Below are 121896 nucleotides of genomic sequence, written 5' to 3' on the forward strand. Positions count from 1 at the left end.
AGGAAATGTCTCCCCTTTGCAGTTGAAGCCGAACCATGACACCAATTAATATCCCGGAAATTAAAATCTCCCATTATCACTACAGTACCCGCAAACAATTGCTATTGACATTTATGGTTGATATCACGTCCAGTTTCCGTCAGTCCGCAGTCAGGTCAAGCCTGGGATAAATGGCAGCAATATAATAAAGGATTAGCAGCCGCGATTGTGCAGACTGGATGGACCTGTTGTTGTTCTGCGCTGCAATATGTCTGCACTTCTATTTTCGGATAAGGGAAGCATATGGTGTTATTATGGTGCCATGCACACCCAGTGATTATCAGTAAGGACACGGTTACACCTACTCACAATTAAAATGCAGCTAAAATGTTATAGTCCAAGTGCGTCGTCAAAACAAAATCCTCATAAAAGCAGCACCATACTAAAATACCGTGTCCGACCATGGAATAGTTCACTAGCATTAAATGGTTAAAGATAAAAAAATTACTAGTAAATAGACGACATTGGGAAAGATTTATCAAAACTAGTGCAAGGGAAAACTGAAGCATTTGCCCATAGCAACCAATCAGATTCCAGCTCTCAATTCACAGAGGCCTTTTGGAAAATGAAAGCAGCCATCTGATTGGTTGCCATGAGCAACTGCTCCACTTTTCCCTAGTTTTGATAAATCTTCCCCAATATGTTAAAATGACAGTGTCCACATATGTAAAGCTGATAGAGGCCGACCCACACTGTACTTGTGGGTTGTCTCATCACAGATAACCTCTTTAATATGGGAGACTCCGCTGTTGGTCCAGCAAAAGCCACAGCCAGACAGACATTTTCTTTGCAGCACCCCCTACAGATGAAATATAGTATAACACGGTGGCCAGTCAGATGAATATAATACATAAATGGTCCAAGTCCACCAGAGCATAGGCCACTGTTTGTTAGCGTCTCTAATTTTTGAGGGGGTCCTAAGCAAGGGACCCCCTCTATGTCATCAATAATAGAGCATATGGACAAGTGTCGTCCTAATGGCACAACCCAGGGGTGAATAATTACACCATCTTGTGTGTGGAAAAAAAACCCATATAAAATATAATGTGATTCAGTCTACACAACATAACAAAAAAGCACCCAAGGGGGTAAATACTTTTTTTTAATTTCATTTTTTTTAATTCTCGTTATAGTTTTTTTATTTTTTACAACACTAACAAGACATATAATTCTACATACATACAGTATACCAAAATATAATATAATTTTACGCAACCCAACTGCCCATCCCCCACTCCTGCAGAAAAACAAATAAATACTTTTAAAAGTTCTGTATTGCGGAGACATAGAGGCCATATTTGCCCTTCTGGGGTATTAAACGCTATAACCTTATGTGACCCGGGTTGCAGCCAGCATGGTGACGCAACTCCCCAGACTGCTATGAACAAAGGCGAGATGACCCACGTCCTGGTACACGCTCGTATTGTCACTGCGGGGGTCTCAGGAGAAATGAAGGCTGCTCAGAATAGTGGAAATGTAATCTTAAGAGTAAGACATGAGACAGACGGGAAGAGGAGACAGGAATTGCGGGAGAATAGGATGTCATAGATAGGGGCACGTCCTCTACTATCGATACACTGCGAGACGACTGACCTTTCTATAACTAATAATAAACAGCGCGCCATGTCAGGTAACGGGGCTGGATAAAGAATTCTTCAGAGGTGACATTAAAAGGGCAAGAGAATCATGACAATGCCAAGAACAGTAACGTCAAAATATGCTTCAAGTTCAGAATTCCAGGGTGGATTATAGGGCACCTGTCATGAAATATAACCAAGGCCACCTCAGGATGCCAATAAAGGGTTAACCGAGTCCTGCACCCACTGTACAACCCTTTTAGGAGCACTTCACTGTGTCCCCCTTTAGGGCTGATACTACTTTTCCAAGATCTGGGGCCCGTGGATATCCCATGCTCATTCACATTTGTCGCTGACTAGCCTTTCGTTCCAAATCCTACCCTTTCCTGCCCCATCCCCAGTCTAGCTTCCTCTCTCCACCCTCTCTCTCTCTCTTCTTTCCCCTTTCTCTCTACTTTCACCTCTCTTTTGTTTCTCTCCTTTTTCCTTCATGGTTTTATTCGGTATAAAAACTGTTAATTTCGCCTCTTTGGTGTTGTATGTGCACTTTATTTTGACACTATTAGGCCCCATGCACACGACCGTAGTTTTATAGACAATCACGGATCCGCAATTACGTATAATCTGCATAACCATTCATTTCTATAGGCCACGGACACCTTTCCGTATATTTACGGATGTGTGACCGGGCCGTAGAAATGATCCGCAAAATATGGAAGAAGTCCTATTCCTGTCCGCACGGACTCGCCCATAGAAGTCACCGGGTGCAAAATTGCGGACGACTACGGATGTGCAGCTGTAGCCACCGATATTACGGCAGCATTGCTATTCAACGGCAGGTGATTCCCCAAGAAAATGGCGCCTGAGCGATCATTTGACCTTTTCAATGGTTTGGGACATGTTGGTGGCATCACTTGTAGCCTCCCTTTTTTTTTTTCGCTAATCCATAAATACGGAGGCACCATCGATGCACAACTGACTGCATTTGCTGACAGCGTGCCAGATATGCGGATGACTATGGATCCGTATTTGCGGACAGTAAAAAACAATATGGTCGTGTGCTTGAGGCCTTACGGTCATTGTATACGCTCAAAGATGTTATTAGGTATATGTGCTTTTGTTCGTGCAATTTTTTTTACCATTATACCGTTATGATCTTTGTATTTGATAAATGTTCTCTACTTTGTAACCTGCATGAAGAAGCATCCGAATGATAGAGGGATGTAGAAACGCGTTAGGTGTTCTACTAATGTTCTAAGTTATCGGACTCTTGACTACTATCCCAGGCAGGGATCAATTACATTTGCTTTGACTTTGGATAGTTTAGCTGTGAGTTTGCTATAGAAGGTCTTTCAGTACCACAGCTTATTACCCTCTGTTGCTAGTCTATCCTGGTCGCTCCCTGCTTGGTGGCATGTTATGAAATATTTTGGCTAGTTTAGCCCAGGTTTTAATAAATTGACTTAATAAAATTATTTTTAAGCGTTCTTACTCAGGCGGATTTAATTGCGGGGCAGCAATATTGTCTGGTCCGCATAAAGATTAAAGGGGTTTATCTCATGAAGAGAAGCCCTATACATATACCCTATGATTGTATGTTAACGTCATAGAGGAACCATGTAGACTCCCCACATTTGACTTTGCTTTCCTCGCTGGTGTCTGACTTGGAGGAGATGTTACAACAATCTAAAGTTTATGGGGCCTGGCAGACCCTTGGTTGAGAACATTCGCGAGGAGAAAACAAGACGGTATGGATTTTCTTTTCAAACTCTTTGTATCTCCTGGAGATAAGTGGTGCCAGAGGTGTCTGGCAGCCACTTATATCTCACTGTTCCTTTGAAATTACATGTGCTCTTGACTTAAACATGTATTTTAGTGGTGGAAATGGGAGTAATAATTGCGGGATGAACATTATTGTATGTCTATGGACAACTTTGTTAATAAGCATAGAAAGATAAAGTCAGGAGAGACACAGATGGGTGCCCAGCCTTCATTTCTAAAAAGAAAAAAAAAAGAAAAAAAAGATATATATATTTTTATTATCTTTCAATCTTTTGTTGCATCTTATAGTCCAAAAATGTATTTGATCTGACTTATTTATGATGTAGAGTCCCATATTGTCACATATTGAGCCGCCCAATTGGTAGTATTTGACCATGAGTTCTAATAGGAACATGACATTCTGTGCATGATAAAGGGATTTCCTCCTCGTTACAGCTCTCTGAGGTATATTTTTTGCTGGTCACTGACATAACTAGGCCTTCCCTGACTGTTGTGGATCTAACGATTGTACAATACCGTATTTTCCGGACTATAAGGCGCACATAAAATGCTGAGAATTTCTCAGAAATAGAAAGTGCGCCTTATAATCCGGTGCGCCTTATATATGAACCCGACAGTAAAGAGAGGGGTTCATACAGGATCCTTTACCTCTATCGTGGGCGGCAGGGGTCGGCGGCGGCATACCACAGCACACACCATGCTCCTCCCCCCCGTGCGCCTATGAATTTATTCTTCACTTGGGTTTTTACAGTATCCATAAATGGATTGAGCATTACGGCCACCGTAATCAGGAGCCACACTGAGTGATACTTACAGCTCTGTAGGATCCTTGCAATATATCTTTGCTTTAGCGTTAACTATACCCACTACCCCAAAAAATGCCTCCTGTTAAGAGACATGCTTATGATGCAGGTTTCAAGCTTAAAGCTATAAGTTATGCAGTAGAGCATGGAAATAGGGCAGCTGCAAGAGAATTCAACATTAATGAATCCATGGTGCGTAAGTGGAGAAAACAAGAAGATGACCTCCGCCAAGTAAAGAAGACCAAACTGAGTTTCCGAGGAAACAAAGCAAGGTGGCCACAGTTGGAGGACAAAATAGAACAGTGGGTTATGGAACAGAGAAACGCATGTAGAAGCGTCTCCACTGTCTCTATTAGACTCAAAGCCACTGCTTTAGCACGTGACATGGAGATCAAGGACTTTCGAGGAGGTCCTTCATGGTGCTTTCGTTTCATGCAAAGGCGTCATCTCTCCATTCGCACCAGAACTACTGTGTGCCAGCAATTACCAAAGGATTATGAAGAGAAGCTGGCCATTTTCCGCACCTACTGCATAACCAAGATAAATGAAAAGAATATCCAGCCAGAACACATTATTAACATGGATGAGGTTCCCCTCACTTTCGATATCCCCGTAAACCGTACTGTTGAGAAAACAGGGACCAGTACGATATCTATACGTACCACAGGAAATGAGAAGTCATCTTTCACTGTAGTTCTCGCTTGTCAGGCTAATGGCCAGAAACTACCACCCATGGTAATTTTCAAGAGGAAGACTTTGCCTAAAGAAAATTTTCCTGCTGGTGTCATCATTAAGGCTAACCCAAAGGGCTGGATGGATGAGGAGAAGATGAGTGAGTGGCTGAGGGAGGTCTACGTCAAGAGACCGGGTGGCTTTTTTCACAAATCCCCATCCCTATTGGTCTGTGACTCGATGCGCGCCCACTTGACCGATACTGTCAAAGCCCAAGTGAAGAAAACTAATTCGGAGCTTGCTGTCATCCCTGGTGGATTAACCAAAGAGCTCCAGCCGCTAGATATCAGCATCAACAGGTCATTTAAAGTTAAATTGCGAGCTGCATGGGAGCATTGGATGACAGAAGGTGACCACACATTCACCAAAACAGGGAGGCAACGCCGTGCGAGTTATGCCACTATGTGCCAGTGGATCGTGGATGCCTGGAAGAATGTATCAGTCTCCAGTGTCATCCGAGCTTTCAGGAAGGCTGGAATCACCACTGAAGAGCCTAGCAGCAGCAACGAAACCGACTCGGATAATGAAGAGGAGGACCCCATGCTTGATGCCGAAATCGCCCAACTGTTCAACTCCGACACTGAAGATGACGGATTTGATGGATTTCTGGTGGAGGAATGAACTGAAAAAGTACGGTAAGGGTATGTGCACACACACTAATTACGTCCGTAATTGACGGACGTATTTCGGCCGCAAGTCCCGGACCGAACACAGTGCAAGGAGCCGGGCTCCTAGCATCATACTTATGTACGACGCTAGGAGTCCCTGCCTTGCTGCAGGACAACTGTCCCGTAGTATAATCATGTTTACAGTACGGGACAGTTGTCCTGCAGCGAGGCAGGGACTCCTAGCGTCGTACATAAGTATGATGCTAGGAGCCCGGCTCCTTGCACTGTTCGGTCCGGGACTTGCGGCCGAAATACGTCCGTCAATTACGGACGTAATTAGTGTGTGTGCACATACCCTTAACGTTTTGATTTGCAATTACAGCTGAACCAGTTGCAAGTTATTGTTAAAAAGTGTAATAAATTTTGACTTGCAGTCTGAGCAATGGTTTATTTAACGGTAATGTGCTGCGCCTTATAATCCAGTGCGCCTTATATATGAAACATGATTGCTTACAAGGCGCTCATAGAAAGTGCGCCTTATAATCCGGTGCGCCTTATAGTCCGGAAAATACGGGTAAGTGTCTTGATGGATGACAGGCCTTCATCATAGTACAATGGGGAACTGACATTGATTTGATTCAAAACCAATTTTTTTCGGAATGGAAGACATGAACTGTGCACAAATTAGCCACAAGAGAATACAGCGAGTCACAACGAACACATGGAGATCCCCGTTAAAGCACAAGAAAGATTCTCAATGAGCATTCTATTCAGACAGTGCTGTAGACGTTTGACATAATGGGAGTTTTCCCAGGTGATCAGATTGACTACTTCCAGCTGCTTCACATCAAGGCTGCTATTTCAATGCATCTCTGACACCAAGCCATGCAGAAGTTACGGATGACTACAAAGTTGCAGAGCAGTCCTATTCCACTGGAACACAATAGTGTCCAGGGGTGTACATAGAGAAAAGAGGCCCCATGGCAAAAATTCAATTAGGAGCCCCCTTCTGGTGTTGGTTGGGGCCATCACTAACCTCCCCCCATCCAAAACTATAGGGTCTGCTGCTTGTTTTGCAGGACTCTTGGTAAATTCTCATTCCCTCATTTGGTAATGTTGCAGTGCCTATGGTGGCCAGAGTGCCCTCAGTTCTGTCACCGCTTATTGGTTCCGTATTTCTATAGACTTCCCATAAGAGCCACATGACCTGCTAGTGACTATTTTGCCATTTACTTCTGGTAACGATTTCTGACTTTGTCTCTTGACTTGGTTGGTCCATCTCCTGCTTCCAAGTCTGGTCCTGGTCCATCTCCTGCTTCCAAGTCTGGTCCTGGTCCATCTCCTGCTTCCAAGTTTGGTCCTGGTCCATCTCCTGCTTCCAAGTCTGGTCCTGGTCCATCTCCTGCTTCCTTTCTTGTTTTTCTTCATTTCCATCTTTCTATTCTTGTTATGGTACATCCCTTACGTTATATTCTGGTTCTGATCCATCTCCTGCTGTCTATTCTAGGTCTGGTCTATCTCCTGTTTCCTGTTTGCCATAAGCTGCCACGAAGATCCGGGCGCTGTCTGAACAGAGACACAACACTGGTGAGCTGGAGGATTCCTCCTATCTTTTTCTCCTGTTTCCTACACGGGTTCTGGTCCATCTCCTTCTTTGGGCTCTGGTTCTGGTCCATCTCCTGCTTTTTACTCTTGTTGTGGTATATATCTTGCTATCTATCCTATGTCTTATGGATCTCCTACTTCCTGTTCTTGCTCTGGTCCATCTCCAGCTTGCTACTCTAGGTCTGGTCCATTCTCTGCTTCCTATTCTGGTTCTGTTTCATATTTTGTTTCCTACTCTAGGTCTGGTCCATCTCCAGCTTCTTACTCTGGTTCTCGTCTCTCTCTTGCCGTCTACTCTAGGTCAGGTCCATCCTTTGCTTCCTAATCTAGTTCTGGTTCATCTTTTGCTTTCTACTCTAGGTCTGGTCCATCCTTTGCTTCCTAATCTAGTTCTGGTTCATCTTTTGCTTTCTACTCTAGGTCTGGTCCATCCTTTGCTTCCTAATCTAGTTCTGGTTCATCTTTTGCTTTCTACTCTAGGTCTGGTCCATCTCCAGCTTCTTACTCTGGTTCTGGTCCATATTTTGCTTCATACTCTGGTTCTGATCCTCTCCTTCTTATTACTCTGGTTCTGGTCTATTTCCTGCTTTCTACTCTGGTTCTGGTCCAACTTCTGGTTTCTACTTTGCTTCTGACCCTGTTTTCAATCCAAATATTCTAATGATTTTGCCTGAGGTTGCAATCTGAGAATCTTCATGCAATTCTTCATTGCGAATGAAAAAAAGGAGAAAGGGACATCACATTATTTGGATCACATGACCTCTGTGAAGTCACTATGAAGCCCTGGACTAAGTGTCCATTCTCCTCTCTGCATTGTGCATATTATGCTGTCACCGATATTATCACGTTTCTCACCAGAGTAGTGGATCTCCTAAGCGGTAATCGATTTGGAGCTGACATAGACTGGGGTACGAAGACTAATAAATCTCCCGATTCTTTACCCTTAACCCCCACAAGGAGGTATGGATTTTCCCGCTGGGATTTTCAGGTCCCAAAGTAGTTTCCCAGTGGGATTCCCAGGCCGCAGAATAGTTACCAACTGTAGGCGACTGCGCTGCAGCAAAGTCAGGAACGTAGCCAGGGGTTGTCAACGGATTAAAAGTCAGGAAGTTGCAAGCTGGAGGATGAGACGGAACCATAGTCAGGAAAGAGGACTGTAGTGGATACTAGGAGTAGAACCACAGGAACCAAGCAACAAAGGGTAAGACAGTAGAGTAATTCAGGAACAAGGCTGAGGTTAGACTCAGGAACAGAGTCCAATAGCAATAGGAACAATAGCCAAAACATAGCATGCGCCTTGATCAGCAGGCAAGGAGTAAAGGTTGGAGTCCGCTTTAAATAGCCCACAGAACCAACGTCATCTAGGAGCACCGGTTTGCCCAGGCAATCGGATACTGCCGGCCGTGCAGAGTAGGAGGATTGTGGATGGATCAAGCATGGCAGTGCCTGAAGACGGGAGCAGAAGAGGAGGCATCCAATTGCCTAGCAAAAGATCGCGGCCGTCAGCAGGAGCAGCGGCTGCTCGGGAAGATGCATCGTGGGTAACAATTCTCCATATGCAGCACGGTGGCTCAGTGGTTAGCACTGGGGTCTTAGGTTTGAATCTGACCAACATCTGCATGGCGATGGCCGTATTCTTGTGGGTTTCCACCGGATTCTCAGTTTTCCTCCCGCACTCTAGAAACATACTGATAGGTTAATTGTCTTCCTAAAGAAACATGGACCTAATATTCATGTGACTGATATAGGAAAAACAGATTATGAGCCACAATGGGAACAGGGACTGATGTGAATGGTGAGTACGGCGCTGCAGAATATGTTGGCACTATAGAAGTAGCAAGAAAAAAATAATAAATAATTATCTTTATTTCATTAATGGCTTCAGTTTGTCCACATTCCCCTCAACATAATCCAATTTCTGAGCGTTATATCTTAAAATAATAAAAGTGTCAGCCAGTCCCTCTGCATGAGATGAAACGCCCGGAGATTTCCATTTATAAGCAGATCTGCTTCATCCAGCTGAGAGGCTTATTGTGCGTCTTATTGTAAATCACATACAAAGCGTTGGAGGCAGCGGCTCCTGTGATATATTTATAGCTTGATCTGACTTGTGACTAGAAGCAAAATTCTATTATCATCCCTGCACATAAAAAGAAGCAATTTATATGTTCTTTTATGTATAGCCATATTTTTGTACCTAGAGGGCAGTATTATAGGAGTTTTATTTTTGTACAAAGAAGCAGTATTATAGTAGTTATATTTTTGTATATAGGAGCAGTATTATAGTAGTTATATTCTTGTACATAGGGGGCAGTATTATGGTAGTTATATTCTTGTATATAGGAGCAGTATTATAGTAGTTATATTCTTGTACATAGGGGGCAGTATCATACTAGTTATATTCTTGTATATAGGAGGCAGTATTATAGTAGTTATATTCTTGTATATAGGGGCAGTATTATAGTAGTTATATTCTTGTATATAGGGGGCATTATTATAGTAGTTATATTCTTGTATATAGGGGGCAGTATTATAGTAGTTATATTCTTGTATATAGGAGGCAGTATTATAGTAGTTATATACTTGTATATAGGGGCAGTATTATAGTAGTTATATTTTTGTATATAGGAGCAGTATTATAGTAGTTATATTCTTGTACATAGGGGGCAGTATTATGGTAGTTATATTCTTGTATATAGGAGCAGTATTATAGTAGTTATATTCTTGTACATAGGGGGCAGTATCATACTAGTTATATTCTTGTATATAGGAGGCAGTATTATAGTAGTTATATTCTTGTATATAGGGGCAGTATTATAGTAGTTATATTCTTGTATATAGGGGGCATTATTATAGTAGTTATATTCTTGTATATAGGGGGCAGTATTATAGTAGTTATATTCTTGTATATAGGGGCAGTATTATAGTATTTATATTCTTGTACATAGGGGCAGTATTATAGTAGATATATTCTTGTACATAGGGCAGTATTATAGTAGTTATATTCTTGTATATAGGGGGCAGTATTATAGTAGTTATATTTTTGTATATAGGGCAGTATCATAGTAGTTATATTCTTGTATATAGGAGGCAGTATTATAGTAGTTATATTCTTGTATATAGGGGGCAGTATTATAGTAGTTATATTCTTGTATATAGGAGGCAGTATTATAGTACTTATATTCTTGTATATAGGGGGCAGTATTATAGTAGTTATATTCTTGTATATAGGGGCAGTATTGTAGCAGTTATATTCTTGAATAGAGGGGGCAGTATTATAGTAGTAATATACTTGTATATAGGGACAGTATTATAGTAGTTATATTCTTGTATATAGGGAGCCGTATTATAGTAGTTCTATTCTTGTATATAAGTGGCAGTATTATAGTAGTTATATTCTTGTATATAGGAGTAGTATTATAGTAGTTCTATTCTTGTACATAGGGGCATTATTATAGTAGTTATATTCTTGTATATAGGGGCAGTATTATAGTAGTTATATTCTTGTATATAGGGGCATTATTATAGTAGTTATATTCTTGTATATAGGGGCAGTATTATAGTAGCTATATTCTTGTACATAGGAGGCAGTATTATAGTAGTTATATTCTTCTATATAGGAGGCAGTATTATAGTAGTTATATTCTTGTATATAGGGGCAGTATTATAGCAGTTATATTCTTCAATAGAGGGGGCAGTATTATAGTAGTAATATACTTGTATATAGGGACAGTATTATAGTAGTTATATTCTTGTATATAGGGGGCATTATTATAGTAGTTATATTCTTGTATATAGGGGGCAGTATTATAGTAGTTATATTCTTGTATATAGGGGCAGTATTATAGTATTTATATTCTTGTACATAGGGGCAGTATTATAGTAGATATATTCTTGTACATAGGGCAGTATTATAGTAGTTATATTCTTGTATATAGGGGGCAGTATTATAGTAGTTATATTTTTGTATATAGGGCAGTATCATAGTAGTTATATTCTTGTATATAGGAGGCAGTATTATAGAAGTTATATTCTTGTATATAGGGGCAGTATTATAGTAGTTATATTCTTGTATATAGGGGGCATTATTATAGTAGTTATATTCTTGTATATAGGGGCAGTATTATAGTATTTATATTCTTGTACATAGGGGCAGTATTATAGTAGATATATTCTTGTACATAGGGCAGTATTATAGTAGTTATATTCTTGTATATAGGGGGCAGTATTATAGTAGTTATATTTTTGTATATAGGGCAGTATCATAGTAGTTATATTCTTGTATATAGGAGGCAGTATTATAGTAGTTATATTCTTGTATATAGGGGGCAGTATTATAGTAGTTATATTCTTGTATATAGGAGGCAGTATTATAGTAGTTATATTCTTGTATATAGGGGGCAGTATTATAGTAATTATATTCTGTTATATAAGGGGCAGTATTATAGCAGTTATATTCTTGAATAGAGGGGGCAGTATTATAGTAGTAATATACTTGTATATAGGGACAGTATTATAGTAGTTATATTCTTGTATATAGGGGGCCGTATTATAGTAGTTCTATTCTTGTATATAAGTGGCAGTATTATAGTAGTTATATTCTTGTATATAGGAGTAGTATTATAGTAGTTCTATTCTTGTACATAGGGGCATTATTATAGTAGTTATATTCTTGTATATAGGGGCAGTATTAGGGGGGATTCACACGAGCGTGTATTCGGTCCGTGCGGGCCGCGTGGTTTTCACGCGGCACGCATGGACCAATACAAGTCTATGGGGCAGTACAGACAGTCCGTGCTTTTTGCGCAGCGTTTGTCTGCTGCGCAAAAAGCGCGACAGGTTCAATAACTCTGCGTATTTCGCGCATCACGCACCCATTGAAGTCAATGGGTGCGTGAAAATCACGCGCACCACACGGAAGCACTTCCGTGGGACGAGCGTGATTCGCGCAACAGCAGTGAAAAGGATGAATGAAAACAGAAAAGCACCACGTGCTTTTCTGTTTCCAAGCATCCAAACGGAGTGTCTTTGCGAGGAGCGAACCCCGACAACCGAGGCAAACTTCACCGGGTTCGGCCAAACTCGTTTTGGCCGAACCCGGCAAAAAAATTTCCGGTCCGCGACGTCGGGAGAGATTCACTGTGCATGGTGCTGAAAGAGTTAAACTGTTTCAGCACCATGGACAGTGACTTGCGATCCCAAAATACATGAACCTGTAAAAAAAAACGAAGTTCTAACTTACCGATTACTCCTGTCTCCTTCCTGCAGTCCGACCTCCCGGGATGACACTTCAGTTCAAGTGACAGCTCCAGCCAATCACAGGCCAAGCACAGGCTGCAGCCAATCACAGGCTGCAGCGGTCACTTGGACTGCCGCGTCTTCCAGGGAGGTGGGGCCCGATGTCAAGAGAGGCGCGTCACCAAGGACGCGTCACCAAGGACGCGTCACCAAGGCAACGGCCGGGAAGTTCTCGGTAAGTAGGAACTTTATCTTTTTTTTTAACAGGTTTTTCGCTGTTGTGTTCGGCATTCACTGTCAAGGGTGCTGAAAGAGTTAGCTCTTTCAGCACCTTGGACAGTGACGGGCGTCGACAAGCCTCATCTCTATGATGCCGGCTGCGCGAAAATCACGCAGCCGCGCATCAGACACGCATGACACACGCAGCTGTCAAATGGTTTTTGCGCTCGCAAAACGCCGCGTTGTTTGCGCGCGCAAAAACGCAACGCTCGTGTGAATCTCCCCTTATAGTAGTTATATTCTTGTATATAGGGGCATTATTATAGTAGTTATATTCTTGTATATAGGGGCAGTATTATAGTAGCTATATTCTTGTACATAGGAGGCAGTATTATAGGAGTTATATTCTTGTATATAGGGGGCAGTATTATAGTAATTATATTCTGTTATATAGGGGGCAGTATTATAGCAGTTATATTCTTGAATAGAGGGGGCAGTATTATAGTAGTAATATACTTGTATATAGGGACAGTATTATAGTAGTTATATTCTTGTATATAGGGGCAGTATTATAGTTGTTATATTCTTGTATATAGGGGCAGTATTATAGTTGTTATATTCTTGTATATAGGGGGCAGTATTATAGTAGTTATATTCTTGTATATAGGAGGCAGTATTATAGTATTTATATTCTTGTATATAGGGGGCAGTATTATAGTAGTTATATTCTTGTATATAGGAGCAGTTTTATAGTAATTATATTCTTGTACATAGGGGCAGTATTATAGTAGATATATTCTTGTACATAGGGCAGTATTAGGGCGGGTTCACACATGGCGGAATTTCACTTAAATTCCGCTGCGGACACTCCGCAGCGTTAATCCGCAGCGGAGCCGTTTCTCCATTGACTTTCACTTTAATTTAGCAGTGTTCGTTTACACGATGCGTACAATTCCGCTGCGGAGCATAGGCTGCGGAGCGGAATTTGGTGTCCGCAGCATGCTCTGTCTGTTGCGGAGCAGTGGCGGACTGGTTGCGGACTCATGGCGGAATTTCTCCATTGACTTCAATGGAGAGTCAAAATTCCGCAATGAAGTCCGCAGATCTTATGTGTGCTGCGGAGCGTATTGTTTTTACTACCATGACATTTCTTCATTCTGGCTGGACCTATGTATTTCTAGGTCTACAGCCAGACTGAGGAAGTCAATGGGGCTCCCGTAATGACGGGAGCGTTGCTAGGAGACGTCTGTAAATAGTCACTGTCCAGGGTGCTGAAAGAGTTAAGCGATCGGCAGTAACTGTTTCTGCACCCGGGACAGTGACTACCGATCTCAATATACATGTATCTGTAAAAAAAAATATAAGTTCATACTTACCGAGAACTCCCTGCGTCTGTCTCCAGTCCGGCCTCCCAGGATGACGTTTCAGTGTAAGTGACGGCTGCAGCCAATCACAGGCCAAGCACAGGCTGCAGCGGTCACATGGACTGGAGCTTCATCCAGGGAGGTCGGGCCGGATGCCGAAAGAGGGACGCGTCACCAAGACAACGGGCGGTAAGTATGAATTTCTTTGACTTTCACTAGGGAAAGTGCTGTCCCTTCTCTCTATCCTGCACTGAATAGGGAGAAGAGAAGCACTTTTCCTGCAGTCCGCAGCGGCCAGTCCGCATCAATTTTCTGCACATTTTGTGCAGATCCGCTGCAGAATCTGCAACGCAGATTCTGTGCGGCATTGATGCGGACAGTTACGGAGGAATTCCGCCATGTGTGGTCATGCCCTTATAGTAGTTATATTCTTGTATATAGGGGGCAGTATTATAGTAGTTATATTTTTGTATATAGGGCAGTATCATAGTAGTTATATTCTTGTATATAGGAGGCAGTATTATAGTAGTTATATTCTTGTATATAGGTGGCAGTATTATAGTACTTATATTCTTGCATATAGGGGCAGTATTATAGTAGTTATATTCTTGTATATAGGGGGCAGTGTTATAGTAGTTATATTCTTGTATATAGGAGGCAGTATTATAGTAGTTATATTCTTGTATATAGGTGCCAGTATTATAGTAGTTATATTCTTGTATATAGGGGCAGTATTATAATAGTTATATTCTTGTATATAGGGAGCAGTATTATAGTAGTTATATTCTTGTATATAGGGGCAGTATCATAGTAGTTATATTCTTGTATATAGGAGGCAGTATTATAGTAGTTATATACTTGTATATAGGTGGCAGTATTATAGTAGTTATATTCTTGCATATAGGGGCAGTATTATAGTAGTTATATTCTTGTAAATAGGAGCAGTATTATAGTTGTTATATTCTTGTATATAGGGGCAGTGTTATAGTAGTTATAGTCTTGTATATAGGGGGCAGTATTATAGTAGTTATATTCTTGTATATAGGGGGCAGTATTATAGTAGTTATATTCTTGTATATAGGGGGCAGTGTTATAGTAGTTATATTCTTGTATATAGGAGGCAGTATTATAGTAGTTATATTCTTGTATATAGGTGGCAGTATTATAGTAGTTATATTCTTGTATATAGGGGCAGTATTATAGTAGTTATATTCTTGTATATAAGGAGCAGTATTATAGTAGTTATATTCTTGTATATAGGGGCAGTATCATAGTAGTTATATTCTTGTATATAGGAGGCAGTATTATAGTAGTTATATTCTTGTATATAGGTGGCAGTATTATAGTAGTTATATTCTTGCATATAGGGGCAGTATTATAGTAGTTATATTCTTGTATATAGGGGGAAGTATTATAGTAGTTATATTCTTGTATATAGGGGGCAGTATTATAGTAGTTATATTCTTGTATATAGAGGCAGTATTATAGTAGTTATATTCTTGTATATAGAGGCAGTATTATAGTAGTTATATTCTTGTATATAGAGGCAGTATTATAGTAGTTATATTCTTGTACATAGGGGCAGTATTATAGTATTTATATTCTTGTACAAAGGGGCAGTATTATAGTAGTTATATTCTTGTATATAGGGGGCAGTATTATAGTAGTTATATTCTTGTATATAGGTGGCAGTATTATAGTAGTTATATTCTTGCATATAGGGGCAGTATTATAGTAATTATATTCTTGTATATAGGAGGCAGTATTATAGTAGTTATATTCTTGCATATAGGGGCAGTATTATAGTAATTATATTCTTGTATATAGGAGGCAGTATTATAGTAGTTATATTCTTGTATATAGGGGCAGTATTATTGTAGTTATATTCTTGTATATAGGAGGCAGTATTATAGTAGTTATATTCTTGTATATAGGGGGCAGTATTATAGTCGTTATATTCTTGTATATAGGGGCAGTATTATAGTAGTTATATTCTTGTATATAGGGGCAGTATTATAGTCGTTATATTCTTGTATATAGGTGCAGTGTTATAGTAGTTATATTCTTGTATATAGGTGGCAGTATTATAGTAGTTATATTCTTGCATATAGGGGCAGTATTATAGTAATTATATTCTTGTATATAGGAGGCAGTATTATAGTAGTTATATTCTTGTATATAGGGGCAGTATTATTGTAGTTATATTCTTGTATATAGGAGGCAGTATTATAGTAGTTATATTCTTGTATATAGGGGGCAGTATTATAGTCGTTATATTCTTGTATATAGGAGCAGTATTATAGTTGTTATATTCTTGTATATAGGAGCAGTATTATAGTAGTTATATTCTTGTATATAGGAGGCAGTATTATAGTAGTTATATTCTTGTATATAGGGGGCAGTATTATAGTAGTTATATTCTTGTATATAGGGGCAGTATTATAGTAGTTATATTCTTGTATATAGGGGCAGTATTATAGTAGTTATATTCTTGTATATAGGGAGCAGTATTATAGTAGTTATATTCTTGTATATAGGGGCAGTATCATAGTAGTTATATGCTTGTATATAGGAGGCAGTATTATAGTAGTTATATTCTTGTATATAGGTGGCAGTATTATAGTAGTTATATTCTTGCATATAGGGGCAGTATTATAGTAGTTATATTCTTGTATATAGGAGCAGTATTATAGTTGTTATATTCTTGTATATAGGGGGCAGTGTTATAGTAGTTATATTCTTGTATATAGGGGGCAGTATTATAGTAGTTATATTCTTGTATATAGGGGGCAGTATTATAGTAGTTATATTCTTGTATATAGAGGCAGTATTATAGTAGTTATATTCTTGTATATAGAGGCAGTATTATAGTAGTTATATTCTTGTATATAGAGGCAGTATTATAGTAGTTATATTCTTGTATATAGAGGCAGTATTATAGTAGTTATATTCTTGTATATAGGGGGCAGTATTATAGTAGTTATATTCTTGTATATAGGGGCAGTATTATAGTAGTTATATTCTTGTACATAGGGGCAGTATTATAGTATTTATATTCTTGTACAAAGGGGCAGTATTATAGTATTTATATTCTTGTACATAGGGGCAGTATTATAGTATTTATATTCTTGTACATAGGGGCAGTATTATAGTATTTATATTCTTGTACAAAGGGGCAGTATTATAGTATTTATATTCTTGTACATAGGGGCAGTATTATAGTAGTTATATTCTTGTATATAGTGGGCAGTATTATAGTAGTTATATTCTTGTATACAGGAGGCAGTATTATAGTAGTTATAGTCTAGTATATAGGGGGCAGTATTATAGCAGTTATATTCTTGTATATAGGGGGCAGTATTATAGTAGTTATATTCTTGTATATAGGGAGCAGTATTATAGTAGTTATATTCTTGTACATAGGGGGCAGTATTATAGTAGTTATATTCTTGTATATAGGAGGCAGTATTATAGTAGTTATATTCTTGTATATAGGGGCAGTATTATAGTAGTTATATTCTTGTATATAGGGGCAGTATTATAGTAGTTATATTCTTGTATATAGGAGCAGTATTATAGTAGTTATATTCTTGTATATAAGGACTGTATTATAGTAGTTATATTCTTGTATATAGGAGCAGTATTATAGTCGTTATATTCTTGTAAATAGGGGTAGTATTATAGTAGTTATATTCTTGTATATAGGGGCAGTATTATGGTAGTTATATTCTTGTATATAGGGGCAGTATTATAGTAGTTATATTCTTGTATATAGGGGGCAGTATTATAGTAGTTATATTCTTGTATATAGGGGGCGGTATTATAGTAGTTATATTCTTGTATATAGGGGCAGTATTATAGTAGTTATATTCTTGTATATAGGGGCAGTATTATAGTAGTTATATTCTTGTATATAGGGGGCAGTATTATAGTAGTTATATCCTTGTATATAGGAGGCAGTATTATAGTAGTTATATTCTTGTACATAGGGGGCAGTATTATAGTAGTTATATTCTTGTATATAGGGGGCAGTATTATAGTAGTTATATTCTTGTACATAGGGGGGCAGTATTATAGTAGTTATATTCTTGTACATAGGGGGGCAGTATTATAGTAGTTATATTCTTGTACATAGGGGGCAGTGTTATAGCAGTTATATTCTTGTATATAGGGGGCAGTATTATAGTAGTTATATTCTTGTATATAGGGGGCAGTATTATAGTAGTTATATTCTTGTATATAGGGGCAGTATTATAGTAGTTATAGTCTTGTATATAGGGGGCAGTATTATAGTAGTTATATTCTTGTATATAGGGGGCAGTCTTATAGTAGTTATATTCTTGTATATAGGGGGCAGTATTATAGTAGTTATATTCTTGTACATAGGGGGCAGTATTATAGTAGTTATATTCTTGTATATAGGAGGCAGTATTATAGTAGTTATATTCTTGTATATAGGGGCAGTATTATAGTAGTTATATTCTTGTATATAGGGGCAGTATTAGGGCATGACCACACGTGGCGGATTTCCTCCGCAACTGTCCGCATCAATGCCGCACAGAATCTGCGTTGCAGATTCTGCTGCGGATCTGCACAAAATGTGCAGTAAATTGATGCGGACTAGCTGCTGCGGACTGCGGGAAAAGTACTTCCCTTCTCCCTATCAGTGCAGGATAGAGAGAAGGGACAGCACTTTCCCTTGTGAAAGTCAAAGAAATTCATACTTACCGCCCGTTGTCTTGGTGACGCGTCCCTCTTTCGGCATCCAGCCCGACCTCCCTGGATGACCCGCCAGTCCATGTGACCGCTGCAGCCTGTGCTTGGCCTGTGATTGGCTGCAGCCGTCACTTAGACTGAAACGTCATCCTGGAAGGCCGGACTGGAGACAGAAGCAGGGAGTTCTCGGTAAGTATGAACTTCTATTTTTTGACAGGTTGCTGTATATTGGGATCGGTAGTCACTGTCCCGGGTGCAGAAACAGTTACTGCCGATCGCTTAACTCTTTCAGCACCCTGGACAGTGACTATTTACTGACGTCTCCTAGCAACGCTCCCGTCATTACGGGAGCCCCATTGACTTCCTCAGTCTGGCTGTAGACCTAGAAATACATAGGTCCAGCCAGAATGAAGAAATGTCATGGCAAAAAAGCAAGACGCATCCGCAGCACACACAACATGTGCATGACAGCTGCGGAATTCATTGCGGAACTTAGAATCTCCATTGAAGTCAATTGAGAAATTCCGCCATGAGTCCGCCACTGCTCCGCAACAGACAGAGCATGCTGCGGACACCAAATTCCGCTCCGCAGCCTATGCTCCGCAGCGGAATGTTACGCATCGTCTAAACGAACACTTCTAAATAGAAGTGGAAGTCAATGCAGAAACGGCTCCGCTGCGGATTAACGCTGCGGAGTGTCCGCAGCGGAATTTAAGTGAAATTCCGCCACGTGTGAACCCAGCCTAATAGTAGTTTTATTCTTGTATATAGGAGCAGTATTATAGTAGTTATATTCTTGTATATAAGGACTGTATTATAGTAGTTATATTCTTGTATATAGGAGCAGTATTATAGTCGTTATATTCTTGTAAATAGGGGTAGTATTATAGTAGTTATATTCTTGTATATAGGGGCAGTATTATTGTAGTTATATTCTTGTATATAGGGGCAGTATTATGGTAGTTATATTCTTGTATATAGGGGGCAGTATTATAGTAGTTATATTCTTGTATATAGGGGCAGTATTATAGTAGTTATATTATTGTATATAGGGGCAGTATTATAGTAGTTATATTCTTGTATATAGGGGGCAGTATTATAGTAGTTATATCTTTGTATATAGGAGGCAGTATTATAGTAGTTATATTCTTGTACATAGGGGGCAGTATTATAGTAGTTATATTCTTGTATATAGGGGCAGTATTATAGTAGTTATATTCTTGTATATAGGGGCAGTATTATAGTAGTTATATTCTTGTATATAGGGGCAGTATTATAGTAGTTATATTCTTGTATATAGGGGGCAGTATTATAGTAGTTATATTCTTGTATATAAGGACTGTATTATAGTCGTTATATTCTTGTATATAGGAGCAGTATTCTAGTCGTTATATTCTTGTATATAGGGGTAGTATTATAGTAGTTATATTCTTGTATATAGGGGCAGTATTATGGTAGTTATATTCTTGTATATAGGGGCAGTATTATAGTAGTTATATTCTTGTATATAGGGGGCAGTATTATAGTAGTTATATTCTTGTATATAGGGGGCAGTATTCTAGTAGTTATATTCTTGTATATAGGGGCAGTATTATAGTAGTTATATTCTTGTATATAGGGGCAGTATTATAGTAGTTATATTCTTGTATATAGGGGGCAGTATTATAGTAGTTATATCCTTGTATATAGGAGGCAGTATTATAGTAGTTATATTCTTGTACATAGGGGGCAGTATTATAGTAGTTATATTCTTGTATATAGGGGGCAGTATTATAGTAGTTATATTCTTGTACATAGGGGGGGGGCAGTATTATAGTAGTTATATTCTTGTACATAGGGGGGGCAGTATTATAGTAGTTATATTCTTGTACATAGGGGGCAGTGTTATAGCAGTTATATTCTTGTATATAGGGGGCAGTATTATAGTAGTTATATTCTTGTATATAGGGGGCAGTATTATAGTAGTTATATTCTTGTATATAGGGGCAGTATTATAGTAGTTATAGTCTTGTATATATGGGGCAGTATTATAGTAGTTATATTCTTGTATATAGGGGGCAGTATTATAGTAGTTATATTCTTGTATATAGGGGGCAGTATTATAGTAGTTATATTCTTGTACATAGGGGGAAGTATTATAGTAGTTATATTCTTGTATATAGGAGGCAGTATTATAGTAGTTATATTCTTGTATATAGGGGCAGTATTATAGTAGTTATATTCTTGTATATAGGGGCAGTATTATAGTAGTTATATTCTTGTATATAGGAGCAGCATTATAGTAGTTATATTCTTGTATATAAGGACTGTATTATAGTAGTTATATTCTTGTATATAGGAGCAGTATTATAGTCGTTATATTCTTGTAAATAGGGGTAGTATTATAGTAGTTATATTCTTGTATATAGGGGCAGTATTATGGTAGTTATATTCTTGTATATAGGGGCAGTATTATAGTAGTTATATTCTTGTATATAGGGGACAGTATTATAGTAGTTATATTCTTGTGTATAGGGGGCAGTATTATAGTAGTTATATTCTTGTATATAGGGGCAGTATTATAGTAGTTATATTCTTGTATATAGGGGCAGTATTATAGTAGTTATATTCTTGTATATAGGGGGCAGTATTATAGTAGTTATATCCTTGTATATAGGAGGCAGTATTATAGTAGTTATATTCTTGTACATAGGGGGCAGTATTATAGTAGTTATATTCTTGTATATAGGGGGCAGTATTATAGTAGTTATATTCTTGTATATAGGGGCAGTATTATAGTAGTTATATTCTTGTATATAGGGGCAGTATTATAGTAGTTATATTCTTATATATAGGGGGCAGTATTATAGTAGTTATATTCTTGTATATAGGGGGCAGTATTATAGTAGTTATATTCTTGTACATAGGGGGGGGGCAGTATTATAGTAGTTATATTCTTGTACATAGGGGGGGCAGTATTATAGTAGTTATATTCTTGTATATAGGGGGCAGTATTATAGTAGTTATATTCTTGTACATAGGAGGCAGTATTATACTAGTTATATTCTTGTATATAGGGGCAGTATTATAGTAGTTATATTCTTGAATATAGGGGGCAGTATTATAGTAGTTATATTCTTGTATATAGGGGGCAGTATTATAGTAGTTATATTCTTGTATATAGGGGGCAGTATTATAGTAGTTATATTCTTGTATATAGGGGGCAGTATTATAGTAGTTATATTCTTGTATATAGGGGGCAGTATTATAGTAGTTATATTCTTGTATATAGGGGGCAGTATTATAGTAGTTATATTCTTGTATATAGGAGGAGTATTATAATAGTCATATTCTTCTATATAGGGGACAGTATTATAGTAGTTATATTCTTGCACATTGGTGGCAGTATTAGAATAGTTATATTATTGCACATAGGGGGCAGTATTGTCTATTAGGTACAGTGTATGTACTACAATTAAATAGGTGAATGCATTTACTGCAGTGGAGTTTGCTTTAAATAAACAAAATAAAAAATGCATTTCATAATTTTGGGGAGGATTTGTTTTGAGGTCTTCTTGTACGTTTTCCTCCTGCACACAGCTAATGATCACTGGGTGTGTAACATAGAACGTCTTGTCAGATCGCCAATATCCCTACTCTAGTTTGTCAGCTGTAAATGGCTGATGTTACAGTCCTGGAACTGGTTTTGATGCAATGCTTTAATGTTGTGCCAAATAATCATGAATCATGTCATTTTGGCTTGGGCCACATCACTTATCATTGACTCTCAAATACAGGGACTCTATGCCCAATATTCTGGTAATTCTTTCCTGTTATTCCTTTTACCAAAACGATTCCAGAAGTTTTTACTTTATGGCACATAATGTGAACGGACTCTTATTTAATGCTATTGTAATATACTGTATAATTCAAATCTTACCTACAGTGATCCACTTTCACCTCAATGTGAAAATGTAAGTTTCTAATCTAGAATAAAACAATGTAGTGCTCTCTTCTGTTAATTAATTTGCAGGTTGCCCCCCCCCCCCCATTAATATCAATATGGGACAGAGCAGGTAGGGACAAATCATTGAAGCCCCTTACCATAGCCGCCAACACTCCCGAATTTGCCGGGACTGTCCCGAATTTACAGAGACAGTCCCGGCAAATTACTGTCACGGGACATGTCCCGGCAACTGCCACCTTTAATTGTATCTGCGTCCTCAGGATTTGTCACAATCGTTTCCAGTCTAGACAGCTCTCCGTGAGCTGAACAGCTTGGACTCCAGTTTGGTAAATTTCAACTGCACTGATTCTTTGTAACAAACTTTGGACAAAAGAAAGATGTTTGCTGTTGCACTTATGCCCGTTGCACACGACCGAGTGCCATTCAGGCTGTTTTTCACGGCATCCGAGTGGCACCCTAAAGTTTTCACGGACCAATTCTTTCCGATCCGTGGAAAGAAAAGACATGTCCTATCTTTCCACAGATCACGGATGGGACCCGGCACACACAATCGTGTGCATGAGGCATAAGGCGTTGTTTACATTTGCGTTTAGAGCCTCAGTCAGAAAGCCTTACCAGCACCCAGACGGCCCTGTCATGGATCTGTTATAAATAGAAGCCACGACTCTGATGTGAACAGAGCCAAAGCTCACAGAGAATTTCCTAGACTAAAATAATGGACAGACAGACTGTACTGTAAATATAGAAATACCAGAGCTGAGCACCATAAACTCCTATATTCTGGCTGCTGAGGTCCTAGTCACAGGCGTGATAATAGACTTTTCACACTAGAAAAAATGTACATTATTTTTGCTACCACTAGGGGGAGCTCACTACACAAGGATGTATTATTGAGTTCAGTGGGAGCTCCCTCTAGTGGCAGCTTCAGGCAGACCGACTTTTATTTTTCGACTGGATAATTGTGTGAAGGGAAGCAGAAGATTGAGATTAAATAGAATTGAATTATCCCTACACTGTCCTGTCTGCCACCATTAATCCCTTTACCACCCTAAACCATAAAATAATGACTATCTAATGATATTATCATATACAATTAAGTGTTAATTACTAATCCACCTTAGACCACCATAGATAAAGGATATCAATATTAACCCCTTAATCAACTTAGACCACCAGAGATATTAGATATTATCCGCTAAGCCATTTTAGACCCCCAGGAATATTACACGAACACTATCATTGACCCCATAAATCATCTTATGTATAAATGGAACCAGCAGCACAGAGCATCTTGTGGATGTTGTCATAGCGAGGTGCGGAGGGAGTAGGCAGCTTACTGTACATTTCACACAGGGAAACTCTCAAAATAAGTCATACAAGTGAGAAGAAATTTTTTATTGAGAATACAGGAAAAAAACGAGTAAAGTGCGGCAAATTCAATATCTGTTATCACAGAAGTATTTGTTCCCAGCAGTTGTTATAGAGAAAATGCAGCTCAATTGGTTGTACAGGTTTTTAAACATATGGCTGCTTTCTTGCAAAAACAGTGCCACCTCTGTCCACAGGTTATGTCTGGTATTGCAGCTCAGCCGCATTCTTTTCAATGGATCCTAGTTGCAATACCAGACACAAACTATGGAAATGTGTGGTGCTGTTTGTGGAAGAAAGCCGATTTTTGGAAACCTGTGATGTGTTGTCAGAAGGAACTGCCTCCCTCCTCCATATGTGTAAGCTGGTGGCGTACTACAGAGCCGGGTGGGGGGCCAGGGAAAAAATGACTAAAACTCCAAATCTTCCGGGATCATGTGGAAATAAATTTTTATTATGTGCTTTAGGCCTCATTTACACGAACGTGATATACGTCCGTGCGACTCGCGTGCTTTTCACGCGGGTCGCACGGACCTATACAAGTCTATGGGGGCATGCAGACAGTCCGTGAGTTTTGCTCAGCGTGAGTGCGCTGAAAAAAACTCACGACATGTTCTAAAAATCTGCGTTTTTCGCGCATCACGCACCCATTGAAGTCAATGCGTGATTCGCGCAAGAGCTGTCAAACTGAATGTAAACAGAAAAGCACCACGTGCTTTTCTGTTTACAAACATCCGAACGGAGTGTCTTAGAGATGACCAAACCGAACTTCACCGGGTTCGGCTGAACTCGTTTTGACCGAACCCGGCAGGAGACAGTCACTGTCCAGGGTGCTGAAAGAGTTAAACTGTTTCAGCACCCTAGACAGTGACTTCCGATCCCAATATACGTGAACGTGTAAAAAAAAAAAAAAGTTCTGACTTACCGATAACTCCCGGCTTCTTCCTCCAGTCTGACCTCCCGGGATGACAATTCAGTCCAAGTGACAGCTGCAGCCAATCACAGGCCAAGCACAGGCTGCAGCGGTCACATGGACTGCGGCGTCATCCAGGGAGGTGGGGCCAGATGTCAAGAGAGGCGCGTCACCAAGGACGCGTCACCAAAGACGCGTCACCAAGGCAACGGCCGGGAAGTTCTCGGTAAGTACGAACCTCTTTTTTTTTAAACAGGTTACTCGATATGGTGATCGGAATTCACTGTCGAGGGTGCTAAAAGAGTAAGGGTATGTTCACACGGCCAAATTTCAGACGTATACGAGGCGTATAATGCCTCGTTTTACGTCTGAAAATAGGGCTGCAATACGTCGGCAAACATCTGCCCATTCATTTGAATGGGTTTGCCGACGTACTGTGCAGACGACCTGTTATTTACGAGTCGTCGTTTGACAGCTGTCAAACGACGACCCGTAAATTTACTGCCTCGGCAAAGAAGTGCAGGACACTTCTTTGCCACGTAATTTGAGCCGTTCTTCATTGAAATCAATGAAGCACGGCTCAAGGTTTACGAGCGTCTCAGATGCCTCGTAAATTACGAGGAGGAGCTTTTACGTGTGAAACGAGGCAGCTGTTAACAGTCTGTCTTTTCACACGTAACTGCCTCTCAGCGTGTGAACATACCCTAAGGCTGGGTTCACACGACCTATTTTCAGACGTAAACGAGGCGTATTATGCCTCGTTTTACGTCTGAAAATAGGGCTACAATACGTCGGCAAACATCTGCCCATTCATTTGAATGGGTTTGCCGACGTACTGTGCAGACGACCTGTTATTTACGCGTCGTCGTTTGACAGCTGTCAAACGACGACGCGTAAAAATACAGCCTCGTCAAAAGAAGTGCAGGACACTTGGAGCTGTTTTCTCATAGACTCCAATGAAAACAGCTCCAAAAACGGACGTAAAAAACGCCGCGAAAACGGCGCGAAAAACGCCGCGAAAAATGCGAGTTGGTCAAAAAACGTCTGAAAAGCAGGGTCTGTTTTCCCTTGAAAACAGCTCTGGATTTTCAGACGTTTTTGGTCACTACGTGTGCACATACCCTTAGGGTATGAGAAAACAGCTCCAAGTGTCCTGCACTTCTTTTGACGAGGCTGTATTTTTACGCGTCGTCGTTTGACAGCTGTCAAACGACGACGCGTAAATAACAGGTCGTCTGCACAGTACGTCGGCAAACCCATTCAAATGAATGGGCAGATGTTTGCCGACGTATTTGAGACGTATTTCCAGACGTAAAACGAGGCAAAATACGCCTCGTATACGTCTGAAATTTGGCCGTGTGAACATACCCTTACTGCCGATCAGTTAACTCTTTCAGCACCCTGGACAGTGACTGACGTCGACTAGCCTCATCTCTATGATGGCGGCTGCGCGAAAATCACGCAGCCGCGCATCATACACGGATGACACACGCAGCTGTCAAGTGCCTTTTGCGCACGCCAAACGCTGCGTTTTTTTGCGTGCGCAAAACGCACACGCTCGTGTAAATGAGGCCTTACTTTTATATGATAAGAGCAATGGACATGTTTTTTTGTGCCTCCGGACAACCCCATTAAATGATCTATATCTCAATCACAAGATCACATCAGACCACCTCTGGAATGCAGGGGTTACAGAACCGTATTGACTTGAATGAACCTTTAGGCCTCATGCACACGACCGTATTTTTTCCCACCCGTAAATGCTGGCGTAAATACGGGTCCGGTGTCACACGTATTCCACCCGTTTTGCACCAGTATTTACGAACCCGTGCTCGTAAATATGGGTCCGGTGTCACACGTATTCCACCCGTATTTACGAGCACGTTTTTGGCGGCAAAATAGCACTGCACTAATCGGCAGCCCCTTCTCTCTATCAGTGCAGGATAGAGAGAAGGGACAGCCTTTTCTGTAATAAAAGTTAAAGAAATTCATACTTACCCGGCCGTTGTCTTGGTGACGCGTCCCTCTCTTCACATCCAGCCCGACATCCCTGGATGACGCGGCAGTCCATGTGACCGCTGCAGCCTGTGATTGACCTGTGATTGGCTGCAGCGATCACATGGCCTGTAACGTCATCCAGGACGTCGGGCCGGATGTCGAGAGGGACGCGTCACCAAGGCAACGGGCGGGAGACCGGACTGGAGGAAGCAGGAAGTTGCCGGTAAGTATGAACGTCTTTTATTTTTATTTTTTACAGGTTTATACTGATCGGTAGTCACTGTCCAGGGTGCTGAAAGAGTTACTGCCGATCAGTTAACTCTTTCAGCTCCCTGGACAGTGACTATTTACTGACGTCGCTTAGCAACGCTGCCGTAATGACGGGTGCACACATGTAGCCACCCGTTATTACGAGAGCTCCATAGACTTCTATGGACTGTCCGTGCCGTTATTACGGCCAGAAATAGGACATGTTCTATCTTTTTTAACGGAACGGGCACCTTCCCGTGAGAAAACGGGAAGGCACCCGTCGCCAATAGAAGTCTATGAGCCCGTTATTACGGGTCGTGATTACGACCCGTAATAACGGGAGTTTTTACGGTCGTGTGCATGAGGCCTAATTCTGAATTTTATGATGCTCTCCATGACATGTCTGAAGTAGTGATGAACCCACCACAGGGGCAGAAATCATTATTACTATGGGACACTTGCAGAAGAGGGACGTAATGGAATCACTACTTGAGCAATTCCGCAGAGTGCAAGTTTATGGAATTGCTATAAAAGAAATTCCCCAAAGGCAGCTGGAGACTGTCTGGATCGATCGTTCAGGTAAATCAGCTACCTCAAGTCCGTGACCACTCTTGTCAGCAGAGTCTAAGGCCTCATGCACACGACCGTGGTGTTTTTCTGGTCCGCAAATTCCAGGACCGTGTTCCGTGAAATGTCCTCCGCAGTTCATCCATATGTAATCCGCAGTTCATCCGTATGTAATCCGCAAAATGCGGATAAGAAAAAAAAGCCTAGGTAAAACAGGATGACGACAGAACTCATTCCCGGTCGTCGCCTAGCAACACTTCCGCAAATCCGCAAACTGCGGTTGACACATGGAGGTGTACCCGCATTTTCCACGGGCACATTGACTTCTATGGGCATGTCCGCATCGAATTTGCGGGCCGTAATAAGACATGTCCTGAGTTTGTGCGGCACGGATTTGCGGACATGCGGGGACCCGTGAAAACACGGATAGTGTGTATGGGCCCACAGAAATGAATGGGTCCGCAATTCTCCCGTGGATTTTCGGGGGAATTGCGGACGCAAAAACACGTTCGTGTGTATGGGGCCTTAGGCTACTCTATGGTCTTAGTATACCTAAATGAAGAACACCGCAGACAAAACTCCCCAAATTTATTTATTGTAGTCATATATTTGACTTAATGCATAGTATCTATAGGGACTTGAGCATGGTAATATCGGTGGAACCCGCTGATTAATAGCAAAAGCTAAAGATTGGAGTCTGACACACCAAAGTAGAATTAAAACAATGTAACTTTATTAGATCAATATAAAATAACACACATTAAAAGCAGAGATGATTTCCACAGTGCGGAAAGACAACCAGATTAAATAGACATAATAGTTATAACCATATAGGTAATGAGTGACACAATGTAATCCCAAACAAAATGATATTACAGCACATAGCAATTGTATAATATATATGTTTTAATAAATGAAACGGCAAGAGAACCTGTTCAGCAATAAATAAATAAATAAATAAATGGGTGGTGTATCAGTACCCATAAATAGAAACAGGTAAAAAACACTGATAATGTAGTGAAAAGATATATATAGCAATATGTAACCAAGTGAAAACATTAAATGGTACACCCAGGATGATACCTGTGTTAGCAGCCAAAAATTCTTTATAAGTTTACCAAAGGTAGAATAAACTATACCCTGAAGGAAAATCGTATGCTGAAAAGGGACTCTTACCCATCATGACAGTCACCGTCTCTGGTGTCAAACCCCTCTATGGTGTCTTCACCAGAGCCCACCGCAAGGCAGGTTGGATTTGGCTGCATAGAGCCCAGGTTGCTTCAACAGAATAAGGTGTTGGACAGGAGGTGAAACTGCAGGCAATACCAGAATGGATAACCAGCATACCAGAGGGGTAATCAGCAAGCAGAGTACAAAACCAAGAGCTACTAAAAGTCCAAATCAGAGCAGAGGGTAAATTCAAAGACAAGCTGAAGTCCAGTTCAAAGAATCCAAACAGTCAATGTGTTTCAGGGTGTAACCAGGAGCTTGATCAGACACATGCATACACAAGAAAATCACAGGCAACAATGAGAAAACTGAACAGATTCAAATACTCCACTCTAGGCCCTGATAGGTTGCAGACAGAGAAATGAGATTGGCTCAGCATCTCAAACCAGAGCCACCCAGAAACTAGGCTAGTAGTCATGACAACCTTAAAGTGACGGAAGTTTCCTAACAGTACCCCCTTTCTACGAGGCGCCACCGGACCCATAAACCTCGGGCTAGGCTTCAAAGGAAACTTCAAATGAAAAACTTTAACCATACGACAAGCATGTACTGAATAGGCAGGAACCCAAGTTCTTTCTTCTGGCCCATACCCCTTCCAGTGTACCAAGTACTGGAGAGTACCCCTAACCCTTCTGGAATCCACAATCCCTTGAACCTGAAAATTCCATATCTCCTTCTATCTGAACTGGAGGAGGAGGTTTCTTGAGTGGATTAGACGATGGTACAAATTTTTTGAGGAGAGATTTGTAAAAAAGGAAGAACCAGACGAAAAGATACAGGGTTAATAACTTCAACAATTTCATATGGACCAATAAACCTAGAAGCAAACTTACGAGACTGTACTTTCAGTCGCAGATTCTTAGTAGAAAGCCACACCTTTTGACCTACACTGAACACAGGACCCACTATACGTTTTTTTTATCAGCATTTTTCTTTTGAATTAATTGGGAATTCTTCAGGTTCAATTGAACCTGAGCCCAAACTGTGCACAGTTTATTTGATTCAACTTCAAGTCCGTCACCACTCTGGTCAGCAGAGTCTAAGGCTACTCTATGGTCTTCACCAGAGTCCACCGCAAGGCAGGTCGGATTTGACTGCATAGAGCCCAGGTTGCTTTAACAGAATAAGGTGTTGGACAGGAGGTGCAATTGCAGGCAATACCAGAACGGAAGCCAGACAGGCCAGAGGGATAATCAGAAAGCAGAGTACAAAATCAGGAGATACTAAAAGTCCAAATCAGTGAGCAGAGGGTAAATTCAAAGACAAACTGAAGTCCAGTTCAAAGAATCCAAACAATCAAGGTATTTCAGGTTGTAACCAGGAGCTTGATCAGACACATGCATACACAAGAGAATCACAAGCAACAATGAGAAAACTGAAAAGATTCGAATTCTACACTCTCTTCCCTGATAGGTGAAGACAGAGAAATTAGATTGGCTCAGCATCTCAAACCAGGGCCACCCAGAAGCATGACTAGTAGTCATGACAACCTTAGGCCTCACGCCCACTTCAGTTTTTTTCTTCAGGATGCTATCCGTTTTTTCAACTGATAGCACCCTGACACATTCATTCAGGTCCTACTCCTGTCTATTTTTGACGGAACAGTCTCGGCCCTTTTATTCATTTGGTCCGTGAAACAACGGACTGCACAGAGAAGACATGCGTGTGCGGTCCGTGTTTCACAGATCCGTCATTAACAGCTGTACGACGGCCAACGGAAGTGTGCATGAGGCCTAAAAGTGACGTTTCCTAACAAGGGACAAGCACTGAACTGCTTTCCATGACAATACCTGCAGCCACCACCAGGGGGAGCTCATACAGATTTATATAGCTCTCATACCGTTCAATATTAGCGGTTTAAATCAATGTGCAGATGGCTCCCCCTAGTGGTGGCTTGAGGCAGACAGTTTGATCAATTTTGAAAGTTTTCCTGCACAGATATATTATTAAAATTAATCAGAAGAGAATGCTGGACTGACAAACTGAATGATGGATATTTACTTTAAGGCGTGTCACATTTGGCAGTGCTTTGAATGGGGCATAGGGTCCATTGTTGGTTTTGCTATAGGACTGGGTGTATTTCCCATAATAAAAAATTATGTATCGTGGTAAAATATATATATATATATATATATATATATATATTTTTTTTTTTATTTTTTTTTTTAACCAAGACACATAAATGATATTTGCAATAAAATAAATCATTCTGATCTTTGCAGATATCTTACACTAAATGCCCCTTTAACGACCAGAGTAAAAAAAATTATCTCAAGCTCATAGGCAAATTGACTAATGTATGACTAGCTTTACCAATAGGATCTACATTAGGGTCTAACAGATGCCTCCCGCTCATGGTCACCGCCCTGACCCTCAAACGCCCCTCTAAGCATCCCAACACACCGCGCATGCGTCAGTCATCGGGAACGCGCGCCGTGCCTGCGATATACTGGCAGCTCATCCGAACCGCGCATGCGCATTGCTTGACACTGTTGGGGCACTGAGAGGCGCGGAGTCCACGCCTCTTTCCCGGGGACAGTACAACCGCTCCTGCCTGCGCTGCTGCTGCTCCAGATCCCGGGGAAAACTGATCACTGTGATCACCGGGACGGCTGGACGTGGTTCCTGCATGGTGCCCAGGGCAGGGTGAGTGCCCCGCTACCAATATAAACCCTGGAACTGGATGCGATCAATGATCCGGACTATTTGCAGACTCGATACAACCCCTATAGAGTAATCCAGCCCATGCATGTGCGCCCCCTATGTATACAGAGCTATTTATAGACTGCTATAGGCACCTGTCACCGGCACCATCCACTGACGTGTGTGTATAATGTACAGCTTATTATACACTACCTTGACTGATACATTGTATCAACCTCTAGATATCCTAGATCCCTGCCCTATGTATAGATGATCGCTTTGTATACATCGATCTATAGACGTAAATTCTGGAACTACTGATCCAGTATAAATAACATATAACACCTACGGTAGTAAGTGGCTTATGTATAGAGTGCCGCTGTTTACATTCTCTGTACACGTTGATATATACTGACGGACCCGCACCAATCAAGTTGAGGTTGATCTTTGAAGGTGTATCTTGCCTATCTTGGTTCAGGCAACGTTGACTGTATTGACTAGTAGGGTCTTGGTAGCAGTACAAGGACAATGTCTGTGCTTGCGTTGTTGAGCCGGACTGTTCTGCGTCCTACTGTCTCCCCCAAGTCATGGAGCTGGCTGGGGATGAGCGGCCGGAGGCATCCTGGGAGCTCCGTTTTACAAAGCGGCCGGCTGTTGGGCACGCACCCAAGTACAGATCCTATGGAGTCGCTCAACACAGCTCAAGGAGCCAAAGACTTCATCTACAGCCTGCATGCCACCGAGCGGAGCTGCCTGCTGAGGGAACTGCACAGATTTGAGTCCATAGCTATTGCACAAGGTAAGACGCAACAGATCCTCCTTGTATATGGTGCCAACCTGTTCCGCGGGGCTGTCCACAGAAGGTGTTCATTCACATTGTGTCCTACGGGGCTTACAATCTATTTTCCCTGTAAGGGTTAATATTCTAGGGAGACGGTTAGTCTGGCAGTATGAGTGATGGAGGAAAGCGGAGATCCTGGAAGAAAGCCACGTGACCACGGGGAGTAAATACGAACTCCTTGTAGATGGTCTGGTGGGAACCCATGATCCCGGTGCCAACCACTGAGTTCCGCACGGGGGGTATAATGTTAGAGGAGGCAACTTTTTACTCTAGTTAGTACGCTCGTTCTTTGTTTCTGTTCACAGATTCTGTATGAAATGCGTAAAATATAGTGCGGCGTGCAGCGCTGTTTTTTACAGTAAAGTGACGGAAACACTACGAAGCCCATTAAAGGTGTGGTCCGGGACTTTTTAAAATGTTTCCAAAACAGGGAATGCTGTAAAATAATGAACTATCCGGTACTTGCCCTGAAATGCCACCCCCGTTCCCCACCGCTTCTGTGGCGGAAGCTCCGGCAGCAGTGATGCTGTCATGAACGGCTTCCGGGACCCGAGAGATGGAGAACGTAATAGTTTATAATCTTATATCATTCCTTAGTAAAGATTTTAGAAGTCCCGGATTATCCCGTAAAAGTCAATGGTGTCCGTCGGGCGTCGTTGGTGTGATCTGGCACTGCCGTTATTTTTTGTTTTCTGTTCCTACGACGAAACAGAAAAACGGAAATAAAGTCATAGATGTGAACACACCGTCACCTGGACTGTAATACGTTATATTACACTGTAGTCCCTTTTTTTTAAGCGATATTTTGTTGGGTTATATCTGTTACTGGGAAAGCTGGGTGATAACCAATACGACCGCAGCAACCACAAGGGTTACCACCCAGCTCTCCTATAGTCCCGAAGGGAACCTGCTGAGTTCTGCATTGATACACCACTCACTACTCCATTGCTGCATAATAAGACGTCTTTCTCATTCCGGACTGTAGGAAAGCTGGGTGACCATGGTAGGTGGGTGAGGTTTAATGGTAGCCTTAGGCTCAATGCACACGATGCGTATTGCATTCCGTTTTGGCACGTAGATTTGCGTCCGGCAAATTCGCAACGTAATACAGTACCAGCATAGACCATAAGATTCCAGGAAATCTCATGTACACGCTGCAGTATTTTTTGGGATGGAAATTGACCTGCGGTGCGTTTCTGCTTGCGAATTGTGTCTGCCTAGTGCTGTGGAAAATTGCACCAAAACGCGTAGCATAAAAGCACGCCGAAAAACTTTAAAAACCGCACTGGCAAACACATTAAAAACCCACACGATTAGGTGCGGTTTTTACTTGCAGATTTCCTGCGTATTGCTGCGGTTTTGGTGCATATTTTCCACAGCAAAATACGCAACGTGTGTTGCTTCGGCATTACCGCATCGGAGAACCTGAGACGAAGCTGCATATTAAAGACTTGTTTTTTATTTTATTTTTCACTAATAAAGTGCCGGATTATTAAATGTTCTGGATTATCAGGTGGCCATAGAAAAAATATATACATGTATGTACAGTCACACACACATGTAGCAGAGCCAAATTTGTTGATATCTTTATTTTATGCTGTTACGATAATATAGTTGTGTCAAACGATAAACTCAGCTCTGCTACATCTGACAATCACACACACACAATTTATTTAACGCAACACAAAAGCCAAATAGTGTCAAGGTCGGGAGTAGACGCAAGTGGTGCCCATGGAACGGGACGTATCGGAAGCTGCCGAGACGTCTTGTACAAAGTTTTGACAACCCTCCGAGTGTTCCAGCGATCTGACGTGACCAGTTGTGATCAGCTGTTATCATGCAGCAGCCGGAGACCCCGGGCAATGAGAGCGTGGAAAAATCCATTCACGACTATAACTAAGAATGTTTTATGAGCTTAGTAGGGTGTTAAACAGTGTCTTAGTGACTGCATATATATGTAAGTAACAGAAGAATACAAATTCAGCTCTGCTACATCTGTATATTAATGTAGTAGAGGTGAATTTGTCATTTAACTCTTTTAGGCTGCATTGTTTGAGATAATGTAGTAGGTTCTCTTTTCAGTCCTGTGCGACTCATTGTGATCGCACCCTGTTGTGCCACATGACAAACTCTGCTACGAGTGATAAACTGGGCTCTGCTGCATTATTTTATGGTTCATGTATGGAAAGAGGCAATTACTGGCTGTCTGAGTTATTTTTACTGATTTATTTCATAGGCGATAAAGCTACATAAAACAATCTATTTTACAGTGATCTGGCCCTTTAAATAATCCATGATTTATGTGGACCCTGCACTCACTGCAAACAGCTAATCGGAAGGGGAGGGAAAGACCCCCATGATCAGCATATTGTAGAGTATGAGCAGCAAAGCCACCTATGCAGCAGCAGACACAGGCTGCCATAAAACAGCCTGTGCCTCAACTGAAAGGGAAACCACAAGAAAGTAGGTTTTCCTTTTACTGCAGGATCAAGCCTGTTCTTAAAGGGCCAGAGTCTAATATTTGGGAATTTGCTGTATACAATTTTCTTATATAGCAATTTACTGACAATGTTCTGACTGCTGGGAATTGCAGTTTCACAACAGCTGGAGGGACACGGGTTGATGATCACTGTCTTAAGGCTAGGGCTACATGGCGGCTTTTGGTCGCACACGAGTTCCGATATCGTGGTAACGCTGTGTAGACCTAGCCTAATACCTACTGAAGGTGAACCTAGCATGAGAGTTTTTTTTTTAAATTTATTCACTTGAATGGTTCTGAGCTGCAATACCAGATACAGCCCATGAACAAGAGTGGCGCTGTTTCTGGCAGAAAGTAGCCATGTTTTTCTAATCTCATACAACCACTTTAAAGAGGACCTGTCGCCTCTCCTGACATTTCTATTTTAGTAAATATATTCCCCATTAAAAAACGATTCTAGAGCATAGTTTCTTAGAACTTTACGTTGTGCCGTTCCTCCGTTATTCCTCCTAGAAATTTATGAATAAATTGACAACCGGGTGTTAACAGTTGGGGGTGTGTCCATATACAGACTGACACTGTCCAATCATTGCTGTCCATCTCGAAATGTGTAGCGACACACCCTTTGACAAGGGGAATGGTAACGCGCAGTTGTCAATGTATTCATACATTTCTAGGAGGAATGACAGAGGAACGGCACATTTCAGAGTTATAAGAAAAAACATAATTGTTGTTATTTCATGGGGAATACCAGTATTTAATAAAATAGACATGTCAGGTGAGATGACAGCTCCTCTGAGGAAAGCACAAAACCTCAAATTGCGCGGTGCGAATCAGTTATTGCGTTTTTAGATTTCGCTTTCCCTCCATGTTTTTCCATTTGAAGGCTTTGAATAGGATATGCTGTGATCTAAAAAAAATAAACAACAAAAATAAACCGCATAGAAAGCGTGCGGCTCCAGACGGGATTTTTGAAAATTGCGCTCACTGACCTAAAACATTTGACTGTTGCGGTAAACACCGTGGCCGCCAGGACAAAGAGATCATATTTTGGGGGTACAATATTAGGGAATCTGAGATTTGAGGAGTACTACAAGTCCCATCGCGTGGGGCCGGATATGCTTGTGGTTCCGCAGCACTGGTTGCTTGAGGTTTTCTACACTACAGTACGCTCCATCTGTTCTCCAGCACAGAAATAACTCAATCTTGGTAATCGCCTGCTCTATTCTTTACAGTTTTTGATTAGCTCCATCCGTCTTATGGAAAGTCTGAGGTGGCTGCTTCCAGTTTGGCCTGTGCGCTGGTTAGGGAGTTGCCTCATGTGATCTGCAATGAATAGAGGAGTCAGCTGGTATTCAGGGCAGTGATTCATACGTCTGAAGCCGACTCCGTGTATTAGAAATGTGTCAGGCGACAGTCTCCTATTTCTTAAAGCCGCGCTAAACCTAAAGTTGTCACCTATAGTGCAGCGTTATAAGATGAGCGGCTAATATCGGTCACCGCTATGTATGGAAATGTATCTGTAGGTTCCCAGAACGGAGATATGTGACAGAAATCATCGATCATGGGGTGCAGGGAGTTTCCTGAACTTCCCGTCTTGTCATGCCATCGAAGGGCCTCGTGTACAAAAACGAGTGCAACGGAAAAGTGGAGCAGTCACCATAGCAACCAGTCTGAGCGCGGATCCTGTCTGCTTAACTACACTGGAAAATAGTGTTCTGTTGCTATGAGGCCACTGCTCCACTTTTTGTTTGCTTTATTTTTCGTAAATGAGGCTCTCCGCTTTAACCCCATAACGACCAATGACGTAACTGCGCATCATGGCCGGAGCCAGAAGTATGGAGCAGCTCAGAAGCTGAGCCTGCTCCATACACCGCGGGTGTCAGCTGTGTATTACTGCTGTCAGCTGACACCTCACGCTAATGGTTGGGATCAGAGATCATGCCGATTCCGGCCGTCTAACCACTTCAATGCCATTGTCAATAGCGACCATGGAATATAAGCCATTAGAGGTGGAGGGTCCCCTCTGTCACTCCATTGGCCCTCCTGCGTCACGATCGTGGGGTGCAGATGGTTGTCATGGCAGCCTGAGGGCCTAATAAAGGGGCAGGGCTTAATAGGAGCCGGTAAAAATCACAATATACTACAATCCATAAGTATTGCAGTGAAGCATTATATGGAGGCTATACAGATGTCCGCAGTCTGTCCGAGCAAGAACCGCTGCTTGTTGGATTCGTTTCACACTGCGTTTAAGGGTATGTTCACGCGGCCTATTTTCAGCTGTTTTTCGGGCCGTAACCGCCTGTAAAATTTGGGGGCTGAACGCCTCCAAACATCTGCCCATTGATTTCAATGGGAAAAATGTTGTTTGGTTCCCACAGGGTTTTTCTTTTTTTTACGTGCCGTTTGTGAAAACATATGGTTACGTTTGATGAATGTGCTGAGAGCTTTCCCATCATATGTCAAACCTACAGGGAAAACGCAGTGTGAAGGTGGCCTCGGTGTGTCTCTCTCTGCGTCTTTCTCCTGCTCCCCTGTCCATAGACTTCTATAAGCAGCATGTCTGTCTGTCTCTCCCTCTCTGCTTCCTCCTCCTGCTCTCCCTACCCTTCTCTATAGACTTCTATGGGCAGCATCTGTGTCTTCTCGTGCTCCTTTTTCCTGATACCCCCTCCATAGACTTGTATTGTAAGCATCTCTTTGTCTTTGGCCCCTTGCACACGACCGTAGACGTTATCCGTTACGGACTGTAATTATGGACCCATTCATTTCTATGGCCGACGAACACCTTCCCCTATATTTACAGGAAGGTGACCATGCCTTAGAAAGTTTCCGTAAAAATTAGGACATGTCCTATTTTTTTAATTTACAGACTGTGCTCCCATACTTCATAATGGAAGCACCGCCCGCAAATGCGGGTGGTTGTCCGCGGTCGGTCGTGCCCGTAATCATGGACCGTGATTATGGGCACGGACGTGTGTGTGGGGCCTTTCTCTACCTGCTCCCCCCTTCCCTCTCCGTAGACTTTTATGGTCAGCGTTCCTCCTCCTGCTCCCCTTCCCTCTCCATAGATTTCTATAGTCAGCGTTTCTCTTTCTCTACCCTCGTGCTCCCCTCTTTTCTCCATAGACTTCTATTAGCAGGCAGTGAAGAGACACACCCCTACTTCCTGTAGTCCGTCTCCTCTTCTCTGTAACTAGGGATGGACTTTGCTAGACACCAGGAGGTGTAGTGCAGTAGCTTCACATAGAATTTTCATGGATAAAACAACTCCTTTTTAACAGTAAAATTACAAAGTTGATAAATATCAGGTATATTAGATTAGCAGAAGTTGTTTGAAAAGTTAATGTCCATTTAAAGGGTAGTTACAGGGAAGTTGTATAAATACAGTATTGAGCTCCCCCTTGTGGCAGATGCTGGCAGCCAGAATTGTATCATGTTAGTAGGACTGTGTGAAGAAAACTGTGATTTGGCGGTCTGAATCTCCAGAAATCTGTGCTCCAACCGCTATTAAAGTGTAGCTAAATGTTCGACAAACTTCTGACATGTCATAGTGACATGTCAGAAGTTTGCATTGGTGGGGGTCCGAGCACTGAGACCCCCACCAGTCGCTAGAATGAAGCAGCTGAAGCGCTCGTGTGAGCGCTCAGCTGCTTAGTTTCTGTTCGGCTTTTTCCGGAAATAAATGTTTCGGAGTACGGGCTCATAGACTTTCTATTCAGTCCGTACACGATACATTTATTTCCAGAAAAAGCCGAACAGACACGAAGCGGCTGAGCGCTCACACGAATGCTTCAGCTGCTTCGTTCTAGCCATTGGTGGGGGTCTCAGTGCTCGGACCCCCACCAATGCAAACTTCTGACATGTCACTATGACATGTCAGAAGTTTGTCGAACGTTTAGCGACACTTTAAGCTCTATTCTGAAATTAAACAGCACATCATTTTTGATTTGTTAGCGTCAGTTCACACATTGCGTAAATACTGCGTTTTTCTGCAACAAGTGGATGAGATAAAACAAATTTTATTCCGCAGCATGACAATTGTATTTGCGTAAACGCTGCTTATTTGTTGCGGGTTTTCCCCATTGCATTCAATGGTAGGTAAATCCCGCAACAAATAGCAGTTGTTGCATTTTTGCGGCAGGTTCACAGCGATTCGACCGCAAAAGACGCAACTCGGAAAGAAAAAAATCTAATACCCAGAAGTCTGTGTTCCTCCCTCCAGCGTGGCCTCCTGGGATTACGTTTCATCCCATGTGAGCGCTGCAGCCAATCACAGGCTGTAGCGGCGGTTACATGGGATGAAACCTCATCCTAGGAGCCCGGCCTGCTAGCTAAGTGCTGCAGTTTTCCGCAGTCGACATTCCGGGCAAAAAACTGCACCACAGTTTGGTGCGGTTTTTCGCCCGGAATTCCCTGCGCCGCACAGGGCTCCGTTCTGGCGTTCCGTCGGAGCTTCCTGTCGGAACGGAACCTTGACTGAAACAAATGGAAATCATAGGTTTCCGTTTGCATCACCATTGATTTCAATGCTGACAGATCTGGTTTAAATGGTTTCCGTTTGTCTCCGTTGTGCAAGGGTTCAGTCGTTTTGACGGAATGATTAGCGCAGTCGACTACAGTATTGATTCTGTCAAAACAACGGAACCCTTGCACAACGGAGACAAACTAAAACCATTTGAACCAGATCCATCACCATTGAAATCAATGGTGATGCAAATGGAAACCTATGGTTTCAGTCAGGGTTCCGTTCTGACAAGAAGCTCAGACGGAACTCCGGAACGGAACCCTGACGCAGATGTGAACGAAGCCTTACTGAAGTAGAAACCTTCCTCCACTGCGCTGTATGTCATGGGAAATTGGGTGTATCAAGCTGTAATCCATCTGATTTTCCAGCTCAAAAGTGTGCTACAAGGGGTTAGGCCCCTGTTTTCGAAAAACTTTTTCATACTATATATGAATATATAAAAATATAATCCCCTTTTTTATCACAGTATTGCTTCATGTGATTAGAAAATCTTGGAACTTCCTATAATTTGTCGGCGCGGAGTATTATTGTACTTGCCTGTCTAACCTGACGCGTTTTGATTGATTTTATCATTGGAGATTGCTGTGAAAATAAGCCGTTTAGGAGGCAGCATTGATTTCTTGCTCGTCTGATGCCGCAGCGAGGCTGGTGATGACTTTAACCTGTTTTGGTTTCGGCGATGTTTACACTGAGCATATTTTCTGCGCTTTTACCTATGTGGAGTTTTTACTGCAGCGACCGGATATGCAGGTTTAGCGAATCAAAATTTCCTAAACACATCTAGTTATGGAGCAAATCACCAAATATTACAGCTCTGTATGTAACAAAATGGGATCAGGTCCTGGCAAGGGAATATAGGAAAACATTCGCTAAGGTGAATGAGTGTGAATAAAGGCTTAGGCCTCATTCACACGACCGTGTATTTGCGTCAGCAATTAATCTGCAAAAATGCGGATGAATTGCGGACCTATTCATTTCTATGAGCCCATGCACACGACCTGTATGTGCATTGGCCGGAAGCCGGGCTCATTGAAATTTGCTTACGGCCCACGGGTGATACTCTGCGGCCGTCCGTTCCGTAATCCCGGACCGTGCAAGCGGCTATGGCCATGTGCATGAGGCCTTAGGATGTAGATATAGAAGTGGTCAGTGGTTTGGATCCACACAGGGTCTCCATGACAACACTTCACAGAAATCAGTAGGGGACATGTTGTTATCAGAATCTCTCAGTAGTGCAGCCTCAGGCTTTGGGCCTGTAACTTTCTGTGATCCTATCGTACTATGGAAGTAAGGGTCCATACACACGGCCAAGCCGGGAGTACAGGTTTTGTACGGAGGCACATAGAGTGGCATGTCCTTTATTAAGGACCCATAGGCACTTTTTGGTACGTTATGGGCCTAAAATGTCATCGTGATTAGGTGTAAATCACAATATAGGCAAGTAGGCCTCCATAGACTCAATGTTAGATAGTAAAATCAACTGAGTACCCAGCAGCACAGAGTATTTCAGGAGAGAAGTATGCCGATCTTGTGAGAGAGATTATCAGTGAGGACAGTACTGACGGGGGGGATAAGAAAGCCAAGAAAGTGGTCATATAGACCCTGTGTTAAATAGAAAAATCAGCTTAGTCCTCCAGCAGCACTAAGTATTTCAGGAGAGGAGTGTGCTGATCTTGACGGTGACCGTAACCTGTCAACTCATGTGATGATATGTTAGTCAGAACAGGTGACCGTGTCATGATGTGAGGAGGGAAATGGAAAGCAGAGAGGTCACAGACTGAGATGAATTTAGGTGCAATGAGCTAGATCCCCCAGCAGCACAGAGTATTTCAGTGGAGAATCTTTGTGCTGTCCCTGTGAACAGTATTAGTAAACGAATCGCAGCATGCAGCAGCTACAGTGTAGAACATGACTGAAACATAGATGTGTACGGATCTGATCTTTAATAGATGGGGAATTTTTGTTCAGTTTCGCTGATTTCCCGGTGGATTCGTTTATTCATGACCCTAAACTGAGTTTTGTCCGTCTGATTTGTGATGTGTCAGAGTTCTCCTGTTTGAATCTCATTAATCCTTCAGTTCTTGTAAGCGACTGCAGCGAGATTACACTGAGATGATCAATGACTCGCCCCAGGACAACTGTTACCGCTATGGTGGTCCGCAACTTAGATTATAATGATGCTGCGTATGATAACCGCCTTATCCTCTCATGTTGAGATGTTTGCACTTAGAAAATTCTACGGCCGGGATATTATATTGTGTGCTGCTGCGATGAGCAAAAAATAATCTCCTCTAAAATAAAGCCAATGGCCTATATTTACCAGGTTCCCGACCACATCATAACACTAAGGGTATGTGCACACGAGAATTGACTTTTACGTCTGAAAAGACAGACTGTTTTCAGGAGAAAACAGCTGCGTCGTTTCAGACGTAAAAGCTCCTCCTCGCATTACGCGAGGCGTCTTTGAAAGCCGATCATTTGAGCTGTTCTTCATTGAATTCAATGAAGAACGGCTCAAATTACGTTGCAAAGACGTGTCCTGCACTTCTTTGACGAGGCAGTCCTTTTACGCGTCGTCGTTTCACAGCTGTCAAACGACGACGCGTAAATGACAGGTCGTCGGCACAGTACGTCGGCAAACCCATTCAAATGAATGGGCAGATGTTTGCCGACGTATTGGAGCCGTATTTTCAGATGTAAAACGAGGCATAATACGCCTCGTTTACATCTGAAAATAGGTCGTGTGAACCCAGCCTAACCCCTGTTTACAGGAGTAGTCCTACTATAATACTGTCCCCTATATACAAGAATATAATTACTATAATACTGCCCCCTATATACAAGAATATAACTACTATAATACTGCTCCTATATACAAGAATATAACTACTATAATACTGTCCCCTATATACAAGAATATAATTACTATAATACTGCCCCCTATATACAAGAACATAACTACTTTAATACTGCCGCCTATATACAAGAATATAACTACTATAATACTGCCCCCTATATACAAGAATATAACTACTATAATACTGCTCCTATATACAAGAATATAACTACTATAATACTGCTCCTATATACAAGAATATAACTAATATAATACAGTCCCCTATATACAAGAATATAACTACTACCGGTATAATACTGCCTCCTATATACAAGAATATAATTACTATAATATTGCCCCCTATATACAAGAATATAACTACTATAATACTGCCCCTATATACAAGAATATAACTACTATAATACTGCCCATATATACAAGAATATAACTACTATATTACTGCCCCTATGTACAAGAATATAACTACGATAATACTGCCTCCTATACACAAGAATATAACTACTATAATACTGCCGCCTATGTACAAGAATATAACTACTATAATACTGCCCCCTATGTACAAGAATATAACTACTATAATACTGCTCCTATATACAAGAATATAACTACTATAATACTGCTCCTATATACAAGTATAGAACTACTATAATACTGCTCTTATATACAAGAATATAACTACTATAATACTAACCCTATGTACAAGAATATAACTACTATAATACTGCCCCTTATGTACAAGAATATAACTACTATAATACTGCTCCCTATATACAAGAATATAACTACTATAATACTGCCTCCTATATACAAGAATATAACTACTATAATACTGCTCCTATATACAAGAAGATAACTACTATAATACTGCCTCCTATATACAAGACTATAACTACTATAATACTGCCCCTATATACAAGAATATAACTACTTAAATACTGCTCCTATATACAAGAATATAACTACTATAATATTGCTCCTATATACAAGAATATAACTACTATAATACTGCCCCTATATACAAGAAGATAACTACTAAAATACTGCCCTCTATATACAAGAATGTATCTACTATAATACTGCTTCTATATACAAGACTATAACTACTATAACACTGTCCCCTATATACAAGAATATAACTACTGTAATACTGCCCCTATATACAAGAATATAACTACTATAACACTGCCCCTATATACAAGAATATAACTACTATAATACTGTCCCCTATATACAAGAATATAACTACTATAATACTGCCCCTATGTACAAGAATATAACTACTATAATACTGCTCCTATATACAAGAATATAACTACTATAATACTGCCCCTATATACAAGAATATAACTACTATAATACTGCCCTTATATACAAGAATATAATTACTATAATACTGCTCCCTATGTACAAGAATATAACTACTATAATACTGCTCCCTATATACAAGAATATAACTACTATAATACTGCCCCCGATGTACAAGAATATAACTACTATAATACTGCTCCTATATACAAGAGTATAACTATAATACTGCCCCCTATATACAAGAATATAACTACTATAATACTGCCCCTATATACAAGAATATAACTACTATAATACTGCCCCTATATACAAGAATATAACTACTATAATACTGCCCTTATATACAAGAATATAATTACTATAATACTGCTCCCTATATACAAGAATATAACTACTATAATACTGCCCCCGATGTACAAGAATATAACTACTATAATACTGCTCCTATATACAAGAATATAACTACTATAATACTGCCCTTATATACAAGAATATAATTACTATAATACTGCTCCCTATGTACAAGAATATAACTACTATAATACTGCTCCCTATATACAAGAATATAACTACTATAATACTGCCCCCGATGTACAAGAATATAACTACTATAATACTGCCCCCTATATACAAGAATATAACTACTATAATACTGCCCCCTATGTACAAGAATATAACTACTATAATACTGCCCCTATATACAAGAATATAACTACTATAATACTGCTCCTATGTACAAGAATATAACTACTATAATACTGCCCCCTATGTACAAGAATATAACTACTATAATACTGCCCCCTATGTACAAGAATATAACTACTATAATACTGCTCCTATATACAAGAATATAACTACTATAATACTGCCCCTATATACAAGAATATAACTACTATAATACTGCTCCTATATACAAGAGTATAACTATAATACTGCCCCCTATATACAAGAATATAACTACTATAATACTATCCCTATATACAAGAATATAACTACTATAATACTGCCCCCTGTGGTTCAGAACATGTATATAAATGATTGTTCGTGCAGTCCGTGTAGCACTTGATCATGCATTTTAGGAACACATTTTGCTGTTGCCGTATTTTGTTCATCAGAGACGACTTGGTTTTTATAGGTTTTATCTCATGTGGAGTGATCTGTGAATTGACCGTGACGAATGATAGAGGTTTATTTCTTCTCTGTATGATCGGCGCGGCCCGGAGTCTGATTTTTGGATGCAGGGAGATGTTTCACGGTGAGGCCAGTCTGACTTTCAGGTTGCATTGAACCCACCATCTGCGGGGCAGCCACCTTGGGGACCTAAACTAACAAGGTCTAGGTCCACACCACTTTTCCCTCCATAGACGGGACGTACACGTTCGTCTGAGCTGGACACAGGTGCTGGAGACTGACGGCTGTAGGGCGAACGTTCAGATTTGCATGGCCGTCCATATTATTTCTCCAACTATCTCTTACCAGTGGGGGAGCAACTTGGTGTCTGATCATTTCTCCTCCAGTGAGGTGCCCCTTCTATTTGCCTCGTGTTCTAAAGTGAACTACCCCTTTAATTAATTTTTAAAGGTAAATTACCCACATATAGGATTTATACATGATTGCGATCAGCACCCACGCGGGATCACAGCATTAAACTATAAAACCGTTACCCCTTAAATATTTTCTACAATTCAGAATCACAACAAATTTTGAGGGGCACCACATTCACACTTCTCCTTGACTGAGTTGATCTCGGCTGATGTTTTCCCTCACTTGATCGCTTGATGTGAGAAGGAATGTGACAACTGTTTTCAAGGTCTGGGTGTAATCAAGAACAGCTCTATTCACTGACAGCAAGGGAGTAGTGAGGAATTGAAACACAACTGATAAGAAAAAACTGCATAACTTTTCAGTATTTAATGATCAGGCTTTATTTGGATTAGTCTTGACAACCCCAAAATTAAAATGTTGTGCTTATTAGGGGAAATAGAAGTAATTGGGGGGAGGGGGCAACTCACCGGAGACCCCTTCTGTAGAACGGAGAGCTGTAAAGTAAGAGGGGCTCCCACACCGCGGCATTATATGGCCAGACATTCAGGCATGTTACACGACGTTTACTTTGCAGTAGCTGATGCAGGGGAGACGTACGGCCAGTTGGAGGTACGGTTTTTCAAGAAAAAGTATGTGAACCCTTTGGAATTACCTGGAGTTCTGCATTGATTACCAATAAAATGTGATCTGAGTGCACATCTAACTAAACTAATAACACACAAAATAGTTGTAGTGTTCAGGTCTATTATTGAGCACTTTGAGAAGATATACGCAGTGCAGGGAGAAAAAGTAACCTGTAGATCCCTCTTTAGCAGCAATCACCTCCACCAAACTTTTCCTGTAAATAAGATTTGTACAATGTTGAGGAGGAATATTGGACCATTTCTTCCTGCAAACGTGTCTCCGTTTATTAAAACTTCAGGTCACGCCACAGCATCTCCATAGGGTTATTGTCAGGACTCGGACATTCCACAACACACCATTTCCACCATTCTTTAGATAATTTACTTGTCTGTTTTGGGTCATTGTCTTGTATCATCACCCGACGTCTCTTCAGCTTAAAGAGTCTCTGTCACCACATTATTAGTGGCCTATATTGTACATAAGGTGATCGGCGTTGTAATGTAGATTACAGCAGTGTTTTTTTATTTAGAAAAGCGATAATTTTTGACGGAATTATGACCTATATTAGCTTTATGCTAATGAGTTTCTTAATGCCCAACTGGGTGTGTTTTTTACTTTTTGACCAAATGGGCATTGTACAGAGGAGTGTATGACGCTGACCAATCCGTGCCCAATCAGCGTCCTACACTTCTCCATTCATTTACACAGCACATAGTGATCTTACTAGATCACTATGTGCAGTCACTTACTCACCTATTAACATTACTCAAGTGTCCTGACAATGAATATACATTACCTCCAGCCAGGACGTGATGTCTATTCAGAATCCTGACACTTCGCTAACATTTGTGTGAGATTTACAGCAAGGCAAGAGTAATCTCGCGAGATTACGCTGTAAGGCTGGGTTCACACGACCTATTTTCAGGCGTAAACGAGGAGTATTATGCCTCGATTAACGTCTGAAAATAGGGCTGCAATACGTCGGCAAACATCTGCCCATTCATTTGAATGGGTTTGCCGACGTACTGTGTAAATTGACTGCCTCGGCAAAGAAGTGCAGGACACTTCTTTGCAACGTAATTTGAGCCGTTCTTCATTGAAGTCAATGAAGAGCAGCTCAAGATTTACGAGCGTCACAGACGCCTCGCATAATGCGAGGAGGAGCTTTTACGTCTGAAACGAGGCAGCGGTTTTCTCCTGAAAACAGTCTGTCTTTTCACACGTAAAAGCCTCTCATCGTGTGCACATACCCTAAACTGTCATTTAAAACTAAAAATGGCCAAAAATAAGCTGTGTGAACATATCCTAATAGTGGTCCCATGAACAGAGGTTTCTGCAGTTTGGGTCTTCAGTAGGTCTTTTCTCTTTTCCTCTTACCCTTGGGTCCTTTCTCACCTTTTTCTGGATTGTCTGTAGCGCTCTTGGACTGATCTTGGCAGGATGCCCATTCCTAGGCAGAGCTGCAACAGTCCTGAATTTTCTGTATTTGCAAACAATTTGTCTAACCATGGATTGATGTGCGCCCAAGTCTGTAGCCTTTTCCAGCTTCCTGCATCTCTATAACATGTCTTCTCAGGTCTTCTGAAGGTTGTTTGCCTCGGGGTATGGGTCATACAAAACCATCTTTTTTTGAGAAGAACAGATTTGTCAGTAACCAGGCTGTGTGTAACTTTATTTAATGAACAAAGAACCTGTGAAACCCACACTTCTAATCTCATCTCCATAATTTAAACCCCTTTTGCCAATTAGCTCTTGGAGAAGTCAATAACACAGAGGTTCACTTACACTCCCTGCACTATGGATGTTTACTCAATGTGCTTAATAAGACATGAACAGTACACGTGTTTGTGTGTTATTAGTTAGATTGTGTCTGGCTAGATTTGTGACTTTTTTAACAATCCGACCACATTTTATTAGTAGTCCATGCAGAAAACCGGGTGACTCCAAAGGGTTCACTTACTTTTTTATGGAACGGTCTCCCAGTTTCCGTTCAGCAATGCAGGTTACACTCTTTGCACTTTATCATGTGTAATATCGGCATTCACCGCTCTGGTCAGAGTAATAGAAAGATCTCATGGAAACAAATGACAGTAACTTATAATATAAACAGGTTCACATTTCTGTTCTGATTAATTTCTTGATACAATATATCTTTATCGCCGTATTTTAACATAGAACGACCTATGCGGAGCATCGATCAAATCCGAAGGTGGGGAGTTCTCGGCTGAGTGCTTCTATCCTTTCATTTCAGCGACGCTGGGGGTCTCCGCACTCGGTCCTCCACCGATCACAACTTTCTCTTCAATTAGCACCAAATTTTAAACCTGAAAACGAGATGATGATAAAAGATTCACTTTAAAGGGTTATTCCCAACTTAGACATTTATTGCATATACATAGAATATGCCATAAATGTCTGATTAAAAAGCAGGGGGACCTGCACCTAGATCAAGAATAGGGGTCTCCCGACTCACATTTTTCCTGGCAAGGCGGCTGCTAGCCACAGACTCCAGGCTGCGACTAGTGGAGATTCCAGTCTGCGGCCATCAACTTCATCACTAGACGAAACGGGCGACGGGAGACGCCCGTTCTCGATATAGGTGCGGTTCCCAAAGCTGGGACCGGCATCTATCCGTCATCTATGACATAGCCTGTGGATAAGCCATAAATGCCTAAGTTTGGGTTTCCCCTTTAAGTAAAATCCCAATTGATTGTCTTAAATTTGGATGCTACATTAACCAGTTTCTGGATTATCTAATATTGTACTAATCCTGGAGATATCAGAATCTCTGTGTCGTTCTACTTCTGAGCTTGTCCGTTTACTGACTCTCAAATCTATGATCAGATTTTGCTTATGTATTTTAAAGGTGTTGTCGTTTACAAAAAAAGGTCTGCCACCCCTGTCCTTTGTCTGTGCCTAATATTGCAGCTCAGTTTGTGTTCATTGATTAAAAATGTTTTTGTTTTGTTTTATTTTTCCAATATTTCCTCATTTGTTGATCACCTCACATTAAAGGGTACCGGATCTCTCTGCCTCTCTCTCAGCAGAAATTCCCAGCATAGCAAAATAGCTACATGTCAACAAAAGCTTTTCTCTTCATGTGAGGAAAACTTATCAGTGTAAAGCCCCATGCACACGACCGTATTTTCATCTATCCCGAAATACTGTCCATAAATACGGATTCAGAGTCATCTGTATTTTATTGGTATATACGAAAGGGTGTCCGTAAATATGGTCCGTATATACGAATCCGTAAAAAATAAGAGGCTGCAAATGATGTCACCATCATGTTGTATAGCAACGCTTCTGTAGCCATCTGTATTTACGGAAGCTCCCATAGACCTCTATGGACATGTCCGTGCCGTAATTACGGCCAAAAAAAGGACATGTTCTATCATTTTTGGAGCACGGACACCTCTCCATAAATAAAAGGAAAGGTGTCCATAGACAATAGAACTTATTGGTCCGTAATTATATATTCAAAATACGGTCGTGTGCGTGGGGCCTACGGCTGGCATCGGCACCTGGCAAAGTTGGGTAGATGCTGAGGCCTGCTGCATAGGAGGATGGGGTATAGCCTCCTGCTCCCTTGGGTAATGTAAAGGTGTCCATACACCGTAGCTATTCCTATATACACGTGCTCGCTCATCTGTGTACAGGTACCACTACTCCTAAACCCACTTGTTCATCTTTGTGCACGTTCTATAGGGTATTGCACCGAGTTTAGTTTACTGTTTATAATATTACGTAGCCATGGATCTGGGATAGGTTTGAGGTTGATACGGACACGGGCCCCACTATGACCACGGGCCCCACTATGACCACGGGCCCACCCACTATGACCTAGATCGCACCCTGTATACATGGTAGTCATCAACTCCCACTCTTAACAAGCTTTGCAGCCAGCAGATGCTTCAGTTCCCGGATGAGAAGTTGTGGTTTTGATTGACAGCTGCCCGGGCTTCATTTATATAAAGGGAATGTTGTCATCTGGATGGATCGCTGCCAGCCCTTTGTGTCCTGCATTTCGACAGTTGGCATTTTACAACACCATAAACGTATTATAGCTTTGTCGGTGTCTAGACAGAGAAATTGTAGTCCTTATATCAATTTAAAAGACATGGACTCATATCTGGTACATGGAGTCAATTTGGTGCCCTTCCTCCACAACGAAATCCATACAAATCCATGAATAAGTAGTTCAGTAATCCATTAACCAGCCTGCCTTGCCTAGGCATTACTATTGCAGGATGGCCTCCCTGCTCTCCTCCACCATGTCTAGAATTCTATACATCCCCGTTTTTATTAAAACTTTTTTTAAACTCTTGCTGCTGGTACCATTGTCACCCAGTACCCGAGGAACGTGGTCACCTTCCCATAACTATGCCCCCACCTGCCACGGTTCCTGGCGTGGGGAAACCATGTTCCACAGATATGACCGCCACGAACTGCTACAATGTAGAGACCATACTGTAAGCGATAATACAAGACCTACAATAATAATAGGCGTCTTCAGGTTGGTAACAGAACTATTGTTCCTCCCTAAAATTTTGGCTCCGGTCCAGCTTTCCCCAATGTGGCTGACAATGGGACAAAGCTTCTCAGTTCTAACGATTTCCTAGTACATTTGTTGGTACATGTCGGACATCAGTCTCTTGAAATGAAATAATACTGTGGAGAGGGAGATTAAAACATTCATGAAAAGGGATTTATTTTTTTTGCAGCTGAAATTGAAATATTTAAAGGGGTATTCCCAACTTAGTAGACATTTATGGAAAATCCAGAGAATATGCCATAAATGTCAAAGATGCGGGGCTCCGCTCCCGGACCCGCATCTATATCAAGATCAGGGTTTACAGACCCCATTTCGCCAGGTGTGGCGGCTGCAAGCTGCCGATTCCAGGCGGTGACTAATGAAGAGGGATCTGTGCATGCGCCCGACTCTCTCGATCCTGTTCAATGGAAGTTACGGAAACAGCCGAGCAAGCGCTTAATGTATATGTCCTAGGTTTTTCAATAGCTTTTCATGATGTATATGTTAAACGGATGCCATTGTAGCCTATAGGTGACCGATACTATTAGGCATCGGTTTAATATACCTGTCACCCATAGACTATTATGGTATCCGTTAAACGATGAAAAGCTATTGGCGGTCCATGATGTATACATTAAACGTAAGCCTGTGACATAAGTCGTACTGTGGCATACGTCACCCTTATGCTAGAGCAACATATGTGACTTTGGCCACCACACAAGTCGCGCGTCCGAAGATCGCAGTAATGTAAGTGAATGTGGTCACTTTGTGAGCCGCAAGTTACCGCGACACTACAATTGCAGTATGTGATATTTATAGCGTCATAGTCATCAAAACATTCTTAAAGGGGTTGTCTCATGTAGACACACCCTTTTTAAAAAAAGACTGGCACATCAATCAGCTAATCGCTGGGGGTCCGGCTTCTGTATAAGACCCACCCCGCGACGATCTGCCACAAATTTCAACCGCAGCGATGAATGAATGGCAGTCCATGTAACGTATGGATTCACCAGAGCCATTCTTACAGATCAACTCTCTGTTCTGGTGAATAGAGGGGGATATCGAACACAGGACCCAGACTCTGTGACGTTTATATGCCCAATGGCGTACCTATAGTGGTTGCCGTTTCGACTGGACCCTGAAGCCTGGGGCCCGTGGCCCCCTCCACTACGTCTGTGAACCGTTACTGTAGTAAGTAGGGTCTATGTAGTTTCCAATAGGTGAAACTACACAAGCCCCTGTTACTACTGTAACCCCTCCATATACATATTCTCCTCGCTGCTAAGTCGGGTCTTCAGGGGCGCACATAACGTCCTGACGCTGAATGGTGTCAGGACCCAGCAATGCGCCCGGAGCCAAGGAGGACCCGACTCAGGAGTGTGGAGGGTCTGTACTGTATATGGATACTATGTGCTAGTGCCCTGTATCTAATCCGATCATGTGTGAAACGGTCAGTTGAGTCAAGTATTTAGACTTGTGTGATACGGTCTGCTGCGACATGTATCTAAGCATGTCATGTGTGATACGGTCTGCTGCGACATGTATCTAAGCATGTCATGTGTGATACTGTCTGCTGAGCCTTGTATCTAAGCCTGTCATGTGTAATACTCTCTGCTGAGTCTTGTATCTCATGTGTGATACTGTCCGTCGACCTGTAGTATCTAATCCTATGTAGTGGCATAGCCGTTACTGTCGCAGTATTCTAGATTTGCTGTCTCCGATATGTTTAAAAAATATATTTATTTTTTAGGGGCAGGGGCAGAATATGTCTTGGAGCTTGTTCCCCTACCAAACCAGGGGGGGGGGGGGCATCGATGGGTTAATTAAGAGACCCGGCGAAGCAGCTGAAAGTTACGAGCAGGAATCGGCCATGATGAGAATTTGCAGGGGGACCCAGCTGCACTGTTTCACGCGGCCCCTTAATCCTTTAGCCTCTCCCCTGCACGTGTCCTAATAGGCCATATAGATAATTAATAATAAACTATACGTTTCCACACACACACACACACACACACACACACACACACACACACAAATTGTAAAAATATTGGCTGCCTATTGTCACCACTAGGGGGTGATCTGAACACCGGTGTATATACATCCTATAGACCTAAGTAGAAGCAGCATGCAGACCGCCCCCTAGTGGTGACACACAAGTTTTTTTCAAAAGTAAGTGTGTATGGAACAAGGGTACGGTGCTTTTATAAGGTTCTGGTGCTACGTTTCGTTTGTATAAAGGATGATCGAAAAAATGCTCCATGTCCTTTATGCTGCTGGATTCTTTGAAAGAAATGAGAAACTGAATGAAAACCGTGGGTTCCCTTTAAGATGAGCACGAAGTTACTGCTAAATTCTCATATTCATATTTCTTGCAAGGTAAATAGTTGTTTTAAGACGTCTTGTGTGAATACCAGATCGCCCGAATCACGTGATTCTCATTCCTCATCTGCAGGCGGCTCTGAATGTGCTCATTTATATGGAATTCTTAAGGACGCACTTGCCAGATTAAACATAACCCAGTCTGTGCGCGGCTGCGTGAGACGTCTTCGTAAAAAACCTGCCTGACCTACGAAGTGTTTATTAAATGCAAAACATTTTTAGTTGAAAAAATATCCTTTATAAATTTAGCAAATTAAACCCAGCTTTTCTAAAGTCCTTAAATCTGCCCTTATGGTGGCAGTCAAGTGTTGGTGCATTACAAGGCAGATTTGTTATTCAGATATACAGGAAAGCTGGGTGGCAATCTCTGTGGGAGCAGTAATTTTGCAATGTTTTTGGGAAAAGGTTTTCACTACAGGGCTCTTTTTGTTTTGTGTATACAGCTCCTATGCAGACCTCTATGGGGCAGATTGAAAGGAGTAACCCATAACTGCAGGGTCAGACTACACACAGGGTTTGTTTGTAGTCTGTAACCATGGAGACATATGGGTCTGCACAGCAGCTGTTTACACAAAACGGTAGGATATTTTTTAATAAAGACTATTTGCAAAGTTGCTTCATTTTTAGTTTAGATGCATTCCCACATCCTGATGTACATATACACGTAATGATGATCGCACAAGGCACAGAAGCGATTCCCTTCTGATTAGTCGCTGAAGGACAACTGCAAAGAATAGCCACCCTCATGCACACGACCGCATTTTTGCAGATAAATTGCAGACCCGTTCTTTTCTATGGACCCATGCACACGACCGTGATGTACACAGATTGGTGTGGGGGCCGCAAATCTGGACCGCAAAAACTCAGGACAAGTCATTTTGTGGTCTAGATTTGTGGTTCACCAATACTTGTGAATTGTTGGGGATTCGGGAGTCCGGGTGACACGCGGAAGCTCAACAAGGGTTTTATGCAGTCCGACTACTGCAACGGAGCAGTGGTTTTGTCGGCCGCAAAACCAATACGGTCGTGTGTATGGTAACACAATCGCCACCCAACCTTCCAAACACACATACTAAAAAACTTAATTAATAAATAAAGACCAAAGGGAACCAATGAAAACACCAGATTTTCCCGCCACATAGGAATTTTCCAGAACCTATGCGTGCCAAGACCAAGTGGGTGGGGCACCACTGACCTGAACTTGACCTCATACAGGTAAGTACCAAATAAAAATAGGGGAAAAAGAGGGTTAAACCAAATGACCTTTAATTAATGACCATAAAAGGAACTGAAGGAAAAAAAGGGGGGGGGGGGCGCCGTGTTACCATGAGGGGCTGTGCTGTAAACAGGCTAATAGCCCCTATTCATGAGGCCTAAGATTTAAGAAAACCTATTACATTAGATATGCCCTAACAGATGCCTATGCATTTTATGTACAGAGAGTAATTTAATGTTGTATAGATATACGCCGTTGCATTACAGTTTACTAAATAAAAAATGAAAGTCCCCTAATGCGACAATAAAGTTAAATGATTAAAGTACCGTATGCGATTAAATAAAATACAATGCGAAAGAAAAAAATGAAATAAACACACATTCTATATCCCCGGACTGACCCGTACAATTTAAACGAACGGTAAATGGCGTTAAAACATGAAACCATGGCAGGATTGCTTTTTTTATGCATACATCCATTATCATTTTTTGTTGTAAATTAAACACCAACTTATATATACCCCAAAATGATATCTAGATAATCTACAGTTAGTTCCGCTAAAAACAAGGCCTCAAACAGCTACGTAGACAGAAGAATAATAAAGTTATTGCTGTTGGAACGCATGGAGACAAAAAATAAAAAAATCCTTTGGTCCTAAGGGACAAAAGCGACTGTAATACCTGTACTTTGTGTTTAGTTTCCACAGCATTTTCAATAACACTGATTGCTGTTAGTGAAAGGGCTTATCGTGCACACCCAGAGGTTTAAAATCCAGCCTTACCAAATCCTACTCGCAGAAATGTTTTCACCAACAGACAGCAAGCAGAGATTTTGAAAATGGCGTGGAAATGAAACTGAAAGTATATAGAAAGTTAAAGAACTTTTCATATAAAATAATCTTTGCATAGAACTGAAAAACCCCTATAGGCTGAATTCACATACTGCAGTTTTTGATGTCTTTTGCTTTGTAGCCAAAACAAGGAATGAACACAAAAAATAGGGAGAATCCTTCTTTTATACTTTTTATCCTTTATAGTGTCCGCTCCTGGCTTTGGTTAGAAGAAACAAATCCCAAACCTTTACATAATATGTTTTAACGCTCTAATGCATCTAAAGTTAAAAGGAAACAACTTTGCAAATAATTTTACTTAAAAATCGACCAGTTTGTGTCTACAGCTTCTGTGCACACCTATGTGTCTCCATGGTAACACATTACAAACAAATTCTGTGTAGTCTGATCCTGTAGTCCTATTGCCATCAATCTGTCCCCAATTTCTTACTAACCTACCAACAGTTTTTGTTAGTAAGTAGTAGGAGCAGATAGAATTGAACTTGACTGCTGGACCAGACTACAGTTTGTTTGTAGTCTGTTACCATGGAGACCCCCACTTGCATGTGTTCACTCCTTGGGATTTTCTCATGTATTTTAATGTATGAAGATTGAATATTAGTGGAATTAATCCATGAAAACGATTGTCAAATATAAAAACAAAAAACTAACATATGGGCAACATTTCCTAAATTGTCACCTACTGTCCCATTATAAAAGATGTTGTCAAGTTTAGAAAACGGTTGTAGTATACACTGTTTGGGAATACTGAGTTATTAGAGGGGGGTCCTCTGGCCAAGAGATGAGGTTCCTAAACAGAGTGGAGAGCGGTTACAAAGAGCGTCTCTTGCTCTGGAGGACCTGTCCTGTATTAGGCAGTGATATGCAAAGAAAAAAGAAGACACAGAGCGCTCTTCTGGGGTATTGCTGTTGTTGTAGGGTGGTCAACAGTAATGTACTTAAAATGTGATTTTTCACTCACCTTTTTGAGTTGTGCTGGATGGTCGGCACAACTCGATCATCAAACCAATGGAGCCTCGGTACTCCGTGTGTGTGAAGTCTGCTGGCCCTCTGGGTGAACACCGGCGGCTAAGTAATCAGCGGTAATCTATGTGGATGCAGTCCAATTTGTGAAAAAGAAAAAAATTATCGCTCCTGAACTTGTAGATTGAATTTCAACTTCAATCCCAGTCAGGACATCAAATAGGAGTAAAATGTTTTAATTTTTAAAAGACATACATGCTATGTCATAAAATTGGAATAAAAGCTACGCGTTTCGACCCTGAACCAGGGTCTTCCTCCGGCACAGACAACCCATTGAGATGAATAGGCACTGTGTAATGCTTCATTTCTACTGTGGTGGCACTGCAGGGAAATTGTACACTTCCAGGTTTCCCCACAGATTACAGCTGATCACTGAACTAGGTAGACTTACCATTCAGCACTCTAGGAAAGCTGAGTGACATAACTTGCGTATATGTACTGTATATATTAAAGGGGTTGTGTTGCCACAGACTTTTTTTGGCATAGCCACCGGATATGCCATAAATGTCGGATAGATGCAGATCCCATCCCTGGGACCCGCACCTATCTCCCGACGGGGGTCACCAAACCCATGTCCTGCCTGAGGCGAATGCTTTCCAGGCGGTTCATAGGTGCACAACATGACGGGAAGCGAGCTACGCTGTTTCCGTAACTCCCATAGAAGTGAATGGGACTTACGGTAAAAGCGTAAGCCAGTGATCTATGTTGTTTATGTATGGGGAGTCATGGAAACAGAGTAGCTCACGTCTAGTCCTGTTGTGCACCTGCGCACTGCCTGGAAAGTGTACGCCTCACCAGGCAGAACGGGGGTTGGGGGACCCATAGGTGAGACCCATCTATCAGGATCGTGTAGCCCGTGGGTCCGGTCCTCATAACGTTTATAATGGGTCTATGACGGCGCAGGGAGCCTGGCGCTAGTGGCAGAGCAGATAAATCTGAGTGTTGCCGGGAATTTTCTTTGTGTACTAAATCCAGGCACTGCTGATAAATGACTACTGCGTTAATGTTGTATGACTTGTATCCTACACAACCTGACGTCTCCCATTAATGCCCTGCTTATGGCATTATCATTTCCAATCCCTTCACTAAATAAACATCATCGTATTGATCCGTCACGATTACTGGACGTTCTCACAGATGAGTGCCTTACTTTTAAGATGGAACAGTGTAGTACTTTTTTTTTAATTTTTTATATGAAATGTGTATGCTTTACTATACTTCTAATACACTCCACAAAATTACTATGCGTCTCTTCTTAGAACTCTGTGTTGGGCCGTTCCTCTGTTATTCCTCCTGAAAGATATGAATAAATTGACAACTGTACGATACCATTCCCCATGTCAGACATGTCCCAATATAGTCAGACATTGTCCAATCATCGCTGACTGTGTTAGACATTGTAGGCACCCACCTTATTGACAGGGAATGGTAACACCCAGTTGTCAACATATTCATACAGTTCCAGAAGGAATAACAGAGGAACAGCACAAAACAGAATTCTAAGAAAAGACGCTTCAGCATTGTAATTTCATGGGGAATACAAGTATTTACTAAAACGGACATGTCAGGAGAGCTGACAGACCCTCTATACTACACCACACAGGAGAGCTGACAGACCCTCTATACTACACCACACAGGAGAGCTGACAGAGCCTCTATACTACACCACACAGGAGAGCTGACAGACCCTCTATACTATACCACACAGGAGAGCTGACAGACCCTCTATACTACACCACACAGGAGAACTGACAGCTCCTCTATACTACACCACACAGGAGAGCTGACAGACCCTCTATACTACACCACACAGGAGAGCTGACAGACCCTCTATACTACACCACACAGGAGAGCTGACAGACCCTCTATACTACACCACACAGGAGAGCTGACAGACCCGCTATACTACACCACACAGGAGAGCTGGCAGGACCTCTATACTACACCACACCACACAGGAAAGCTGACAGATCTTCTATACTGCACCACACAGGAGAGCTGACAGACCCTCTATACTACACCACACCACACAGGAGAACTGACCGATCCTCTATACTACACCACACAGGAGAACTGACAGACCCGCTATACTACACCACACAGGAGAGCTGGCAGGACCTCTATACTACACCACACAGGAGAGCTGACAGACCCTCTATACTACACCACACAGGAGAGCTGACAGACCCGCTATACTACACCACACAGGAGAGCTCGCAGGACCTCTACACTACACCACACCACACAGGAAAGCTGACAGATCCTCTATACTACACCACACAGGAGAGCTGACAGACCCTCTATACTACACCACACAGGAGAGCTGACAGACCCGCTATACTACACCACACAGGAGAGCTGACAGATCCTCTATACTACACCACACAGGAGAGCTGACAGACCCTCTATACTACACCACACAGGAGAGCTGACAGCTCCTCTATACTACACCACACAGGAGAGCTGACAGATCCTCTATACTACATCACACAGGAGAGCTGACCGATCCTCTATACTACACCACACCACACCACTCAGGAAAGCTGACAGATCTTCTATACTGCACCACACAGGAGAGCTGACAGACCCTCTATACTACACCACACAGGAGAACTGACCGATCCTCTATACTACACCACACGGGAGAACTGACCGATCCTCTATACTACACCACACGGGAGAGCTGACAGATCCTCTATACTACACCACACAGGAGAGCTGACAGCTCCTCTATACTACACCACACAGGAGAGCTGACAGATCCTCTATACTACATCACACAGGAGAGCTGACCGACCCTCTATACTACACCACACAGGAGAGCTGGCAGGACCTCTATACTACACCACACAGGATAGCTGACAGATCTTCTATACTGCACCACACAGGAGAACTGACAGATCTATACTACACCACACAGGAGAACTAACAGATCCTCTATACTACACCACACAGGAGAGCTGACAGACCCTCTATACTACTCCACACAGGAGAGCTGACAGACCCTCTGTACTGCACCACACAGGAGAGCTGACAGACCCTCTATACTACTCCACACAGGAGAGCTGACAGACCCTCTGTACTACACCACACAGGAGAGCTGGCAGGACCTCTATACTACACCACACCACACAGGAAAGCTGACAGATCTTCTATACTGTACCACACAGGAGAACTGACCGATCCTCTATACTACACCACACAGGAGAACTGACCGATCCTCTATACTACACCACACAGGAGAACTGACAGATCCTCTATACTACACCACACAGGAGAGCTGACAGCTCCTCTATACTACACCACACAGGAGCTACACCACACAGGAGAGCTGACAGCTCCTCTATACTACACCACACAGGAGAGCTGACAGCTCCTCTATACTACACCACACAGGAGAGCTGACAGCTCCTCTATACTACACCACACAGGAGAGCTGACAGCTCCTCTATACTACACCACACAGGAGAGCTGACAGCTCCTCTATACTACACCACACAGGAGAGCTGACAGCTCCTCTATACTACACCACACAGGAGAGCTGACAGCTCCTCTATACTACACCACACAGGAGAGCTGACAGCTCCTCTATACTACACCACACAGGAGAGCTGACAGCTCCTCTATACTACACCACACAGGAGAGCTGACAGATTCTCTATACTACATCACACAGGAGAGCTGACAGATCCTCTATACCACACCACACAGGAGAGCTGACAGATCTATACTACACCACACAGGACAGCTGACAGATCCTCTGTACTACACCACATAGACCATTCTTCCAGGCAACCTTTGGGACTAACCAGGCCAGCGGTTGGGGACCTATATCTCACACTGATGACTGGCTCTGCCATACTACCCCAATGCCAAAAGTTTGCCAAATACCCAATATCTTTATAAAATTGGCAAATACAACAGTGTTAAATACCAATTCTTGGGCTGTGAACGAGGGATTTGCAGCATTACCAAATATATTCCGCCTACCTTACACCCCCAATCCAGCTAATCACCCAATGCTTTTTCACTGATTTCACCTCCATTTGTACCCTTTTGTAACCGGATTTCTAGACATCCTAGAACCAGGGGTCATTTGCCCCCCCCCCCCCCCCCCATCTTGCTACAGCTTTAAGACCCAGGATGAACCCAGGAAAAATAAATTTTAGTAGGAAGTTTTTTTTTTTTTTTACTCTTATGAGAACTTTGCAAGTTTATGGCTAAGCCACAGATAAACGGTAGCTGCCTATCCCCCCACTATCAACCGTTTCATATTTTTGGGGTAATGACTGGCTGGTCAAATGATCGCTCCCTCCACATCTTATGTCTTTGGCAACATTCATTTCCTATCCTAGACTCACACACCATTAGACCAATTAAAGGGCATTTCCATTCTAAACATATTTGTACATTATACACTAAGCATGTTTATCTATAGACCGGAGCGGGCTGAGGATAGATTTTAACATGTCACGTGGAGCTTTAAGATGACTCGATTCCTGCTTTATGGCTTTTCATGGGACCAATGAATGATTCTTATGACCCTCAGCACTGCAATAACGTTGTCGCTATTGTCTATTACTTTGATCATAGAAACGGGAAGGACTGTATTAGGCGTGTGCAGTGACTAGAGACCTACCTAGACATTGCCCCCATGACTGACAATACAGGTAATGATATACACCGCCTATTGGTCCTAGCAGATTAATGGCAGTAACTGCCATATTTGGTTGATTCCAAATATTATTGGTTCGTTTTTTTGTTCCCTGTACGGAACTGGTGGGTGTTAGTCCTCTGCACCCCCAAATCATGCAGGAAGCAATAGAGAAGTTCGTGGGGTCCAATACATTCTGTTGACTCAATTTTATTGTTCAGGTTTTTATATTCCATCCTTCCAAAAAATATCTGTTGGTTGATGTGCATGCCCAATAATTTAGAGGTGAGCATGCCCTTCATGTTATTGTAGCCTTCTTCAGCATCCTTAAGGGGGTGGGTTGACCATATTCTAGTCCATTGGATTGTAATGAATACACCAACCTGCAACATAATCGCAGATAGGGGGGTAGGGATCATCTGGTCCGGTATAACCTGTCAGGGGAGGATTTAAAAGCAAATATCACAAATCTCTCTGGTGATACCAGTTAAATACAACATGACCGTCCGTGTTTGTTTAAGCTTTTTGCTGCCAGAGGTTTTGCAACAATTTTTTTTACACTTTTGACATACACAAATAAAATCTGAATTATAAAATTAAAATATTTTTTTTTATACCACCCATGCCCATATATTTTCTGGAAGTAGACCCCTTACACGTTGTGAAAATGTCGCCCGGCACTTTACAATCTTTGGCGCCTTAACACAGTTTTGCATCGAAACTGTAACATTTTGTAGAAAATACACGAAGATTCGTTTTTGTGGAAAAATTTCTGTCCCAAGCGAAACCTCAGATGCAGAACACCGCCCAAAAATAAAAGTTGTAGGTTTGCAGAGTTCATATTTGCCTATGTCTCCATGCACATATCTAAACAAAATCATCAAAACCGAAGAGTCCAAAAGTCTTTAGATGTCGGCAAACATCCGAGTCGTGGCTTGGACAAATCTAAATAGACAGATGGGCAACTACTCAATTTCTCATTCTAATATGTGACAATCAGAGTACATATCCTCTCTGGTGAGGAGTGATAACATGAAGGAAAGTTCAAGTCTCACACCCTTGGGGTCACTGGAAGGCTGTACGTGGGACGAGATGACAGTAAGGGTCCTCTGACACGGCCGTGTAAACCAGCGCCGATCAACGAGTTAGTATGAGGATGAGCGCTCGTTACTATGATTACTTTTCCCTATACAGGGTGACGTACGTCTGACATCGATATATTTCTTGGGGCAGAAACGATGCAATCAGCCAATGAAGGAGCATTTGCTCGTTCATCGGCTGATCGTTGCCCTGTTTACACAGGGCAATGACCATGATTGCTCGTTTGCCCATTAATTGGCCATGTAAATAACCCTCAACAGCCTGTGAATTTTCTTCCTACTCTCGCTTGCATCTCCCTCCTCCCTCCCCTACAGAGACACAGAAGCAGGAAGTTAAACTTACCATCCTACTTCCCGGTGTTAAATGCTGCTACCCAAATATTGTAACTAGAGTTTCGATCTGCTATAGTTTGAAAGCTAAGCTTATGGGTTACGATGTAAGTTCTGCTACTCTAGTCATAACAATCATTTAAATCGCATACAGCAGGGAGAGGGTTAAAAACTGCACTAACGATGTATAAAACAAAAAAAAAACAATGTCATTAAACCTATTCATACTACTTATCTCTGCATAATGTAAAGTTCCGCAACTTTCTAATATATCTTGTGATTCAGTTCCTCATCATTTTCAAGGTCACTGCTTACTGTCAGTGAATAAGGGATGTCTTGACTGGATACATTGTAGCAAATTCTCTGCTGTGTCGAATATCAGGTCAATAGGGATTTGTTTTAGCTTTATTCATTCGCTGACCGCAAGCAGAGATCTTGCACGTGCTAAGGAATTATAAACACCGTGTAATAGAAAGTAGCAGGACTCTTCATTCTACAGTGATTTAGCTTTATTTATATGAACGTTTTAGTTGACATGACAATTCACAAAGCAGTACATTGTTTATTTCCATATACAGTTGGAGCAGACTTCAGTGCACAGTATGACCTTTCCTGCAGAATGTCTTTACTGCAATGAGCGATGCACTAAGGTTACCTCCATCTGTGCACTCTCTAGGTCTTTTTATGTTGGGTATTGATATTATAATGCTCATTTCTTTATATCCTCCTAGGATTGACAGGTATAAAACGGTCTGTTCTTGCGTTTTCTTTCTAGCCTCTCGATATCCTAAAACCCCTCCGTATTCTGTGCAGGCGTCCGATGTTCAGGGGATGGTGGCGGCAGAAGATGAACGTGGTATACTGGTGTGATACTGGTGCATGTCACCGGTGTGTGGCTTTGTCGCTTTCTGCCTTGAGGCTTGACATGGTTTTCCGCATGACTTGTGCATGACTGCCGCAGATCTTTGCTGTGTGAGCTTATTTAGCTAGCCTTCTCGATGAAGTAAAGGGTATGTATACTTTTGCAACTAGTTCTTTTTTATTGCTCCAGTGTATCAAAAATAAAAAATGTAAGCAAATCTTTGCCAATAGTCTTGACTAAAAATATCCTACTGTTTTGTGTCTACAGCTCCTATGTAAATCTATGTGTTTCTATGGTTACGAACAGTAAACAACTTGTAGTCCCATCCTGCAGTCACTATAGGGGATGCGGAGGCTTCAGTTGCACTTAGGTCCTGGTGTCTGATGGGGCTCAATGGACCCTTTACCACATTGGAGTGGGGCCCAGGAGCTGCACGTTACACCTCTGTATGTGTTTCTCTTTTCCATCGGACTTGTCTTCTACTGTATACAGTAAAGCAAGAAGAAGGGGCAGATGGAAGGTAGGATCAGACTACAGCCAGGGTTTGTTTGTAGTCTGTAACCATGGAGACACAGTTTAGCCTTACAGGTTTTTTGTTTTTTTCTACTTCAATCAAAGTAATTCCCATAACCTTGAGGTTTAGACTTTGGGGTACATGTTTTCCAAAGGGTAGTTCTTCAATCAAAAACAAGTCACCAGCTCCAGATGTTGTCCTACATCCTCAGACTACCACAGTTACTTCACCATGATAGACTGTTGGTTGTAGACCTGGCGTGAAGAGTTTTTACAGGGCATTACCCCAGCTAACGCTACAATTTAAAAAAAACAACATTTTTTGTCTGATTTGTCAAGATGGTCGCAATGGCAATTGCCACTTTTTTTTCCCATAGGGAAACATTGAAGTTGTAGCTGTGATTTTACAGTGACCAGTAGGTGTTGTCATAGTGCCTAGTACTGTTTATCAAATGGGGACAATCTTGTTGGTCTACCAGGCGGTCCTGCCCAGTTGACAGTCCTATTTCCTCTTTATATTAATAAAAATTAAAAAATTACTCCACTTTTGGAAACTCCCTTTTTTTTTTTTCATTTGTTTGTTGGACTTTACAGACTACAAATAAAACCTTGTGTAGTCTGATCCTGCAGTCACGCTCCTTTCCATCTGTCCCCTACTTCTTACTATCGTACGTTTGGTAGGTGAGCGAGAAGTACGGGGCAGATAGCAATATGACTGCTGGATCAGACTACACAGGGTTTTTGTAGTCTGTAACCATGGAGACACTTAGATCTGCATTGTAGCTGTAGACACAAAACAGTAAGATATATTCTTAATCGAGACTATTTGCAAAGTTGCTTAATTTTTTATTTGAGATGCATTGTAACAATAAAAAAAATTGGTTGTAACCATTTTTAAAGTCAAAGCGGTCAAGATGTATGAATAAGTCGATGTGTATGGAGAAGGAGGCTTGAAGGCTTGGTTGCTATAAACGCAAGAAGGCAAAGTTTTGATAAATGAGAACCATACTGGGGAAAACAGGCGTATACTTTAAAGGGGTTTTTCCAAATATAAATATGTATGGCGTACCCACAGGATATGCCATCATTGTCTGATAGCTGAGGGTTCCACCTCTAGAAACCCCACCTATCGGTTGAATGGGGGATAACCTGACCCAGATACACCAGGTGAGATTGCCAACAGGCTGCGCTGTTTCTGTGAGGGTATGTTCACCGCAGTGTTTTCAGGTGTTTTTCGGGACGTAAATGCCTCCAAAAAGCCTTAAAAAAACCGGAAGCTGAACGTCTCCAAACATCTGGCCATTGATTTCATTGGGAAAAACTGCATTTCGTTCAGACAGGGCGTTTTTTTACACGGCCATTTGAGAAAAAAAAATTGCGCGTAAAAACAAGTACATGTCACTTGTTGAGCCGTTTTTCATTATGTCAATAGAAAAACCGCTCCAAAAACACATCAAAAAATGTTTGATGCTTTAAAAACGGCTGAAATTTAGAGGCTGTTTTCCCTTGAAAGCCGCTCCGCATTTTATAGCCGTTTTTAATTTAGCGCCTGAACATACCCTGAGGCCTTGTTCACACGGTGTGCATTTGATGCGTTTTTGCCACGTTTTACGCTTTGAAAAACGCGTCAAAATCGCTTGCTTTGTTTCCCATTGACATCAATGGGAAAAAGCATTGTAATGCATACAACGCGTCGTGTAAAAAAAGGAGCGTCCGGTCATTTCTGGGTACGTAAACTGCGCCGAAAACGTGCCTAATTCCCATAGTCAATGGGAGTCTTAATTATGCGTCGAAAAACGTGTCAAAAACACCTGTACTGGACAAAGTGCTTTGCGAAAACGCTAGCGTCTTTGACGCGTTTGCATGTAGTTTTTATTTTTTTTTAGCGCCGTGTGAACATACTCCCAAAAACTTGAATAGAGAGAGCCACGGATATGCGTGTCACCTGGAGGATTGGGTGGCTGGGGTTCCCTCTATTCTACTAATAGCGAGAGTCTCTTAATGCATATTCCGTGGATATGCCCTAAATATTTTTGGCTGGAAGGCCAAAAAAGGAGCCTCCACGCTCGTGGTTCATGTCTTGTGCCAGATTATCGTCAACGCCTGGCATCAGTTGGCGTGTGCATCAGGGGCTCCCAAAACGTCCAGCTCTTTCTAAGTTTGGGTCAGTCATAGTTGCTATGGCTGCGCAGGGCGTAGAGACTTTCAAGTGTCTACAGGAGTCTTGTAAGAGTCTACGCAACCAGTAGTAGCCGTCACATAAGCCCCCTCACCACTATTTTTTTTTTTTTTGTATAATAATTTTCTTTTACAGAGTACATGATATTAACCCGCCCTTTTGAGCGCATTATGGGTCCATTCCGTAAGTATTTACTAGTTCTTGATTCATTGGACTTCATGCTCCATGATGAAGATCCTATGTGGAGACGGGCTCACTTTAAGGTGTGGTGTTTAGTCCTGTTGCTACTGTGCATAGATTACGGTTTGCCGTTCCTCAGGTGCCGTTATAGCTTCCAAGAAGACGTATTTATTGGAGTTGCAGGCGCAAAACGGGAATCAGTCGTCTCTTGTCATTTGCAGATAAACTCTCAGTGGTTCTTGCAGCCGATCTGCGCGGAATTGATGATTTCCGTCACAGCTCCTAGGCAGAAACTCTCAGAAAAATGAAATGAAGTAGTAAAATAGACTCCACACTTACAGGATTTGTGTACTGGTTTAGAACGATTGCTCCTTCTGTGTTGTCACGATATCCGCCATTTATACCATGTGAAAGGAGATGGGATTTATTAGACTCTAGTTATAGGTAATGACGCGTGTATTCAATTTTAGTTTAATTATATGTATGTTTCTTATGCAGACTTTACTATGTTTGTCCTTTTTTTTTTTTCTTTTTTTTATTATTATTAGATTTTTTTATCTCTGCGTTCCAGAAACCGTAACTTTTTTTTTTTTGCCCGTCGACGTAGCCGTATGAAGGCATATATGACGAGTTGTATTTTTAATAGAACCATTTTGGGGTACATATAATGTATTGTATAACTTTTATAAATATATATTTTTTGGAGGATGGATAAAAAGCAGCAATTCCGACATTGTTTTTATGGTGCTCGCCATTATAAATAACATGATAACTTCCATTTATGGGATGATCCGATTACGGCGATATCAAATTTAAACCGTTTTTATTTATTTAAGTATTATTTATGTCGCCGCGTTCCAAGAGCCATAACATTTACAATTTTCCGTTGATGTTGCTTTGGCGGCTTGTTTTTTACATTACTCATTGACGTTTTCATTGACGACATTTTGGGATACATATGACTTTTTGATCTTTTTTTTTTTTTATTCAGTTTTTGGGAGGTGGGATAAACAAAAAAACTGCATTTATGACATTTTTTTTTTACACTGCTCACTGTGCTGGATAAGTAACGTGATCATTTTAAAGTTCAAGATCTTACGGATGCGGTCATACTAATTACGTGTATTTTTATTAAAACTTTTTTATGCCATAAAATCTGATTTAAAAAAAAAATTACAGACCCCAGAACATCCCTCTAAAAGAATACAGGCCCCCTAATTAAATACAGACCCAGACCAGTCCCTCTAAATAAATAAAGACACCAGACCTGGCCCCATAAGCAAATACAGATCCCAGACCAGGTCATCTAAATCAATTTAGACCCCCCCCCCCAGACCCAGGGCCGGCTCCAGGTTTATGTGGGCCTTGGGCGACACAGACTTAGTAGGCCCCTTTGCGGGGGAACTCACGGCAGCAGTAAAATGGCAGAAAACGTCACTTTGTGCCCCTATATAGATGTTAGGCCCTGTTTATGCCCCCATATCGAAGTTAGGCGCCCAGTTTGTACCCCCATAAATTTAGTGCCCTCTGTAGATAGTTCCAGGTAGTGCCACACAGCCACCTCTTCCAGGTAGTGCCACACAGCCCCCTCCCAGGTAGTGCCACACAGCCCCATCCTCCCAGGTAGTGCCACACAGCCCCCCATATATGGGGCAACCCCAGTGCCATAGTCCTGGGCAGATCACTACTAGCATTCTGCCTGGGACTCCTACTCTGCTCCTGACATCACTGTCCATATATGGATAGTAATGTCCGGAGCAGAGCTGAAGTCCGGGGCAGAGCGCTAGTAAAGGCTCTGCTCCGTTACTCCGGCTCTGAGGAAGCCCCTGGCATCACTGTCCATATATGGCTAGTGATGTCCGGGGCAACCCCAGAGCCAAAGTCCCGGGCTGAGAGCTACTAGCACTCTGCCTGGGACACTGCTCTGCTCCTGACAACACTGTCCATATATGGGCAGTGATGTCAGGTGCTTCCCCAGAGACGGAATTCTGGAGTAGAGCCGCTTCTAGCGCTCTGCCTGGGACTCCTTCTCTACTCCTGACTTCACTGCCCATATATGGACAGTGACGACGGCAGCGTCAGCACCCGGCGGCCGATTGGGTCCCTCCAAAGAGAGTGCGGTTTTCCGGGTTCGTCGGGTGCTGATGCCGGCCCTGCCCAGACCAGACCCCTCAAAAAAACAACCAGGCCCCACACCATTGCAGTGATGGAATGAGAAGAGGTAGGTATTTAGTCAGGACTCCTTGTGGGAGATTTGCCTGCTCTTTCGGGATTCCAGTATGTCCCCCCTTTATTTTGGGAGTCTCCCCGACCTTCCAGAAGAGAAGACAAATAAATATACATCTTTGCAGTCACGTTGCCTATTTTGCCCACTGGATATATATATATTTATAGATCTATAATTGTACAGTTGAGACGAGTACAGCTGTACTGAATATTGTACATTGGTGCCTGTGTACTGTAAGTTGCCTCATATCTGGGTAATCTATAATTGTGAGCGTTTCTGCTCTATTCACATTGGTGTTGTAAACTCGGAATATAACAGAACCCATATTCCCGATACCTGAATGCCCACATTGAATTGCAACAGTGTCCATTGGGGTTCCGTCATGATGTCTGTTGTTTTGACGGGAAAAATGGCGCAGCACTGTTCTTTTTATCCAATCTGATGGATTTTGCGGTAGGGGCTCTAACTCAAATGTGATCATAGCCTTACGGTGTTTATAGCCTGCATTGCGTTCTGCTGCATTGCATTTTGGGTGGTCCTGAAACTTACATTCTGAATATTGCAATTTTTTTTGCCAATGGAATGGGGCAAAATTTGCTGAACTTTTTGGAAATATTTTATACTACTTCTTGAATAGAGGTTGTAACTCTGTAGGCTCATTTTAATTCAATCGTTCTTAAAAAAAAAGAGTTCTTAAAGGGGTTGTTCCACTGTTGAACAGCAATGGTCCATTTGGCCTCCTGCGGTGGTGGCGGGCGTTGTTATAGGGACTTTTTAAATTAGGGCACTTGCTATTAAGAGACCGCTCCTAATAACGTATCCGTTTTATTGGTACAGGTTTATTGCTCTATAAACCATCAGTCATATTTATCACTATGAAGTAGACCGAGATGTGCGCATATAATAACCGTGCTGAGCCGTGGGACCTCCTCCCTTGGGCAGGGTGTAGACACGTTGGCACACAGCAGTGTAATTAATGTGCCAGCATACTGCTGTTTTATTGTAATATATTATTCGCTGCGCCAGCTTCCTAATAAATCCCTTCTATTTCAGAACAACTTGAAGCCGCCCCACCTTCCTCCACACAGATGAAACACGGTAAGATTTCTCTACATTTATATTGTATGTTCATTATAAATGATGGGAGGATCAATAAACTGTATACAGAACGAAGGAAAAATGACCTCTCTTGCTTTCTAGTCTTGTTCATTCTCACATAATTCTTTGTATGTAGGTGAAGTCATTTTCCCCTTGACTATTATTCTTTAACCTGGGCTAAAATGTACCGTTCTTGCTTGTCACTGCCCTTCCCCCGTTCTCTACTGCAGGGGAACGCTGCATTGACGATTTGATTCGAAAGCTTTTTCATGCTATTTTGTCCATTCATTTACACAGTTGCTTTCAAAATTTTGCTGGTTGCCCTTGGCTACAGACTACAGCTTCACTCCTCCCCGCTGTCAGACATGTAATAGGTGAACTCCAAGGTCATGTTCACATGCTGAGGATTCTGTCCGGATTTAGGAACAGATTCCGCACCTAAATCCTGACCGAAGCTTCACCTTCCGCTGGCAATGCATGTGAATGGAGAGGAACAGGTCGTGTACATGGCTTCTTTTGGAAATGTTTTCTTAATCATCTCAGGGGGCATCCGCTCTAATTTGGCAATAATAATGCTAATATTGCATGTTGTGGAAATCTGCAGGATCCGTCAGCGAAACCTGCAGCCTTATGACCCAAAGTAAGATAAGATTATTGTTCGTTCCAATTCGCAGGAAGGAAAAGTTTCAGACTATTGGAATTACCTGTCATTTTGTCTATGCAAAATCAACACTTAATTTGTACCAAAAGAATCAAGTCTTTTATCCGTCATCAATGGGACCTGATAGCTGCCAGATTATCAAATATTCTGGATTATCAGACCATTATTAGGCTTTCATGAATTATTGGATGATGGATTAAAGGAATTTAATAATACTACACGTTATCATATGACCAGTTCTCCATATACCACACGTCTCATGTCTCCCCTACATAAGTCGTGGGCTGCCCCATGTTATTAGACTTTACCATTATATTACAGATCTGCGGAATGAAGCCTCATCCATGTCATCAATGTGGTCTTGCAGCCTTTCCGCACCAACATAATATTATTCAATAATGGCTTTTACTTTTTAAAGGTCATCCACACAGAAATGTCACGGTATTTAGATTCTCATTTTGGGGCCATTTGTCATTTAGTTGGCAACAAGGCACAAATTAAGCAGCAAATTTTATTTTCTTAAAAGACTTTTCCTCCAATAAATATAAGTCCTTCAGTCGTCCTCTCTTGTGAAGTTGTTAAAACTTTTGTTCCACCATTGCTGAGAAATCTGGGTGACCACCAATATGGCTGCCATTACAGCTTCAATAGGGGCTGTCTCCCCGTAATTCTCTATGGCAAACGTCCTATTTCGGCAGTGATTCTCAGAAGTGGGACATCACATCCAAACTAAGCCGATTCGCCATGCAGGACTAAATTTGTTGTAACCAACAAACAGATCTAACAAATAGGCGATAGATCTACTTTAAAAATGTTATTCTGTCAGGTCTCCTATTTGAGGACCGCATAGGATAGAGGGGGGAGATGCTGAGCACAGGCATATATAGCTTTCTATGTTTTAATTAAAGGGGTTTCCCCCCAAATCAATATTTTATCACTTAACCACCGGATAGGTAATAAATATCTGATCGATGGTGGTCCGAGGGCTGGGACCCCCACCGATCACGACAATAGGCTTAACGTGCCATTCCTGGGAGCCTCATAGGAATGGAGTAGTAGTGCACATGCTCGACAAACGCTCCATTCATTTCTATGGGGCTGCCGAGCACGATCTTCAGCAGTCCCATAGAAATGAATGCTCGGCAGTCCCATAGAAATAAATGGAGCGGTGGTCGAGCATGTGCACTACCACTCCATTCCTATAGGGGTCCCAGGAATGGCAAGGTAAGCCTATTGTCGTGATCGATTGGGGTCCAAGCAATAGGACTGCCATTGATCACCCATCCTGTGGATCGGTGATAAAGGGTTTTTCCCATATTCATTATTTAAGTATTTTCATGTTGAAAGCTGCTTAACTGCTGCCAGGACTCGGATAGAAAGCCTGTGGGTCCTGCTCCCCTCGCCCACCCACAGTGATTGACAGCTCTATATGCATACAATCAATAGCGGTCTTGTAGCTACTTATTGGAGGCACATACTTTCTTCCCGTATTGTCTGTATAGACAGTGCAGCAGAGCGTCTGTGCTTTATGGCATCTGCAATGAATGAGATTAAATGGAGAATTGTCATAGATTATTGCAGTCTCCAGAAAGTGATGGAGTACAGCCCCATAATGCTTCTTGTTTTCTCCAGCTCATTTGTCCGCTTTACACTGTAGATAGGGACAGACTGAGCAGAGTCATCTCATCATCATTAGTGGGTGGGCGAGTTATTGACAGCTCTACTGTATAGCTGGAGGCCTACACGAGGCAAGATAGTAACACTATACACACAGATAAGGCTCTGTATAAAGCTCCGAGACTATGAAGTGACCTAGGAGCTGTACACAGAGCCTTATCAGTGTGTATAGTCCTACTATCCTTCCTTGTGTAGGCCTCCAACAATACACTAGAGCTGTCAATAACTCGCCCACCCTCTAATGATGATGAGATGACTCTGCTGAGATTGTCCCGATCTATAGAGCAAAGCTGACAAGTGAGCAGGAGAAAACAAGAAGCATCAATGTATTGCGACTGTTCCAGTGGCCAGTGTGAAAAACTGGAATATTTCAGTATTATTTTTTTCTATGTGGATAGTCACAGAAATAAAGAAACAAACAAGTTTTAAAAAAACATGTTTATAATAAACAGCTAATTTAAAAAAATGTATTTTCTAATGATACATTCCCTTCAAGGATGGATGATCTTGGTCCACTTTATCGCACGTGTTGGTTTTGCTTTATAGATTAGGGAAAGGTTTTAAAGGGGTTGTATAGGATTAGAAAAACATTGCTGCTTTCTTCCATAAACAGCACCACAGGTGTCCACAGGTTGCATCTGCTATTGCAGCTCAGTTTCATTGAAGTGAATGGGGTTAAGCTGCAATACCACATGCAAATAGTGGACAGGTGCGGCACTGTTTTTGTAAGAAAGCAGCCATGTTTCTGTTAATCCTGTACAACCCCCTGTAAAGAGAGTTTCTGATTAGACAAGTCCTTCTATTGCCTTACCTCCACTTGGCAGCTCATACATAGTCTATTACACTCAGCAGGGGGCGACAATGAGCACAAGACAGACTATGGAAAAATTGTGTGTTAAATCTCTGCTCCATCTTCAGGCATGATGGGAGTGGTATTTTGGAGGGCGTGTTCTGGGAGAGATGGATGCTGTTTGTGGTAGTCGGCTTCATACCTTCCACAGCCAATGGATGTAGCGCAGGGAGCAAGATCTGGTGGACAGGAACTATTTTGACAACCTGGCGACTGGGTTCTGTCCATCCCTGCTATAGGCATACATTATAACTGCAGTTTATTGCATTTAATGTTATGATTTATTTTTTACAGGTTCTTGTGATCTCTCTGATTTTCCCATTTTTATGTTCCAGTTTTCGTCCACAACGCACTACCGTTTGTTGGGTTTGGCTTCTTGGATAATGCTATAATGATTGCTGCGGTATGAAAAATATTTGTTTTTCTCCTTCATTGGTAGTTTTGTTATAATATGTCTTCATTACTCTTTTATTCACTTATTTTTTCTTGCTGATTTTACTGTGTGAAATGTAGAAAACAAATACGTTACTGGGAAACCGTCAACAAGATGCTGTTGCTGGATCTGTGTCTTTATTTAGTAACCTGGGTGTATTATTGTTAATGGTTTTGTGGATCTGATTGACTCACTAACATGCCCTCTGTAGCGCAGTTGCAAGAAAAAGTAAGTGAACCCTTTGTTATGTTAATGATGACTTCTCCACAAGCTAATTGGAAAAAAGTATTTAAATTATGTAAATTAGATTGGAAGTTTGGGTTTCACAGGTGCTTTGCCCATTGAATAAAGGCACAAAAAGCCTGGTTACTGACAAATCTGTTTTTCTCAAGAAAGATTGGTTAGTGTGACCCATTCCCCAAGGCAAACAATTTTCAGAAGACCAGAGAAGACGTGTTAGACACACATGGAGCTGGAAAATGCTACAAAAGCATTGCCACAGACCTGGGTGTACATCCATCCACATTTAAACAAATTGTCTACAAATGCAGAAAATTCAGGACTGTTGCTCGTCTCCCTAGGAATGGGCGTACTGAAGACTCTACAAACTGCAAAAACTCTGTTCATGTGTCCAAACATTTTCCCTTTGTCTAAGTTTTTGGAATCTGTTGGGTGCATTTGATGGAACTTGTTCAATGGGAGTTTAGAGGATTTTTTTCAAAGCTCTTTCATGAATAGATGCAGAGTGATGGGAGACGCTTTGTAGCCGGAATCCTTTTCTCACATTGGACCTGTTTATTCATGTGGCTACGGAGTGCTTGTATAGTTCGGCCTATATATTGGAGGATTTAAAAGCAACTATTTTAAGAAGCACGGCGTTCATAGTGTCATTCAGCAGCGCTACCTATATTCTCCCTTTCTTCGTTTTGAATCCTTGCCATTTTTGTCATCATTGAGGTGTATCATAACACTTTACCGGAGAATGTGAGGGCAGAAGTCCATGACCTCAGACTGAAGAGACGTCGGGTGATAACACAAGACAATGACCCAAAGCAGACAAGTAAATCGACTAAAGAAAAGTGGGGAAAATAAGATTTGTGTTGTGGAGTGGCCAAGTCCGAGTCCTGACCTTAACCCTATGGAGATGCTGTGGCGTGACCTGAAGACGGCTGTGCCCGCAAGACATCCCCGAAATATTCATGAACTGAAACACATTTGCAGGAAGAAATGGTCTAAACTTCCTCCCCAACATTGTGAAAATCCGGGACAGGTTTTGTGGAGGTGATTTCTGCTAAAGGAGGATCTAAAGATTACTAAATTAAAGGGTTCACTTACTTTTTCTCCCTGCCCTGCGGATGCTTAAAGGGACACTCCGGCCAAAACTAAACTTTCCCACGTGTACCATTATGGTATTCCATGTGTCAGTCCCTCACCTGTTATATAGAAATAGAAGCAGCAAGAAAAATATCAGACTGGGACGGTTGCTTAGCAGCAGTGTGGATCCGACTCGGTGACTACTTTCTCTACTTGAATCTATGGAGATCTATGTGTCACCCATCACAGACTTCAGCAGTACCTGGACCACACTGGTAGTACACAGGGGGGACAGAAACTTCTATCATCAGCAGCCACTGATACACAGGTTCCTGTCACGCAGGTATAGAAGAATATAGTGCGACCTCCCCGTCTGTATACTTATGGGTTCTCAGCTTATTTAGGAGAATATAGAGAGAATGATAATCACAGTGTCCCCCTGAGAGCAGAAATGGTATGGTCTTTAGCCGGTCATGTGATTCTGTGCTGAAGCATCATGGGATTTAAAGCAAAGCAGAGAAGAAGAGAAAGCTGGGGAAATCTAAGAATCAAGATGGGGGCTTTTTTAACGCACAGACAAGGCAGCAGTTCAAAAAGTAAGTACAGTATACATAAATGAAGTGTAGAGTGTGGTATACAGTCCGGTGGGGAATGCAAACATGGAAAGTGTTTCAACTGGAGGTCTTCTTTAATAAAATACATGAACCATACTATGATATGTGTTATTAGATTAGTTAGTTTGTGTTGGTCTATAATTGTTAATAAAGATCACATTTTATTAGTAATCGATCCAGAAAGCTAAGTAATTACAAAGGGTTCACTTACTTTTTCTTGCAACTCTAATACCAGAAAAAATATTTCAATTTATATGTTAATTAGGCTGTTTGTTTACTTTAGTATTGTGCTATTTCCCAGGATAGTCCTAGTTGGCAAAAATAAGGCTATGTTCACACGGGGTATTTTGCCGAGTTTTTTGACGCGGCAACCGCGTCGCAAAACTCGGCAAAAACGGCCCGAGAACGCCTCCCATTGATTTCAATGGGAGGCGTCGGCGTCTTTTTCCCGCGAGCAGTAAAACTGCCTCGCGGGAAAAAGAAGCGACATGCCCTATCTTGTGGGAGGCAGGAGAAAGCGTATTTCTCGCTGTTTTATGCCCGCGGCGCTCAATGGCCGCGGGCGAAAAACGGCGCGATAATTGCCGAGAAAATCGGCGTGCAGGGAGAGGAATATCTGCCTCAAAGTTCCAAACGGAATTTTGAGGCAGATATTCCTCCCCCAAAATACTCCGTGTGAACATAGCCTAAAGCAGTAATAAGATCCATCAATTTGTAATCTGCTTGCTGATGGTTTCCAGTTAACAACAGTTGTTTCTGTGGGGGAAAAAAACTGAAATGTATGAAAATGTATTACAAATGCTAAAAGTTTTAATTTTTGGACTTTAGAGCCACATTCATTTAAAAATAAATTTAATAAAGCTCACATCGAGTGCAATATTTTGTAGTGGATAGCTCATTATAAGGGGTTAACAACTTTGCACATTACCTTTTTGAGTTAAAGTAGTTGTCCAGATTGAAAAAAACTATCTTATTACAACTATCTATTCCAGAAGCGGATTATTGGAGGGCATTTCTGCTGGGGGCTGCCTCCTATCCTTTCCAGTCCTCCAGAAGATCATTAGCTGATGGTGGATATGGTGGGGCGAGCCACAAGCAGGGAACCCTACACTCTCAAAAGGGTTGTCCACTTTGGACAACACGTTTATGTAAGAATGTGATAAGCTGATTACAGGGTGTCACGTTTCTGGGACCCCCAGCGATCAGATGCACACTGTATGGGAACCTGAAAGATTGTGTTTAATTTGCCTGCAGCTCCACCACAGGAGAAATGAAGCATTACACATTTCAAAGGACATTTTATAGAAGGTTGTCACCTGTAATGGGGTGGTTAGTAACCATATCTATGATAGTCAGGTATAATTCTCCCTTTAGGGCCTTGCAGCAGATCTGCGTTCTCCTGTCAGAGGGTTAATGATAATATTGTATTCACCACCACGCGGCTGGTAGCGTTCAGAGCGCTCAATTCTGATGGTATCTCGCGTGTTTTGTTTTGCCAGAGCAAGTGTGTGTTTGTCTCGTTGTATAATAATTACAGTTAATTTATTGAGCCACAGTATACTTTACAGGGACCCACAAGCCACCGGCCAAGATCCCATTATTGATAATGCAGACTCCGTAGGAGGCCGTGAATTTCTGAGGTTACTGAGCGGCTTAGGATATTGTATAAGCGAGAACAATGGTATTTTTGACTTACGTGTTTCTCATAGCAACGTATTTCTGTGTAATGTTTCACACATGGTTTACTGTGGGTTATGCCAACTTTGCCTGTATGACAGTTTTCACATTATAAAAGTACATAGTAAAGTAACACTGACCTAAAAAAAATGCCTAATTATAAATCAAAGGCATATATAGGTACAGTAGATGCCTCATGCATTAGAACGGGAGTCCTTCTGTACAAAATGGAGGCGTAATATGGGGTAGTCTAGGATTACAAAAATATAGCTATTGTCTTCCACAAACAGCACCACACCTCTCCACAGGTTGTGTGTGGTATTGCACTTAGCCCCATTCACTTCAATGTGACTTGAGTTGTAATACCATACACAATCTGCGGACAGGTGTGGCACTGTTTTTGGAAGAAAGCAGACCATTTTTTTTTTTTTAAATCCTTGGACAACCCCTTTTAATTTAGCTTAGCGGTTTGATCCTCAGACTTCTTTTGCTTTCAGTTTCTGGAAAAGGAAGTAGCTAACTGACACTATTGCTATTGTCAGCCATATCTGCCATATCAGCTCCCATGGGCCTAAATTCCTAGTTGTGACCAAATGTTTGTTTGAACTTTCACCCTTATTTATTGCCTTCGAGGCATGGTTTTGTTTTGAAAGTAAAAAAAAAAAAGCAGTTCTAAGTAGTAGAGTTCCCCCAGTCAGGGAGGAAGTAGCTAACTTCTCCTCTTTCAATACAAATGAATAGCACACAACACATAACTCTATGAAAGGAACAAGAAGACATTTGTTTTTCATATATATATATATATAATCTGACCCTGCCATGAGGTTGGCCAAGATGCAGATAAGAACATTTTTAGTTGTCAATTTTTTTGTAGAATTAAAATTTGTGGAAATAAATAGTCTTATTCAGATTGTTCATCTCTCCGGTGGATATTTCCATGAACGTGTGTGACATTTACAAGCTTCCAGTGCTGAAGATGGTCGTGAATCCCCCTTCGGCTCCTTAACAGCTGTGCGCTGAGATTGTGTCGGTCACGCCGCTATTTCTTTCATCCTTTTTTTAGTAACGCAATTGACTTATTGTCTGGAAGGTCACAGTACAAGGAGGACTCACTAAGACATGTCACCCATGATTAGCTTGGGCCTCCAGCTGGCACTTTGAATAGCTGATAGATATGTCATTTTACAGATGCCAATGTGCAGGCAGTAAAGGCTCAGATAATATGTTATCTGCTTCCTCAGATTTTTCTGTTCCTGTTTGAGGTTGTATCCAGTTCTCCATACTTTACGTTTGGTTTTTGACATTTTGTTGCCAGCGGTGGGAATTATCGTAAATCGTTCTATTGCCCTATTAAAGAGCTATTTAAAGGGGTTTTCTTAGGACAGACAACCCTTTTAGATTTGAGAGCCCCGGAAGCGATCAGCTGATCGCCACAGGTCTGGCCCCTTAGAACTTAGTTAAACGGTTTATTTTGCCAGTGTGAGTTGACATCTTCTGATTGGGTGTAGTATTGGGGTATGTTCACACGATTAACAAAATACGTCTGAAAATACGGAGCTGTTTTGAAGGGAAAACAGCTCCTGATTTTCAGAAGTTTTTTTTAGCAACTCGCGTTTTTCGCTGTGTTTTTTACGGCCGTTTTTGGAGCTGTTTTCAATAGAGTCTCTGAGAAAACAGCTCCAAAAACGTCCCAAGAAGTGTCCTGCACTTCTTTTGACGAACCGTCATTTTACGCGCCGTATTTTGACAGCAACGCGTAAAATGACAGCTCGTCTGCACAGAACATCGTAAGACCCATTGCAAGCAAAGGGCAGATGTTTGCCGACGTATTGGAGCCGTCTTTTCAGGCGTAATGCGAGGCGTAAAACGCCTCCATTACGTCTGAAAAGAGGTCGTGTGAACATACCCTTACATGGCAGCCATTCAGATAAATGGCCGTCCGTGTAATACGTGGAATTGCCCAAGTCTGCCAGAGCGAGAGTCACAGCTTGTTATGCGTGGGACCACTCTCTCTATTCTGTCCATATGCCCTAATGGGGTATATGGACAGGTGGTGTTCTGATTGGACAACCCCATTGTGTTTTTTTGTAAAAATTTATTCATATTACCATTTAAATGTATTTTTTATCCATTATTTCTTATAACTCTACATTGTGCCGTTCCTCTGTTATTCCTCCTAGAAATTTATGAATAAATTGACAACTGGGTGTCAATAGGTCAGACTGTGTAGTGACACACCAACTATGTCCAATCAGTGCTGTCAGTCTAAGACAGTGTATGGACACGCCCCTTTGATAAGGGTAATGAAAACACCGTTATTAATTTATTCATCAATTTCTAGGAGGAATAACAGAGGAATGACACAACACAGAGTTCTAAGAAAAAATGCTCCAGAATTGTTATTTCATGGGGAATACAAGTATTTACTAAAATAGACATGTCAGAAGGGGTGACAGGGCCCCTTTAATGAGGTGCAGCGGCTATACATATAGGTTGCATTTATTTTATTAGAATTATTTCTATTTATTTTTGTTATACACGTATTGATTAGATGTTGCAGTAGGGTTTTATTTGTAATATTTATTTATTTTTTTAAATTATTATTTTTTATTATACTTTTTCTAATTAGTAGTAATATTTATATCTTTTGCAATTACATTTTTTTATTTTCTTTTAGCACATCCCCCAGTAGGTTAAAAAAGACCTTTGAGGGAAATTACTGCCGATGAAAGTCTGTACAAATTAGGACGGCTCATGGATTCTAAGGGGTTAAAGAAGAAATCTAAAATCCTTTTGTCACATTTCATACATGGTGGGGATATTAATGGCGTTCTTTCTGTAAATGTGGGTGGAAGCCCCTTCATGTACCCCGCACGAAGTCATCCTCTGTTATGGCTTGTCAGGAGATAAATTTAGGTTGATAAAATCATTCACATAATTGCGTCATGTGCAGCAACTGAGAATAGCGCGGCCCGTCAGTGCGTGCCTGCTGTCGTGGTTGCGCTACGTCTGCAGACACCTGCCAGCATCTTCATAGTATCCCTGGCAAAGGGTGGATTTCGGCATTGTTGAAGAAGTGTTTTTGATCTTTTCTATGTTACAGGATTCCGTTCCTCAGGGCGGTAATTATATTTGTAGTCTTTTTCTGTAATAGGATGTGGACTATATTAGCGGCCTCCTTAGCCTGGCATAAGTCGGTAATCTGTGTATCCTATATATCACAGTTGCTTTGTTTACTAGTAAATGGTTAAAAAAGCAAAGAATCCCCTCCCCCATCACCAGTAAATGTACATTCTTGGCTCCTCATCTGACAAGTTGCTAAATTTGTATTTTGGTTATAGCAAATTATTGTACAATGAAAAGTTATGCAATTTTCCAATGTACTTTCTGTATCCATTCCTCATGTTTTCAAAATCTCTGCTTGCTGTCATTCAATGGGAACCTAGGTCATGTGATGGACATACAGCTGCACGGCTGCGTACAGTTATCAGAGCTGTGTCTTGTAACAAGTTGTGCACCTGTGTGAAAAATTATTACATTTGATGACCGTAGAGTCAGTAGAAATTAAATTTGACTGGAAAACAATGTTTTGATGTATCTTTATATTGGTTTTAGCTTCATTTTTTCTGATAGAGAGCTCCAAATCCCCTCCATAGACAGAGCATTAAATAACATTCTGTCTGCCTGCAGCTGCCACTAGGGGGAGCTAAGGAGCTTACTGTTTGCTGTGTTATTATTGAGTTCAATGTATAAACAGTATGCAGTAAGCTGCCAGGCTCCCTCTAGTGGTGGCTTCGGGCAGACAATTTTATTATGTAACTGTCTATATAGGTGATTTGGAGCTTTGTATCAGAAACCTATTAAGAAATTAATCAGCACAGAACGTTGTACCTATAAAACATGATGATAACCATTGGACGGTCAATTTTACACGATGACCACTAATAAGCGATCGCTGACTATTGATATTGTTGTGTTCATTAAAAGGGTTGACTGGTGTAGAAAACCCATTTTCATATAACCTATTAGGGATTTCTGAGTCCATAGAGTGGGGTGCTCTGTTTAATAGCCTCATCTCTTGGCCAGAGTGGGTACTGTGTAATACTTAATATGCACTGTGGTGGCGCTGCAGGAAAATTAAACAGTTAGGGCTCATTCACACGAGTGTATTACTCATCCATGTGCTGTACGTTGAAATAACTGACCGCACCTGGTTGCCCATTAAAGTCTATGGGTGCGTGAAAACCACGCACAGCACATTGGCGACATCTGTCTGGGTTTTACGCATCACTTACATAGAAAAGCAGAGAAATAAATAAAAATAAAAAGTGCTTGCACAGGCGGGAAACATGCGTGCCACCGATGCCAATACACAACGCACACGGATATGAGATGTAGGGAAAACGCTGTGTTTTTTACGCACGCAAATCGTACACGCTGGTCTGAATGTCGCCTTACTGCCTGGTTTTTCTCCGATTACTGCCGATTCCTGAGGGTCCCAGAAAGAGGGAGACTTTGTGATCGACTTATCGTCAAGGGATCGTTCTGACAAGTAGGGATTGTCCAAAGCTGAGAATGCTTTTGAGCCTTTTATTTGCACCTATTGAGCAAAAAGATAATAATTTTTCGACGTTGATGTCTGTTTCTCTTATGTTGTTGTTGTAGTTTTATAATCCTTAAGCCACAAATGTGTTTTATGTTTTACTTACAGGGAACACAGATAGAATTTCATATTGGGGCCATTTTAGGAATTTCCACAATGGCAGGTAAGAGTCTGTAACATGAAAGTATACAGGGCATGGGGACCAAGGGAATTGGTATGATAACGATGTCATGTTTATGGGGGGGACTGTGGTTGGTGTATTGGGCATATTAAAGAGAACCTTTCCCCTCTCCTGACACGTCTTGTTTAGTAAATAACTATTCCCCATATTATAACAATTCTGGAGCATCTTTTCTTAGAACTCTACGTTGTGCCGTTCCTCTCCTATTCCTCTTAGAAATATATATTGACAACTGGGCGTTACCAGTTGGGGGTGTGTCCCTACCAAGTATGACACTGTCCAATCAGTGCTCACAGTCTCAAACTATGTAAGGACACACCCCTTTGACAAGCGGTATGTTAACACACAGTTGTCATTTTATTCCTAAATTTCTAGGCGGAATAACAGAGGAACGGCACAACGCAGAGTTCTAAGAAAATACGTCCCAGAACTGTTATTTCATGAGGAATATAATTATTTACTAAAATAGCTATGAGGGGACAGATGACAAAAGCCTTTAAGTATTTCCTGAGGCTGAAATCCCACTCTGAGAGGGATTTTGCTACGGTTGTATCCAGTCTAGACAATCATCTGTGAGCTAAACAGATTAGACTCCAGGCTGATACATTTTACCTGCACTGATACATTGTAGCAAACTATATAAAATGTATGCTGCTTATGTCTTTAGCTCACAAATGATTGTTTAGACTGGATACAATTGTAGCAAACTCTCAGCTGTGAAAAGTATTAGATCTGTGTGGGGTTTCAGCCTCTGAATATTTCCCTCCGTAGAGATATTGAATATTACTAGGGTGATAACTCCGGGTATAAGAGGCATCATTGGTTCTGTAGGTTACTGACATATCTCCTCATTATATTCAGTCTGGTCCTGATACAGACCCGCTGTGTATTCTCGCTCAGTAACGTTCAGGATTCGTGTGACCGCTCAGGGGCATTTATAATAAAGTGCAGCTATTTCTGGAGAGGTGAGGGGGTATCTTTTTGGGTTGGTAATGACTTCCTTCACAGACACTCGGGGGACGCCGCGCAGCGAGAACTGGATGAGGTTATTAATGAGTCATGATCTTGTCTCGGACTCTCAGGTGACTACAGATTCTGGGTCGGTGATGATGACGACTTTATACAAGACTTTGTAGCAGTTTCCCGGCTGTTATATCCCCAACATTACCCTAGATAATGTACCAAGAATGCGGGGGGGGGGGGGGGATAAAGAGTGTTATTGTTCCCTCCAAAAGACCCAATCCCCTCATCCCAACCAAACTCCAAGCCAGGGGTCGAAAAGTGAATAGGCCTCATTTATCAAACGGTCTAAGGCCTCATGCACACCGCCGTATTTTTCTTCTGGAAGTACAGACCGCATTTACGGACACATTAATTTCTATGGGCTGCGAACACCTTTCCATATTTTTACGCATGGGTGTCTCTGGCGTAGAAATGATAGAACATGTCCTTTTTACCAGTAGGATGTAATGGTAGGTCCAGTGCATGGCAGGGGCACAGGAGCTGTGTCTGTCCTCAGCAGTGCGTGCCTTTTGTAATATATACTGGACATACCGCTGCAATGACTGTGATCGGAGGTACCTCCGATCCTGGCCGTTTAACCTCTTTGATTTTGCGGTTAATAGCAACTACAACATCTAGTGAATTTGACTGAGGAATGGGGCTCCCTTTGTCACCCCATGAGCACTCCGCGAACATGATCGATGAGTTTCCATGGCAGCAAGAGACCTGACAAAGGCTCCTAGGTCTGCCTATTAGGCCAATCAGAAGCCAAAAGTCAATACAATAAATTATATGTACCCCAAAATGGTACAAAAAAGAAAACTGTCCCACAAAAAAAAAAACGCCCCCTTACAGCTACGTTGTTGGAAATATTGTTATGGATCTCGGAATGCAGCGACGCAAAATTTGTAAGTTCTTTTTCAGTTTGGTATCATCGTAATTGTACTGACCAATAGAATGCAGGTAACATATTATTTATACCACATGGCGCATGGCATAAAAGTAACAACTGCAACTTCTGCCAATAACAACTGCAAAAAAGTTATGGCTCTCGGAATGTATAGATGAAAAAATATTTTTTTCAGATCTAGGCCGGTCCTTGAGGGGTTAAAGTATAAATGAATCATTTGATAAATGATGATAAAATCTGGAAAGTTTGTCATTTTGGAGATCTGAGATGCTCCACCGCCGTCAGGCCATCTCCAACACATGACAACCTAGCGGATCTGTCTTGAGGCACCTCGTCTGCATGGAAAATACTCCCTCTACTGGCTAAGGCATGGTACAGCAGGAGGAGTATTTCTAATAGACATCTAGACAGCTCATGAACATGCTCAGGGGTCGTTTACCTGCTGGCGCTGGGCATAGAAATGCCAAAGACCTCCGAAACGTTGAATTTAAGTCAAATAAGACTTAAAAGCGATAGAGGGGCCTAACATGGGAATGCCATAGACCTCTAACTTTACAGTCTTTGCCAAGTGTTTACCTTTAACAACAACACCATCTATATAAAATGGGTAATTTTTGGAAAATGTAATTTAGGTAAATGGACGACTATGCAATATAAGGATGGGCCGTGTCTGCCAGAGTAAGAGACGTTTTTTGTTAGTGACCCTCTGCTCTGGCCGACCCGGCTCGGAAGGCTGTCCAAAATATAGTGCAGATTATTTTCTTAAGATCTATATCTTTATAGTCCTCTGAGTTCTGTTTTTCTCATACAGATCCCCTGCATAGACATGGATTTACAATATAACATTCTGATTGCCTGCAGCCCCCACTAGAGGGCGCTTCCTGCATACTTTTTATACAATGAATTCAATAATAAGACAGTATGCAGTAAGCTGCTGAACTCCCCCTAGTGGTGGCTGCAGGCAGTCAGAATGTCGTCTTTTAAAACTAATGTCTATGCAGGAGATTTGGAGCTCTGTATCAGAAAAACAAAGCTCTAATTTCATAATATATGTTTATGGCGGTCAATCTGCACAAAATTGTGGATCTGAAAACGACCTGATGATATAGGTGGAGATGATCAGAAATGTCCTGTGTGACTCAATATTGATGCACTGTATAAGTGTTATATCCCACGTCATCATTTTAATTCGGTTCTTTGCAGCTGCTGCTCTAGGAAACCTGGTGTCCGATCTTGCTGGACTTGGGTAAGTTCCTTAAGAGTCTATTTTGTATCCCTCTACATGTGTGTAGCCAGAAATTCATCATATCTTGCCCCATTATAAGACCTATATGGGAAGGAGGGGTGATCAATTTTTGGATGCCCAAGCAAAAAAGGTGAAAGTGGACACTGATTTCCGCCTTCCGTCCTCTTCTAATGTTTTCGGTTTGTCCGGAGTTGTTTTGTACATGGTTGGCCCGGTCACCGAAACAATTTACCGCTGCTCAGACAAAAAGAATATGATCTAAAATGTGTGCAGAAAGGCAGGTGCAAACAATCGACCAAATCAGAGATAATCGCTCTCCACGAATTCAGTGATCTGCAACCACAGCGGATGGAAAATTGCTTCATCTATATCTAGGAATAGCAGGGCTGAGCGTGTAGAAGGCTTAATTGAATTTGCATATGCATCAGAGAACAGCGTGATAATTAGCAGGAAGCCTCCGTGAGTAGCGTCACCTTGTACGCCGCGAACCCTTCTCTGTCCGTTTTCAGTTTTATTGTAAAGGGGCTTCATATGCCCTATTAGGGTTCTCGATCAGGACCCCCAGACACTCTCTGCTCTCTCTCTCGTTCTGAGGGAACGGTTGTGTCCCTCGCAATATTCAGATGGCTGTTGATTTCAATGAGCTCTGTGCAATATACTTCACTTCCCGCGCAGAATTCCTCCTACTATCCATTTGGATATCAAGTAGACGGGTCCCTGAAGAGACATCGACCTAATGCAGTCAGAGCCCATTTGCAGTAAAGTAATTTGCACGCTCATGCTGTTAAAAATTTGGGCAAGCACCAATTGTAATTAATCCCTTTTAAAGGGAAATTCCATTTTTAAAGAGGATCCGTTATCCTCTCCTGACACGTCTGTTTTAGGAAATAATTGCATTCCCCGTGATCGAATGATTCTGGAGCATCTTTTCTTAGAACTCTGCGTTGTGCCGTTCCTCTGTTATGCCTCCTAGAAATTTATGAATAATTGACAACTGGGTGTTACCAGTTGGGGGGGTGTCGCTACACAGACTGACACTGTCCAATCAGTGCTGACAGTGAGACTGTAGGGACACGCCTCTGACAAGATGGTAACACCCAGTTGCCAATTTATCAATAGATTTCTAGGAAGATTAATAGAGGAACGGAATAACACCGAGTTCTAAGAAAATATGTTCCAGAATTGTTATTTCATGGGGAATACAAGTATTTACTAAAATAGACGTGTGAGGAGAGGGGACAGGACATCTTTAAATTCATGGCTTAAATCTACATAAAGGGTGAAGTAATTTTGCCTATACTTAGGCCTTATTCACACGAGCGTATTTCACGTCCCTGTTATGCGTGTTAAAACAACGGACGTCACACGGACCTATGCAATTCAATGGGAGCCATTCAGACATTCAGTGTTTTTCACGCAGTGTGTGTCCGCTGTGTGAAACTCACTGCATGTCCTATTCTTCTGCGTTTTTTGCGCATCACTCACCCATTGAAGTCAATGGGGGCGTGACAATCACGCACAGCACACGGACGCATATCCGTGCGCCATGCTTTTTTTACGCAACAGTTGCTAAAGAGATGATGAGGAAATAAAAACACCTCCTTCAGTTTATTTTGCTGACGTAAAAAACACATAACATACGTGCGTAAAAAACGCAAACACGTGCTGTACACGGATGTTACACGGATTGCAATGCAAAAAAAACGCTGCATTTTTTACGCGCGCAAAAAGCACACGTTCATGTGAATAAGGCCTTAGTATTGTTATGTTCATACCAATGTGGTAATAATTTTTTTTTTTTTCATGTACACCGCTGTTTTCAAAATTCTGCTGGTCATCCTTGGAAACAGACTTTTGTTTAGCTCCACCCTTCTGTCAGACATGTGACATAGCAGCTGAGCTTTAGCTGTGTAAGGGTATGTTCACACAACCAAGTTTCAGACGTAATTCGGGCGTTTTACGCCCCGAATTACGTCTGAAAAAACGGCTCCATTACGCCGACAAACATCTGCCCATTACTTTCAATGGGTTTTACAATGTACTGTGCCGACGACCTGTCATTTTACGTGTCGCTGTCAAAAGACGGCGCGTAAAAAAGACGGCTCGTCTAAAGAAGTGCAGGACACTTCTTGGGACGTAATTGGAGCCGTTTTTCATTGACTCCATTGAAAAACAATTACGTCCGTAATGGACGCCACGAAAAACACGAGTACGAGCAATTACGTCTGAAATTCAGGAGCTATTTTCGCCTGAAAACAGCTCCGTAATTTCAGACGTATTTTGCGCTGTCGTGTGAAAATACCCTTACGGTCATCTGAGCTCCCAGAATGCATTGCTTCCTGGTAAAAGAAACCAGCAGAATTCTGAATTTAGCTGTAGACTGAATGGAGAAAAAAAACATAATGGAATTCAGAATCCGTGGAAGATGAGTGAAGCAAAGGATTTGGAAAGTTACTCAGCGTTTTATGTAGATTTCAAATACATGGATTGCACTGTAATCTGTCGGGGAACCTGACGGCCAGTGTTCAATTTCCCTGCATCGCCACCAATAGAGAAATAAAGCATTACACAATTCCCCTTGAAATCAATGGGCTTTCAGTGTAATGTATGAACATGCAGGGTCCTCCACAGGGAAATACACTCTTTTTATCTGTCCTCCTCTCTGACTAATAGATGAGGGTCCTGAATACAAAACTCCCCCTCTATTCACTCAGAATTCCCAACCAGGGTATCTGAACATAAGTTTTCTATACCAGACAATCACTTTAGTTTTTATTATTTCTTTAGTTTTTCCACCTTAATAACATCTCATTTCTGGGGGTCCCTGCAGTGATTTACTCTGGGCTCCCGGCATCGGTTGCCTTGGGCTCCCGGCATCGGTTGCCTTGGGCTCCCGGCATCGGTTGCCTTGGGCTCCCGTCTCCGGTTGCCTTGGGCTCCCGGCATCGGTTACCTTGGGCTCCCGGCAGCGATTAATTACCTGGGTTCCCGGCAGTGGGACCAGGTGTCGCTAAGATTGGACAACTGCTTTGATTTTATTAAGAGGCGGATGTAGACTTTATTTTCTTTACTTTCTTATTGTGAAGATTATACTTAATGTGGTAGTAAAATATATTGTGGTAGTTTATATGTATTCTATATATTTTTCCGGTAGGCTGGCGGGTTACGTTGAAGCAATATCTTCACGACTTGGGTTGCCGATTCCAGATTTATCACCCAAACAAGCAGATATGTGGCAGACACGTGTTAGTGCACATATGGTACGTAAATCCCTGTTTTCACTCATCTCCATACATATTTATAAACACTGGAGTGCCCCTTTAATTATGACTCACTTTTCTATAAAGTGTTCTTACACAAAATCAGACCATTAATCATATATATTTGAAATATTAAAGGAGATGTCCAGGGTTAGAAAAACATGGCTGCTTTCTTCCAAAAACCACATCACACATTTCCACAGGTTGTGTGTGGTATTGCAGTTCAGCCTCATTCACTTTAATGGAGCTGAGATGTAATACCACACACAACCTGTGGATAGGTGTGGCACTGTTTTTGAAAGAAAGTAGCCATGTTTTTCTAACCCTGGGCAACCCCTTTAATAAAGTCTACATATTCTGAGATTCCGATGTCCTGCAGCCTACATCCTTGCATTTTTATTATAATTACTATCCTAATTATTATATTTTATTATCAAAATCATTACCAATGTTTCCAAGTTCAGGGGAGACTCCCGTGAAAACCATCTTTCCCATCTGAATTTCTTGTTGCCTGTAGTTTATATCCTGCAGGGGGATGGATTTAACACAATGCCTGTGTCATGCGTGCTGCAGCACATGGCACAGTCTGCGGCCTCTCCTGTGCATTTTTCTTTGCCTTACAACTGCATCTGTTTCTTTCCGGCATCCTGCATAAAATTAGGAAAAAGTTACTTATCTATAGCTCCTGATAGACCGGATATGTTCACAACTCTCTATGTGATGTCTGGTAAAGGAAACATGGGATATGTAGTCACCAGGGCTGCTGCCAACGCACATTGATTTGTACAAGACGGTGGCCAGAAGTTCAATAAGTCTCATAATAAGGAAGTTAGAGGTGGTATTGGGGGAAATAGAAGAACACTGTTATAATGTTGACTGGGTTAGAGGGGTGATGGGAATAAATAAATATATCTGCAAGTCGCTTCATATGGGAGCTTTATCAAAAATGAAATATCTGATTACTACGGGAGAAAGGGAGATATAAAAGCCTATTTATAATAATTCTATGCCTCCTGGTTGTTAGGCAGTATTTCCCTAGCAACCAGTCTAGCAATTACTCCGCTGCTTAGGTCAAAACTATTGGCAAGTGGCGATGCGCTGACATCAGAAATGGGCAAAGATTCTTGTCCGGGCCATTACACAGTTGAAGCTTCATTATTAGTCAGATTTTCTGAAATAAAGCAGACCACCTCTTTAATCCGTAACATTTTAGGTTCTGCTTGGGTTGCGCACCACCCCTCTTATTGCATAACATCCATATTGGTTTACAGTCTATTCACGTTTTGTTTGCAGTGTACGGCTACCAGCCTATACCAGCCCGATGGGGGCCGAAAGGACACTCTTTTGGCCTCTGTCGTGTGAATGGGAGCCTATGCCAAGCGGACACTGCAGTGTGAATAGATTCTTCGCTATATCTGTTTTAGGCCAAATTCAGACTTGTCTATCGAGGGATTCGTGAAAACGGAACAAAATAGGACATTTTCTATTTTTCAACGGACCCTTCACACGGTCCGTTGAAACAACAACCGTGTGAACGGCCCCATTGAAATGCATGCGTCCATGTGACGGCCGTTGTTCTAACGCCCATCACACGGACATATACTACGGTCGTCTGAATTCGGCCTTCTTTAATGTGAAGTTCTTTCTACGGTGCTATTAAAGGGGCTTTTTCATCTTGGACAATTATGGAATATCTACTGAGCCCTTTTTTGCCAAGTGAGGCTGCCACCATTAAGAATGAATGGAGAGGTGGAGCGGACCCCTATCTATCAGACATTTCTGGCATAGCCACAGGATACGATCTAGTATATAAGATGGGAATACTACTTTAGGCCTCATGCACACGACCATAGCTGTCTGCACGGTCCGTGATTACGACATGGACGGCACGAGGAGTGTCATCCGCGGACCGTCCACAATCACGGACCATGCACATGCAAGAATTTATTACGTTTAATGAGCCTGGACCGCAAATGCGGCCCGTAAAATGACACGTCATTTTTTTTTTCCGGTCCAGGCTCCGGGCAATACACGGACCGTAGAACCATGGTCATGTGCTTTGTCCCATATGATATAATGTTCCCTATACTAACTGTAATTGCGGATAGTATGCGGAGGCAAATGCACGGCCATGTGATTGGGACCTTAATGTGTCCCACCAATGCGCTGATCTCTCTATTCCTGTAACTTAATTACGATGTCGAATATTCCAGTCCATCCTATTAGACCCATATGATATTAATAATGTGTATACAGAACCTCATGTCTCTGTTGTGATCTTAGGTTGAAGTCTTTACTTGGTTGTCAATTTGTTCCTTCTTGGGGAGTATAAATAATTTATGGCCTGGGATCTGCTCCTGCCAAGTCTCTGCTTTTGGGATTTGAGGACAAAGTGATAAGATGTTTAGAATACGCTGCAAAACAAATCCAGCGTACGGTATGTGCTTATGGCGGAACCAGCGTTGAGTATTTAGTGTCAGCCGTCTGCTTATGTTTTTTTTTTTTTTTTTACTGGAATAAAGGCGACGCGAACCATTGCGCCTACTATTAGGGCTACTCCAAACGTGGCGCAAATACTCCGGATTTTCCGCAAAGTATTTCAGCGTAATACAGTAGCAGAGGAGTGAATGAGATTTCAAGAAATCTGAACCACACGCTGCATACGTGATATGCGGAGATTCCGCACACAGATTGACAGGCGGTGCGTTTTTTGAAGCCGCAGCATGTCCATTGTGGTTGCGGAATCACCAGTATTTTGTTGCGAGTTTTCCTCTATAAATTCAATGGGGATCTAAAACCCGCAACAGAAAGTCAAGTGTTGCGATTTGTCCGGCAGAATCGCAGTGATTACGTGGCAAAAATCGCAACTTAGAAAAAAAAACAAAACCTTATACTTACCTCTGACGCTCTGCAGGCCCGGCCTCCTTGGTTGACGTTTCATTCCATGTGATCGCAGCAGCCAATCACAAGCTGAAGCGTTCTCCTGGGATGAAACGTTCTCTCAGGAGGCCGGCCTGCCAGGCGGCCGACTGATGCTGCAGTTTTCTGCAGCGGACATTACGGACGAAAAACTGCACCACAATTTGGTTGTTTTTCGCCCGGAATTCCCTGCGGCCACCAGGTGGATACGCTGTGTAGATTTTACGCAGCGTATCTGCCCCGTGTGAACTTACCCTTCGTTTGTTTTTTTTCATACTCTGCCCTCTGTGGTGGCAACAGGTACTATCTGTATTCGACTTTAATAGGAATCACATACAACTGTATACAGAGCACAACCCCTAGTGGTGGCAATAGGCAGCAAAGATTTTGACAAGCATGAATGTGAAGAAACGGGAGAACGGTGATCTATACTAAAGAAAGGGAGCGTAGTAGCCTTATCAAGTACACTTAGAGAATAGGACTCTCCTGAGCATGAAATGGTTGATAGCAGGGAACAATAGATTGCGTTAATTGGTAGAACTGGAGAGAGTATAGACGTTTGGTCCGTTTGAGATGAGAAATATTATTTTTTTTTTTTTTTTTTTTTTTTTCTTTTTTTTAATACCATTTAGCGACACAAATATTATTAGTTTTTAAAAAAATAATAATTTTACATTATCGGTATAACTGATGCACATATGATTTTGTACGCCCAGACAGAAACATTAACTAAGGGAGAAGAAAAAAAGATACACGGCGCCACATAGTGCAATAAAGCAAGGGAGTACAAGGAGCAATTTGATGTAGGAAAATTGCTCACCTTTACAAGTGGATACCGTTACGTATCTCACAAGCCAGAAAGCTGCTGCCAGGTCCGTGCACAAGCAAAAGGAGTTTTGCTGTCAGAAGGGATCAAAGGATAAGGAAAAAAAGGGGACCAACGGCGCTGCTATAGACAATGTCGAGGCAAAAGATGATGATTGATGTTTAATGAATGAGGCTACGCGTTTCGACACCGTACCGGCGTCTTCATCAGGCCAATACAAATTGTGCGATATGCACACGTTTAAATACAAAAAGAAATGAGACATAATTGCAAAAAAAGAAAAAAAGAACCGCCAATAAGGGCGGGTCAAAGGTCAAATATATAAATTACATAAGTACTGATGTGCAAAACAGCGCGTTATAAGGTTTGTTCAGAAAAAACAATGTAAACATAAATAAAATATGGTAAATACAATAAAACTGCAAAAAATCACTAACAGCGTATTAAGAATGAACATATTAGATCAAAAACAACACACAAACGTTAAAAATCTTTGTATTAATTATATTACGTATTCGTCTTAATATTAGTATGGGATTGCAAACATCATTCTATAAAATGTGTTAAAAAAGAAGAATTACCGTAATGTGAAAGGAAATATTCAAAGCGTCCCTGAGCTCCTAGGTAACGCTAAGAATACGGTGGCCGAAAGGGGACAATATACTAGATGGACCGCATTTGGAACGCAACAAGATACTCAACGGTCACATGAGCAATGAACCGCAGGATAATAAATGGACCGCTTTTGGAACGCAACAAGGTCCTCACAAGAGCAAAGAGCCGAAAATGTAATGAAAACGCAGGAACTATAAGAATAACGGCAAATCACAGCAAGGGAGAAGATTACAAAGGTAAGTAAAAGGACTAATTAAAAGTGCGATAATATATGAGTTATGAAAGTATGGGAATGCAATAAAACATGATACAATATGATACAATGATAATCAGTTGCTTAAATTAAATGAAAAAATACTCTATAAAAGATACTCTATAAAGGATACTCTATAAAGGATATTGTAATGAGAGAAACAATTAAAGGGAAACGTATATTCAAATAGCATATATAATATCATATAAACATTAATAAAAAAAGTAGGACAAATAAAACATTAATCAAAATATAATAAAGCAAGGTACAGTTAGACTTAGTATACCCAAATATATATACGTATATATCAGATTAAAATTATTCTAGGGACGTTTCGGTGAGATCATTTGGACCACTAGGGTGTAAAGTCTCAAGCTTGAAAATCCAGAAATTTTCTCTCTGTTTTAGCCTGTTAAACCTATTTGGCACATCTAATGGGATTTGTTCTATTGGTGTTATGACAATATTTTCAAAATTGCAATTATGTTTAAATGCACAGTGACGGGAGACACTGTGCTTGAGAAAACCTTGTCTAACATTAAAACGATGTTTATTAACCCGATTCCTAAGCGTTTGGGTAGTCCGACCTACATATTGTAAACCACAGGTACAGTGCAGCAAATAGATTACATATGTGCTCCCACAGTCCAAATGATTTTTAATGGGAAAAAAAGCCCTAGTTTTAAATGAGGAGAATTCGACTACTTTATCAGAAATATTAGCACAACAAAGGCATCTCTTATGCCCACAAGAATATGACCCCTTAATATTTGATAGAGGGTCTACAATTTCCTTTTTTATGACAGGTAATTTACTAGGTGCTAAAATATTTTTCAGGGTTTTTGATCTTCGGAAAGTAATTAGAGGTTTAGCTGGGAGCAAAGGTTTAAGGAAAGGATCACTAGTCAAGATGTGCCAATGTTTCAGAAGGATAGACCTAATGTGTTTGCTACCTTTATTAAAGGACGTAATAAAATTCAAGTTGTATTCAGTTGGTTTGACTTTCTTACTGTCGGTAACGCTTGGTACTATTGCTTGGATACATTCTAGTTGTGTCATGCCTCTAGCTCTTGATTCTGCCCCCTTGGCCTGATGAAGACGCCGGTACGGTGTCGAAACGCGTAGCCTCATTCATTAAACATCAATCATCATCTTTTGCCTCGACATTGTCTATAGCAGCGCCGTTGGTCCCCTTTTTTTCCTTATCCTTTGATCCCTTCTGACAGCAAAACTCCTTTTGCTTGTGCACGGACCTGGCAGCAGCTTTCTGGCTTGTGAGATACGTAACGGTATCCACTTGTAAAGGTGAGCAATTTTCCTACATCAAATTGCTCCTTGTACTCCCTTGCTTTATTGCACTATGTGGCGCCGTGTATCTTTTTTTCTTCTCCCTTAGTACATCGTGCTGAGCGATTGACACACCCGGTCCGTGGGTGTATCGTCTCGGGTCTTGCAAGGATTTCTACTTTGGACACAGCTTTTGTTGTATAGAGCCTTGGACACAGGCTGCCTACTTTCATCATCTCATTCTATAACCCTCCTTACTAAAGACCTGTCGTAAGATTTAATCAAGAATTTTTTTGCGACTCAGATTACTGCTGTTGATTTTATCTTTTCCGCTCGGTCATGTTGGAATCTATTACGACGAGGGTTAAAACCCTGGAGTCTTTAATAACACAAATGACAAGTGTGAACTCGGGTTCTGTTGACACAACACTATCTGATGTACCTATAGACCTTGAACAAACCAAAGTTATGACTGGACTTTTTTTACGTTTGGAGGACATGCTTAAAGAAGAAGCGTTTCATAGTATAGACTGTTATTTTTTGAATCGATATGCAACAGAGAAGATTGCCCCTAGGGGCCTGAGACTGTTTTTCAATTCACCTTATCCTGCTGATCAGGATTTTAGCGATAATTGGTTCAAATACATTGAACACTGCAGCATGGGATTTATTGACCGCCTGATATATAAAAGGTCTGAATTATGCCTTACTTTTGCTTCTACCATAGAGGATCTTATTAGCCAGTTTGATCCTTTTTGTCTACATCCTGATTTTAAAAAATTAGAATATTCCATCTTGGATCGACTGCAAATTTTTGAAAAAAATTTAATTGCCAAAAAAATGCGTAAATTTGAAAGGGATATGAAAGATTATCTAAATAATAAACTTGGTGATTGGACCTGCACGCGTCCTATTACTACTAAACTCTTCCCTCCTATTAATACTCCCAAAACACTTAATAAAACATTAGGTGTACCTCTACTCACTAAAGGACCATGGCCTAAAAGTGGTTACCGTGGTACGGGTGCCACTTCATCATCTAGAGTAGATCATAAACAAGGCGCCAGGGATTTATCATCCCCTAGACGACCCATTTTTGATCAATCAGCCACAACGAGTGTTGCCCTCCCCTGTACTATTCCCTCTCTGTCTTGTCCAGTTAACGCTGTTTCTCACTCCTCATCTAGTGCCAGTTAATTTTGCCCACACATTCAACCTACGTCCAGTTTTTTGCCCTTGGGTTTAATTCCGCAGCATGCTTTTAGGGCTCATGATTTAGACGCACATTTGAAACTACTAAATCTTATTCCAGATACACCTCCTGGTTTCCTATCTGACACTTCAATATTCAATGATTCAATAGATATCACCATATGTTCCACCGGTTCCTCCTCGCCCAATTTACCCATTATTCACCCCATTCCCTTGGTCTCACAGGCCTTTTCCGATGATCCTATCATTCACACTCCTTCTTTTTTAGGTCTGTCTGCCCACCTCACCATGCCCCCTATCAGTTCCACTCTTCCATCCCAAGATGTCCATCCGTTATCACATCACTCAAAGACTCAGAACATCAGCACCTATTTTCAAAAAATTCCAAAATCCTCATCAAAAAGAAAATTAGAAGGAGATTCAGAGGCTGTAGGGGGGGCAGAAGTCTACACAAGGACCCTTCCCCTCTCACCAAAGAAAAAATACAGACTGACTCAGTAAAAATTTTTAATTTATCCAAACACATCTTCAATGACATTGAACTGAGTTTACTTTCCAAAGGACTATCCTTTTGCCCCACGTCTTCCCCTGATGAATTCGACCTCTTTATGGACCTTAATAAATTTTTGCGCAAACTGACCCTCCAACGTCACTTTGCAATATCTCCCTCTGTGCCCAATCCGGTTATTCTTCCATTAGATATCACCATGCCTGTAAGAACCAATGTACAACCTAAATCTGGATTCTATCCCCTCCACCATCGGGGTCCTGCAATCGAAATATTCTCAAATCTAATTAGCAATGACTTCAAGAGTATAGTACAAATTTCTAAAACTCCGGATAATTTGTCTAAATCTCAGCGTAATTCCTTGAAAAACTTACAAAAAATGTCTGACATAGTTATACGCTCTGCAGATAAAGGGGGTGGTATCGTGGTACAAGACAGAGGAGACTATGTCGATGAAGCTTTGAGATTGTTATCGGATACATTATTTTATGAAAAACTTACTTCTAATCCCATTCCTAAGTATGAACATGAATATAAAATACTCATTGAGTCAGCTTTTAAAGACGATTTATTAAGCAAAAAAGAGAGGAGTTTTCTCACTGTGCCTTTTCCTGCTACTCCCTTCATGTATCATCTCCCAAAGATACATAAGTCCTTGTCTAACCCTCCAGGTAGACCTATCATCTCTGGAATAGGATCCCTTACTAATAACTTGTCCCATTTTATTGATCTCCACCTACAACCGTTTGTTTTAAAATTACCTTCTTTCCTTAAGGACTCCACCCAATTGATTAGGGAGTTATTCGAATTGCAATCTAACTGTGACATATCTGATCTGAGTTTTCTAACTGCTGATGTGTCTTCTCTATATACCAACATTCCACACTTTCTTGGTATGGAAGCCATCTCCTCATATCTTGTATCGGACCTTCGTTTCTCTAATAAACAGCTTAATTTTATTATTGAATGCATAGATTTTATTCTAACACACAACGTTTTTACATTTGAAAATTATTTTTATAGACAGTTAAAGGGGTGCGCAATGGGGTCGCGGTTCGCACCCTCCTACGCAAACCTGTACATGGGCTGTTTTGAGGAATCCCATATATTGAATGCACATAATTTTTCCAACAATATTGTCTTTTATAAACGTTATATTGACGATTTATTTTTCATTTGGAAAGGCGACATGGCCTCTGCTATTGCTTTTATGGATCTTTTAAATATTAATAATTTTGGTCTAAATTTTACGTATACTTTTTCGGGTACCACTATAGACTTTTTAGATCTCACTATCACTAATAATGGCAGTCATTTTTCTACCAAGACCCATTTCAAAAGTGTGGACGTAAACAGTTATCTGGATTTCAGTAGTGCACATTACATTCCCTGGCTTAAAAATGTCCCTTTCGGCCAATATCGCAGAATAAGAAAGAATTGCTCTGACGATAGTAGTTTTAATAAAGAGTGCGTTATTCTAAATAAAAGGTTTTTAGATAAAGGTTTTCCGGGGACTTTGATTAAGGGGGCAGAATCAAGAGCTAGAGGCATGACACAACTAGAATGTATCCAAGCAATAGTACCAAGCGTTACCGACAGTAAGAAAGTCAAACCAACTGAATACAACTTGAATTTTATTACGTCCTTTAATAAAGGTAGCAAACACATTAGGTCTATCCTTCTGAAACATTGGCACATCTTGACTAGTGATCCTTTCCTTAAACCTTTGCTCCCAGCTAAACCTCTAATTACTTTCCGAAGATCAAAAACCCTGAAAAATATTTTAGCACCTAGTAAATTACCTGTCATAAAAAAGGAAATTGTAGACCCTCTATCAAATATTAAGGGGTCATATTCTTGTGGGCATAAGAGATGCCTTTGTTGTGCTAATATTTCTGATAAAGTAGTCGAATTCTCCTCATTTAAAACTAGGGCTTTTTTTCCCATTAAAAATCATTTGGACTGTGGGAGCACATATGTAATCTATTTGCTGCACTGTACCTGTGGTTTACAATATGTAGGTCGGACTACCCAAACGCTTAGGAATCGGGTTAATAAACATCGTTTTAATGTTAGACAAGGTTTTCTCAAGCACAGTGTCTCCCGTCACTGTGCATTTAAACATAATTGCAATTTTGAAAATATTGTCATAACACCAATAGAACAAATCCCATTAGATGTGCCAAATAGGTTTAACAGGCTAAAACAGAGAGAAAATTTCTGGATTTTCAAGCTTGAGACTTTACACCCTAGTGGTCCAAATGATCTCACCGAAACGTCCCTAGAATAATTTTAATCTGATATATACGTATATATATTTGGGTATACTAAGTCTAACTGTACCTTGCTTTTATTATATTTTGATTAATGTTTTATTTGTCCTACTTTTTTTATTAATGTTTATATGATATTATATATGCTATTTGAATATACGTTTCCCTTTAATTGTTTCTCTCATTACAATATCCTTTATAGAGTATCCTTTATAGAGTATCTTTTATAGAGTATTTTTTCATTTAATTTAAGCAACTGATTATCATTGTATCATATTGTATCATGTTTTATTGCATTCCCATACTTTCATAACTCATATATTATCGCACTTTTAATTAGTCCTTTTACTTACCTTTGTAATCTTCTCCCTTGCTGTGATTTGCCGTTATTCTTATAGTTCCTGCGTTTTCATTACATTTTCGGCTCTTTGCTCTTGTGAGGACCTTGTTGCGTTCCAAAAGCGGTCCATTTATTATCCTGCGGTTCATTGCTCATGTGACCGTTGAGTATCTTGTTGCGTTCCAAATGCGGTCCATCTAGTATATTGTCCCCTTTCGGCCACCGTATTCTTAGCGTTACCTAGGAGCTCAGGGACGCTTTGAATATTTCCTTTCACATTACGGTAATTCTTCTTTTTTAACACATTTTATAGAATGATGTTTGCAATCCCATACTAATATTAAGACGAATACGTAATATAATTAATACAAAGATTTTTAACGTTTGTGTGTTGTTTTTGATCTAATATGTTCATTCTTAATACGCTGTTAGTGATTTTTTTGCAGTTTTATTGTATTTACCATATTTTATTTATGTTTACATTGTTTTTTCTGAACAAACCTTATAACGCGCTGTTTTGCACATCAGTACTTATGTAATTTATATATTTGACCTTTGACCCGCCCTTATTGGCGGTTCTTTTTTTCTTTTTTTGCAATTATGTCTCATTTCTTTTTGTATTTAAACGTGTGCATATCGCACAATTTGTATTGGCCTGATGAAGACGCCGGTACGGTGTCGAAACGCGTAGCCTCATTCATTAAACATCAATCATCATCTTTTGCCTCGACATTGTCTATAGCAGCGCCGTTGGTCCCCTTTTTTTCCTTATCCTTTGATCAGACAGAAACATGACAAACCCCGTAATAAGTCATTAGGGTCTGTTCCAAAACTGACTCGTCACGTTGATTTGCATAAATTAATTTTATGCAAATTAGCCAGTGTAAATATATGCCCACCTTTCTTTTTTTAAATTGCTCAAATGCATCGAAGATAGAAAATAAATATTAAAGTTGTAGATCTGGTGTTTCCATGGTCACAGACTACAAGCTAACCCTGTGTGACTTCAAAGAAGATTTCAAAAATAAATACTTCACGTAAACTTTGAAGACTTTCCATCAAGACTTTTTGATCTTTTTCAGCGTACGGTTACTCAAAGGTTCATGGAACGTTCTGACAGTTTATCTACAGTGTTTGTTCTGCAACCTTTGAGATCGTCACTAGGATATGCTCCTTGATCTCTGCATTTTACAGTTTCTTCAAAAAATAAAGAAAAAAAATCCCCAAAACATTTGCTTTTACACTTATCACAGACCATATCTCAGTGGATACTCGATATTTAATCTCAACAGGGTTTGAAAGTCGCAAAAACTATACACAGCCCTAGAGATTCACTTATAGGTCCATCCTTATTTTTTTGAAATCTCTTCTACTCACATCCAGAGCTGCGTTTTATAATTCTATCAGTTTCCTCTTAGTTCTTGGGATGCAGAACTTTACATTTCTCTGTATTCCATTGATGGGTCAGGTGAGATGGGGTACTGATCTGTAGTCACATCTTCTCTTATACCCCAGAGCTGCATTCATAATTCTGCTGGTTTCATGTTAACTCTGACTGTTAGACTTTAATCAAGCAGTGGGCAGTAGGGAAATGCAATGTATAGAGCATGGTTCATTTTGTTGCATTGTGGGAGATGTAGTGTTTACATCAGGCACTGTTTAGTAACCTGATGTAGAAAGAAGTCCCACAATGCAGTGTGCCAGAACGCAGAGCTCAGCATTTAGAGGTGTGACTGTCAGCAGAGTGCTGACAGATTACAACAAGCAGGCAGCAGAATTCTGAATGCAGCTCTGAGTTCGAATGGAGCATTAGATGGAACGAATAAAACGGGAAGTGTGTTTGAACAATTTCTAAAAGCAAATTAACATAATTTTTTTTAATTTTTCTTCTTTTCTAGGGAAAAGCAATAGGGGTTGCCATTGGCTGCATTTTGGGAATGTTCCCTCTCCTGTTTTTTAAATGGGATAACGAGGAAAAAGAAAAAAAGAAAAAGTGAGATTTTATAGCCCCGTAAACTCATACCTCAGCCAAGTACGGTCTCCATCTTTACAGCCGTCAGAGTGAGATACTTCGAGGACACTTCTATCTGGGAACAACATTCAGCATGACCCCACCCCACAGATTTCTGCCTTCCATTTACTCTGAACCCAAGAAGGAACCATCAGACTTGTCTACGACGCACAACGACAGACTCGTTATTTTCCTTCCTTCTGCCGAACTTCTGATTTGGAATAAATTTGAACTTTTCCTTCACTAAACCTGGTTGTCTTTGCCGATATCTCGAAAACTGGAGATAATTCTCACTGTCCTGTCTCTATTCTACTCTGACGCTCAAACCCCACCATGGATCTCATGTATCAAAACCGGCTTAGAGGTAAAGTGGCCTCATTGCCCATAGCGACCATCGGTTCCGCCATCAAAAAAGATGGCGGAACCGATGGTCGCTATGGGCAATGAGGCCACTTTACCTCTAAGCCGGTTTTGATACATGAGATCCATGGGCCTCATCCATGGGCCTCATTTATCAAGCTGTAACCAATCCACACAATGCAAAAAAGCATTGTGTGGATTGGTTACAGCTTGATAAATGAGGCCCATGGGGCTTCCCATAGCATAACGCACCCTGGTCTTGACTGAATGTTGCATTATCTTCTACTTCCGTAAAATTATCTATGGCTTCCACAATTTAATAATTTTTTTTTAATTTTTTTTTGCATGATTTCTTTTTTCCTTACTTTGGCATGCCTTATACTAGACTGATCTGCATTTAGTATTATTTTTTATTTTTTGTAAAAGGTTAAAAAAAAATTGGTGAAAATTTTAACATTTTTTTCCCCTCTCTTTTTTAACAATGAAGAAAAAAATGACAATGTTTACCAGCCGGTTTTATTGGAGCACAGACAGGGCAAATGTAGCAAAGTATTTAATTCACGGGTGTAGTACATATAAATCCTGTGATTTTATAGGTGGTCATACAATGAATGTGAGAAATATTGGTGTGTTTTTTTTTATTTATTTAGGAGCGTGTGGGTAATAAACTTTTTAGGCTTAGCCTCAGGCTGCTTTATCTGAAAGGAAGTTCGGGTAACCAATCACAGGACAGTTAAGAAAGGGGCGGAGCTGACAATTGTAGAATGGATTACGTTGGCAAAGGTGGCTTAGATAGTGGTCAGAAATGTTTTTGCAGGTGGACACTTCCTTTTAAGTATGTTTATTGGTCTTCCCAGGCTTTGCAGAATACAAATTTGCGTGAACGTATGTGAGTTATGTATCGAACTAACAGGACTCATTAAAGCCACAAACGAACAAAGCTTTTGTATTTATAACCAGTTATGCTGTAATGTTATAGGCGGGGAATGTTTTTTGTTTTTTTTTCTTTTTGTTAAATCAACTGCTTTATTAGTTTGTTCATTTTTATTAAAATTGTATATATAATAACAGTTGTCTGATAAAATATAATATGATATAATAGACCCTAAACTTGGAACCTGTTTTCTCTGTATTTTTATTTAAGGGAAACTGTTTTCTCTACACTATTAAAAAAACAAAACAATTACCCCCCCCCCCCTCCCCTCCGCAGTGGGCTGGAGTTTGCACACTGCCTGTGACATGCATGCTGCCGCACAGTGCAAAGTTTTTAGCCTCTCCTGTGCAGAAGACCTGCATTTGTGTCACTTAATTATCCTGCTCACAATTTGTATTGCTCAATGCTGCCTATAGGATGACATCTGGCCGCACTTCCCTATGTGATGCTTGGACAAGACCTCATGGGACATGTAGTTTCCAAAGCTATTGCCTACAGACAGTGAATTCTACAATCAAGATAACAAATGGAAGCTGGACTAATTTTTTCTAAAAAGCAAGTTAAAGGTGACAATGTGGAAAAGTAGAATAATCTATTGTGAGGTAGGTGCGGGGGTGGTAGGAATGATGTCATGTGTCTGCTGGAGGTTTCCTTTATTCTGGCTGTACACGTGGCAATCAGTCCAACTGGAAAATTGTTACTGTTTAGTCGCGCGATTCAATTTACGTGCAATTTGCAACTTTGCCATTATTTTTTATGGCCATTGTCATTCCGATGGGTAAGGATTAAAACCACACCAAATTGCACTTATTGGGTCCAGTAATGCTTTAGTGACACAATGTGTCCTTGTATTGCATAATTCTTTAATTAAACAACATAGATATCATAATTAATTTATTTTTTTTAATGTTGTTTGCCCAATTAATTAGACCATTACGATGCAATGGCGTATTCATTCGCCAGGTTGGAAATTAGGTTTTCCCGAGTTTGAGAATAGGTGATGTGATTCTCCCATTATATTCGAAGTACCCGCTAAACCGGTGAATCTATTCGCTCCCCTCTCATCAGAACGGACTACTACTAAGGGCTGCTATCACAGGACGTTGTCAACTAATATCCACACTCTAAATAGTGTGTGTGTGTGTGTATATATATATATATATATACATATATACAGCACACTGCGAACATTAATGTCACCGAAGCCACTAAATATAAATAAATGTGCATTACTGCTAAATCTACTTACAATAGGGAGGTTCTTAGCGTGCATTTTGATAAAATTGTGTGAGCCCACCTGCCACGACAAGGTGTCCTCCATAGGTGGGGGACCTACTCTCCACATACAACCAGAACTGGGACTAAGCCTACATATACTGGTGATGGTAGGAACCAGCATTCAACTAATTAAAATCACCCAGGGCAGAATGGGAAGAGTGCAAGAACCAAAAACTGGAGGCAGTCACTAACCCCACATATATGCAAATACATGAGCGACACAAAAGTTTGATCAGCACGTTCCAACAAGATTAAACAAAGCGTCTATACAGGTGCAACAACGCCTGTGACTGCAAAATGATATAGCACACAAGAAAATGGCGACCGCACACTGCAAACACAAATGCCACCTAAACAAAATAAATATATATATATATATATACATACACACACACAGTGAAGGAAATAAGTATTTGATCCCGTGCTGATTTTGTAAGTTTGCCCACTGTCAAAGACATGAACAGTCTAGAATTTTTAGGCTAGGTTAATTTTACCAGTGAGAGAGATTATATATATATATATATATATATATATATAAAAAAAACTGAAAATCACATTGTCAAAATTATATATATTTATTTGCATTGTGCACAGAGAAATAAATATTTGATCCCTTTGGCAAACAAGACTGAATACTTGGTGGCAAAACCCTTGTTGGCAAGCACAGCAGTCAGGTGTTTTTTTTGTAGTTGATGATGAGGTTTGCACACATGTTAGATGGAATTTTGGTCCACTCCTCTTTGCAGATCATCTGTAAATCATTAAGATTTCGAGGCTGTCACTTGGCAACTCGGATCTTCAGCTCCCTCCATAAGTTTTCGATGGGATTAAGGTCTGGAGACTGGCTAGGCCACTCCATGACCTTAATGTGCTTCTTTTTGAGCCACTCCTTTGTTGCCTTGGCTGTATGTTTTGGGTCATTGTTGTGCTGGAAGACCCAGCCACGAGCCATTTTTAATGTCCTGGTGGAGGGAAGGAGGTTGTCACTCAGGATTTGACGGTACATGGCTCCATCCATTCTCCCATTGATGCGGTGAAGTAGTCCTGTGCCTTTAGCAGAGAAACACCCCCAAAACATAATGTTTCCACCTCCATGCTTGACAGTGGGGATGGTGTTCTTTGGGTCATAGGCAGCATTTCTCTTCCTCCAAACACGGCGAGTTGAGTTAATGCCAAAGAGCTCAATTTTAGTCTCATCTGACCACAGCACCTTCTCCCAATCACTCTCAGAATCATCCAGATGTTCATTTGCAAACTTCAGACGGGCCTGTACATGTGCCTTCTTGAGCAGGGGGACCTTGCGGGCACTGCAGGATTTTAATCCATTACGGCGTAATGTGTTACCAAAGACTAGGTTGGATGGCAGCACGGAGGGCTTACGGGAAAGCCTCCATGACTGCCATAGGAGGGAAAGGTTAGCCAATAGGAAGGGAAAGGGAGGAGACTGAGAGGGGAGGAGGAGGGGGTGAGGTATCTGTTCCTCCCACTGTTTTCGGCATTGAGCCGGAAGCAGCGGGAGGAACAACAGGTAGAAAAATTAGCTCCCACTGCTCCGACTTACGATGTCTTCTCCGGTCACGTTGCTTGAGCAACTGCGGGCAGCAGCTGCGTAACATGATCCGGAGTGGCTGGAAGAGACAGTTGCAGCGCTGGCCCGGATCCCTCAGGCGGGCCCGTCTTTGTGCCGTGCCCGGCGCTCTGTGTCGGCAGTTAGCACAGATGCGCTCCCCTGCCCCCCTCGCAGGTGCTGGTAATATGGCAGCGGGGGGAGAGTTGATTTTTGCTGCCCCTGCTCCGATAAAGCAGAGGGTGTCGTCGGGAGCGGCAGTTGCTCAGGCTAGGTCACCCCGGCGGTCCCGTCCACCAGAGCGTCTGAGTCCAGATGTGGCCCGCAGGCACGGCGTCGCAGGGGGAGCCCTTCTAAGGACGCTGCAGGCCAGGTTGCTGGGACGGGCGCCACTTCCCAGGGCCTGCTTCCTGGCAGGAATCCCCAGCTGCGACGGGGCTCGGCGGTTAACAGGGAGTCGCAGGCTGGGCTCCCTGTCACGCCCCCGCCTTCAGACGCAGTGTTCCGGGTGCAGTCCACGGCCGCCCCGCATGGTGATGTGCCGGCCAGGGGGAAGGGTTCCTCAAGATCATCGGTGAGGACGCCAAGATCAGCGACGACGACGAGGCAACAGGTCCGGTCGGAGGTCTGGGTCCCTGCGGTCAGGCGGCAGGTTGTCGGCCCCTCTGCCAGCGTGTCGGGGTCCCCGTGTCGCAGATGTCGGTGAGAGTACCAGTCGGCAACGAGAGAGGATCTGGAAGATGGAGAGCTGAACGAGTCGCAGCGCGGTCAGAATTTTCCGGCTGGCGGGAACACAGCGCCTGGGCAGCCTGGTGAGTGTGTAACTCCTACTTTACCGTATCCAGCAATTTTCGTGTTGGGGGTGGGGCAGCGAGCGCGGAGATATCTGCTGTCGATAGTGGCGTTGTCGGGCTTATCGGATTTGGTGGGTTGTTTGCGCGAGTTAGTCGGGTGCTTAGATAGGGCAGCGGCGCCTGTAGTTCCGGCGGGGTCCCCGGTGGTGGTATGGGAAGGTCCTCGTGATGTACAGCCGCGGTCCCTGGTTGGTGATGTTCCGGGGGTGTCCAAGGAAGCAGTAGCAGTGTCTGTCCAAACTGGTGCGCAGAAGGATGGGGATAGAATTCGGCTTGATCGTGCTCGAGGCGAGGTTTACGTCTGTTTTGAGGGTCCTTTAGGGGCTCACCTTAAGCAGGAGGTTAGGGAACGGATTTGGAAGGATGAGTACGTGGAAATTTTTTCTCTTCTGCCGCTTGCAAAGTTCAACTTGGATAAGGGCAAGCGGGATGAGAGTAAAAAGGAGGAAGAGGAACGCCGGCGGTATAGGCTTATCCCGCAGACGTTCGTTAATTGGTCGCAAGCTTTTACTATATTGGCGAGTGTGATCGGGGAAAAGGCGCCGGAAAATTGCTCTGCGTTTTGTTATTTCGATGCCATCGGGGAGGCCTATCGGGCATACGGGGGTCAGGCGTGGTTGCGGTATGATGAGCAATTTCGCCAGCGGAAGGCTGTCCAGCCGGCGATTCGGTGGGATCAAAAAGATATTGCGCTGTGGTTGCGGGTTACGGCCCCGGTTAAGCAGTCCTTTCCCGGGAGCGTTGGCCAAGGAGGTCAGTCTAGTTAGTCCGGACAGGGTTCCGGGTAAAAACTTGGGTTCTGCTGGCAATTCAATGATGGCCAGTGTAAGTTCGGGGCAACATGTAAATTTAAACATGTCTGTTCGGAGTGCAACGGCTCCTCTCATGGGGCCGCAAAATGTATGCGAAAAGGGAAGCGGTCAGGCCCTCAGTCCTCCGTTGGTCAAGGGGCGGTCGCCGGTGAGGGTGGAAAGGATTGCCCCGTACCTAAATGAATATCCGAATAGGGTTGCAGCCAAGTTAATTTGAGGGGTTTTTGTTTGGTTTTGTTATTCCCCCTCCTCCGTATGAGGTTCCGGTTACACGGCGCAACCTTAAGTCGGCTTATTTGCACTCGACGGTTGTTTCGGAAAAACTTTTGAAAGAAGTTTCGTTGGGTCGCATGGCCGGGCCTTTTGTCGAGCCGCCGATTGTGAATCTAGTGGTATCCCCCTTGGGAATTGTGCCGAAGCGGGAGCCCCATAAATTCCGTTTGATTCAGCATTTGTCCTTTCCCAGGGGATCGTCGGTAAATGATGGGATAGATCAAGATTTATGCTCGGTTGCTTTAACGTCATTTGATAAAGCGGTGGCGTTAGTGCGTGAGGCGGGACCTGGGACGTTGTTGGCGAAGACGGACATTGAGGCAGCTTTTCGCTTGCTGCCGGTACATCCGGAGAGCCAACGGCTGTTGGGTTGCTTCTGGAACGGGGGGTTTTATGTCGATAGGTGTCTTCCAATGGGGTGTTCTCTTTCTTGTGCATACTTCGAGGCATTTAGTAGTTTCGTGGAATGGGTGACGAAGGGCGTAGCAGGGGTGGACTCATTGATACATTATCTTGATGATTTTTTGTGTCGGCCCTAGCGGTTCCCCTGTTTGCGGTAACTTATTGTAGTCCTTGCAGAAGGTTGCGACGGATTTTGGAATTCCTTTGGCGCCTGGTAAAACTGAGGGCCCGGTCTCTACCATCTGTTTTTTAGGGATCACAATTGATTCGGTTGCTATGGAGTGCAGGCTGCCTGAGCATAAATTACTGCCATTGCGGCATGAGGTGAGGCGGGCCTGCCGATTGAAGAAGATCACTTTGCGCGAGCTCCAGTCGCTGCTTGGGAAGTTGAATTTTGCCTGTCGGATTATGCCAATGGGTAGAATTTTTAGTAGGCGATTGGCGGCGGGTATCCGGGCATCCCATCATTTTGTGAGGATTGGGCTGGAACACAGGGCAGATCTGCAGGTCTGGGATGCGTTCCTCGGGCAATATAATGGTAGATCGTTGTGGATGTCTCCGGTGCAGGATATGAGCGATTTGGAGTTGTTTACTGACGCGGCAGGGTCCGGTGGTTTTGGCGCGTATGCAGGAGGTCAATGGTGTGCGGGGAACTGGCCAGACAGCTGGGTGATCAGTGGCCTTACGCGGAATCTGGCCCTGCTCGAGCTGTTCCCCATCGTGGTTGCGGTGACCATTTGGGGGGACAGGCTCAGGGATAAAAAGGTTTGTTTCCACTGCGATAACATGGGGGTGGTGTTAGCAATTAACAACTTATCAGCATCTTCTCCGCCTGTGGTTCAGTTGTTGCGTCACCTAGTTTTGGTGTGCTTGTCTTTAAACGCGTGGGTAGTTGCGGTGCATGTACCAGGGGTTTCCAATTGTATTACTGATGCTCTTTCTCGCTCGCAGTAAAGGCAAGCTTTGAAAGGTTTGCGGCAGGGCTGAAGCAGATCAGAGGCGACCCGTGTCATTTACCCTCCTTGGTTCGCTGGGCGCATCGCTGGGGGCTGTTTGTAATTCGCCTTATGAGGTAGAGTTGTTTCGGTTGGCTTTTTCCCTCGCGTTTTTTGGAGCACTCAGAATTGGGGAGTTGGTTTCTCCTAGTACGGCGAGGGCTTGGGGATTGCGACAGGCGGATGTGGGTCTATACGGGGATAGGCTCGAGTTGTTTTTGCGGCGGTCCAAGACTGATCAATTGGGACGGGGTAAGCGGATAGTGTTGTTTTCCCTCCCGGGGTCGGCGATGTGTCCGGTTGCTTGTATGGTTGCGTTCAAACCATGGGGCGAGGTGCCTGAGTCGCCATTGCTCCGCCATGAGAATGGCTAGTTTTTGTCCAGGTATCAATTTGATGCTGTATTCAAAAAATGCTTGGCTGAGGTTGGAGTTGGGTACGGATGTTACTCGTCTCATTCGTTCAGGATCGGCGCGGCTACAGAAGCTGGGCGTTGGGGGTTGGATGACGAGGGTGTGCGTCGCATTGGCCGCTGGGAGTCTAATAGGTTTAGGACTTACGTCCACCCTCATTTGTTGTGAGTTTGTAAATTGTTTCTGATGGCCTTTATTTGCGTTTGCTTGTCCTTTCATTTCAGATCATCGCCCCTGTTTAGTTTGGCTGTTAGGACATTCTTATGTGCACTGGGGGGAACTGCGGGCGGACGTTCGCCCGGATGGCCGCCAGCTTCGCATTCCGCGGCAAGATGCGGTTTTACATTGGCTGGATTTCGAGCTATGTTATGGAGCCGGGTATTGACCGAGTTTCAAACATACTCTCAACTAGATAGAGTCCCGGAGGTTTTGGTGTTACATATTGGGGGGAACGATCTGGGAGTACGCCCTTTTCGCGAGCTAGTGCGGGATATAAAGCACGATTTGTTGTGTCTCTGGGCGTCTTATCCATCCTTAGTGATTGTTTGGTCGGACATAGTTCCAAGGAAGTTTTGGCGCTTGGCAAGATCAGTGAAGAGGGTTAATAAAGCCCGCATCAAGGTGAACCGGGCGGTGTCCCGTTTTTTTTTTTTTGCCAAGGACGGGGGCATTTGTGTTCGACACAGGGATTTGGAGTCTGGAGTCGGAAATTATTGGAGGAGTGATGGGGTACATTTGACCGAGGTTGGAATTGATCTGTGGAGCCTGGCCTTAGCAGAAGGAATTGAGAGGGCGGTGGTGGTATGGAGGGACTCACAGGCTTAAGGTAGTCAAGGCCTGTTTCGCTGTGGCGGGGGGAGTCCTTGAGGTTGGTCAGTGCAAAATGGTGGGGGGGTCGCATCGGGGGTATGCGTCCCCCATAAAAGGTATATCATTTGAAAACTTCATAGGTTGTTATCCCTTTGAAGTGGTCTTCTGGTGGTTGGAGCCATCTGCAGAGGTGAGCGGTGCCTCCGAGCTGGTTTACGGCTGGAGGTAAAGAGTTGGTGGTGGTTTGTAGATGGCTAACTTAAAGGAAATCCGGTTTAAATGGCTTCAAGGACTTCCCCTGCTCTGTTAAGTGTTAATAATAATGTTGATTTGTTATTTCTGATTCTGACCCATGTTGGGTCATCTGAATTATAGGAGGAATTCTCTGGTCGAATTCCTAAAGGAGTTATCCGAATGTTTCGGATTAAATTGCATTTAAAATAATGTAAATAAATAAACGGCTGCTGTGGCCATTTCACATCCAACCTCGGTTGTCACGTGTCGTTATTTGGTGGTGGGCAAGAAAGGGTGAATAAAAGTTAAATGGTTTAAATAACACATGACTCTACTTAGGCCAGTCATGATTTTCTTGGTGACTGTGGTCCCAGCTGCCTTGAGATCATTAACAAGTTCCCCCCATGTAGTATTCGGCTGAGCTCTCACCTTCCTCAGGATCAAGGATACCCCACGAGGTGAGATTTTGCATGGAGCCCCAGATCGATGTCGAATGACAGTCATTTTGTATGTCTTCCATTTTCTTACTATTGCACCAACAGTTGTCTCCTTCTCACCCAGCGTCTTACTTATGGTTTTGTAGCCCATTCCAGCCTTGTGCAGGTCTATGATCTTGTCCCTGACATCCTTAGAAAGCTCTTTGGTCTTGCCCATGCTGTAGAGCTTAGAGTCAGACTGATTAATTGAGTCTGTGGACAGGAGTCTTTTATACAGGTGACCATGTAAGAGCTGTCTTTAATGCAGGCACCAAGTTGATTTGGAGCGTGTAACTGGTCTGGAGGAGGCTGAACTCTTAATGTTTTTTTTTTTTATATATAATCTATCTCTCACTGGTAAAATTAACCTAGCCTAAAAATTCTAGACTGTTCATGTCTTTGACAGTGGGCAAACTTACAAAATCAGCAAGGGATCAAATACTTATTTCCTTCACTGTATATATATTAATCTCCATGATAATGCAGAGTTTTATCCTTGCCCCCTCATTCTAACACTGCACTGCCTGCTGTGATGTTTATGAACCAGGAGGCTCAGTATGAACAGAGCTTACAGGTCTCAGATAAGGTAGTGCTGCAGTGCATGGAATTGTGGGTAGACACAGGTGTCCTTCTGAATTACAATATATTTCTATAACTCCTCTGTAAGCAGTGCTTCATCTGTAACTGCAGTCTATGGAGCCTCATTGAAGAGAATATCCCTTTAGTAATACACAAATACTGTATATGGGCCCAAGACAGTTCTCGATGGTTCCTTTTCTATCTCCATTATGTCTTTATCGGGGAAACTAATTTGCTCTTCGTGTTAAATTAGCTGTAACTTTTACGATGTAATTTGCATTGACATTAATTATGTATAAATTGCTGTGTGTTTTGCAAAACCTCAAACATTATAAACAAGTGTGATCCAGTATTCCTCCCTGAAGATGGTTAATACTCCGAGCATCTGCGAGTGAGAATTAAAGTCGGCTCTATAGTTTCTCTCATCGCCAACCAATGAGCAGCTGGCGGTCCGACAGAACTGGAAGAAATTATAAGAAGTCTTATGCTGACAAAAACATATCCCCCCCCCCCCTCCGTACTGGGCACCTCGGCCGCTGGTCAAGACAAGAATGCCATATGTTCATCTGCCGGGACCGAATAAAGATCGCTTACCGGGATGACTTTCTGCTCGCCACTCTCGGATTCAACTGTTTTATTTTGGATCGGCCCATTGAGTAACCGAAGTGATTCTCAATAGGTTTGTCATTTTGTTAATACTAAAACCTAAACGTTGTTATTTATATAGCGCTAACTTATTCCACAGTGCTGTACAGAGATTGTCACCATTCACACCAGTCCGTTTCTAGAACAGGGCTTAAAGGCTATGTACATCTTCTGAAATATTTTTATTTCTTTTTTATAAAAATGTCTATCAGTGTGTTTGGTGCAACTGTCTAAATACTTTTTATTAAAAATAATTTTCACTTATTCAGATACATCTGCTTTGTATCCTGTATACAGAGTAGCTGTATCTAACGCTGAATCCGTCAGGTCAGCAGGACTGACGGGTTCAGTGTCAGCTTGTCTCTGGCATGGAGGATCGAGCTGTTACCAATCACATCTAAGTTCATAACTTAGATGTGATGGATAACAGGTGGATCCATGCAGGGCCCGCTGACCTGACGGATACAGGTCTCAGCACTAGATACAGCTGCTCTCTATACCGGATATAAAGCAGCTGTATCTCAGAAGGTAAAAATAATTTTTCATAAAAAGTATTTAGAAAGTTGCACCAAACGCACTGATACATGGTTTTATTGAAAAAAATATTTCAAAGGTATACATGGCCTTTAATGGGCTTATTGGAGAAAACCCAGAGACTTTGGAGTAAAGCTACACAAACAGGAGGGGAACAAACAAGACTCCATGCAGACATTGTTCTTGGTTGGATTTGAACCCAGGACTGTAAGGCGATAGTCCTAAGTACTGAGCCACTTTGCAGGCAATTTATCCACTATAGCTTAGTTTACCTGCACACACATTGTAACTGCTTGGCACGAGATGCCGTATGTTTATGGCACTGGCGCTAGGCGGTTTAGGCCAAGCACCGTAAATGTATATGCAACACCATCCACAGCTACTGTCAGCTGAGCCCGCTTTATACGGAGCGGATGTCAGCTGTATATTTCAGCTGACACCTTGCCCTAACGGCTCGCAATGGAGAGAAATCCGATCCTGGTTGTTTAACCCCTTAGATGTGGCGGTCAATAGCTGCAGCATCTAAGCCCTTAGACTGAGAAGGGCCCTCCGTGTCACCCCCAGCACAAAGACGTGCTGATTGGTTGTCATGGCAGCCAGGGGCCTAATAAAGGCCTGACAGACCGCTTAATAGAATAGAAAATATACAATACACTGCAATACATAAGTATTGCTGTGTATTTTGCAAGCGATCTAACTATTGCATGTTCAAGTTCAAGATTGAAAAAAAGTTAAAGCTTTCATAATTTTTTTTAAGAATATAGAAATAATATTTAAGTGAAAAAATTTTTTCACTAAAATAATGTAAACAATAAAACAATAGTCGTATGCACCCCTAAATGATAGAAATAAAAACTACATCTCGCCCTACAAATCTCCATCACTGGAAAAAAAAAGTAATGAGTCTCAGAATATATAAATTTGGTGTCCCCGTAATCGTATTGACCTGCACAATAAGGCCGGATTCACACAAGAGTGTGCGTTTTGCGTGCGCAAAAAAATTGCAGCTTTTTGCACGCGCAAAAGGTACATAACAGCTCCGCGTGTCATCAGCCTGTGATGCGTGGCTGCGTGATTTTCACGCAGCCGCCATCATTATGACACTCTATGTTTGTAGCATGTGGTGCATTTCTGTTTTCATTCATAGTTTTTACTGCTGTTGTGCGAATCACGCGTGTCACACGGAAGTGCTTTCGTGTGCTGAGCGTGATGCGCGAAAAACGCACAAATATAGGACATGTCGTGCGTTTTACGCAGCGGACGCACTCTGCGAGAAACTCACGGACAGTCTGCACGGCCCCATAGATTAACATAGGTGCGTACGAGGCGCATGAAAATCACGCGCGTTGCACGGACGTATTATACGTTCAGCTGAATAAGCCCTAAAGTTGACATGTTGTTTATATCGCACTAGGAAGACTGTAAAAACAAAATCACAAAAATAATTGCGGAATGTCTATTTTTTACATTTTCACCCCCTCCCTCCACATATAGGTCTATGCATGGAATATGGAGTTCTGTATAAGAAAAATAAAGATCCGACCGATGTAAAGATATCTTAAAAAAATAGCACAGAATTATGCCCCTATGTAGATTAAAACAGTGTTCAAGGATAGACATTCGCTTTTAGGCCGTGTTCACACAGGGCGGATACGCTGCGTAATAGCACACAGCGTATTCTCCCTATGCACGGCAGGGAATTGCGGGCGAAAAAGCGCACAAAACTGGAATGTCCGCTGCGGAAAACTGCTGCATTAACCGGCCTGCTAGACTTTTCATCCCAGGAGACCGTTGCAGCCTGTGATTGGCTGCAGCGGTCACATGGGATGAAACGTCATCCCAGGAGGCCGCGATGGAGGGAGGAAAACAGACTTCCGGGTAAGCATGAGTGTTTTGTTTTTTTCTGAGTTGCGGTTTTTGTCACGGGATCGCTGCAAACCTGCCCCAAAAAAACGCAACAACTGCTATTTTTTTGCGGGATTTACCTCCCATTGAATTCAATGGGGAAAACCCGCAACAAATAAGCAGCGTTTACGCAAATACAACTGACATGCTGCGGAATAAAATTCCGCACCGCAGGTCAATTTCTTAGCGTTTTTTCCGAAGTGTATGGATGAGATTTGTTCTATCTCATTCACTTTGCTGCTACTGTATTTGCTGTGCATTTTCCGCAACGAATTCCGTATTCAGTATTTACGCAACGTGTGAACTGACCCTTAGTTTTTAGGCCCTAAATGTTTTGTATCTTTATTTGGTTTTGGGTGCAGATATTTAATGCAAACAAATCCTTTCCTGGTGGCGGTTTCCACTAACGGTAAGATTATTGTCGGGGGTCCTGATGTTGGAACCACTGGTGATTAAAAGGTACCGCTGGGGAAAACTGCAAGCGAGTCCACATTTCCGCTTCTGCAGATCTGCTTTAATACCTATATTAGGCATTAAGTTTTTATGCCTTTTAATATTGGGTATCAGGAACAAGCAACAAATAGCAAACCAAGCAGCCTATAGCAAGACTTAAACTAGGGCCCCATTCCACCATCACCGCAAATGAGTTCAGGATGTGAAAAGCTTATGATTATCTAATCCTGGTGTCTTTTGCTCATTTTCTTGGCTCCCCAGCGATCTCCATTCAATTTTCCACTTCCTCTTCTCCTCAGGAAACTCTCATTATCCTACTCCATCATCCAAAGTGATCACTAAGAGCTTACTAAAATCAATAAGAGAAAAACAGTCCTCCAAAGAGGAGGTCCTGTTAAGTATGGTTGGCCTTATGATTGATAGTACACGGTGCAGTCGTTGCCCCCCTGTGTGATGTATTGTGATACAGGGTACCAATGACCATACCATATATGGTAAGCATATAGCATAGTGCCTAAATAACAGTGCCACCACCACTACACTTATACACCACAATAAACACAGTGACACAAAGTACTCAAATAATACTAACATACTGTGATTAAATAGCAGTTTTATACATAAAGTAATCTAATAAAAATGCTATAAAATATTTAAATAATACTGCTATACAATTAATATTAACCGGTTAAGGACTAGGCTGTTTTACAGCTAAATGACCAGAGCAAATTTCACAATTTTGCTATGCGCTTCTTTAGAGGACTATAACTCTGCAGGTGAATAAAGTTCATCTTTGAATTTTACACTCTTTTTAAAGGACAGATAGGGCTTTGTTTTAGTGGCATTTGTCAGTATATATCATTTTTATTTTTTTCTCTAAAGTGGGCAAAATTGGAAAAAAATGCAAGAATTTAGCAATTGCGCCAGTTTATGCTAGCATTTTTCACACACGGTATGGACCACGGACAAAATGAATCTCCTTTTACATTCTTCCACTTCTCCCGTGCATGGGGATACCAAATATGTGTGCCTTATTCACTGTGCGGGCATGTGCCAGGGCTTGGCATAAAAGGAGGCTTTTCGGTCCAGGAATTTTGCATTTGATTTTATAGCCGCATACTGTTTCTGGGGGGCCTAATGCTGCTGAAACATTGGAAACACCCCATAAATGACTTCATTCACACAAGTAGACCCCACAAGGTTTCCTTCAAGGGGTTTATCATATTTTTAGACAGTCCAGTTTTCTTCTGAAAGTTTCTTGAATAAGATGGAACAAAATAAAATTACCCTTTTTTTTAACAAATGTGTCAGTTTATGCCAGCATTTTTCACACACAAAATGGACCACGGACAAAATTCATCGCATTTCACATTCTTCCACTTCTCCTGTGCATGGGGATACCAAATATGTGTGCCTTATTCGCTGTGCGGGCATGTGCCAGGAGGCTTTTTGGTCCAGGAATTCTGCACTTGATTTTATAGCCGCATACTGTTTCTGGGGGGCCTAATGCTGCTGAAACATTAGAAACACCCCATAAATGACTTCATTCACGCAAGTAGACCCCACAAGGTTTCCTTCAAGGGGTTTATCATATTTTTAGACAGTCCAGTTTTCTTCTGAAAGTTTCTTGAATAAGATGGATCAAAATAAAATTAGCAATTTTTTAGCAAATGCGTCAGTTTATACCAGCATTTTTCACACACGGTATAGACCACGGACAAAATTCATCTCCTTTCACATTCTGCCACTTCTCCTGAGCATGGGGATACCAAATATGTGGCCTTATTTATCACATAGAGATGTAGGAGGGCGGACGATAGAAGAAGCTTATTTCACAAATCGCTTTTTTTCAAAGCTGGTTTTACAAAACTCAACAGAGTTTCTATAACACTTCCAAAATATCTGCTCTTGAAGCAGAAATCCCAAAATATTCATCTAGGGGTATAATGGGAATTTATTTTTTGGGGTTTTCTAAAATAAGAAATTGCAGGTTTATGCAAATGGAGCTCTCCAGCAGATGAACTTTAGAGAATATGCAAACATGACATCCACCCCCCCACCACCCATTCCCTCCCTCACCCTTGGAGTAAAATCAGGGGAAAAATAAAAACGTAATGTAGGGCAAATATATTTTCAACGAATTAACTAAAATCTAATAATTCAGAACAGTGTGGTATTTTTTAAAACATGGCTCAATGCACAGGCCTGGTTGTGAGGGACATGATGGACAGAAATATCGGGAATCTTTGCGGTGCCCGTCTTTTCTGCAGACGCGGCACTTTTTCTGGGGGTTGCTTCTGGTTGGTGTTGGGGGAATCCGACTGATGAAGTGTCTTTCAGTCAGTCGTGTGACATCCTCAGACTGGGGGCATTCTCGGGTGTCCTGAACATCAAAAATGAGGCCTTCAATAATTTTTTCCTGGAAATCCAGGTATGTGTCTCTGCCTCTGTTTTTTGTGTAGAGCACAAATGAGTTGTGGATGGCCACCTGTAACAAATAAATGGCCACTTTTTTGTACCAGGTTTTAGTTTTGCGTTTTACTAAATAGGGCTGTAAAACCTGGTCGCTTAAATCCACCCCCCCCCCCATGTACTTGTTATATTCGGACACGCTCACTGGTTTGTGCTTGTCCGATGTTGCCCCTCTTTCCCTCACTGCCACTGTTCCTGCGGTATGAATCGTGCTTAGCACATACACGTCTTTGCGATCCCTGTACTTGACCGCCAGCAATTCTTCAGATGCATAAGCACAGGAGTCCCCCTTTACCATGCGCTTCCCCACTAATTGCTGTGGAAAACCAATTCGGTTTTTGCGCATGGTACCACATGCCCCAGTCCTTGCAGCATGCAAATGCCTAAACAGGGGCACACTGGAATAAAAATTATCACAGTACAGGTGGTACCCCTTGTGAAGCAGAGGCTGCATTATCTCCCACACGATCTTACTGCTGGTGGAAAGATCAGGGGGGCATCCAGGAACATTTATTGAGCGGTCCCGCCCTTCATAAATCCTGAAGGCGGTGGTATATCCTGACCCGCTTTCACACAATTTGTAGAGCTTAACGCCATATCTTGCCCTTTTTGAAGGTAGATATTGGCGAAAGCTAAGTCTGCCATGAAAGTTGAGGAGGGATTCGTCCACGCTTACATTCTGCTCAGGGGTGTAGAGTTGCAGAAATAAATTATTCAGGGAATTTATTAGCGGTCTTATTTTGAACAACCGATCCCGGTTTGCATCGGTACTTGGGGGGGCCTGTGCGTTGTCATTGAAGTGGAGGAACCTCATTATTGTCTCATAACGAGACCTGGGCATTACTGCAGAATATTGTAAAGAAAAAAGATGTGGTTATAACCAAACCATACCTAACAAACCCAAAATTGCAATACAATATAGCACGGTGCCATTCCTGATAAAGATTATAGAAAAAAGAAAAAAGAAAAAATGATCCAGGAATATAAGTAGGCACTCTTGGGTTAAGTAAAATTAAATATAGTATTTTATTTTAGAATCCAGATAATACCAGCAAAATAAATTTTTACAACAACAAAAGTGTATATTTTCATAAAAAGAACCTCCTGGCCAGGAAAAGAGACATACAATGGCACCCTTAATACATTGGAGATATTACCAAATGATTATACAGCGTACTATTTATATACAGAACCGTTTTGAAAAGATAGAAAATTCCAAACGAAAAACCGCTGGGTAGTGTTCACACTTGCGGTTTTCAACCATATCTGTTATTTAAATCGCAAAATAGCCAGAGTTCCTATCAGGAGTAACTGGTAATGATGTTTTTTGAAAAGAGTCTTTTTATACGCATATAACTCCAAAGATAGGAAGGTTGCCCCTTGTATTAAGGGGATGTGGTTTACAGCGTGCTTTTTCCTCTCTTAAGTGGATCCTTAATTCTAAGGAAGTCTTTTCACAGACCCTTGGGGTCAAATGTGTAACCCTCGTGATCTTGAGCTTTAATGCAAGGCACTCTTATAATTTGTATAGGGTTTTTACCTTAAAAATCCAGCGAGTGCCGAGAAGCCGGTTGTAGGGGTAGTCAGCCCAAAGATGGAAAATAGTAGATCTCCACAGAAGCAAGGTTCGTCTGTATGGCCACACATTCAATTCAAAGCCTCCAAATCTCTACCATCACATCAAATGACGATCTCCTCCCTTGATCTCAGCCCTGAGAATCCCTGTCCAATGTTGGAGATACCACGTGGAAGGAAACCTACTCTGGAATTTTAACTCACCTGGTTGCTAGCGTGCGATCCTGCCCTGTCGGGTCTGTGTCTCTCGAAGTGTACCTAATCCACCTTGATGCCGGCATGTGATCCTGTCCTCTCAGGTCCGTGTCTCTCTGAGTGCAGTGGCGAAATACCCGCATGGATCAAGGGAGGAGATCGTCATTTGATGTGATGGTAGAGATTTGGAGGCTTTGAATTGAATGTGTGGCCATACAGACGAACCTTGCTTCTGTGGAGATCTACTATTTTCCATCTTTGGGCTGACTACCCCTACAACCGGCTTCTCGGCACTCGCTGGATTTTTAAGGTAAAAACCCTATACAAATTATAAGAGTGCCTTGCATTAAAGCTCAAGATCACGAGGGTTACACATTTGACCCCAAGGGTCTGTGAAAAGACTTCCTTAGAATTAAGGATCCACTTAAGAGAGGAAAAAGCACGCTGTAAACCACATCCCCTTAATACAAGGGGCAACCTTCCTATCTTTGGAGTTATATGCGTATAAAAAGACTCTTTTCAAAAAACATCATTACCAGTTACTCCTGATAGGAACTCTGGCTATTTTGCGATTTAAATAACAGATATGGTTGAAAACCGCAAGTGTGAACACTACCCAGCGGTTTTTCGTTTGGAATTTTCTATCTTTTCAAAACGGTTCTGTATATAAATAGTACGCTGTATAATCATTTGGTAATATCTCCAATGTATTAAGGGTGCCATTGTATGTCTCTTTTCCTGGCCAGGAGGTTCTTTTTATGAAAATATACACTTTTGTTGTTGTAAAAATTTATTTTGCTGGTATTATCTGGATTCTAAAATAAAATACTATATTTAATTTTACTTAACCCAAGAGTGCCTACTTATATTCCTGGATCATTTTTTCTTTTTTCTTTTTTCTATTACTGCAGAATATACTGGGGTGGCTTGGGCGGGTCTTGTTGACCAGTAAGACCTAATGGAGGGCTTTTTGACAATACCCATATTTAGGGTGAGCCCCCAAATTTTTTTTAATTCCAGCAAATTGGTGGGCGTCCAATCTCTGGCATGGGTGGATGAAGGTTTCTGCCTTATATATTGAGTGGCATATAAATTTGTTTCGTGGACAATCTGATTTAGGATGTCGTCCGTTATAAATAAATGGAAGTAATCCATTTGGACAAAATTTGTATTGTCCACGGTTATGCCAGGAGTGGCCGTAAATCCGTGGATTCTAGGCCCAAAAGATGGGGCAGGTGCCCATACAAGAGCCTGGACTGGAGGGACCAGGCTGTCCCGTGCTACAGCGCTACTTGGCCCTGCGCTTTCAAGTTCTGCAGTTTCAACTGCATCAGGGACAACGTCCTCTGAAGATGAACCTGAAGTGACGCTGTCATCGTCACTACCTAAAACAGGTTCCATCTCGGACGCCATCTCTGATGCGGTCTCCGACTCAGACCACAGCATGGCGTATGCCTCCTCGGCGCTAAACAACTTCCTCGCCATAACGTAACTAACACTAACACTAACTAAACAAATTGTTGTTTTTTTTGTTGTTTTTTTATATAAAACACACAAACTAACTGCTATATATATCTACACTACCGCTAACAAAAAAATAAACCGCTATTGCTATATATATTATATATATGTGGATATATATATAATTATATACTCCCTACCTGCCTATTCTAATAGAATAAAAGATAGAAAGGTAGATATATAGAAAAAAAGATAGATGGATAGATAGATTGTATAGATAGAAATCTATCTATACAGAGAATGTTTTACAGTGTAACTGTATTTTTTGTGTAACTGTAACTGTAATCTTCTGGCAGCAATTCTCCCGAGTCTCTTCTTCTCCTCAAACTGAAACAATGTTTGAGGAGAAGAAAAGAGGCAGGAGATTTACTGCCAGAAAAGTCAAAATAAAACAAATGAGGTCGCTGTGATAGGTTTTCACAGCGACCACATGTTCAGGGACCATCAGATTGGTCCCTGATACTCTGCCCAGTGCCCAGAGCTGTTGGTAACAGCGTGGGCACAGGGCTGTGTGCACGCGATCGCGTGCACACTGTTTTCTATGCAGAAATGCATGTGATCGCTGTGATTGGTTGTCACAGCGATCACATGTTCAGGGGCCAAAAGATTGACCCCTGACATTCTGCCCAGTGCCCATGGCTGTTAGCACAGTCTCTGAAGTGCCGCCGTAAATAGTCTATACGGCGGACTTTAGAGACCCTGACCGCTGGCCGTATAAATACGGCCAGCGGTCGGGAACCTGTTAAGATTCATGGTGGTCACAAGCCTTGCTTTTAAAGAATACAGTACGCAGAATGCTGGGTAAAGTGTTAAGTGCAGTCAATAGACATCTACGCTATGTGAATAAATACATAAAATGAATCAAAATAAAATCCTTTATTTTATCATCCAAAGTCTCCTTTCGAGTCTGTAAGATGGATGAGTTCTTCTTCCAACTCCCCATGGTGGCTTCCTCCCCAGGTTGGCCTCCTTATAACCACCTAGGATGGAACTTTTCTTCTGCTCTTCCCCCAGGTTGGCCCATTTCTCCTTCTTAGTCCCCAGGTTGGCCTCCTTCTAAGCTCCTAGAAAGGCTCCCTTCTCGTTTCAATAGTTTTTATTGGAGTTTTTTACATAAAGCATGAAACATAAACATATTATGCATAAAATATATAAAGTTCAGTTACATATTTCTCATTAAAGCATAGGATCTCAATATCAATGCGAACTTAGTGAAGATATCAGCATAAAAAACAAGTAAACAGGGAAAAACAAGAAACACACAAACAACACACAAACAGTGCAGCAATACTTGATATTATAGACATTATCTGTATACCTTTATCTAGATATGCATTTGAGTTCTTACCGCAGGTAAAATCCAAAAACAGCGTATCTCTGTTCATTTTCAGTTCAGAGTACCACTCATTGTTATTTATGGTACGTACTGTTAAACCAGGGGTTCCACAATAGGCTAAATTTGGAGAATGAAGAATTACCCAAGGCTATTATTCTCTCATATGCATATGTCGTGTTGAGTAAGAGTATGAGTTCATCTATTGAAGGAGCATCTGTCTTCTTCCAATGTCGTGTGATAACTAGCTTAGCCAGTACAAGGATTTTACAAATCAAGCATCTCATATTAAAGGGGAAAAAGTCTAGATCAAGAGATAACAATGCTAGTTGAGGAGAACATGGGATTGAGCATTGAAATATTTGTGCCAAAAGCTCAAATACTTGTGTCCAAAATCCTTCTATTTTGGGACATCGCCACAGAATGTGAAAAAGGGTGCCTGTGTTGCCACAGCCCCTCCAACATGCAGGCGGTGATTCAGGATACATCTGATGTAATCGGTCAGGAGTGAAGTACCATCTCAAAAAAGTTTTAATTGCTGTTTCTACGTGTTGAATACATGGGAGGGCTACATGTATGAGTTTAAAGGAGGCCAACCAGTCTGTATCATCAAATGTCATCTCTAAGTCTCTTTCCCACGACTTAAGCAAGTGAAATTTAGTGAACGAATAATGAGAGTTAATCGTGTTGTATATGGGCTTTAAACCCTTAATTCGTCTGGAGAAGTGGCCAAATAGTTTAACCCGTTAGTGACCGGCCCATCGTGTTTCTACGTCGGTCACTAACGGGCCTTATTCCGATGCCATAGACTTTTTACGTCGCGCCATCGGAATAAGTTTACAGAGCAGGGAGCTGTCAAATCTCCCTGCTCTCAGCTGCTAGAGGCAGCTGAGGGCTGGGAGCGTCCCTGCTCTGCCGTGTGAGATCGATATAAGTATCGATCTCACACGTTTAACCCTTCAGATGCGGTGCTCAATAGCGAGCACCGCATCTGAGTGGTTTTGGAGAGAGGGAGGGAGCTCCCTCTCTCCCCCACCGACACCCGGCGATACGATTGCCGAGTGTCTGTGTCTCTAATGGCAGCCGGGGGTCTAATAAAGGCCCCCAGGTCTGCCTGAAGTGAATGCCTGCTAGATCATGCCGGAGGCATGACCTAGCAGATGCCTGTCCGTGTTAAACAGACAGGCAGTAATACACTGCAATACAAAAGTATTGCAGTATATTATAAATGCGATCGCAGAATTGCATATTATAGTCCCCTAATGGGACTAGTAAAAAAGTGAAAAAAAAGTTTAACCCCTTAGTGACCACTAATACGCCTTTTTACGTGATTCACTAATGGGCTTTAGGCTAGGCTGACGCCTTTTCACGTCAGCCTAGTCTAAGTCCTGCACAGGTCTCCCGTGCAGGCAGGAGCCGGGGCTCTGCTGTCTGATGACAGCTGAGCTCCTTGCTCCAACGCCCGCGATCGAAGTTTACTTCGATCGCGGCCGTTTAACCCGTTAAATGCCGCCGTCAATAGCGACCGCGGCATTTAACTTTGTTTACAGAGGGAGTGCGCTCCCTCTGTCACCCATCGGCGGCCCGCGAATGCAATCGCGGGTCTCCGATGGGGTGTCATGGCAGCCGGGGGCTTGATAAAAGCCCCCAGGTCTGCCCTGGACATATGCCTGTTAGGAC

At 41.9% G+C, this 121896-nt stretch overlaps 1 protein-coding gene across 1 annotated transcript; it reads left to right on the plus strand.

Annotated features, from left to right (window-relative positions):
* The first annotated feature begins 31438 nt into the window (after nt 1-31438).
* Nucleotides 31439-99999, plus strand: TMEM65 (transmembrane protein 65). Its single transcript, XM_075827963.1, has 7 exons — nt 31439-32396; nt 68880-68924; nt 72448-72515; nt 80862-80916; nt 84050-84092; nt 87247-87352; nt 99484-99999. The coding sequence occupies exons 1-7, from the start codon at nt 32126-32128 to the stop codon at nt 99580-99582; spliced, it is 687 nt and encodes a 228-aa protein (XP_075684078.1). The 5' UTR covers nt 31439-32125; the 3' UTR covers nt 99583-99999.
* Nucleotides 100000-121896: the final 21897 nt, after the last annotated feature.

This window comes from Rhinoderma darwinii, chromosome 5, assembly GCF_050947455.1.
Source record: "Rhinoderma darwinii isolate aRhiDar2 chromosome 5, aRhiDar2.hap1, whole genome shotgun sequence".
Lineage (NCBI taxonomy): Eukaryota > Metazoa > Chordata > Amphibia > Anura > Rhinodermatidae > Rhinoderma > Rhinoderma darwinii.

What these genes read in the sequence shown, in the direction of transcription:
- TMEM65 (XM_075827963.1), top strand. Translation starts at nt 32,126, where the DNA reads ATGTCTGTGCTTGCGTTGTTGAGCCGGACTGTTCTGCGTCCTACTGTC. An exon ending in ATGCTATAATGATTGCTGCG is followed by an intron (nt 72,516 to 80,861) that starts GTATGAAAAATA and finishes TTTTACTTACAG; the next exon opens with GGAACACAGATAGAATTTCA. An exon ending in CACGTGTTAGTGCACATATG is followed by an intron (nt 87,353 to 99,483) that starts GTACGTAAATCC and finishes CTTCTTTTCTAG; the next exon opens with GGAAAAGCAATAGGGGTTGC.